Source organism: Anas acuta, chromosome 4, assembly GCF_963932015.1.
Source record: "Anas acuta chromosome 4, bAnaAcu1.1, whole genome shotgun sequence".
NCBI classification, from domain to species: Eukaryota; Metazoa; Chordata; class Aves; order Anseriformes; family Anatidae; genus Anas; species Anas acuta.
The window spans coordinates 16,247,489-16,365,121 of NC_088982.1; the positions used below are offsets into that span (position 1 = coordinate 16,247,489).

The following is a 117,633-nucleotide window of genomic DNA, read 5'->3' on the forward strand; positions in this document are numbered from 1 at the left end:
GCTGATAAGACAAGAGGAAATGGCTTTAAGTTGTGCCAGGAGAATTTTTAGGTTGGATATCAGGAAAAATTTCTTCAATGAAAGGGTTGTGAAGCACTGGAACAGGCTGTCCAGGGAAGTAGTTCAGTCACCATCCCTGGAGGTCTTCAAAATTGTGTAGATGTAGTGCTTAGGGGCATGGTTTAATGGTGGCCTTGGCAGTGCTGGGTTATTGATTGGACCAGATGATCTTAGAGGTCTCTTGAACCTGAATGATTCTATGATTCTGTGACTATAGTACAGGTGAAATTAACACGTGAAGTGATGGAATGTAACTCAAATTTGTTATAGCTTTCAGAAACCCTTCTTCCTGAAGGTACCTACCCAAGTCATTTTGTTGCAGCAGAAGTACCTAACAGTAGATGCAACTAATATCTCTTTCTGAATCAGAATTATCAATTTAAACTCCAGAACTAGAATGCAAAAGAACAGGAGAAGCATTCCTTTACCTGAATTCCAATGTTTTTGGCAAATTAGTAACTGGAAGTCTGATGTTTGCACTTGATCTTGAAGGTCTTTTCCAGCTTAAACGATTCAATGATTCTAAGTGTGAGAGTCAAGGAGAAGATGCTCATTTGAAAATTCATCCCACAATGGAAATGAAGACTGAGCATTTCATGAGTGTCAATTCCTGTTTTTGTTGTTGTTCATTTGTTTCTTTTTGTCCCCCCCACAAACAAACAAAAAGCAAACAGTATTTTAAAAGGCATCAGACACTCATGAAGGAATTAATTATTGCCTGAAAACAACAACTACTCTCTTGATGATGATTTTAGCCACTCCTGTTGCTTTGAACTTAAGTATTTTGTTAACTGGTGGCCAACAACTACACGAGCCATCCACCTTGATATGCTTGAAGCTTTGCTTCACCTGCAGTTCATACAACACTCAGCCTTTGCCAGCTGTACCCAGCTTCTGGTGAGTAGCCTACAGCCAGAGCTTGTAAAGTGCCTGAGTGCTTCCACACAGGGTTTTTTATCACCTGATGACTATGAGGGCAAACACTGCTTTGCACTTCCTAATAAACACTAGGAAAAAATGTTTTGAGTGGATATATGACTGCTTGCAAGCTACATAGTTTCTTCATCATTAATAACATCTGCCTTCCTCTCCATGGATTTTCCACATGATATTCAGGCATTCTATACAGCATTCAAAATATTTCTGTGTTAATACAACTCACATACCTCTCTGTACCAGCACAAAAAGGACAGAACCCCCTGTAAAGCGTGTGCACACCAATTCTCACCATATCTTTTGGAGAAGGATGCGGTGCAAGCCGTGGGCTTGCTGCCTGCCCTGTGAGGGATCTGGCTGGGGACTGCCCTGGCCCAGCCTGAACTGACTCTGTCTCACTCTGGTGCTGCTAAAAACTGCTTGGGCTTGTGGATACACTTGTGGGGGATGCCAAAAGGGGGAACAGGTGTTTATGAGGTGGAGTGTGGCCTGTGGGACACCCCTAACGGGCTGGGACTAGGGCCCTTACAGCCTACTGAACAAATCCAAGCTGAGTGAATGCAGCAGTGAAAGTACAGAAAGCTGAGACTGGGGAGGGGGAAAGATACTCTTTTTTAGTCTTCCATGTAGCCTCGTTCTGCTAACAGCATGGTTCCTGCACACATGGACTATACAGATAATGAAAAAGATAACACTTTGGTTGAAGATGGGCCTGCAAACAGGAAGTTTGGGGTGTTTTTTTGTTTGTTTGTTTGGATTTTTTTTGTTTGTTTGTGTTTTGTTTTTTTTTTTTTTTTTTGGAAGGAGAAACAAAACTTTTTATTCAAAAAAAATTAAAACTATTTATCAGGTAATGTGAGTAATGAACAGCCTCATTAGTGCAGTAGTGTATGTACGCATAAGGCAGCCATTACTGCTCTTAAGGGCAAATACTCTATGTGGCACTAATTTTAGATGCACTGTATCTGTTCTCTGCTATTTGGGACAATATGGAAAGATGTGGGTGGCTGTGGCTGGCATTTTATGTGTCTGGTCATTCTTCACATGGAGGCTGGAGAAAAAAATCTGAGATTCTGAGTATATGAGAAGGAACTGAATAATCTGGAAAAGATACTTTCTTGGGAGTCAAAAAAGTTCCTTTCTTTTTTGTGATGTTCGTGTACAGGAATATATGAAAATAATTTTCACAATAACTTGTGCGGATCCAGAATCTAATATGGGCTTCATTTGTATTATTTACTCAGCCACCTCTCACTAAGATGTTAGGGTACACTGGTAGAAAGAGTAATTGGTTTTTCAAAATTAAAAACAACACTGAATTTTTAAATCCCAGCTGAGACATTCACAAAACATTAATGTCCATTGTGCTGGCTAGACGCTTATCACCACCTACTACCAGATTCATAGTCTACCTCTCTAGAGGCAGAGGTAACAGTAACATCCAAATTACTTGTCTGATGTAATCTCTGGCATAGTACCTCTGGCAAATCATTGTATGTAATTTTGGCTTGTGCTCATGATTTTACATTACTTTCTCTTCTGACAATGTGGGTTATTTTCAGCTTCTGTTAGTGTACTTGTGGAAGAGAGAACTGTATTTCATTCCTATGTCCTGGTTTTCATCTGTTGCTCTCAAAGCACTTTAAAATCATCTCATATATATTTGGGAGATGAGGAAACTGAGGTATAGGTGCGAAGACGCATTCAAAGTCTTCCAGCAGACCAGAAGCCAGAGCAGGAACAGAAACCAGGGGCTCCAATCTTAAGGCTTTTGCAGACTTTTTGTTTGTGAAAATATTGTGATTAGTGGTGTAGTTCATATTGACAAGAGATACTGAATAATGAATAACATACTATAGAAACAACAGTCATATGGCTTGCTACTTTTTGTTCCCTCATAAATAATACTTTATATATATATACATGTTATTATTACTTTATTCCACAGGCAAAGGAGTTAAAACTTCCACATTCAAAACCCCAGATTAATTAATCAACTTTTGTTTCCGAGTTCTATGTGTTTGTTAATAACAATCTCATCTCATTCTTTTGGTTGGGTTAGGAAATTCTGTATTTTTTTATAGTCCTTAAGTGCAGTATAGGAGCTAAATGCTCTCTTTCCCTTCTTATTGTGTCCAAGCCCTTAAAGCTGTGTGACAGAATATTGATTGACAATGCACTTACTGATAACACTTCAACAGAAATGCCACACCCTGGTGTGGTACTATTTCACAGCCTTGTCTTCTTGTCTGTCTTTTGTGGACAGAAGAGTAGAAATCACTGTTTGTTATTATTATTTAACATGGAATATATTTATTTATTTATTTTTAAGAAGGAATGGTTTGGGGAATTTCTGGATGCAGAATATGTAATACATTTGTACTAAAGTGAAAAAAAGGCTGGGATGCCTGGATTACAGGCAACAAAGCAAGAAAGGAGGATGAGCCTCTCAGCAGAGACTGTGGCACAATTAAAATCCTCACTGTCGAAAATAACATTACATATTCAGTAAAGAAATATCCCCAATGTATTGGAAGTTTCTGCCCTCTGCTGGCATTCCCGAAGAGCAGCCTCAACTCAGCTGTGGGAGTCGGTGATCGTATCTCAGAAGAGTCATCGCAGACTGCAGGAGACTGGCTGTATTTATAAAACAAATCCTTTAGAGCATGGTGTTTCAGAAAGTGCAGGAATGACAGTGTCTGACAGGGGTCTACATCTCAACTGACATTTGCTGCTGACTTCTGCAATGCTTTTCAGATGTCTGCCTACTTCTCACCTTGTTCAATGCTGTAAGGGGGTTAGTCTGAAGCATCTCCGAACACTATTACAGTCTCCATCTGTTTTCTTCCAGCAAGCCAATATAAGGAAGAATAAACAAGAAAATAAATGCTACTTTTGTTGTGGTTGTGGTTTTCGTTCCACTACTGGAAAGAAAAAAAAAAAAAAGGCATAACAAATGATTTCAGCAAAAGATCTCACAGTACAATTTTGTGTTAATTTAGAACTGCAGCTGCTGACCAACTCAGATATGACTCCATCATATCTGGAAACCATTCCATAACATTAAGAGTGCATAGCATAATTTTAAATCATTTTGTGACAATTGCTATTAGCTAATTTGTAGAAGGCTAATTTTCCTGTAAAAACCCAGCTTTGAAGCACTAAATGCTGAATAACCTGAGACATTTCATAATGAAATCTGAAAACATTTCAGACTCATTCCTGCAACAAAACAAAGTTTCTGCAAAGCAGCTGGTGTGGACATGGGTCAGGCTTCACAAGATGAAGGCCTCTTTCTGAGCAGCAGCTCAAGTTCTCATTGTCTCATGCTAGACATGGCTAGAGCAGCTTATTGTCCAGTATTCAGAAATCCTTGGATTTTCAGTGATGCTACTGATACTCTTCTGAAAAAGCATCTTATACTTACTTGTGCTTCACTAAAATCTATATTTTGTAATCTGCAGGAGAAAAATATTTATGCTGAATGGACCTGTCCCTGCTGCCAAGGCATTCTGGCAAAGTCATATTTTAGGAGGCACATTTGTATCCAATGCTACTGTGTCAGCCTGCCACAGTTTGGATAATTACATCTGTGCATGTATGGATGTACCACATAATTGCATTGTCTTTTCAAAGGCACCTTGGCTTTGGTCTCAAAACATCCTTTTTCTGAGAAAAAAAAAAAAAAAAAAAGGGGGGGGGGGTGGCGGCAGGGGGTTGTATAATGCTACTTCGGTAGAAACAAGAATGCTAAGCACAACTGGCTTAGAGTACAGAAGTAAGACTGACCAGCCTGGCATGATTTGTGCTTTCCTTTTCCACTAATCTCTTTCTTTAATGAACAGTAATATGCATGTTCAAAAGAAAATTGTATAAAAAGGTGCCAGACTAAACTGGCTCTATATATGTGAATTTTTGAATATGACATCAGTTGTACAATGCTAAATAAATAAAGTACATTCATCTGCTTTATATAAAAAAATGTTACATTCCTTAAATTAAAGGAGAATAAACTTCTTGCTTCTCCAGCATTATTACACTGTTGTTGATTGTGCCATAGTAAAATATGCTGAACAACTCAAGGGTTCTCAACAACACTAAATTAGAAATTCATCAAGTATCATATTTCTGGAAGAAGCACTAACTTCTAAAATCTTCCCAACAGACTTGCAGTTTCATGGTGTGTGTGCATTTCATATGAATTACTTCCCCGCAGTTCCCACAGACTATATCCTTGCTTCTCATCACAGCACCAATAGATCTCATAACTTGCTGAAGGAGCCAGGCAACCCAGCAGATGTCTGCAGTATTGGGGTGTTTGTTTTTCCAAGACAGTTACTAAACCACAAAAAAAGTCTGTAGACACAGGATGAAACTAGTCATGTAAAGACTCTTTTCCATCAAACTCATCGAATAGAATTATAGAATATCCTGAGTTGGAAGGGACCCGTAAGGATCGAGTCCAACATCTATCCATGAGTTTGACTTGCCTACACCATTCTCTTTTCTCAAGCTTTGATAATGCCATTTTTGTACCTTTCCACTGGTACCTGCAATTGCTAAACAGCAATCCATCCAACTCTTCCATTCATAGTTATGTTTTAACACTATTCACAGCATATTTCACCACTCTTACATTGCTACAGTCAGCATACTGTATTTTTCTATAGCTAGATTAACACTTTCCAGCAGGCACCAGTACAAGATGAGTGAGGACAGTGAGGTAGACATTTTTTATGCCACATTTTCTACCATTCCTCCTCCTTCAGACAAGAAGTGGAAGAAGGGAAGCTTAACTGAAGATCCACCTGTTACTACATCACATGCCACTCAGCAAGGATTTCTTCCATCTCATGAGCTTATACAGCTTATCTCTCTTGCATCGACTGTAGCCTTTCATTTAATTATCTAGGTGAGATAGTAGTCAGGATACACACAGCTGGTTCAATGCCTGACAGTGCTCTGCACTGTTAAGCTACAGTGGCTACATTTCACCATTGTCCTGACACAGCAGTTGTGCTTCTAGATCTGCACTGCTGCAGTCATACAACGTTATGTGAAAAGACATAACTAACCTGGTTAGGCTACCACAAGCTTGGCAACCCTCTCTGTAGCATAGTGTAAACACCACCTCTGTTCTCCTTATCTCTGACACTGGCAAAACACATCCGAAGCAGCTAGGTCTGAAACACAGATTTGCCTTGTTTTCCTACCAGGATGTCTCAATGGAAAAGAAATTAATCAGGCAATGGATCGCATCTCATTTTCTTTTTGACTCTCTTTTTTACTTTTTGACTCTTTTCTACTTTTTTACTCTCTTTATCAAAATTTAAACCTGCTTTCCTTTCCTCCCTCTGTATAATCTTAGGGTTGGTTATTTACAGCCTTCAACTTAAGTTAATGACTATTGTAATATGGAATTTTTTTTCCACCATGTCATTAATAATATCGTTAAGGTCCAGGTATGTATGCATTATTCAAAGATGCTCAAAAAACAGTTGTAGCCCTTAGCAAATAAGATTCTCTGTTAGTGTCTTAAATCCCATACAATATGTTACCATCTTCTGCCACAGCAGTTTTACAGAAATACCCATAAGCCATTCAGCCTGCTAGGTCCTTGACTCTGCTTTTACACAACCATATAAACACAGATCTGGAATCTAAGCTGCGCTCCCTTCACAATTCGAGCACTTGATCTGTTCTTCAGGGAGCTTCTGAGACCTGATTCAATACATGTTCATTAAAAGACACAACACAAACAAATTGCTTTCAGTTTGGAAATTCAGCTAGCTTGGCAAAGGGAAGCCTTCAAATGATGCAAGCCTGTAGTTGTAGCTCTTCAATTTTCCAGAACAATATACTAACACCTTACCCTTTCATTCCTCATCAGTACCTTGCAGTTTGTCTGTACTCTTAGCCTGCAGAAATTGCTGCTTACACAGAATGGTTGCTAGTCTTCCATTTAATATCAAAAGCAACACCATAATTTGACAGTTCTTGACTGATTTGACAGGACATAGAATTTTCCCTCTATACCATCCAGCTAAACAAAATGAGTAAAGGGACAGTTATACAAGAAAAAGGCAATCACACAGCCATCTGACCATGTTAAAATCAGCATGGGCACATGAATTTTTTTTTTCTTACTGGGAAAGAGAAAAGGTTCCTGACTCACGGCAGTAGAGCTATGCCCAGCACAACCCTGAAGGTAACTAAAATAAATAAATACAGCTTAGATAGAACTTGAGATCTATTTTCAAGATGTTCCCAAAACCTGGCTATGATGGTTCCATGTAAGCCTGTGCAGAGAAGCAGCGATACATCAATCCAGCTACATCATATAGAGATATGGTTTAAGTGCAGAATGGAATTAAACTTTTTCTGAACTTTTTCTCCAGCTGAAAGCCTTTCCCCTTTGTATTACAGTGATAGAGACAGCCCAATATGTAAAACAATATACATTTATTTAGCACAAAAAACACGTTCAAATAGAAGGTTTTTTTTTCCCCCCTCAAATAGATGGTTTTGTATTTTTTTCTTTATACTTCTTTATAGCACTTTGTGTTAGTCATTATGGTTCTTTCCTGTTTGAAAAAGCACAGACATTTGGCAAAACCACTGTTTTATCCTACAACTGTAGGCCTGATAGCAGCTTATAAACTCTAAGGCAAATTATGAAGTCCTTCTCAAGTAAGCCATCCCTATACAGTTCCATTAACTCCAGTGGAACATTCACAAGAAAAGTGTTACAAGACAAGGACATATGATCACCATGTTTCCTACAGTTACAGTCAACATAATATGCAGGGGTGGGGCTATGTTCCCAGGCAGAGAAAGAAAAAGACTCCTGGAAGATTCACAATAACTTGCCAGAAACAGTGGCTGAGAAAAGAATCCAACCATTACATATGTGATTACACAACATAAGCACAATTCCCATTTCAGAAAAAATGTGTAAGTGATCACATAATGCTCCGGATTTGAGCATCTACAGACTTTAAAGCCTTCAACTTTTATTTAGGGACAAGTACGTAGTACTTGTCAGTAAATAAATGCAGACAGCTCAACAACAGACAGCACAGAAATACTACTTCAGATTTGGTTCCAATAATGACATGATTACAATTACTGGATACATAAGACCATCCAAATTATGCTGGCAGTCAGATTTTCCATAGCTTCTTCTTTGATGAAGTTTCACCATCTGAAGTGACTGACATCAAAGATGTGCTGGAACTAGTTCAGTCTTCCCTCCCGTAGTTATCACCTGGATTAGACTCCCTGAATTTGGTCGATTCTTTCCTGTTATCCAATCATAAAAGGTTCTGTTTTAAAATAAATAGATAAAACAGGATGAGGAGGAGAGAAAATATATACACATACACTATCAGTCATAAAAGCCTACTGATTCTCCTTCTTTTCCTACCTCTCTGTAGCGATTTCTATGTATGTCACAAACTAGCGGTACAATCACTGGATTCAGACCCTCAGAGTAGGACAGAGGTCCAGAGAAATCACAAGGGCTTTATAGTACATATGCAGGATTTTCAGAACACTTCAAAGCAAAAGGCCAGGAGTTGCATAAAAACAGGAAGATGTCAAAAAGTTTTTCCCAAGTTAAAAAAAAATGAAAAGGGGGAGGGAGTGGCTACTTAAATTGCCTTTATAACATGTAAAAAATTTGGGAATATGGTTTAGCAACCATATTTTAGCCTTATAGGTTAAACCATACAGGTTAAATAATTTCATTTCCCCAGGTATCTCTGTACTCTATTCATTCTTGCCCCACCTACCCCCTTGCCTTTCAACCTGTGCAAGTACCCTTTCTTTCCAAGTCCTTCTTTCTTAACCCATTTTTTTGCCGATTTGCCATCACGTATTTAATGTTGAAATTAGTCTCAGCGTAAGCACAGGAAGTGCTAAGACATCCAACACACACTGAGTAAGATGATCTCATTCTAGTTAGCACACCAGAACACTTATCAAAACACTCATCAAAACTAATAGAGAAAAAGAAAACAACATTTTTCAGGTCCATCAGCCTTTCCACTATTGTAGACAGAGCAACTGCCATTTCAGACCATCTTGCCATCTGACACAACATATATGGATACAACAGGCTTCAAAATGCAAGCACCTCATGAGAAAAAGAGTTCCTGCATCCTTTCTAGGATGCAGATGTTACCAAAATCCTAACAACACTAGAATTCTTTCTTTCAGCACCAGTGAACTTTTCAGTTTTCAAAGCTGGATTTAAGTTCAGAGAATTGGAAACTAAGAAACAAAACAACACACTGAACCTAATTCTCCCATAAGGAAAAAGTCTTTAGAAGTTAAAAATTAATTTGTAAAACCACAACATCTGGTTAAGCACAATAAAGAACTTTTTTGAACATTTTTAGGTCAACTAAACTCAATTGATGGGACACTTAAAGAACCACACTGAACAGCTGCATAAGCTTCTCGAACCAAAAAACATTTTCCACTCTGACATCCAACTGAATAAAAAATTCACATCACAAGAAAACTAAATGCCACAACTACTCTGAACAAGTAGCAATAGGTAAATGCTATTTCAGTGTCAGTTCTAAAAGCTTTTGAATTAGTGAGAGTAAAGAAAAACATTACGTCCTTTACAACACAAAAGTTGATTCCTTTTCATTTTTTCCTCAAAAAGGCAAAACAGCTGTGTCCATTATTTTCTTCCATTTAACAGATCACCCTCAGCAAAATCTTTGCTACTCTCCATCACGTCGCAGAAGGCAGCACATATTCTGCACCACTGTCTCTTGGAGAAATTAGAAACAATAAATATTGTCTCAGCCTGTTGCTGAATAAGCTGCAGCTGAAGTTTCAGCATTTTGAAACATCACTCAGGACAAGCCTTTTGGATAATGGAAAAAAACAACAAAAAAAACCCTTGACTAAATTTTTCTAAACAAGAGTAGGAATTTTTCCAACTGTGAAAAGAAGCAAATTAACACACCAAAAACTGGGTAATAGTGTTAAAATAAACAACACCAAAGTTTACATGCCTATTTGCAGTTTACCTTTGAGACAAACTCCTGCATCTGCTGTCTGTAATTTAATTTGTCTACTGGCTATATGAGATTCTCTGGCTTCCAACTGCTTAAGGCTATCTGCCTTGTCACTATAACTGGTGTAGAGATGCTGAAGCTGATGGAGTTGAGCTAATTTTCTCCAGTTAGGAAGCTTGTGCAAGATGCCTAATGTGATTTGAAGACCTACAGGATCAGGGGAATGATGGGGAAACACAAAAAACCCCAAACCCTCCAATGCAAGACAGCTACTTAGGAAGAACACACAGTAGGATGCAGCAGGAAAAGGCCCGGTAAGGAACTGCTTACTTATCAAATGTATACTCACTCAGCAATGAATTCTAAGGATGTCCAGGAGCTGAAATCTGCGTCAGGCATTGATTTCCTGTTTGCTGGTGTATCCAAGGTAACCCTGTGATTAAAATGAGATAAAACTTTTATTTGTACATGCTGTTTCTGATAAGAGCCACCTGCTTCTATTCATCACTGCAACATATGCTCAACTTTTATATACCACGTGGTATGGATTTTCTTTGCATCCTCTACATATGTTAACAGCATATAACCATCAGCTTCAATGTATATCAAAGGATCACAGCCTATAGCCCCTTAGCTACCTGGCTTCCTGATGACATCCAGCCCATTAAGGCTATCACTTAGCCCACAGATCCTTCCAGTCTCATGCTCATTAAAATCAAATGAAATTTTAATCCACTAATGTTTTGCAAAGAAAAGGAAAAAAAATATGTAATTTTTAGGATATATTGCACATCATTATTCACATATGTTCAACATGCATCCTCTCCCTATGAAACTATGTCAGTCTAAGCAGCTATTTGAGTACTGTGGACAGGACATCACACCCATATCAATATGATTACAGGTTACAGTAGAAATTAAATAAAACGATACAGGCAGAGGTGACTGTGATCACTTACGGTAAAACAGCAACAGCAGCAGAACCAGATGGCAATCCACTATTGGTACCAGCCAAACTCTGACAAAGCTGGTGCACTGCTCCTTTGGCCATGCCATAGCCAATCATTCCTAGCAGTTAAAACCAGACAAATTAGAGCATAATCAATGCAGCTTTCAATACCAGCACTATGACAGAAACTCCTGTTATCTTAAATTTACTGTTTGTCAGATCACTTACCACAGCCAGAACAGAATCAAAATATGTTTTAAGAAAAAAATCCCAACAATTCTTACTAGATGTCCTGGAACTACCACAAAGTTCAATTTACTCAGCATTACAGAAGAAACTTACTGAGTTATGCATCTTCGGCTAATGCTTCAAAATGCATCCTGAAGAATGAGACTTAGAGGGTTACAAAACTAAACTAGTAAGCGCGAAGAGCTTTTTATTAAATAAATCATCTGTTAACTTTAAGCATATGACTAAGGTATTTGCAGTTTTAGACCTAAACAGATACAGCTCATTTCTCTCTGAAACAGTAGTTCACCTGGTCAGTATCCTGACTATAAAATAAACAAACAGAAAAACAAATACAACCCATACCCCTTAAAAGTACAAAGTGACTGAATAATATGCATGTAAAACCAACTTCTTCCCAAACACTACTGCTTTCTAGGCAGCCAGTATTTAGCAGTGTAAGATGCATGGGAAGGAGAGCATCCTGCACACTGCTTATGTACAAGATTTGGACTATCAGGGTGCTCCAGGTCTGAGATGTCTCATGGTACATATCTGCCAAGCGGCCTAACAGATTAAGCAGGTAGGAAAAATAAGTGTATTTTGTGTACTATAACTGGATGCCTTTCTACCCATCTACACAACTGTAAAACCTCTTAATGTTTGTGAGGAAGTACCTTGTAATGAAGGTACACAGGTAGTTTCACACTGTAGAAATATTTCTGTTATATTCAGTTAGACATATTGTATAACAAACATGTTTATTAGGAGGAATCATGGGCAGTGGTAGCTAACATTTCATTATGACTACAAAATATTTGCATTTCTATCATAGTTCCCTCTTGCCTCTTCTCTAAACCATCAGCTTTCTTAAACCTGTGTTTCTTCACTATCCCCGTCAGACTGCTTCTATAACTTATATTATTTTCATTTATCTTCAATTTGCATTAAGTGACTCAGCATTTTCACAGATGAAAAGAAAAAAAACACAGTAAGCAAAAACAAAAGAGATAATTCCTTCCATAATAGCTGGTAATAACAAGACTAACAAGGCATATTTACAAAAGTTGAGTAACATTTCTTTCCCAATTCTTCCTGATGTTAACAAGTTGCATGTGTTTGCCCAAAGCACTGCTATGTGTTTTCTTTTTTAATTCCAGACTTGTTGAAAACAGCCAGTTCAAAACATGAAAGCAAATCACCGATTCCTGTGTTGTGGTCCCTACAACCCAAAATGAACCAAACAAAAAACATCATGAAAGTTTGCCACAGTTCCCTTTTTTTTTTTATCTGTATATTGTCAGTCAGTAGTACACAGTAAATTATTCGTCTGCTGATTCACATAAAATAAGCCTTTTATCTTCAGACTAGGCCAGATGATTTATCTACTGTATTTACAGCTGCATTAACTAGAGAACACAGTGTATTTCTCCTGAACTATTTTAGACAAGGCTTTCACAAATATTTTATGATTTTTTAAAAAAATTAATAGCTATGTCTCATCAAAATATTGTTGAGTTCACACTAGAAGAAGATTGAGAAATAAGAGCATTTGTTTCAACAAAAACTTTCCCTGCCTGTGGGCTTCTGTGCTGCTGTTTTTTTAATTTTAAATTGTTCCCAGATTTTCTCCATGCAGACCAACACGCCTAGGAGTGAGATGAGAAAAAAATAAAATCTCAGGAAAAAGTTTGTACTAAATAGCTACCGAAGGGCAAAGCTGAAAGTCAACAAGCTTATCTGTGTCTGAAGCAAAGGTGGACTGGAATCAGAACATGAACAGGACAAGCACGTTTAATAAAATTAGCTGAGTCATCACTGATTGAAAAACTGGGCAACTAAGGACTCTGCCTTTCAGAACGCAAATAAGATATTTGACTTCATTTAAGTACTATACTTACTGATGTGTGCTTCGCAGTTCTTCAAAATTTTCCAAGTTACTTTTTCTATTGTACTGCGTATTAGCCAAGCATATTTCATGAATGCATGTCAAGCATTACTTAATAGTGATTTTGTTTGCACTCCTGTTTCAAGAGATTCAGTATTGCCATCTGTAAAATTACACTTGCCTTAAGCGTTTCAGCAGCCATTTTCCATTTCTATTAGATGACAAGAAACTGTTTTTTTTCCATGAACAGACTAATGTATAGCTAGAACTGCTCATGTCCTAATAGTTATTGTGCATGGCATTTTACCTGGAGTTCCAGATAAAGCAGCTTGAGCTCCTGTCAGAGTCAGAAGACCTCCTTCCTTCAGATGCTTTGTGGCTAGGTGACTGGAAATAGTGGATGTCCAAACACTCTGTTTCCACATCAGATCACAGTTTTTGTACAAAGCTGATTAGGAAGAGAATTAGGTAGGTAACTTAAGAACAAGACTTCTACCTATGATTTCCATGTGATACCTACGATATCACAGAGTGCAACAGTACTATGCAAAGTACTATAAAAATATGCTTTCTATCTTTTTCTACTTCTGTATCATGTAAAATACCCATTTACATCTTTTACCTCTCCCATTTAGACTATGAATCTCAACTTCACAGCATATATTCTATACAATTACCTCCTTTCTTACAATCAGAAATAAAAAAATAAACACCAGATAGTTTCATTAGCTCTCTGTTAATGACTGTGCTCAATTCAAAGATTTTCAAACTCTTCAGACTTCTGTAGGGATTGTTTCAATTTATGTCAATGATCTAAAAATTCTTACATTAGCTTCTCCTCACCTTGTAGCAGCATGAGCTCTCTTTCCATGATTTCCTCACAGGCTGCTCAATTTGTGGATATAAGACTCCAAGAGATAAAGGAGCTGAATCAAGCAGTTGATCAAGCTGATCACTTGATCCCAAAATAACCTTAATTCATAGTAGTGTTATTGGAAGGATAGTAGGGTATAATCCATCACCTCATTCAAATTACTGTGGAAATTTATAACAATCCAATATAATGCAATGCTATAAAAGTATTCACTCTGATTTAACTGTGCATGTCTTCTCATATTCTCTCTTTAAAGTGAAAATTTGCATATGATGTCTGAACAAGGAAGGGGAAGGAAAACACCAAATTTTAACAGATTTAGTCCAGACAGAAAGGCTTTTTTTTTTTTTAATTTTAAATTGTTTTTTTTTTTTAAAAAAAAAAAAAAAGTCTCTACACTAGTACATAAAGCATAAAACAATTTCCTGAATATTATACATTTAAAAGCTTTATAAAATGAGGATTTTTTTTTTCCCCTCTAGCACAGCCTCTGGTCATCAGACAGCTCCTTCCACCACTGTATTGTATACTAATAGCTCAGAACTGCATCAGACAACTGAGGTTTTATGCATAAAGCAATGATTTGGGCAAAAAGATCAAGTTCCACTCAGCCAGTATCTTATGTAATAAGCCTGACGCACATAACCTTGGCAAAAGTTAGTTCACAGATAATGCTGAACTCTTCTATATAGTGCATCAAGTTTTGGAAATTTAACAGAGAAATTGAGAAGAGTGCTCACAAACATTGTGACTGAGCTACTTTGCACTATTAGGCTAACTTCTTCTGGACTCAGGATAAAAGATGATTTCAAAGACCTTTATTACCACTATTTTTAAGGATTCTTCTCAGATTTCAATCATGTATTTGCTAGCATGCACTGGCTTACATTTAGCTTTGGCACTGCCTCCAGCCCATCCTCCTGCTACACACAGGATCGCATCCACCTTTTCTTCACCAAGAAGCTTCCCAATCTCTGCTGTCACCTTCAAAACATAGAACAAAACATTCTGAAAACATTGAATATGTAAGGTAAAAGAGTAAATATCAAGAATGCCTTAATATTACTTAACTATGTAACTGGAAAACAAAAACAAAAAACAACGAACAACAGCAACTTAAATAGCTGCACAAAATTAACATTTATGATCTATCAATTCAATAATTGGGTTGAAAGCTAACTGTAGATGTAAGCCAGACTGCACAGTGTGCGATGTCACTGTCAATAACTGATTTGAGCAGGACTGAAAGATCTGATCCTTACCTATATCATCATTTTTCATTTGCAACTTACTTTTGGACAGGTTCTTCTCTGCACACTGTGCTGTTTAATAATATGGGAAATGAAACTCCAGGTCTGATCAGAACTGCTTCTGTGACATTTCTGATGATAGCACAAGAAACAAACAACTAAAGCCTCCTTATGAACCACATCCTTGGATTTGAGTAGGTAGGCTTTTAAATACCCAGTATTTCTTTCTCTTTCAAATGAGACTTTGCACTTGGTAATGAATTTGTTGGTTGTCAATTTTCTGTCACAGTGTAAACCCTACTGGGAAATGTTTTCAGCATCACCATCCAGCTATACAACACAGACAGGACTTGAGAAAGGAGTGCTGCGTTTCAAGATGTCCTAATCCACCTTGATTAAAGTAATCTCATTCTGCCCGCAGCCCTTCAGGTAACAAAGAGGAAGATAATACACAAGTGCAACACATTCTGAGTGACAACATAGGGTAACTTCTAAACTCCCAAATCAAGCTCTTCTGCAAATCCATGCCTCCAAGCAGTTAAAAGGAAAGTGAAAAATAAAAAGAATTAAGAAGTGGCTGGCAAATGGTGGCACCCCTGAGTTCAGGGTACAGCAGCAGGGTACCAAAACCAGTGGGTTGCTCGCTGCTGGGGGGTCTCAGAGCTTCTGAAAGAGAGGCTTTATAGCGAGTGGGTGCAAAGTGGAGCCCGGACCGAGGGGTTTCGCCCGCCCCGAGGGACCTCCCCCCGACCCCGCAACGCGCTCCCACCTGCTCGGCCTGCTCGGGGAAGGACTCCGTCGTCCTCACCACCACGTTGGCGTTGGCGTCCTCGTTCTCGGCCAGGTCGATGCTGGCGACCCACTGGGGCAGCGAGAAGGCATCGTTAGCACCCGGCGGGGCACCCTTCGCTCTCGCCCCCTTTAACTCCCCCCCTCCAAAGCAGCCCCGTCTCGCCCACCCGCCCCGGGGCCCGCAGCAGCCCTGCCGGCGCTCACCCAGTTCCTGGCCTTGAAGTACTGCACGCACTGCGAGCCCAGAGCCCCTCTGCCCCCGTACACCAGCACCCTGCCTGCCGCCGCCATGCTCGCTGCCTGCCCCGCTCCGGCTCTGGCCCGGCCCCAGCCTCGCCTCGCTCCAACGCCACACAGGGGCCGCCCCCGGGGCCGGGGGGGCTGGCGGCTGGCGGCTGCCTCCGCCTCGCACCGGGAGCAGGAGGAGCCTCCGAGCTGGGGTTGAGCCCTGGGTTTTAATCTCAGCCTCCGCGGGTTGTGTTCCCTCAGGGGATGGTTAATTAGCGGGCGCCTGTAAAGGGCTGTAACTGTAGGAGTGCGAGCAATTGTTGCCAGTTTTCTTTAGTGCTGCTCGATATCGCTGCTAGGTGGAATTACTGCCCTCGCCACAGCCCCCAGCTCCAGGCCCTGCTGCCTGCCTGTGCCTCCCCACCCTGCACGGAGGGCCCTGTGCAGGCAGCAGGTCCCTGTGTGAAACCACAGCCTCCTGAACAGCATTTAAACACCTCAGCTAGCAGGCCGGGGGATGGAAGGACATCGCTCTGAGGGTTATTGCCAGCCCTGGTGGCTCTGACAGCACTGACATTTACACAGGGACAGAGTAAGCACCAGGAGGAGGTAGCTTAACGCAGCCGAGACGTCAGCAGGATTCTGCTGCTAAACTCCACGTTCGCAAAGCGTTGTCCCTCGCAGATATTTACCCACGTTTTTAATCATCTTTAAAAAAATGCTTCTAATTTTCGTCCCACGTGGTTATGGTAAAGAACTTGATGCCATTTGAGCAGGACAATTAAAGCTCCGGTGAAACATTAGCCATGCAGTAGATATAGGATTACTTTCTGCACCACCGCATGACAGGGTAACGAAGCTGTTGTTCGCAACCATTTCAGGATGCTGTCGCAGCAAAACATCTTTTTGGACTTGATTTTTAACTGTACAGTTTAATTTCTGGAACTTTGAAATACAATGAGATGTATTTTGAAATACTTGCTATTCGTTCATGGATTTCAGAGCAAAGAGCAACAGGAAAAGTGGGAAATGTGCCTAGCTACTGAAGAGAGGCCTTGGAGATGACTCCTTGAAACCACTAGGATGCCCGGCTGTTTTAAAAAGACTTTATTTGCCTTGGCTTCTACAATAAGTTTTGCGTCTTTTATTGTAATTGCCGTCGCAATGGGGACCCAAAGGTGGATGACTGGAAAGATGCTTTGCAAAACAGGGGCTGATTTAGTCAATGCCACAGATCCAGAGCTGGTCAAGTTCATGGGAGAAATTTACTATGGCCTTTTTAGGGGCGGCAAGATACGCCAGTGTGGGCTGGGAGGGCGTCGTTCCAAATTCACAAGTAAGTACAATTTTGGTTGAATCTCTAGTCAAATGTCTAGTTCAACTTTAAAAGCACTCTGTTCGTTTTGTTTACATAACCTGTTGAGAGCAAATCATTATTATTAAACGTATAATTGTGGCTTACTTGTGGTCTGTATGGTTTGGGATTTGAGTGCTATTTCAGGCTAGGTTTTCTCTCTGATTATGTTTTGTGATTTTGGAATCAAAGAAAAAAAAAATCCCTAGAGCTAGATTGAGGAATTCCTTTACTCTTGTTAATGTAGTGAAAAGGGTTCCCTTTCAGTCTTTTTTCCCAGGTAGAGCTGTAGGAGGAAGTACATTGGAGATGACCCTGTAAGTCATACTTTCCCTTGACTGAAACTTTTCCATGCCAAGTGTTGCTCTGCAATATCTGCACCTCTATTTTTGCTGTATTTGTTAAACTGCTCCCTTTTTTCTTTTTTTCCTTTAAGAAGTAGAGATTTATTTAGCCAGCCACATTTATGTGTTTCCCTAGCTGTCCCAAAACAGATGTCTGCCATTGTAGATACTCCTAACTTTACTAACATGTTGAAGAAGTTTTTACGTTGTTGAAGAAGATTTTACTTTCTTTTCTGGTAACTTCAAAGAGAAAAAATGGTGAATGCATACAAAGTGTAGAAATGTCAAAGATTTTCTTGAGCTCTCCAAAGCTGTCAGATGTTAACTTTGGATGATTTCCAGTTTTCACACATCCTGTGCTGAAGTGAAAATGATATTTTTCGTCAAAGATGTTTAGTTTGGTGGACAGATCTGCAGCAACTTAAACCAATATAAATTGAAGCTAACTCTCCCCTGTTGCACAGCAGTGCTGGCTCGTCCTTTGCAATGGCTGTGGTACTTAGCATAGATGTATGGTGAGGAAGTTCGGGGACTTAAGCTTGCTGAAAATTAGCCTGCAAAAGATCTATTTATTTCCCATAAACTCATCCCTCTATACTGCCTCCCTACACAGTTGCACAGACACCGCTATGAAGTCTTGAAAGCAGGCAGGACTGCAGTCTTAGGAGCGGTGAAGAGAACCAGAGAAATACAGATCAGTGTGACCTGTTGTTACACTGTGAATTTGGACTAACTGCTTTTCCATAGCCCAAATTGCTGGCAAACGGGTCAAAGTTCATCCTGCTCTGCTGCTGCTTCTTCTCTTCAAGGTATCCAGAAATATAGTTCCAGTTCTTTAACCCATCCATAAATGTCAAAGAGAATGAAGCCTTGAGAATTCTAGAAGCCTTGAGAATGAAGCCTCTAGAATTCAAAGAGAATTCTAGCCTTGTTAGTAAACTTTCTGATTAATTACTCTGTAATCTGAGAAGAAGGCCTAGCATTCCACCCTCACCACTGACTGTATGAATACATATCTGGAGGATGTGATCGTATTCTTCTTAGACAGACAAAGATCTCACTGAAGCTAACAAGAATTTTTCCCATTAGATCTGTAAAATTGGGTCAATAAATGCAGCGGACGCAACCATGCATTTAGGTAAACAAATGTGCCTGAGACTTTCCCTTTTAAGTATTTTAATAGCTCTATAAGGGTTGCAACTTTCACAACACTGGCATCAAAATGGTATCACAACAGTATTACAAAGCTGTTAAATCCACCACCTTTTGGAGGTGTTCCTATACATAGTGTCATCTATGTCAGATCCATATGGTTGTTACTGGAAGTCCTAGCCCATCTAAATTGGCATGAGATGCGTACATTTTGACATCTGAATCAAGCCCTGCAAACAAACTGGGAAAGTCAGACATTTTGTCTGTGTGTACAGCAAAAACAGCTGGAATGTGTCAGCAGTCCCCAAGGCAATGTCCTTCCTCGGGGTTTTTATTTCTGTGTATTAAGACAGGCTCGCTGCCCATGTCTTTGGGACCTGGCTGAGAGCCTCAGAAAAGACACAAAGGAATCTTTAGAACCACCCTGAAAACTCTGCTGGTTTATAATAAAGCTAAATTCCATGTGCTTTGTTTTTTTACAGGCAGTTATTTTCCACTGGGAAAGTAAGCTAGTTTCTGGCTTCCCATTCCTCTTCTACTTCCCTCCTTCCTTCTTGTTGGAGTCTTTCCTGTAGCTCCTGTGTATACCATACCTCATTATAAGCCCAGAATGAATTACTGAAGAGCTGTTGAATCATGGATTTTTGTATGGAATTTGTACAGTATTAAGTTTTCTGAATAATCTACTCGAATTCTGTAATGTCATGATGACCACATTATATCCTTGATATTTGCTGTGTCATCTACCAGTTATTTCTGCCTGCATTATATATGGTTTCTTTGGATTATTTTTTTCACTTATGCAGCATAGGAAGTGATCTATTTGTTTATAATATGATGTACCTTGTTTTTAGTGACATAATTAGTCAGTTAGTCCTTCCAAATATGTATGAATGTGTGGTGCTGCATTATTTGAAGGGTTTTTCTCGATCGGCCTGTGTTTTAGGTTCCTTCTTGATCAGCTTTTCTCTTTCCTGTCAGTCAGCACATTGTCTACAATTCCCTCCTCATGTTTCTTCTGATTCAGTTACTGAAGGGCTGCAGGATAACCTGAGTTCTTGCATGTTCTGCATCTCCCTATTGCTGGCTGATGTAGCCCTCCAACGAAGTAACTGCCTGTTAAGATAAAAACAGGTTAATAAAGTCACTGTCCTTTACAGACAGGCAGGCTGCCGAAGAAGAGCTCATGTGTATAACAAAACCTGTGAATACTTCATGCCAAACCCGCCCTGACTGCGGCACTTTGCATCCTTTCTATGAGTTTAACTAAAATACTGTCCAACACCCAGAAATACATAAAAGAGGTATAAACACTTGATGAGAAACCAGGAAGGGAATTTGAAAGTGGAAACCTGTGGGATTAGTAAATAGGAAGTGGATCAGAGTGGATCTCACTGGAGCCCATTTTAAAGAGAGGAAGAGATAGAAAGAAGAATAATATAAGAAACTAAATCAAGCAGATGTAACACTAATTCAGACAGCAAGGAGCTGGACAAGGAAACCGAACTATTGGATTTCAAAGGCATGAGATTAAGAGCATGGAACAGGAATGGGAAACTCAAAGGAAAAAAGTTTGGGGCAGAGAGCAGAGGTGAAAACGAGACAGAAAAGAATGCAACAGACAATACAGCAGCAGAGATAAATACATGAACAAAATGAGATAAATAACAGAGTACTTTACCCTGCATCCTTATTTACAGATCCTGTGTGAGTAATTGTTCCTGTAGTAGAATATCCCTAGTTTGTCTTATGCAGTGAGAAATAAAACATCATGAGTGTAACTACCTGAATTGATTGTTTTATAAAAATAGTCTTGTTTACATATAATTTGGCTTTGGTGCATAAGTAGAGTGTGATGTTTACTGTTGTCATGAAAAAAATACACATTGAATAGTCTTTATTTTTTTTCTTGACAGTTTTCCCACATATGGTGAAAAAGCTGAATACAGGCCTGCATGTGATGATTATAATGTTCCTCTGTGTGGCCATGGGCTTTTCTCTGGTCAGTTTTGGATTCTGCATTCTTAACGCAATAAAAGTTCCTTACCGGGCTATTAAAGGTCCAGCAGGACTATGCCTTTGGAATTTACTTGCAGGTAAGTTCATTCACCAGTATTTTTCACCAGTCATGTTCATAGGAAAATGTTAACTGTAAAACTTCTTTTCTTGCCTTACTCGATATCTCCCTGACTTAAATAGTTGTGAATAAGATGAAGTTACCAATGAATTCTCAACTATCAAAAGAGAGCTGTCAGATGGCTTTTCAGCTTATTGTGTCTAGTCAACTTTTTCCAGGAGCTGCAAATGCCAGTCTTGAGGGTTCATATCACTGATAAAAGGCCTTTATTACAAACTTAAATTTATTATAATATTATATTGTTTGGCAATACATTAAAGGCTAAGCATGCTGAAGGTGTTTAAGCCATGTCTAAGCCTGTCACATTCTGTTTAAGACCTGCTTTTGTATTTAATAAGTCCTTCTGAAGCACAACCAAAATGCATGTCTTGTTTTGACAACAATGGTGAATACTTCTTTCTTTTTGTTGCAGGTGGATTTATAGCACTTGCAGTCACTGGCTTTATGGCTGCTGTAAAACTTCATCGCCTCACAGAAAGAATTGCCAATTTTCGGGAAAACGCCTTTCAATTTGTTATCTTAGAAGAAAGGTTTGAAGACTGTTTTTGGCTTTGTGTGGCAAGTGCCACAGCGCATGCAGTGAACTTGCTGCTAATAGCCATTAGTGGTATTCATTTCCCTAAAATAAAGACTAAGACAGAAGAAGCAAATGTTACAGCAGAAGATATCATGTACTAATAAATCTGCATAAGACTACTTTGGTGAAGTGAACTATCATGACAGAAACAGCTTCTTGACTTGTCAGCTTTTGCTTTGGACGGAGAATTTTGGTATAGACATGAGTAAAGATGCCAATTGTAAAAATCTGCAGTACTTTTTTTAAGGTCAGTCTACAAAACCAGCAATTAGCATGTGTGGGAAAGTAGGAAAAACAAATACTGCAAATATTATTCTCAAAACTGACCTATAGAGTTCACAGTTTTTACAAAATCTACATTTTAGCTATTTAAGAACACAGGTGATAATACAATTTCACCTAAACCAAGTATCTTTTTTGTTTAGAAATAAAATATGTTTGTAATAAATCTTTCATAATATAGGCTTAATTTAAAACAGAAAGGATGGATGTTTGCCAATTACCTTCTCAGAATTATCTGGACATTTTTCAGAGGGTCATATAAGACGTACAATAATATTAAACTGCATTGAAAAAGAAGATTTAGCCCTATCTCTAGGACTAAATTTAAGGGAAAGCACAGGCTACTTATTTGTGATACAGTGTTAAAACAAAGATTAACAGTTGCTAACTCTATCACTTAGACCTTTGCAGCTTTCCCCTTTACATCATAAAATACTTTCAGAATATCTGGAACTTGATATCAAGTGTTATAAACTGGATATAAAGTTACCTTATTAAAACATTTTAGGTATGCTTCATATAGAGACCTGCCTAATCATATGCATAATATAATCAACATGTGGAAATGAAGGCTTCTTTGGGGGTACTTTAGAAAACTTGAAATCCCAAACAAGATAATTTATGAAGTGTATCTGTCCAGAAATGTAAAGAGATTATGGGTAAAATCCTATTTTTCCATAAAATTGAAGAGTACTTAATATGCTCTGGAAATACCCATTTAATTAATACTTGCAGAATACACAGATGCTCTATGAAGGAGGTAGAGAAGTTATGGAGCCATTCTTCAAACAGCAAAGAAACTATTATTTGTATATAAGAGTCACTGCAAAATTAATGAGGTTAACTACTAAAACACTTTGAGATTTTTAGTAGTTATGATTTAACATTAAAAAAAAAAAAAAAAAAAAATTTACAAGGTAAATCAAAATGGATGCAATTTCCTTCAGTTACTGTCTCTGGATGATGCTGTCCTTAATTAGACATGTTTGTTCTGGCTGTGGTACAGATGCACGCCAGCAAACTCCAAACACTTTTTCTCCATGCAGTGCTCTTGCTAGAAAAGCATAAATCTACTTCTGACATCACACTGATGATTCTGGTCTTATATGAATTCTGGTCTGGTGTGAATTTTCCTGTTACAGCCACAGTCAGTCTCATTGGTCTTTCATTTTCACTTACTACGTTTTCTTAATTTTATTCTGGGAAATTATCACTTTCACTCAGAACCTAAATGTGAGGATATTATACAAGTAAGCTACCACCCACCCTACATGGGAAATAACATAAACTTGTTGTGTCTGCATTTGAAAGATTTTTTTTTTTCAATTCTCATACACCACTTACACTTCAGTGTTTCACACGTACATTAAATACACTGCATGGATATCAGGTCTGGTTTTTAAAGGCTGCGGTAAGCCTCCGAGACAAGTTGTTTCACCTTCAGCAGCACGTGTGAACGCTAACCTGGAGCACACCACAAGAGGGCAAAACTCCGCCGTAACACCCGCTGCTCCCCACACCTTGCGCTAACAACGGGGTGCAGACCACGGGCCCTGTGTCGCTTATGGGCTTACAAACTGTTTGGAAATTTGATCATTTCGGGTGGAGAAGGATTTTCTGAGCAGTGCGAGCCCGCAGCCTCCAGTGGCGCTCACCTCAAGAGGCGACGGGGAGGCGCCGCCATTTTCTCCCCTCCCCTTTCCTCCAGCACCGCCCCGCTCGGCGCCTGCTGATGAGGCGAGCAGCGCGCCGGGGTCGGCTGCCGGCACAGCCGCCTGCCTCCGCTGTGGGGATCCGGGGCTGTGAGGCAACGGGGCTGTGAGCTCTGGGGCTGTGAGCTCCGGGCATGCTGGTGCCGTGGGTGCGGCGGGTGGCCGCCCGCCGCCTGGCCGGGCATCTCCCCGGCCGGGGCTACAGCCGCGGGGCGGGCGGGAAGGTGAGGGGGCAGCGGGAGCTGTGGGACCGCCACCTCACGGCCCCTCTCGCCCGTGTGGGGATCGGGCGAGGTGAAGGAAGGGGGAAAGTGGTGTGCGAGTGTCCTGCCAGGCTCCTTCGCCTGCCCCTTGGCCTTGGGGAGCCGGGGCTGGGCGCGGTGCGGCTCCGTGCGCTGCCCCCGGGGCTCCGGGCGAAGGAGCCGCGTTTGGTGGGCGCAGAGGGGAAAAAAAAATCTGTTGTGCCTTCAAATTACGGATTGCAAGAGTTCTGGAGGCGAAGGGATTGGTACTCGAGTTGGGCTGTGCCTCCTTTGTAATGTTTTATCCTGTACCACCAGCACGTGGCTCTGTGCCTTGCACGTCAGATGGGTGCATGAGCCGACATGCACGCGTAAACCAGCAGCAATCTGAACGCTGTGCTTGTTTCTCTGTCAGGTCTCCAAACTTCACGCTGTTTACATTAATGTGCATCCTTTCCTAGGGCCTCGTTCTGGGAGCCTATTCGAGTGAGCAGGATGGAGGTGCTGCCCAGCTCACTAGTGCAGGAGATGCTTTCGATAGGCTCGTGTCGGGAAAGCTGAGAGAACTTCTGTCGGTGTAAGTGTTGGCTACCTTCCTGAAATGGATTCGAGTATCTCTGAAACACCAATAAGAATGGGGCTGTCTTTCTGATCATTGCTGGCATTTGAACCCACACCCCTTTTCAGGCTAGTATCTGCTCCCACCAGGATGAGCAGCTTGGAGGGAAATTCCTGTGGCAGAAGCCAAGCATCAAGGAAAGAGAAGCAAAATACTCGTAGGGATAGCCCTTTTCTGTGAGTGAGCACTGAGCCAAGTGTCCCAGCATAGTCTTGAGAAGCTCAGTGTGGGGTTAATGTAGTATACCATAAGCCTTGTTACCTTGGTTAAGGCTTCTTTACTGAAAGAACCTTCTTGTGTTGTAGTTGTGGGCCACCTTTGAAGAAAGGCAAAACGTACCTGTTCCATGGTTTGCACCAGGTATGAATGGTGGGATTTTCATGATGTATATTTATTAATGAGTGAGGCTTGCCCGTGCGTCTTACCTTAAGCTTGGTTCACAGCTGTGCTTGTGTCAATGCTCTGTACTTTTCTTCCCTCTCTGCCATTGTTCAGGCAGAATTCTTGTCTGCACAGACATGATATTTCACAGTTGTACGAGATAGGGATTCACCCGCTTAAAGTTAGGCTTCTGTTGCCATTTGAGAAGTCGTAACTCATGTGTCTGGATGGAGCTGGCTGGTTCCAACTTGAACCTTTTTGGTCAGATAGCTAGAGGCTAGGCAGACTTCCAATATGACACTAGGTGTTCTTGTGTATGTAATTACATGGTATGTTAGGGCTATGTAAATGATTTTAAATAAATCATTTTGTAGTGATTAATGCCTACCATGCAAAAATACCTATGTGGAGAACACAGGTGATGTACTCAGTAGAAAGGTTGTCATGAATTTCATGGAAATTGAGTCCCCTGAAGGTCCCGTTATGCCAGTTCTGCCTACAGAATGACCTAAAGTGAGTTGGAAATCTCTGCAAGAGGATGTAGTAGAATCTGGCCTAATGACCTCTCCTTAGTGTTTAAAATAACGATAGCTAAAAAAGGATAACTTGAATCATTGATCTGGCAAGTTTATGTTAGTTCCACCATCTTGTGGACTAAGAGGCTTTATAGTGTAAAAAAAAAATAAAAAAAGCTGACAGAGCAGCTATTTGTGATGGAAGGGTAAGGGAAAGTCTAAGATTAAGTTCATTTTTTCCTGAGAGCAGTGGGAATCTATTCACTTGTATAAAGCCATACTCAAGGTTATACAAATTTGACTATGTTCTTAAAAAGACTCCTTTCATCTTTGCTATCTCTTCCTTTTTGCCCATTACTTTCAGTTTCTGAGGTAGGAATGTAGTTTGCTGTGCTACGTTACTTTCCTGAATTCTGGATCTGTGTACCTCTGCTCAGCTTTGATTTGGTATGTGGCTAATCACACCAGCTCAGCTCAGCTTCTAGGCTTGAGAAGAGATTGAAGAGATTTTTTGACCTTTGAAGAGATTTTATTAGCTTGAACATACTTCTGAGTGAAAATGGGTACACTTAGAAGGACAGAAATATCTTTTGCTATTTGTTTAGCATAAAGCTCTATCTGCTGCAATACAAATTGTGAAATGGACAACCAGAACAACTGTTTGGCTGCCTGTGGTAAATGAATAGGAGTGCAAGATTGTAGTACCATACTGGTGCTCTTATGCAGAAATCAGCTGTGTGATGTAGAGAAAGTATTGAATGTGTTTTAATGCTGTGTTTGGTTGGGAAAGTGGAGTCTGTAACAACTCCATGCTGTGGCTGTAATAATGAGGAAAATGAATCTCTGTGTGTTGGCTTTGCGTAGGACTTTCCAAGTGTGGCTGTAGTTGGCTTGGGTAAGAAGAATGCTGGAATAAATGACCAAGAAAACTGGAATGAAGACAAAGAAAACATTCGTGCAGCTGTTGCAGGTTAACTGTTTTCTTATTTTCTTAACTTTTTGTCTAGAAAAGCCTTTTAATGGTGCAGCGTGTTCCATTTTTGAAGAGCGAGTCTACATACGCTTTCGTTTTGAAATGCAAAACATACTGCATAGTTTGGGAAATGTGTTTACTTGTCATTAACATTCATGAGATTTTTTCTTAGTGAGAAAGAAGTTATACAGCATGTAAATCAACCTGCAGACAGGTAACTTCAGTACGTCTCCTGAATGGTGGGGTATTGAAAATGCACTTGTTTAATTGCCATGATTTTGAAGCCTGAGAGAATTAAGTGAGCACTTAATGATTGTGCTGTACTTAAGTATGCATATAGATTTCCTTTTGCTGCTCTAGTTTGTAACTGAGAGTTTTGTTTTGTGAAGTGATAACTTTCCCAATGTAAGTAGAATGTTTCCTTATCTCTCACAGGCAAAGGCCTCTTATTTTTCTGTTACTGAAATTGTGGTGCATGGCCACAAAGGTAACAGTGGGCACCTCGTATAACTGTGAGGTGTGTTATAATGTGATAAATCTGTACTTTCAGGAATTGTAGCTAGCGGAGATACCTGATAACCCTGCTGTTACTCCTTATAACAAACAAATTATTACTTTACAGCTTAGACATTGCTGGCTGGGGCGTCAATTCACGGCTAAGCACCCGCACAACTGTTTGCTCACTTTCCCCTCAGTGAGACAGGGAGAGAATAAGAAGAGTAAAAGCAGGAACCACTCGTTAGCCAAGGTAGACAGTTTAATAATTGAAGGAAAGAAAACATTATGCAAAAGCTATCGCTCAGGACCTCCCACAAGCTGACCAATGTCCCGCCAGTCCTGAACAGTGGCTACTTTGAAAAACAGTATCTGCCTGTCCCCACCAGCAAGCTTTTACTGCTTGTGAGAGAGTGATACAGAATATCCCTTTGGTTAGTTCTAGTCTGCAGTCCTGGCTGTGCTCGGTGCCATTTATCTGCCTGCCCCCAGCCTGTTAACTGGGGTAGGGAGCACAGCGAGAAGCAGAAAGTCTTGGTGCTGTTTGAGCATTGTTCAGCCATAGCCAAAATGTTGTTGTGTAATCAACACCATTTTGATCAAAAATCTAAAACTTCTATGGAGACTGCTATGAAAAACATTAACTCCAGCTCAGCCAGACCCAGTAAAAGGTCCTCTGTTTTAATCAGGGGTTGATTTTTGCATCTAACTGTGTATACAACAAGATTAAAGAGTTCTCACCATAATGGTTATAATCTGAGACAGGAGGTCAGTCATACGTCTGTGACAGTTGTAATAATGAGGAAAGTGAATCTCTGTGTGTTGGCTTTGCCCTTTAGTCCAAAGGACTAGCCCACATTGTCTCGCCAGCTGCCAAAACAGTTAAATTTTTCTGTAAAAACACTGTAAAGTGTATGGAATTATGTCTTTTTTAATAATGTTTATAAAATTGTGTATGACCTTCTTTGTCAGAAAAGAACAGTTACTTAGTCTTAGGAGAAAAAAAAAATCAGGGCAGATTTCTGATAACTATAGGTCTTCACAACCCATAACACTCCAGAATGATAGAGGTTTTCTTTGATGTGGTGTGAGCTTAAAGGAATCAGAACTACTGTGAAGTTTCCTTCTTATTCTTGTGAAATGGCTTGATCATTGAAACTTACCAAGAAACTTATCAAAACATGTCAATATACGGTCACTAGCATTTTAAATTATTTTACTACACGATCTTTTTTTGTTTATTTACTTTTAAACTTGGATATCTTGAGTAAAGCTATTTTTTCTTTTCCTTGAATACTTTCCTTGAAGTATTACGTTGGTCACATCAGACACCTGTTCTGCTCTTCTGTGCACTACTTGGCCTATTAATTCCATACTGTGTTTTTCAGTTGGTTGTAGACAGATCCAAGATCTGGAAATCCCCTGTGTTGAAGTGGACCCTTGTGGAGATGCTCAAGCGGCCGCAGAAGGTGCTGTCCTTGGATTGCATGAATACAATGAGCTGAAGCAAAAAAAGAAAACTGCAGTTACTCCTCAGCTTCATGGAAGGTGATGGCAAAAGGAAAGCTTGCATGTTTGTTTGTTTGTAAAACTGAGCATGCTTGTGCATGAGAAAGAAATAAAAATGATAGCATAGGTCTAACAGCAATTTCTGTCTTAAGGAAATGCAAATGAGTACAAGGAGTTAAGTATTTTACACCTCAGGTATATTCGTAGTGTTTGCTCCACAGGTTATTTTAGTATGCTGTGTTTTGAGGATAAGGGTAAATAAATGCTGCTTCATAGAAAAGAAGGTCCAGGATAAAAATAAAAGTAAAAAATTACTTGAAAGATTGCTCTGATGTTCAAGGACTTATACTGGTATTGCATAACAAAATTGTGGAGCAGAGGTATTTCAAACTCTGTAAGCAAATAAATCTTTCTGATAATTAGGAAATGCTAAATGAGACCAGACCATGCCATAATGAGTGTCTTACGTAGTTCACCTGTTATATTTGCATTCACAGAACAAGACGCAAGAAGAAAAGCTGTGGTGCTTACAGACTTTAAGTAAACATCACTGTTCCTTGAGGTCATAAAATAGTATCAAGGTTTTTGCTTCTTGGGGGCAGAAAATAGTATCAGGGCTTTTGCTTCCATGGGTGTACTGTTCTTCTCCAAACTCTGTTACTAAGCAAGAAGCACTGAGGGATTGCAGGCATTGAGAACCTCAGGCTTCCCAGTGTTCTCTAGATTGCCAGCCCCATTTAGCAATGGGACACTGATATCCTGACCCTTTCGCTGATGATGTACCAGCTGAAGCCCTCTTGTTGCCTTTCCCACTTTTTGCTAGTTTCTCTCTAGCTGAGATTTGGCTTCTTAATTCCATCCCCGCATATCCAAGCAATGTTTCTATATTCCTCTTGGCTTCCACCTGCCCTGTACTGCTCTTTTGAGAGCAGAATCCAACTTAATCCCCTGCTTCATGGCATCTTTTAAAGCAAATAAGCAAGTCTTTTAGCTCTGTCTCAGTAAAATGAGAGGTTATGTACTAGTAGTGTTGCAAAATAATCAGAGATCCCTATTTCCTATGCAGTCAGCTTTTTGAATGTTTGTTCCATCTTTTATTAGTGAAATGTCTCCAGTGCACTGTGAATTGAGGTCCAAGTTCCACTCTTATCACATAATCATACTTCAGCAAATTGAAAAACAGACTCAGAGGCTTTGTACGGTAAATAAAAACTTTCAGGGGTGTTGTAGTTAATGCGATTACAAATATTGGAGGGGATAGTAAACCATATGCTTAAAGTTCAAGCCAATCTCTGACTAGTAAGGATTAGGACAAGACCACATATCAGATAATTTTACATCTGTCTGCTCTAGGATTCTTCTAGCTTTCTCTGAAGCATTTGGCACTGACTGGAACCAGATATTAGACTAGATACACATTGGATCTCATCCTAAATTCCTTGTAGGAAGGGTAATAAGAGGATCTTAATTCCCCTGAATTAATAATACCGTATTTTCAGATGGGAGAGAACAAATAAATGCTGATATTATCTTACTTTTGTACAATCATGGTTGTTGTACGGTGTTTTTTAGTGCCGGAAGTGAAGCCTGGCAGAAAGGTGTTATCTATGCTGAGGGTCAGAACCTCGCTCGGTACCTGATGGAGGCTCCAGCCAATTATATAACTCCAATCAAATTTGCTGAATATATTGAACAGAAGCTCAGGGGTTTCAGCAGCAACGTGAAGGTCCATATAAGGTAAAATACATTAAAATGATTCCTTTATAGGGTAAGAAACCTTTCATGCCAAATTTGTCACATGCTCTCGTTTTCATTCTGCCATTTCAAATGACAAAAGCAGGTAAAGTTGTTGGCTAAAAGCGATAAAGGTACCCAGACTGCAGGCTCCTCTCAACATTTAGAAGGCGAGCTTCTAGCTAGCAGCGTAAGCAAGTTACTGTGGCACAATAAAATGATTACCAATTAGCCATGCCATCAATTAATTGCTTAATTGACATGTGCTGTGAAAGAAGAAGCCTGATGAAGAATCAGTGAATAATCTACAAATACTAGGTACCTTTTTCCTAATACCTTTTGTTTTCAGAAAGTACAGTTTAGTCTTACTAAAAAAAAAAAAAAAAAAGGCAAGAACTTGGAAACTTGGAGGCAGTATTTTTCTGCTTCACAAAAATAGTAATAATGGTGGCATTTAAACGAGGTTTCCAATTCAGCTAACTAAAGTGGAATTAATAGTTTGTGTACGAACCTTCAAGAATTGTGATTTTTAAAAACAGACAAGCAAAACACCTTGGTCAAAGTGTCCAATTTAAACTTTATATATATTTCTATTTCAGACCGGAGTCTTGGATAGCAACACAACAGATGGGAGCATTCCTGAGTGTAGCTAAGGGCTCGGCTGAACCTCCCATCTTTCTGGAGATCCACTATTTAGGTGGTGCTAATGCAAATGACTCTCCTTTGGTATTTGTAGGAAAAGGAGTTACATTTGACAGGTATGTGTGGTAATACCTTGAATAATTTGGGGGAATGCTGTTTTTCAGTTTTTAAAGGATGGAGCACAGAGGGATGAGTTGTGTAATTCAACCAAGAGATGCACACTTCTGATTGCAATCCCCTTAAACACAGAGGTGAGGCTTTCCTTGAGCCTTCCTGCTCTTCATGTTCAACACAGAGCTGCTTTTTCATTGCTCAGCACATCTTTCAATGCCATTCCAGTGAACTTGCCAAATTTAGTAGGTTGTGCTGCTTTTGCTGGGGATGAAGCAAGCTTGAGTGATTGAAATAAGTAGAACTGATGTGCCTGTGGTCTGTAAGGGGAAAATGGAAAGCTAGAAGGAAAGAAAACAAAACTTAGTGTCTTCTTTTTTGTTTTACTTGGCCTGAGGAAACCTTGGGATGAAAAAGTTAAGTGTTTAGAGTTGCAGTCTGTCACTGGACATCTAGTTTATGCTTAAGCAAAGTAAAAACAGTTCTTTCTTTGCAGCAATTTCTTTAATAGGACATAAAAAACAGTTATAACTACTGAACACTTTATTAGTCTGTTCTCCTTCCATATGCTTGGTTTTACCAAGTCTACTGTTTTATGCTTGTTTTGTTCTCTTCTGCTGTTATGAAGGCCATTGAGCACATAAGAAAAATGTCTATTTTTTCAGTCCAGTGCAGATCACCTGAATTTTTCTAGATTCCTTGTGTTTTCAGTATGTGTGCAAGAGAATCTGAAAACAGCCTAGCGTTTACTGACATTTGGTGTTGAAACACACTGATGGACAGAGTATAATCAACATATGTAACGCCCAGCTCCTCCGTGTTGATGATACTGTTCTGCTCATTTCAGTGGTGGCATCTCATTGAAGCCGTCATCAGGTATGGATGCGATGAGAGCAGATATGGGAGGGGCAGCAACTGTCTGTTCGGCCATTGTGACTGCAGCAACGTTAAATCTACCTCTTAACATAATTGGTAAGTGTGTTTGTGTGAGAATCTGAGAATCTTAATTTTACAAGGCTTTGTTTAGACAAGGTCCTTTCCTAGTATCAGCCATTGCTGTAAGACATTCTGTCCTACAGAAATGTCAGAGGCTTTTTCAGAGTTGCTCATCTAATTCATTTTCTTAGCTTCTCTTCTGTCTTTACTTGCTTATCAAAAATCGCTAGCTTTGCTTGAATAAAATACTGAAAGAATGCAAATTTTGAGGGCATGATTTTTAGATCTTAGGAGAGACTTGTTGATAGACTTGTTTTCAACAAATTTTGCAGAAGTTCTGCAAAAGTTCATTCCAAGAAGGAATGTGGATACCTGTAAAAACAAAAATAAAAAGCAGGTGAACTACTTCCATGAGTGTTTGCCCCAACTGAACAGGATAAGGGATCAGCTTTTGTTTCCTTATGTGAATGTCTCAGCAGAAACTTAAAAAGAGCTGCAACAAAAAAGCTTTCTGATAGTATTCTTGAATTCTGAGCACTACTTATTTTTTTCAGCAGAGATGTTGCACAGCTAGAATTGGCTGATTCAGGAACTGTTGTTTAAAAGAAACAGTCACTGGTAACATGTAATCCATTCTAGGTTTTTATGTTTGAGTACTGTAACTTTCAGGCAACTAATGTTTTAGTCGCTTACATACTTCAACCAGTAGAGGGCAGTGAACCACACATCCTTAAGAGATTCCTCCCACAGAATTGGAAGTGCTAAGCAGAAATCAGTGGAACAAAAGTTTCTCTCTGCCACTCCACTGAAAAGTGGTCGATCACAATTCTCATATTCCTTGTTCTTTGAGCAGAACACAGGAGCATGTTTTCCCTGGGAAAGATGGACAGTCTTTCATCCCATTATTCCATTTGTAGTTTTGATGTTGACACTTTTGCACCTCTGTTTGCTCTTACGCTTGGCATTCTGTGGCAATTCCTTGGATCCCTCTTGACATTATACAATGAGCAGAGCTTGAACAGCTCAGACAGTAGAAATTTTTATTTTCAGAAAGAAAACCCTTTACATGTGACTAATTGTTCATATATGAAACACATGAGATGCTATTTGTTGACAGGAGCTTCAGTAAATTTTAAACCTTTTCTGCTCTCACTTGCCTAGGCATAAAGTAGAAGTAACTCCTAGTGTTAAAATGGTGCACCACAAAATTTTTTCACTTACACCATGCAGAGAAATGTCACCAACTGAAAACTGGACCATGTGTCTTTCAGAGATCAGGAAAACTCAGCTATTGAACATAATTCAAGATGAGAATAATGCTTTCTTAAGGTGTTTCTTTTTCCTTAAGTATTTTTTCTGCCTCTTTCTCCAAAAAGAAACCAATAACGCACTTTCCTTTTTCTTTCTGAGGTTTGGCACCCCTCTGTGAAAATATGCCCAGTGGTAAGGCAAACAAGCCTGGGGATGTAGTTAGAGCCAAGAATGGAAAAACAATACAGGTATGCATGTGAAACTTGGATTTTGAATACTTTTGATGAATTGGTTTAATTGATTGAGTTACATGACTGCAGTCAAGAGCACGTGTTTAAAAAGACCCTTTATAAAGATACACAGTGCAAGTGTAATGTTTTTACAAATGTAATTATTAATTTAATTAGAAGTTAAATTTTTAGAAATTGCTATCATAGGATTCTTTCAAATATAAACATTGAAGAGGTTAGACATGTTTTAGAAATCACTAAGAAAAACTGAAGACTATGGTAACTTTTAGTGAACATGCTAGAAAATCATAAACTTTCTCTGAAAGGAGAAAGATACAAAGGGGGTTATTTATTTATTTATTTCAATAAGGAACTGTTACCAGGCATGTATCTGTGATTTCTTGTGGATCCCTCTTGTTCTTTGCTGTTTCTGTGGGCCAGAACTCTCTGCTTGCTCCAAAACAGCCCTGGGGTTGCTGGGGCTTTGCTAGGAGTGGTGACCTGCCCCCTGTGCTGCAGTGGGGCTCCTCTCCTGCCTCCAGACCCTTCTGAGGAAACTGCGTAAATTTTGATTTAAGCTCCTGGGGCCTGTGACAGTGCATTCACAATCTGACAGCTGTTTAAGAGAGTATGTAAGAAATAAGTCAGTTAAAGGGATTTTGTTTTTAGTAGTTAATGTATTTTTGTTAACTTTGCACCTGAAGGTTGACAACACAGATGCAGAAGGAAGGCTGCTATTAGCTGATGCTCTCTGTTATGCCCACAATTTTAATGCCAGGGCTATTGTGAATGCTGCAACACTGACAGGTAAGCAGTCTCCATTCCCTGCTTCATTTTAGATGTCAGGTCTTTGTTATTAACTGGCTATGGATTAGCTGCACTATATATACAAATTCAGCCTAAATTTAAAAGCAGCGGAGATGATTTTACATGTTGTAGGACAAGAGCTTGCAGAGTTAATGCTCTAACAATTTCTTCAGCTGCGTGTCTCCAGGATTGGCAAGCATTGGCATGCAGGGTACATGCTGAACAGTGCACGTGGAGCTGGGCTGGCAGTAATAAGCTCAGGAAAACCTATGCAGGCTTGGATGTTTCTGCACAGTAGTGCCCGGTGGATCTGTTTCTGGGTGAGCTTAACAATTGTTTCCAGGCAATTATGTCACCCAACATCTGAGTGAAGAACTTCCAGCTCCTGTTTGGTGCAAAGAAACTGGCATGGCTGTGGAAGACTCTTTCCAGTTCCATACAGTACTGGCCATGCTGGAGCCAAAACAGCTCCATTATGAACAGCCTCTTAGCACTTTGAGTTCTGAGCTATCCAGCACCAGTTCTTCCATTTGTTGAGCTATCTCAGGTGTCCATGATTCCATGTAGTAGGAGAGTCATTATCATCTTCACAGGAAGTCATTCCAGTGAAGTGTCTCTTTGCACACTTTCAGGCATGAAAAAATGTGTTTTAATTGTTTTACCTCTACGGTTATATATGAATGAAGCTATAATTTTAAATCTGAAGTCTGCAAAAATAGCATTAATGGTGTATGCATCTTATGAACGGCAGCAACAAGCTGTCATGGGTGAAGTGACTTCACCTGAAAGGTGAGCAAACATGGAAGAGTAGTTCAGATAGGAGTCCTCTGTGTTGCTTAACGAATAAGCTGAGAAGAAGAATAATCTTTCTATATGGAAACTGGGGCTTTAAATCATGTTCTGTAAGCTTTACAAGTTCAAATGCTGTTGAAAATGTCCCTAGATAGAAGGGATGCTTATGTTAAGGTGATTGGCTTGTATGGCAATACTTCTATATGAGGCATGATACAGGAAAGAGGCTGCTGCCACTACAGACTGCTGTGTTGGGAATTCCTGGGCACAAATAGAAAGGAGGACAGCTCCCGCAGAAATTTCTTTTGACGTACCATTTTTGTTAAAGTTTTTTTGTTCGTTTGTTTGTTTTTTAAATCTCCCTGGGGACTGAGTGCCATAAATGGCATCAGCATTAGAGAAGCATTTCTGTGGCAACAAATAACTGAATATATATGTAATCCCTCTGCCTTAGGCATTGTGTATTATTTTGATAGTGATTATTTTTATTTAAAGCACATTTGCATATGTTGTGCAACAATCTACATAAGTGAAATTCACAAAAGCAAAAAATACCGGCTGGAAAATTGCATAAGTCTGTAACTTTGAAAAAGCCCAGTCATGTATATTTTCTATATGAAAACAATAAAATTGAGTGTTTTGTTTTGTTTGAGAAGAGACATATTTCTGAATACATCATGGTAGACATATTGCTAGGAAGCATCAAGCTGAAAGCAGAAAGTCTAGTTTTATGAGATGTGGAAATATCATTTTTATGAATTCTTGTCCTCTTCGATTATGTAAACTTTTAAAAAACTTTTGAGCTTTTAAAAATAAATATAAGTGTATCAAAATCTTTGGTTTGTGGACTTTAGAAGTCACTGATAATGAGAATTGAAAAGGAAAGTACTGTGAGGAGTCTGGATGCAGAGTCCATGCTCAAGTCCACCTTTGCCTTCATTGTATAATCTTCAGGATGTTTTTCTGTAGGTGCCATGGATGTTGCATTGGGATCTGCTGCGACTGGAGTGTTCACAAATTCATCTTGGCTTTGGAATCACCTTTATGAGGTAGGCCATCAACATTATTATCAAATAATAATTCAGTAATAGTTGTCATTGCTAAACAGTGCTTTACAGAAAGTCTTTATGCCAACCTAAAAAGTATGTTACTACATTTTGAAATCTCATAGGAGTGTGTTAGTATTGCATTTAATTGAAAAATACATAATGATGACTATTAATTACTGGCTCTTTAGTGAGGTTTAGTATCATACAGCAGAAAGTATGAATCATTATCTCAAGTATCTGCATCCTTTGATAACTTACTGCATATGCATAAGCTCTGCACTACTGACAGTAATTAGTTTTTGTTAACAAAGATTGTTGGTCTTGCTTAGCAATACCAAGAGAAATTCAGAGGCCTTGTGAGTGACTGAAGTGTGATAGATGAAGGAAGCCCCTGAAGGGAAGCATTTGAGAATATATACATTACCAGAAAATAAAATATATTGCAGGGGGGAAGAGTATTCTTTAGATTTTTGCCTGTTGACTACCATTAAAGTACCCAAAAAGGAGACTTCATTGTTCTGCTTGCAGTGTGTTTCAGACCAATCAAAGCTAGACAAAGATAAGCATGCATAGTGGTGGTGCTTATAAATGCAGCTTTTTTTTTTTTTTTTTAAAAAAAAAAAAAAAAAAAAAAAAGTGGGGTGGGGAAACACCAAAACTACCATAGTGAACTTTACCCCAACTATTGCTGTTCTTTTTCAGGCCAGCATTTTGACAGGAGACCGAGTATGGAGAATGCCTCTTTTTGAACATTACACCAAGCAAGTAACGGATTCTCCTCTTGCAGACCTGAGTAACATTGGAAAGTATAGCAGGTAGATGTGCTAACAGCCTTTCCCGTCAGTGTATTAGTCTATTGTTTGTGCTGTTTGTGTTGTTTCTAAAGTGACACCATCTTTCTGCTTCCCACAGAGCTGGGGGAGCGTGCACAGCTGCTGCCTTCCTGAAAGAATTCGTGACTGCCTCTCACTGGGCTCATTTGGATATAGCTGGTGTGATGTCCAATAAAGATGAGGTGCCCTATCTTCGAAAAGGCATGGCAGGCCGGCCTACACGAACATTAGTAGAGTTTGCGGCTCGATTAAGTCAAGACAGTCACAATACCAAATAAATGCCTATTCTAAAATCATCCATTCTGCCTTAAGAAAAAAAAAAAAGTTAAAAAGTGTTAATAATGGAGTGCCCCAAACATATTTTCACTATAGTGATGACCTATACCCACATTTTGTAAGTCATTGCTGGGTAAGAACATCTCAAAGTTGAGATTTGTCTCCCTCTGTTATGCAGTTTAAAATAAAAAGATGCAGTTTGAACTATGTCAGGTATTAAATACCAAAACATGATCATGGAAAATATCTGAGCTCCTCTTTTGTATGTAAAGTAAGCATAATTATTGTAATCAATAAATCTCCTATTTGTGTGGGTACATCTGTTGATTTAGAGAGAAATAACGATAGGGGGGTGGTGTAGCTGTGTGTCTGTTTTGGGTGACTAATGGAGTAGGAAAGGTAGTGCTGGAGGGTTGTTAATAAAAGTTCCTTGAGAAGAAAGAAAAAGGGAAGCTACCCTGGGTGTGCTGTGAGGTAGAAATGATGCACTACCACCCTTTACATACTGCTGCATGGCTTCAGCACAAAATTAAGTAGGATATGCTCTTATGGCTAATTTTTTAAGACTTCCCGTGTCCTCTGACTATAGTAATGACTGAAAGAAGAAAGTTTTCCACGTTTTTCAGCCAGGTTGCTAGGCAATTTATTCATGTTACACCATCACTGAAATGAAAATGATTGGCAACGAAGGTAGTTCCAGAACCGGTGGAAACGTCAAACAGATTTAACGTTTATAATGTGCGGTGGGGGGGTCGCAAGTTTGGAATTTGGGGATCCAGGCCCAGAGCTCCCCTTGGCCAGAAGCCTCCTGGAACGCTGGGCTGGCAGAAGCTGCAGCCGGACAGGGGCTGGAGGTGGAGTTTCGGGCCAGGAATGCCCTTTTTGCTGCCTTTTTTATTTTTAATTCCTTATTTACGTTTCCACGTTATTTTATTTTACTTTATATTTGCCGCCCCGAGCTGAGGTAACGCCCGGCGGGAGGAGGGACTCGCCACCCCCGAGCCTGAGGCGCCGGGGCGCAGGCGCGGGCCGTGAGGGGAGGCGGCCGCCATGGCGGGCGCGCTGGGCGCCATGTTCGCCAACCAGCAGCCGGGGCCGCCGCCACCACCGCCGCCGGGACCTCCGGGGGGGCCCGGCCCTGCCGGCCTCATCCCGCCTCCGCCGGGGCCTCGCAACCCCAACAACACGCTCGTGGACGAGCTGGAAGCGTCCTTCGAGGTGAGGGGCGGGGCGGGATGGGGGAAGGCTGCGGCTGGCCGGGGCTGCGCGACCTCCCCTAACGGCGGTGCTTCTCCTCTCTCCTCAGGCCTGCTTCGCCTCGCTGGTGAGCCAGGACTACGTGAACGGCACCGACCAGGAGGAGATCCGCACCGGTGAGCGCCCGGTGGGGGGCTGGGGTATCCCTGCTTTGGGATACCTGCCCTTAAAGTCCCTCTTCGTACACCTAAAGGGTCTCTTCCTAGAAGATACTCTAAAAAGTGTTGTTAATAACGTGTATATACAGATAAACAATATCAGCCTGTAACGATGTTTTGGGAATCTGTTCTCTCTCTCCATTCCGGTGTTCCATGTTTAGGTGTTGATCAGTGCATCCAGAAATTCCTGGATGTTGCAAGGCAAACCGAGTGTTTTTTCCTACAAAAAAGACTGCAGCTGTCGGTCCAGAAACCAGAACAAGTAATTAAAGAGGTACGCTTAAATGAGTTTGTATGCTTTAATTAGTTTGCCTATATCATGCCAGGCCAGGTATGCTGTGTACCAGTACAGTTAGAACACCTCATTCACGCTAATTCGGGGTTTGTCAACGTGATGCTGTATCTAAAGTTGGTAAAACATACTTGTTAAGGTAGCTCTTGCCCCAGACCTGGAGAAGCTGGATGCCTGCTGCTCTGGGAGCATTGGAGCACAAGGGCGAATGATTCATCTGAAGAAATGTTGGAAGTAACGAGCTCTGAAATACATGACCTAGGCAAACAGAATGAAAAGCATCTGCAGTGCTTTCTGTCTTAATTGCTTTTCCAATGTTAGAATTCCTATAAGATCAACTTGAAAACTCAAGCTAAAAATTACATGCACTTTATTTGAGGTTCTTTATTATTCTTAGGAATATTATTTACTTACTAATACCTATTTTCTCATTTACAGGATGTTTCAGAGTTAAGAAATGAATTGCAGAGAAAAGAAGCATTAATTCAGAAGCATTTGAGTAAACTGCGACACTGGCAACAGGTCCTGGAAGACATCAGTGTGCAACACAAAAAACCTGCAGAAATGCCTCAGGGTCCGTTAGCTTACCTAGAACAGGCGTCTGCTAATATTCCTGCTCCAATGAAGCAAACATGATCTTTGAATTTACATAGTTAAATGTTTTGAATGATGCAAAGCATATACTTTTTGTATAAAGTAATTTGTACAATAAATATGAGTTAAGACAGAATTAAGTGAAATAAATTATCTTTTTCTACCCACCCCCCCCCAAAATGCTTGAGAATTAAGTGTTTTGTGATCCGGTAATTATCCTTCAGTGCCATTGTAGAAGTACCCTTTGAATTGTATGTAGTTCAGGTAAAGAGTGTGCTTTTTTGAAGTGAACTGTCCATCTCCACTGGGCTTTCACTCCCCTCATGAAGGGCACTCGGGATATACAGATTTCTTTATGGGTGTCTTCTTTTAAGAATAACACCTCTCCTACCCAGCAATGAGTTGGTTGGCATGATTTGATAAGTTTAGTCATCCACCTAATTTGCATTTCAGTGGGCATGAGAACAATACTGATTGTACAAAATCGCAAACATGCATCTCCCATAAATTTGGAACCTCTCAGTGTATCAGTATCAGTCTGACTCACGTGTTACCATAACAGCACTATTGTGCAAAACATGGAAATCATTGGTTTACAACCAAATTTTAATGTTCATACTTAGATGTTATCCTGATTTATTAGGCTGATTGACTGTTATATGTGACGAAGTGCAGCAGGAATACATGGCAATAGTGACTATACAAACCAGTTTATTAAGCAAACCAGAAAGTATTTCTAAAACAGATGGCTATAAGCATGCTACTCTCAGATGTATGTCACATGCCTTACAGCATAAAACAAATTTAACAACAAAAAAAACCTTACAAATATAAAATTGCATTACTATATGCAGAAATGGTTTTAAGCAGCTGATGAAGCAAGTATACAACCTACAGGAAGCACGTAAGAAACGTCTTCAGTTGGGGTCCCTCTGACAGGACATTTCAGGGAACAAATTGCATATTTCATGTAATTGTAGAGTAGTACATTATCTTGAATAAAAATTTTCACATAACAAAATGCAGATTTTTTTTCTTAATTTTTCACAGAGATTGTTAAAAAATGCATTTTACTGAAATTCGTACATATAATTTCATTTTAATTTGATATAAGCATAGTTGTCCCTACTTATTTACTTGGAAATCATGTTTGATTTTTTTTTTTCATAAATCATACATTGCATTATCATTCCTTAAGGGAAAACAGAAACAGCTTTTCTAGTAATTCTGAGGAATAAGTAAACTTGCTTTAAAACGAAAAATATTTAGTAAACCATTCTTGATGCTGAGGGTCTTGGGTTTGGTTGTCTTTAGTTTGTGGTGGTTCATTGCCGTGTGTCCTGTGCAAATAAACAAACATTAGCAACATTAGCATTGCTTACAATCTTACTAATATTTAACACTAAATTTCATGGAAAAACTTAAAATTCAATGATTGGACCTGTGCTTAGATGATGTGTGTGAGGCCAGAAGGTGCCAGCTGCAACTTCTAGTGGGACTTTAGTGCTAGCCAGGTGACTGGACTAACAGCACTGGTATTAAATCAGAGGAGGGTGACAAAGGGCTAAGCAGCTATGAATAAATGTTTGAACATATTTTTTGACATCTCAAAAATATGGATGCTTCAATAATGGGGAATACTGAAAATCAGAAAAGGGCAGCTCAAATGCATTCTTAAAAATATACAGTTTATGCATGAAAAAACATCAACAGAAATTTTATTTGGAACTGAATATTTTCTTAATATTAAGTGGCCTCTAAAATAATTGATCCTATTACATAAACCCTGATTTTTCAGGATTCAAGATTTTTTTTTTTTAATCTACATTAATTTCACTTAGCTTACAGTAACAAATATGAGTTCATTTATAACTGTCTGATTTAAAGGAATAAGTATCAGCCAATCTGTCCGTAGTGTCCCTGTATATTTCCCTTTAAAATACAGATCTGATTCGCCTTGGCAGTTATCTAGGATGACACAGAATGCTTTTACCTTTAAGATAAAGGAATTGCCCAACTGGACCCCAGCCAGCGTCCTGTGTTACTGTCTTTGGCAGCAGGCAGCACCATCTGCCTTCCAGGAAAGAACTGCAGCATACAGTGTGTGGTCTAACTAGTGCCCACCAAGGACATAGGTGAGAAGACTGGCTTTTGTCCTGAAGTATAGCACTCATATTTTTATATTTGGAAACTACTAAGCATTGTTTAAATACTGGCATTATTAATATTAGCATATTAATTAAACAATTAGTGTTTAAATAATATTACATTTGAATTCAAAAGAAAGAACTTTTCAGGGAAAAAACACTATACACCAAGTCGGAAATCAAGAACAGCAAAAGACTGTGTGACAGTCTTTTGTGACATTGTCACAAAATGTGTGACATTGGAAGACTACTAAGTATCCGCTAACCAATTTTTAAGTCTCAAAATCCTTTGCCTAGGTTCATTCAAACGTCTTCTAAAATAAAAATGTCATCTACATCATCCAAGTGCAAAGCAAGGAAACAAAAGTAAAAAAGAAAATAATTCTTAATAGAATCACTGATATGTACTCAGAGTTTTAAGGCCAGGTTCACTATTAACCATATTCTTTTTCAAATATTTGCAGCTCCTCTCATCTTGCTTTGTATCTGGAGGGACTGCAATCACAAGCTCTGCTGGGCAGTGATTATAGCCTACTTCTGCAGTTAAGTTCTGGATCTGTCTGCAGAAAACTGGACACATGGAATTCACTGCAGGGCAGGAACCTTACACCATTGTTTATTTCCAAGTGTCTAATGCATTTGAATGCCTACAAGATGCAGAATATTTATTCAGTTATCATCTTACAAGTAAGTCACTTCAAAACGGACAAATACCTTGTGGCAGCACTGCTGTCGGAGGTCTGTGCTGGTGGAGAGCCCACTTGGAGGCAGCTAGGACTCCGGTCTAAGCTTGTAGACTTTGTTATTTGAGCACTTCTTTTTGATCTCAAGTCACAGCTCAAAAGGCTCTTTGCATAGGAAGCTAAATTTGGAACACTGACAACACGGCTGGGCACCTCCACTGGTCTCTTCTGCTGTTTTTTATCATGACAGAAAACTGCATTACACACATATTTTTTCACACCTTGCACTATAAAAACTCAACAATACTTCATTTTTAGACATCTTGTGAGGAGCACCCAAAAATGAAGGGTCCCGTATTTTTCTATAGCCATTTAAAATAAATTCTCAGGTACGCTGTGAGGATTCAGGGGTTAGGCAGTCCAATTAAAACAACTTGTGTGTTTGACCTTGAGGTTTTAGATATATCAAAGCCAATAGATTTGCAGGGATACTCAGAGCTAAGTGCTTTCCACCAACATACTGTTTTACAGTTTATATATGGTATCATACAGAGGGGCTGGAATGACCAGGGACAAATCCTGTGTTACCCAAACCCAATTCATAATTTTGCTTGATGTGTATGATATCAAAGTAACAACTCACAATTACCTGCAGTCAGTGGCTGTACTTATTCCAAGGACTGAGCTCCTTGGGGGTCTACTGCTTTATATTTGCTTAAATACTTGTACCCATGTGCTTACACACTTCTACTGAATTTATGTTTTACTCAGCACCTTGTTATAGGTTGGCTTCCTGGAGTTCTACTGAATAACAGTAGGAAATTAACAGGACCTTTATTGTCCTTGTCATCTGTATTATTCAAATAGGCAATTCAATTAAAATCACAAATCATGATATTTTGTTGCTATCTTACCTTTGTAGAAGGAGTCAAGCATCCTTGAGTAGGGTTGAAAGAAAATGATCGATTCCTGTAAGATTCAGTGTTGGCTAAAAGCGAATGGTGAAATTTTCTTCCTTCCTGATGAAAAAGAAAATTACGTGTGCCTTTTTGGTACAGAAACATATATTTTTTCAAAGAATTGCAGAGCAGAAAGAAAGTATTCATCAAAAGCAATGTGTGAAACACTGAATAGAACCTTCCAACAGATTCTGAAGTATATATGTGTATGTAGAAGGAAATCTTACCACCAGCTGCTTAATAAGCTCTTCTCTCTCACTTAGTTTATCTTGCAGACAGCTTATAAGTTGTATATCTTCTGGTCTGGACTCCTGCTTTCTTGTCTTTTCTTCTAATTCATTAAGTCTGTGTGAAAGAAAGATTGCAGACTAGCAAAAACACTTCTTTAGGCCAGGTTCAAGCAATACCTGTTTTGTACTGTTAAATTCCAAGCACAGGACATAGGGACATAGGCAGAACTCTGATAAAACAACATTTTATAGAACGTGGAATATTGTGGAGTTCCAAAGCAAATTGTCTGTCAAATCCATTCCCTGAAGTAAGATGCTATCAAGCTTGCCCATAATATTGCTAATCTCACTTACTAATGAGAAAAATGTCTATCACCATATCTATGCATATCTGTATCCATATTTGTTGTTGTTGTTGCTGTTGTTTTTTTCCTTACCAATAATCTTAGAATCTACAGCCTAATTCCAACCATACTTTATTAAGACCTGAGAAATACTAATTTGCTATAACTTTCATGAAAAGAGAGGCTTGGATATACATGCTGCTTTAGTGTGTCTTCTAAGGCAAAACCTGTAGTTTTACTTTGGCTCTTTAAATGCCTTAATCAGGGAAGAAAAAAAAAGATCTAATCAGAATTTACACCTTCTTAGAGATGGTATGGAAACATACATTTGTTTGACCTGTGAAAAAAAAATCTCATTATTTCATCAGCAAAGTTCATGGATTTTGCTGCTCAGGACACTGACTGCTATGAATTTCATCTGCCATGCTGTGAAATTAATTACAGAATACAAACCAATGGGTTTTTTTGTTTGTTTGTTTGTTTGTTTGTTTGTTTTTGGTGAGGGGAAACGGTTTTGAGAGGAAGAAAAAAAAATCAATCTTACACTTTTGATTTAGTCTATCTCAGAATTCAGATGTGAAGATAAAATTTAATGTCTGAATGTCTGAATGTTTTGAGACCCTACTTACCTACAAGTAGGGATCTCTGCAGAGCTGTGCTGCACAGTTGGGATTTGAGGAAAGGACAAAGTCACAACCAAGGACTGTTTGTGTATTGTAGAGCCTGAAACACCACAGAACTACTTACCTCCAAAGAGGGCTGCAAAGTGCATCTATTTACATGATACAATGGGGTCTGCAGTTTGGGAATATCCTGGCAAACTAGCAAGGGAGTGAGAATGAGCGGGAGCTTCATCTCAAAGGTGCTGCTGTACTGAACAAAATTAAGTACAAAATGATGAATCAAGGTCTCTATATTACCTCTGACAAAGATGATTTTACATGTCATAAAATTGTAAGATGTTATGTGCAGGGTTTAACTTATCATTGTAAAATGTATGTATAATGCTTTACTTTAAACAATATTCATAGATTATTGCAATATATCTATGTCTTTCTGTGTTTGCAAAGAAAATACCTAAACACTTCTATTTCAGTGCTCATATTATTCTATCCATAAGCTATAAAAAAAATCATGCTTGGTAGGAATAATAATTAAAAACAGAACTCACTGCCAGTGAGTCACAGTTTATTTAAATGGCTTAGTTTCTAAGGAGAAAATCTTTGCTTGGAGATTTGCCTGCTGAAAGCAGGTAATGTTTTTTTTTTGTTTCCTTCTGGTGATCTTGTTTCAGTATTGTCTACTTCTTATTTATGCTTCATGTTGAGGTCTTCTACCACTAGCCTTTCATTGATCTTAAAATATGTCTGAATTCTCATGTTTTAATACTTGTTTATTATGACTGATGAAAGCATGCAGTTTTCAGGTCTGTTACCGACTACAAAGGTAGCTAACAGCACAACTCCTGGCTTCTGCTTGCTGATCTGACTTCAACACTTCGGTTGCAGTTTGAGACTGATCCACACTAACAGTGAGGAAGAGTGAAAATATTTGGAGAAGAAGCCCTTGTCCTTCAGCCTTCAGGAAGTGGGGGCTTATTTTATATGATGCTATTGGTATTCTGTCTGTGGTCAACTTGTACATCGATCTTAATGGACAAAGGTGACAATAAATCATAGAATCATAGAATCATAGAATATCCTGAGTTGGAAGGGACCCTTAAGGATCATCAAGTCCAACTCTTGACACCGCACAGGTCTACCCAAAAGTTCAGACCATGTGACTAAGCGCACAGTCCAATCTCTTCTTAAATTCAGACAGGCTCGGTGCAGTGACCACTTCCCTGGGGAGCCTGTTCCAGTGTGCAACCACTCTCTCTGTGAAGAACCCCCTCCTGATGTCAAGCCTAAATTTCCCCTGCCTCAGCTTAACCCCGTTCCCGCGGGTCCTGTCACTGGTGTTAATGGAGAAAGGGTCTCCTGCCTCTCGACACCCCCTTATGAGGAAGTTGTAGACTGTGATGAGGTCTCCCCTCAGCCTCCTCTTCTCCAGGCTGAACAGGCCCAGTGACCTCAGCCGTTCCTCGTACGTCTTCCCCTCCAGGCCTTTCACCATCTTCGTAGCCCTCCTCTGGACACTCTCCAACAGTTTCATGTCCTTTTTATACTGTGGTGCCCAGAACTGCACACAGTACTCGAGGTGAGGCCGCACCAGCGCAGAGTAGAGCGGGACTATGTGAATAAAGTATTATAGGAACTCATACTAAATAAGATTATTTTGTAATCTCTTGAATTTTAAGAAGAGGCTCTGATGCTCTATTTCATCCCCTCCTAGCACCCCATCAGAAACACTAATGTCTACTACCATTCTAAAAAAGTTTTTTTTTCTTAAATGTGAATACAAGAAATGTTATAGAAATGCCTTTAACTACAATGTTCATGCCTTTAACTACAATGTTTAACAGGCAATATATTTTGAAAAATACTGCTATTTCCTTAGCACCATCAACTGACAACTAAAAAATGCCTCATATTTTTTCAAGCCTAGCTATAACATAGCTTTCTGACACCAACCCCCAAAACAAAAGACATTTATCGAAGAATCATCATCTTACTGCCTATTGTTAGCTAATGTTTTGTTACACAACAGATAAACTTTTTCATTAACTCAATGCAAAGAACCCATCTTTTGTTTACTGACTGAAATAAAGATGTCAAACTCAGCAGATTAACAACTCTAATTTTCACAAAATGTATTCAGTTTACCTTTTCTTCTTCATCTTCTCCATTATTTTTTTTTTATTATAAGTATTTCATTTGTTTCTGAAATGCTTTATTTGTTTCTGAACTGCTTCAAGGAAGGATGAAACGCCCATGGAATATTTCTGCCCTTGGAATTAAGCGCACAGCCATGAGGGCGATTGATTTGTCACTCAGCACAAAAGAAGAGTAAGAGTAAAAATGGGGAATTAATCCCTGAAATGGATCCTCAGGGTTAGAATTAAACTCTCATTCAGAGGGAGAGTCCCTCCATTTTAGGATTTGTCCTCTCTTCTAGTAAAAATAAACTTTTTATGCTCAGACCCTAAACCTTACAGAAGATTTGTGTCCCAGAGGTAGAATTCCCACAATTCAAGAGAATGGAAATGGAAATGATTACTGAAAGCAGATTACTCATTACACTTGCCTGGCAACAGTAGGAATATTAATTTTTAAAAAGTGGTTACAAAAAATTTAACGTGCTAATAGCAAGCCACAATTAGCTTTCAAGTCAGAAACAACTACATAGCATAAGACAAGGTTGCTGTTGTTACTGTGACAGTAAAAAGCTGTTACTTTTATGCACTCCACAATTTAACTATTCCTTCACCCAAATTATTCATCCTACAAAAGCAAATCAAGGGCTGCAGGTTAATGTTCCAGATCACGCATGGGTTAATTTCAGAGCAGCCTGTATCAGGTACCTAAAACTATTTGAGCTCTTTGGTTCTACCTCCTGTTATTTGAAGGATTTCTCATTACATAATGTCCATTAATGCTTCTTTCTCAAATGCGTGCTGCAGTAGAGCTACACCAGCTATCCCCCTGTAAAGATTATCCTCCAGCCTAGCAGCTTTACCATTTGAGGCCTTTTAGACCTCATCACTGACATGTGAATAATTCTTCTCTTCATGAACAGAAGCTCTAAATTCCTTCAAGGTAGCTGGAGGGCACTGATGAAACTCTCTGGTTTGCAATTCTTTCTGTTGATCTTGTTTCAAAAGCTTGAAATGAAAGTCACTTTCAAGTAACTCTCCAAAGAGTGCAAAGGAAAAAAAAAAAAGTTTCTTTCTCATTCTTTAAATATGCACTGACTGGTAGACAGCAACAGAATTACTTTGGCCACTCTGACAATCTTCAGAGAGACATATCCCTTGAGTGCTTTTCTCTAGACTATGTAGGACGTTATTTAAAAGACTCCTTTAAAGATACACTCCTCAGAAATCCTTTTATATATACAGCTTGAGTAGTTAGGGGTATGCATTCTACATGATCGCAGAAAAGAATTGGAAGTTAACCATGTGCCAGATCCCTCAACCTCCCTGCAAAGAGAATGTGTTAGGTATCATCATCCAGAAACTTCAAATGATTCAATGGCCCTACAGATGTTCTGGACAGTGAACCCCAATCTTGTCTCCCATATAAAAACTAAGTTTACCACTTTTGCTGTACGGACATGAGACAAATTCTACTACAACAATGCAACACATGCTCTGTGCCTGTGGCTACACTAAAAAGATGCAATCCACCTTGTACAGACAGCCGAGACTACAAGTCAGCTCACCCTTCCTGTGCCCTGACAGCATATTACAGCTCCAGGCTTCCATCAGCCCAGGTGTCATCAGTATCTGCCATCACTGCCCTCACCCTGCAGTGCCAAGGTGGCTGCTATAGCCCTGGCAGAGCCTCACAGAGTACGTATGGCAATCTCCAGTGTTCCCTTCAGAGTTAACAACCCTTTGGTGTCAGCTACAGAGAGTGGGTTTACAAAAATGACATTTATTCTTGGAGACTTTTATTTATATATATATATATATATACATATACATATATGTATATATATATATATATATATATGTATATGTATATGTATATATACATACATATATATATGTATATATATATATGTATATATACATATATATATACATATATATATGTATGTATATATATATATATATATATATATAGCTCTTGGGTGAGTTTAAGGTTTGTCTTTTCCAAAGCTTTGAAATAAGGCTGATGTTATGCAGCTTTTCTCAGGTCATGCCCGTGAGGCTACACAGGACATATTTCTTTGTGACACGTAACTGAACAGTTAGTTCAAATGCTTTTATTGTGGCTGCAGAGAGAAATGTGATACTCCTGCTCTTGCAAAACTCCCAGCATCTACAATTAGAACTTCAGAAAGGAGGGATTCTGACTTCACATGTAGAACACCTTTAATGCTGGCAGTAAGAATAGACTCTGGGTAGTAGAATGAATTGTGAATTTAAGGCAAACCTTTTGAGCTGTTTCTCTCTGTCCTGAAGCTGTGCAGCTTCTTGCTTCTGTGACTCCAATTCAGCACTGAGTAGTTCCATTGTGTCCTTCAAAAGTAAATTTTCTTTCTTGAGCTCGGAAATTTCACTCTGACATTTTTCCAGTTCATCGTGAAGAGATCTGATCTGGTTCTGGCTACTTCCTTCCTAAGAAAAAGGCCAAATTCAGTTATTCATAGTCTCTTATTATTAACCTTAATGTCACAGAATCATAGAGTGGTTTGGGTTGGAAGGGACATTAGAGACCAGCTAGTTCCAACTCCCCTACCATAGGCAGGGATGCCACCCACCAGACAAGGTTGCCCAGGGCCTCGTATAACCTGGCCTTGAACACCACCAGGTATGGGGCATCCACAGCTTCTCTGGGCAACCTGTGCCAACACCTCACCACCAGAGTGAAGAATTTCCTCCTAAGAGCTAATCTAAATCTCCCCTCTTTTAGTTTAAAACCATTCCCCCCTTGTCCTATCACTATCTGCCTGAGCAAAATGTTGCTCTCCATCTTTTTTGTAAGCCCCCTTTAAGTATTGAAAACCTGCAAAGAGATCTCTCTGGGGCTTCTCCTCTTCAGGCTGAACATCCCCAGCTCCCTCAGCCTTTCTTCATAGGAGATCTGATCATCTTCATGGCCCTCTGGACCTGCTCTAACAGATCCACATCCTTCTTGTGCTGGGGGTCCCTGAGCTAGATGCAGTACTCCAAGTGGGACCTCAGAGATCTCCCTGTACTTGCATGCATTGCTTTTGCATGAACTGATTTTTCAATTCTATGTCAAGTTCTATGAGCAAGACAAAATCTGTGATCATAATTTCTTAAACATACCTTATAGTCTCCATATTTTTTGGAACATTCATTTATTACTTGTGCTTTAGACTACGATCTTTAAATGTCAAAAAATCCTTCACTTTTTCCCCCATTTCTAAGATGATAAACAATGCTAATATTTTTAAGTGTGACATAAGGGAAGGAAACCTGTTGCATTCCTGTGAGAGAATTTTACTATGTCTGGAGAGATAAATGTGATACCACTGCTTTCAGAAAACACAGCAAGATAATGAAGTAGGAATTGGATTCTTGCCTGTTGCTTCTTCAGTGTCCTCACACTCTTCAGCTCCATTTGGAGCTCTTCTATTTGTTTTTTGAGATTAGTGCACGATGTCTGCTGCTCGGAAAGTTCCATCCTTAGCGATCCTAGTAACAACCAGACTGACAATCATTAGGGCAGTCAGAGGCCAGATGGATCGGAGGTAGATATAGACAATGTAGATGAAAACATTAACACATTACATTTGCTTTGTCTCACAGCTCCTTTGCCATTAAATATTATAAACAGGAGTAGAAAAAGGAACATGCATTCTCTGTGGTAAAAGCTAAACCTATTATAGACAACTTCATTGAGCAATAGTAAGAAGATACAGAGCTACAACAGCAGTAACACAACATCATAATCAGAGAGGTAAAGTCTGTGTCAGCTGTTTTGCAAACTGAATCATGATAATTGTTTCTTCTAACCTTGGATTTTAATAGAGCAGCCCTGAGCTTCCCTGTTAAATCTTCTGATGTTTTATAAAAGGCCATAACACACACTGAGATTTCAGTTTGTGCTAACACACAATGCAACACTTAAATGAGGGGAATCTGTCATATACTGTTACTGTTGTGTAGATTGGGTACAAGTTTCAAAATGGATTAAGTACAAGAAGAGAGAAGTTTGTCTCTCTCATTCCTACATTTTTCTTAAAGAAGCAGAACAGGATTTCTCTATTGAACATACTAATTTTAGAGAGCAACAAATCTTTTGAGTAAATTTGAATACTGAATAAAAAGCAAGAACCGAACCCAGCTTATATTTAAAGTACTTTTGAATTATTCTTTTTTTTTTTTTTTTAATTTTATTTATAAAAACCTCTTATAAATGAGATTTAATAATCAGAGTTCAAGCCTGGAGATATTACAGGTTCACATATTGCAGTGCTCTAGTCAGATCTGAACTATTTAGTGAACTTTCTAAACTGACCAAACAATATGTATGGAGTCACAGACTTCCACTGCAGACAGAACAGTCTTGAATCACATATAATAATTCCTCACATAGAAAAAAAAAAAGAAACCTATGTACTAACTACAATATTCCATTTTAATACACTACCAGATGACCAGATGTATAGCTGTATGTTGCATACCAGCTGCTGACAGCTAAGAGCAAGGTGAACAAACAGTGCTAAGTGTGTGTTGCTCAAATTGTAGGGTATGAGAAAGAAGATTCACAAAGACCTAGAAGATGACAAAGAGGATAAATGGGATGAAGGTCAGGGCTTCTCAGCATATCATCAAGCAGTAGGAGCTGTGTATGACGTGAGATGTTATACCTAGCAATAGAGTTTGCTGCTTCTGTATCTGCTCGAGTTCATCATGTAATTCTTTCTTTGCTTTCTCTTCCAAGGTTTGCATTTCCAGCCTATGCGACTGATGTTGGATTTTGAAAGTCTCATTAAATTCCTTTTTCAAACGCTCTTCTGCCTCCTGTAAGCAAAGTACACCCCAAGAAAATAAAGTAGTTGGAAACTGTTTATCACCTTGTTTTACTTGTAATGCCTGCATGAATCTGGTCTTTCACTGCAGAACTTTTACTATTTTCATCATCACTTTACATGGCACTTCACCAACACAAGAATAAAAATGACATGAAGTTAAAAAATAAAACTTAACAGGGACAAGAGAAATTATCAAGGTATCTCCCATTAGATTTGCTGTACATCATGAAATAATAACAATGACACAGACATTTGACATTAGAAAGATGTTTTCTTATTCAACATACAAAGCCCCAGATTTGACCCATATCTCTATATTTATCACACTGTATCAAAAAAAGGCTTCTATCTTTCCTTTAACTTTTCTTGGACAGAACTTCCACTGTCATGAGAAGTGCTCCTGATACACTGCTGAAATGCTATAAATGATGGAGCAGTTGCTATGTAGTGGCTTTGAAAACAACCCTTACTGCCAGTTTCATTTTTATCAGCCTTCAGATTGGTTTGTTAAAGCTGGGATTTTATTCTGAATATATAAACAAGATATTAAATTCTTTTTATTTTTTATTATTATTATTATTTTATTTTACCACTTATGTTTTAAAAGAATGTTTTCCCTAATATTTGTAATATCAACAAGGACATCTGAACTCCATGCCACAATTACATATTTTTAAGCTCTTTTTTTTTTTTTTCCCTTGAACAGATACTTTGTTGAGTACCTCAATATATTGCATTAACATTTAGTCACTGAAATAAATCCACTTGAACCTTTAAAAGCTTTGGTTATCTACTTACAGAATTGATTTCTTTAAGGTATCTAAGCCAATATCATTATACATGCATATTATACTTCTCTTAAAGTATTTATGTATAAATGAATAATGGATGAAAAAGAATAAAATAGTCCTTTTAATAGCATGCTTAGGAATTCCCTCGTATTTTTGAAACCAGAGCAGAGCTTGAAGAGCTTGTATTCATCAGACTAACTGTATAGAGTAGGATACATTATTTTATGTAATACTTTATTCCACTGTGTTCTCAGTTCAAATGCTAAAATTAACAAAAAAAAATTAAAGATGTTGAGGTTTCAAAAACAGCAGAATAATGCATTATGTGCAACAATGGCAACACATTATTAAGATGAAAGGTAATAGCTAAGCTGATAATCAGTTTCTCCCTAGTTTAACCCAAACCATTTATTTTTTAGCTAGTATCTCATAAACTGACCTTGAGTTCCTGTTTTTTGCTTTTCTCCAACATTTTTAAGACTTTTTGGTGTGATGCTTCCAGTTGCAGTTTAACATTCTGGTTTTCTTTAATGGTGCTCTGAAGATCCTGCAAAAGCTTCTCTTTTTCTTTGTTGGACTGTAGATTATGCTTCTTCAGCGACTCCTTGAAATTATTTGCTTGTTGCTCTAATATTTGCTTCAGTTGAGCCACCTGCCAGAAAAGTAAGTTAGCAGGATAGGATTAATGGCTACACTCACAATGGAGAGGAACTATGTAAATCTGGGTATACTTTATGAACTTGTGTTGCTCTATGAAAAATAGCAGGATCTTGCTTCATGAAATGAGCCCTTTATTTCAGTGAAGAATGGAGTTACGTGATTTTTTCTGGGTACCAATATTGTAACTCAGAATGGTTTTAGCCAACTGAAAAATATTAATAGGTTAATTTTAAAAGCTGATTTTTTTTTTTTTTCATGGTGCCACTGTTAAGTAGGAAGCTTTGAATTCTTGATCTGAAACATTTCATTTAGAAATTTTACTTGATTCCTGGTTTTGAAATGACAAAAACACCTCAAATGAAACATTCATTATTAAAACTTATCATTTAAGGATTCTCTTTATTTTTTCTCTGTCCTCTCATTGATTTTTGATTTGATTAATGAACAAAAAGCAAATGACTAGTGCAGCTTTAATGAGTAATTCAAAAGACCAACTAGAATAGCTCCTTCTGAAGAACATCTGGAAGCATCAGAGGTGAGAAAAATAGAACAGTTCTTACAGTTCTCTGGTGATGCAGGTTCCCCCCCCCCCTTTTTACTATTTTGTGGGGAGGCAGGAATGTGCCTCTTCTCTTTTCTATTTGATAGATTTCTTAAATTTTGAGAAAAAAAAAATGTCATTCTTTTAAAATTTGCCATTGCAAACATCATAGCTTTGAAGTTTTGCAAAACTTCTTGCCTTTTCTTTTTGGAAGCACGTGAAAGCATGTATCTGTTTTCATCTTTTATATACTGGTACATTCCATCCTTATACATGTAGAAACAGAATTAAAACTGTGAAAGAGGTAAGGCTGCTTCCTTAGAATGTCATAGGATTTAAGTGATAAATCGTATGATGTTCATACAATTTAAATGATTCAAATGATGTTACACACATCTGCAAGTTTGATATCACAAAGACTATATAGCCTGTGACTCCTTTGTATTTTTGCCTTATACACTAATATGTTTTTTTTCTCTTCTCTAGCGTTGCCTTCATTTTTTTCCTCACAAATATTGCAAACAGTTTGTTAGTTGAGGCAGCACTTTAACTACCTAAGTAGCTGTTTGCAACTTGGACTGCACACTCATGGTCCTTTCTGATGCAGCACCACAGAAACTGGATGAAGATTTACTAAGTGGGCTGAGGCATCTACATCCTTCAATTTCATTCTTGTAGCACATTCCAGTATATTTTGTGTTACATAAGAGAAAAGGAGGTATGCTGTGCAAACCTGACTTCTCATTAACTTCTTGGCCACAGGCAGCATTGCACTGTCCGAAGAGAGATACTAATGAGCTATGCCGTATATTCCCAAATCCTAGGAATATTTTCTCATGATAGCTAAATGTATTCCCTCTACTTCATGGCTTAGCTCTTTCTCACAGCAGTTGAGCACATTAACTTCTCTCCTCCAGAGGACGTTATCTTCTTTCCCTCTCTCCTGAGGCCCTTCTCCATTCCCAGATGGACTGCAGCCCTCATTCAAGTACACTCGTAAGGGTGTAGTATTCTCATAGGTTCCCAGCACAAAACAATCCTCTGAAGGCTCAAAATGCTGCAAAATGCTTGGTATCAATTCCTAGGATTTCAGTGCCTTTTGGAGAAAGGACATCCTGTACCCCCACTTTATGACCACAACCTTTAATCTGCCCCAGTAATTGTCTCTGGTGAGGCTGCACCTTGAATACTGCGTTCAGTTTTGGGTCCCTCACTACAAGGACACCGAGGTGCTGGTGCATGCCCAAGAAGGGTGACAATGCTGCTGAAGGTCTAGAGAACAAGATTTATGAGTAGGAGCTGAGGGAGCACGGGTTTAGCCTAGAGAAAAGGAGGCTCAGGGGAGACCTTATTGCTCCCTGCAACTGCCTCAAAGGAGGTTGTAGGGCAGATGGAGTCTGCCTCTTCTCCAAGCAACAAGTGATAGGACAAGAGGAAATGGCCTTACGTTGTGCCAGGAGAGGGTTAGGTTGGATATTAGGAAAAATTTCTTCACTGAAAGGGTTGTGAAGCATTGGAGCAGGCTGCCCAGGGACAAGGTTGAGTCACCATCCCTGGAGGTCTTCACATGATGTGCTTAGGGACATGCTTTAGTGGTAGACTTGACAGTGCTTGTTTTATTTTCTCTACAGAGCAACTAAGAGCCTGAAAACATTGTAAAAAAAGATGCTCCATTTGGTCTTTTGGTTGTTTATAATTTTGAGTAAAATATTTGGGTCTGATATTCACAGAATATCAGGCAAAGAGGATTTATTTCTGTATAAGGAAGATTCATGTGAAACACAAATATTCTTCATGGACTTCATGTGGTGTGGAGATAACTCAAAACCTGACTTGAACACATACATCTATCATCAGAACTACATAACTTCCTTACTGAGTCTGGTTTCTTTACCTCCGTAACTAGCTACAAGATAGAAAGTTACTGTTCCATTTTTGAGTATGTTTATGGCTGCACAACCGCTGTTCCTACATACAAGTCAATATATTGTATTCCTTCCATTTAGATAAAATTTGTCCTTCAGTTCAAATCCACAGATCACTTTTTTCTCCAGCTAATTGGTGGTGGCCATTACTGATCATCACTGATCTTGTACTTCAGTTTCCCTCCATACTCTCTCCATCAGTTTGCTCACAAAAGGCCATACCAGTATTATAATTAATGTGGATATCCTTTACCAGATGGGGTAGTGTGCTATATTTGAACTTCAAAGTTCCTTAGTTTTATTACTGATGTTTCACATGTTCTGAGATCTACAACACTATCCGTAATTTACACATGACAGAAGTCTGCAAGCAGAGATGAACCTCGTTAAAAAACTCTAATGGAGCTGCAAACTTGGTGGTAAAACCAAGCGATCAATAAAACTTCCAGCTGAATCAATCCAAAGAAAACATTTTTGAATGTACATGTCAGAACAAAAACTTAAAATGTGGTTCCTTCAGACCAAATTCACTGTTTTAAGAAATTAAAAATAAATTATTTCCTCACTTGCAAGGAGAGAAATGGCTTTATTTGCAGCACGCAAGGGAAGAAGAGATGGCAGAGACGGTTCTGCTCTGTGTGTTTAAGAGAGAAAGCAAGCATTGAGGCACAGAAAAAACAAGCGCAAGGGAGTACGTGTGTGTGCATTTGAAGGTAAATGGGACACTTACCCAAGCGATGAAGGCCTGGGTGACCAATGACAAGTTAATACGTAAGTGAAGAGGTAGCATCAGGAGATAGTAGTATATTATAACCCAGTGACAAGTGAATTCTTTAAATGGTGAGAGAGCTGGAAGAAGGAAAAAAAAAAAAAACAAAAAAAAAAACAAAACAAAACAAACAAACAAAAAAAACCACAAACAAAACGAAGCCTGGGTCTCTTACACTTCATGGGGATGCTAGCTTGGTAGGTAAGAAAGCAAAGAGTCCTTCACCCAGTGTTAAGATAAAATTATTGATTCACTTTTTTTTTTTTTTTTTTTTTTTTTTTTTAATACGTGCCAGAAAAGGAAAGGTTAGTTTTACCATCTCTCAAACACTTTCAGATCAGCTTGGAACACGTCACTGAAGCTATGCAACCAAATTGATTTGAATTAGCGAATTTGAAAAAGCATCTAGCTCCAGATGCCCCAAACTGTGAATTTAATCCAGCTAATCTTCCAGTCATTTCTTGACTTTTTCCTTTGTGTCACCCAATTAAACACAACTAGATGTCTGAACAAACAAGTGAAAAATATACTGGGCAAGTATAAGACTGTTCCTGTCATCACAGTTGGCTTGCCTTTTGACTGCTGCTTTGATTATTTTAATTCACTGTGCTTCCAAGCACTATGAATATTTGAAGCCTAGCTAATATCTGCTCTCCTTTTCTTTTATTTGTTGTATGTAAGTGTGAAATCTCAAAGGCAGGATCTAAAGTTGGAATCAGAGAGAATATTTTGACTTCCTGTATCTTTTAAGTAGAAAGATCTGAGTTTCTCAATGCATTGCTAGGGGATGAATTTATATAAAAGACTTAAAACTGCCTTTTGATGTATTATAGAAGAGTCACCACATTGAGAGTTTGTTCAGACAGTGAAAATAAGGTGCCCAAACACAACAGGGTTTTACTCATACTATGATGCTATTACATAAAAACACTAACACAGCATAAAAGTAACAAGAAAATAATGAAATGCTATTTTATTGTAGTCTTTAGGCTTATTTCACAGTTACTTCAGTTAAGTTCATAGTTAAATGCCTTCCTAAACTTATGGCAATTCCTGACTGGAGGGACAGGTGCAAACACAATAGTCACACCTCTACTGCTGCTATCATTGGTGGTGCCTCCAAGACCGTGATCTGGGTTCTGGGCATTGCTTTGTTAGCACTGTTCACAGATATATCACAAAGGGATTCCTGCCCTTCCATTTTATATACCTTGTAATTCCAGAATAGTCTCACACATGCTGAAAAGATCCTGGAGTGCCTAAGCAAGAGACTGAAGGACTCTAATGAATTAGCAGTCAACCTACACTGGTGTCTTTCCTTCCAAGGCACCAAACAGGTGCAAATCTAGCTTATTTATTCAGAAATATCTCAATAATAAATAAATACTGTCATTTTGAAGTGCATCCCCAGAGAGAACAAATTATCATGATTCTGTCTACTCTGCACAGTGTTCTAGCTATGTCAGCCCAACCAAAAATATGCCTTATGCAGCCAAGAAAGCTATTTTTAGATGTGAAATCGTATCCAGGTTAGAACTGGATTAGTAACAGCACATTGCCTAACCTTCGAGGCGGAAGCTCTGGGCTGAGCCATTGCAAAGTTCCCAGCTGGGAATCATGCCCTCAGCGAAACATAATGTTGCATAGTAAATGGTGTTTTCTTGGCTGTGAATAGTCAAATATTTATACAAGTAAAGTATTATAAATTGAAATTACAACACTTCCCTGGCAAAACTGCCAAGCAACTGGTTCAGAAAATAACCCAGGGCATACCAAGAACAATGCAAACTTTCTCTTCAGAAGAACCATTTCCATCTTCGCCATTTTGCAAGCACTGTAAGATATACTGAAATGTTTCTTAGTGTTCTGTTGATACTTACCATGGTGTTGTGAATATAAAATATGACATGATATATGTTATTTTATGGTATTTATTTTATTTCTGTATTTAGTGACAATAATTTTCCAGCGAACCTTGAATTTACCATGAACTCATGATATCAGAAGAAACACAGGTATCATTCCTATTTTTCTGGCCTGAATGTGTGACTTCAAGACTAATTTGATGGCTCATTGCTTTAATTCTTGCATCTGCAAAATCTGAACAATAATTGCTTCACAACATAAGCCTTTGAGATCTTCCAGTGGAATATACCAGCTGCATATAAATATGCAATATTATCAGGTTGGACAGTATCCATCTCTTCCCATCATACCTCAAAATGAGTATAACTTTCAGGCACAACACAGCAATACCAGCAGTTTGCAGCTTTGAATAGCCTAAGATGTTTTTATGGAAATATGTACATTAAGGGGAATTAGAAAAAGAATACGGATGATTGATTTCTACGAACCCACATCTTGCATTAGGTGCAAGGAAGACACTTAAGTGGATAATCCAACACAAGTTGGATTGACATGAAATGCTCAGTGAAGAAAACTGTAGAAAACTGCATTATACACAAATGTGTAATAAAACCTAAAACCAGGATTTAGCTAGAAATTTTAGAGCATTAAACACTAGACTTAAATTCTGTACTTTTAACACTGAGAAAGGGACAGAATGTCAGAATGCAACTGTTTGATACCAGAAAGTATAAACCTGTTTTACAAGAGAAATAAAAGGTAAAAGACCATACTGCATTCAGAACTAGCACAGCTACTACAGCTTGAATGGGAGAAAAAGCAGGTGTTATACAGTAAATGACCACAACTCATGCCCTGATTGCTGAAATATACCACACCAAGCAGTACTAATAGCAAGAGAAAGTGAAAACAGGAGGAGATGTGACATCTTACTTAGGCCCCCAATGAGCCTATCTGTCCTTTCTCTGTCTTTGAACATTGAAAGAGAGCTTATTATGACCACTCAGAGTCCACAAATGCCAGCTGAGAAAGATCTAGGGTTTCATCTTCTGCAGAGCTGTTCTCATGCAAGCACCTACTGAGCTTGCTAGAAGTGAAACTGGTTAGAAGCACTGAAGATAAAAAGCAATGGAAATTATAGACAGTCAGTTAGAAGAACTGTGGCTATCTCTAATTCACTGGTACAACAGTGTCAGCTACCTAATTCCTGTTGCTTGTCCATTACTTCTTGAATTAGACTGAAGAAATTTTGTATTTTGGGGAATATTCTGATTTCATTCTGTAAAAATTTGGCTCCTTAAAACCTCGATTGTCAGGAGAAAAAAAAAAGACAAGTTGACAAGTTCTTACGATGAAACATACGCGTCCACTTATAATCTCCCAGAATGGAAAATCACAAATCATTTTATTGCTGAAAAAAGCTAACAAATGTAATGATATATTTGGGATATAAAAATAAATGCTGCACTGAGCATCAACAGAACTTTTCACTAGGGTAATGACTTCAGTTTTCTTAAAGCATTTACTTTACAGCTTATCTACCAGATAAAAGCATCAAGATGTTCACAAGCAAAACCTTCACATGAGAACACTGAAGAAAAAGAAATATCCTGACCATAAGGTTTTAAAGCAAGTAATATTTGCCTAAGAGAACTGAACAACGCTCCAGGGGAACACCTGAGGCAGAAAACATATATGCACATTTGTGAGGAATTTTAAAGATGCACTCTTTACCTGCTTAAGTAATTGCCTTGCAGAAGCTTTGCTTTGTTTTGACAGAAAATTGTTTATCTAACCTGCAGTCACGGACTTTCAAATCATGACACTTTATTGTATTAATATTTTCCAAAAATAACTAATCTGGAAAATGTGCATCACTCAGCCTTCAGCTACCTATACAAACAGCTGTTAGTGGATAATCTAATACTAAACCATCTCAGGTATTTATTTCCAGATTAATCCATGTTAGCAGATTTGCTTATTGTGACTTAAATGTAACTGGAGCAAGGAACGCTATATAAGCCGTGTCATCCTCAAAGCTGCTTTGGGGTCACAATGGTTTCCCTATTTCATTCTTGATCTAGAGAACATGAAGACATAACTAATGACTAATATATAAAATACTGTGCATTCCAAACTGCTTCAGTTACCCCATTGGTCACTTTATCAAGCAGGCAGAACAGAAACATTGATCTATTCAATGATTTTCATGCAATTCTCTTGCTCAAGGAAGCAAACAATAAAGCCCTTTTACATATCTATACAAAATTAGAAAAAAAATCAGAAAGTAAGGAATATTCTAAGCCCATAGAGCCCTGTATGGGGTTTCATTTGAGGTTTTTGTTTTCAGATGAAAGGAAAATGAAGTGCCCTCTTATTACTGAGTTACATATATGCCCAGCTTACCTCAAGTGAAGAGTTTTGAAGTTTCACAGTTAGGGCTTCCTTCTCTTTCTCTAGTTGCTTTATTTCATGCTCAGAGTTTCTTTTAAATTCCTCTAGCTGTGCCTGGAGCTCCTAAAGTTAAAAAAAAAAAAAAAAAAAGAAAAAGAAAAAAAAAAAAGAAGAGAAGAGAGCATGAAATAGCTGAGACAAAACAGGCAGCATGAAAATAAATTACTTAAGATTTCCTAAATACTTCTCTGTGACTTTCTCAGAAGAGAGAGTTATAAGCAATAATATTTACTGCCTATAAATAATAAATGCCTACTATTATGCTTTTTCACTAAAATATGGAATGATCTGAATTATGTGAAGAATTTTAGCCTGGCACCATTCTAAGTATACTGTGTACAAACTCATTCACATAAAACAATACTGTATGTAAAAGGCAGAGTCCTTTTGATAGGGCTTACACTTGATATTGATCATATATGAATACCTTCATGATCAGATAAAATAATTTACTCTCACAGATTCCTTTATGAGAAGCAGGACTGCAAAAATGTATGAACTCCAGCAGTTTCAGAAGACAGATATGAATTCTTCTGAAGCGCACTTAACACAATTCATAGTCCCCAAAATCTAGAAGGTACTGTGAACATTAAGTGATAGGAACTGCACATTTTTTATGGCTTCACAACTCATCAGCAAGAGTTTTGATTATTCTCAAGTAGATGTTGAACTTGGAAAGGTATAGCAGTGTTAAAACTACGAAAAATAACAGAAGCACCATCTTAGCAACAGCAAGGGTCATTTGACCTGTAGTCTGACTGTCCAGACTGTTTTTTTTTTTTTTTTTTTTGTCTATTTAATGCCTGACAAACACACAAATATAGTAGGAGACAGAAACTAAATTTCTCCTTAGTTTATGCCCAAATGTGTCAAACTAGTTGGCATGCACTGAGGTAAGCATTAAATCATGTGCTTAAGACTAAACACGTGTTTTCTTAGCTCTGAATGTATTTCAGCTCACATCTAGGTTCCTACTGCACGGGAATATTACAGATTGCAGATGTGCTGCAGCCAAAGGATTCCATGCCACTGGGCAAGAGAGCAGAATTTACCAGAGAGCAATTCTCAGGAAAGTGAAATTCTTTTAAGAATGTCTTACGCCAATTGCTGCTAGTACATACCAACAACAAAACAGTGGCTTGACCATTTAAAACACATTGAGAAAAGGTATTGCTCTGGCAACTTGCCTGAAGTTGCTCTCTTGTCCATGAGAAGACAATCATTCTTTCTGATTAAAGTTAAATAAGGACATACATACACACTTATGTATTTGTTTGTAATCAGTGGTGATGTAATTGATAACACCTTCACTCTGGATCCATTTACTAACACTTTGTAGAATTAGCTTCTCTGCCTAAACAATGCAAAATGTTGATTAAATCACTGTACTTGAGTATTTCACAGCAGAGATCCATGGAAATTGAAGTCAGAAAATGGAATATACCTACAATACATTTTTCTTCAGGGGGGAACTTACATTAATCACTCCAGCTGTCACACACAAAGCACGCAACGTGTTGCTAAGAAGGCAGTTTGTCACATCGAGGATAAATTCACCTTCCTGCCTCTGGAGCTTTTCACAGAAATACGTCAGCTAGACTTTCTTCTTTCATTTTTTTTTTTTTTCAGTAAGACCATAGCAAGAAAATCCTTGCATTTTATGATAATTCAAAGTGCCTCCAGTGAGGATAATTCAAATGATGTCACTGTGACCAATAAGATTAAAGACAGATGAATTAGAGCATCTATAAATAGAATACATCTACCTTCTGCATTTTTTTTTTAGCTTGCATGAAGTTTTAGACTAACTTGATTTTCTTTATATGCTTCATTACAAGATCTTCCAAACCATATAACAGCTATTCCTTCAGACAAATCCTTTCCTTTTGGAACTGATAGTTACAATGAAAGTTCTCAGTGTCTTTTACTCATACCCTCTTTTAGCTACAGCTTCCATAGTCTTTGCAATACACTAGCTATAGAATTTGACAAAAATGAGGTAGAATTTTGTGGTCTCAGCTATAAATTTTGTAGGGAATATGCTATTTCAGTGGACATACTCCACTGAAAAATACTGGCATTATTTAGAAAACAGTGTGGTACTTGAAAGTCTGGCTTGAATCTTATTCTCTTCCAGTTTTTGGTTATAGAAGAAGTTGAATGCTTTAATTTGGTCTAGCTCAATTTTACTTAAGGATATCAGTAGTGTTTTAGCTGTCATTGAGCATCTGATGTACTTGAAGTTATGAACACAAGCCAGTGTTCCACTGGATGAGGGCAGAGCTCTAGGAATCTTACAGGACTGACTTCTACAGAATAATCTAAAGGCCATGAATGTTGAAAGAACAATTACATTGATTTCAGTACTTTTTGGCATGCTTTGGAATGTTTAAGAGCAAAGCACCTGTTTAAGCACTTGCACACCTTCAGAGCCTCTCATTTGGTTTTGTTTGGCAGAAGTCATTTGCTGCAGTTGCATTTTTGATGCTTTGGTTTGTCTGCTTCATTAAAAGCTTTGCTCTGGGAATTCAATACAGCTTCTCTATCTTCTGTGGTAGCAACATTTACATTTCAAATAGCATAAGTAACTGGTGGAACGTGAGTGACTACTAACAAGGGAAATAATTCAGAATGACATTAATGAGCACCTTACCTGCTTTTTGCAAGATTTCCTTCTCCTGAAACGTATTTCTCTCTGACTACACTTAGATTTTCCTTCATGCTTTTCAACACACTTTTTGATCCCAGAATTTCTTGCTGTGTTCCCTAAAGCTACACTTCCAGATTCTAAAATATGCATTGTGCTTCTAAGCTTATTACATATGTTCTTTTTTTGTTATCTGGAATAAATCATCATTTTCTGTCTTGGTGCAGTACCGTGGCATGAATCTTTCACCTAGAGGGAATGTTTAAAATAACCTTTTGCTCTTCCATACCCTTAAAGTTACTCTGTTGCCAGAATATTTGCAATGTGGGGCCATTCCGTCAGATGCAGTAACCATCATTGTAAGGTAAACACTCATCAAGACTTACCATTTAAAAGATGCCTGAAATTATCCTAAATTTGAATCAGGACATACTTCCTTTAATTTTCTGACAACTTGTGTTAAAATATAGTTAATATTTTTTCCAGTTGCTGAAGTGGCCGCCTCGGTCATAGTGACCATGAAGTGGTTGAGTTCAAAATTTACGGTGACAGAAGGAAAAGTGCCACTAAAACCTCATCCCTAGATATGGGGAAGGCGGACTTCAGGCTGCTCGGGGAACTAGTCAGCAAGGTCCCCTGGGAAGCTGCTCTTGAAGGCCTTGATGTCCACCAGTGCTGGTCATTCTTTAAGCGATGCCTCCTAGAAGCACAAGATCAGGCAATTCCTAAATATCACAAGTCAGGCAGGCGCGGCAGGAGGCCGGCATGGCTGACCAGGAACATTCTGATGGAGATTAGGCGGAAACAGAGAGTGTTTCGCTACTGGAAGGAGGGCCAGGTGACATGGAAAGAATACAGGGATGCTGTTCGTGTTTGTAGGAAGAAAATTCGTGTGGCTAAAGCACACCTAGAGTTGAAGCTGGCTGTGTCTGTGAGAGAAAATAAAAAGGGTTTTTTTAGATATGTGAATGGAAAAAGGAGAACTAAAGAATACATAGGGCCGCTCCTTGATAGGGAAGGTCTCCTCACAGACAATGACATAGGCAAAGCAGAGACGCTTAACGCCTTCTTTGCCTCTGTCTTCAATGCCGATGATGGGCTTCGGGACCCAGGGTGCCCTGAGCTGGAGGACCGGGACGGTGGGGATGACAAACTCCCAACCGACCCTGAACGTGTGCGGGATTTGCTACTCCACCTGGATCCCTACAAGTCCATGGGTCCGGATGGGATTCATCCCCGGGTGCTGAAGGAGCTGGCGGACGTCATCGCGGAACCTCTCTCAATTATTTTTCAACGATCCTGGGAGTCTGGAGAGGTCCCGGTAGACTGGAAGCTGGCAAATGTTGTGCCGATTTTCAAGAAGGGTCAGAAAGAAGACCCTAGCAATTACAGGCCTGTCAGTCTCACGTCAGTGCCTGGTAAAATCATGGAGAAGATGGTTCTCGAACTTATTGAGGCGCACCTGGGGGACAAAGCAGTCATTGGTCCCAGCCAGCATGGGTTTGTGAAGGGTAGGTCCTGCCTAACTAACCTGATTTCCTTTTATGATAAAATCACCCGTATGGTGGACCAAGGGAAACCAGCTGATGTGATTTTTTTGAACTTCAGCAAGGCTTTTGACACGGTTTCCCATAGGATCCTACTGGACAAAATGTCCAGCATACAGCTAAATAAAAACATCATACGATGGGTGAGCAATTGGCTAACGGGCAGGGCCCAAAGGGTTATGGTGAATGGGGCTGCATCAGGCTGGCGGGCGGTCACCAGTGGGGTCCCTCAAGGCTCCATTTTAGGGCAGGTACTTTTCAATATTTTTATAAACGATCTGGATGTAGGAATGGAAAGTATTTTGAGCAAGTTTGCTGATGACACCAAACTTGGAGGAGTTGTGGACTCGAATGAGGGTGGAAAGGCCTTGCAGAGGAATCTGGATAGGTTGGAGAGCTGGGCGATCGCCAACCGCATGAAGTTCAATAAGAGCAAGTGCCAGGTCCTGCACCTGGGACGGGGAAACCCTGGCTGCACATACATACTGGGCGATGAGACGCTGGAGAGCAGCCTAGAAGAGAGGGATCTGGGGGTCGTGGTAGACAGCAAGTTGAATATGAGCCAGCAGTGTGCCCTGGCAGCCAGGAGGGCCAACCGTGTCCTGGGGTGCATCAAGCACGGCATCGCTAGTAGGTCGAGGGAGGTGATTGTCCTGCTCTACTCTGCGCTGGTGCGCCCTCACCTTGAGTACTGTGTGCAGTTCTGGGCACCACAGTATAAAAAGGACATGAAACTGTTGGAGAGTGTCCAGAGGAGGGCTACGAAGATGGTGAAAGGCCTGGAGGGGAAGACGTACGAGGAACGGCTGAGGGCACTGGGCCTGTTCAGCCTGGAGAAAAGGAGGCTGAGGGGAGACCTCATCGCAGTCTACAACTTCCTCGTAAGGGGGTGTCGAGAGGCAGGAGACCTTTTCTCCATTAACACCAGCGACAGGACCCGCGGGAACGGGGTTAAGCTGAGGCAGGGGAAGTTTAGGCTTGACATCAGGAGGGGGTTCTTCACAGAGAGAGTGGTTGCACACTGGAACAGGCTCCCCAGGGAAGTGGTCACTGCACCGAGCCTGACTGAATTTAAGAAGAGATTGGACTGTGCACTTAGTTACATGGTCTGAACTTGGGTAGACCGGTGCGGTGTCAAGAGTTGGACTTGATGATCCTTAAGGGTCCCTTCCAACTCAGGATATTCTATGATTCTATGATTCTAAGTATAATAGTTTGTTACACAATTCATAACACAGATGCCTAAAAAAAGAAAAATCATCTCCTACAGACTCTCCTGAGAATTGTCTGTCCATAACTAAAGGTAAAAATTGGAACATAACTATTATTACATTTCTGGAGGTTCTACCCTCAAATTCCAAATGTCTAACACAATAATGCAATACTTACCCAGACTAAATTTCCATTTGCTCCTATACGAAGGGTATTTGAGTAGAACCTCATGGATCAAACCTACTTGTATTTGACACTGTAGATGAGAACTTAAAGGTGTGTTTCTTTTACTTCTGTAATATGCCAAAATTATTCCAAAACTAGATTGAATAGATCAGTCTTAATGACTTGTCATCCTTTATATTCTTTCTTCCACAGTAATAATAATAAACATGAGCTAACATGATGCCTTTCATCTAAAAGTCTCAAACCACTTGACATACACTAAGGAGAAAACAGAAAAATCGCTTTGCTTAAACATCAGTCCTTTTATCTTTCATGCATTTTGACAGCTTTTTTTTTGGTTAGTATTTACTGATGATCAGAGGTATTACTGATTAAAGAAATGCTTCTGTTTCCGAATCTGCCACTGTCCATAGGATTCTGAAAAAAATGTAATGTTTAACTGTGGCAACATAAATAGCCAATTGAAAAAGCAGAAGTTTCTCCTTTCTATTTAAACTAGAGAGAAATAGAAAATAACACTGTATTTAACAGTTCACCTTCCAGATTTAACCTAGTACCAAACTCTCTGTAAAGATTCAAGGCAATATGCTAATATGCATAGACTTAACAGATCTAAACTGTACAAGAGTTGAGCAGATGTCTATCAGAAAAGATTTCAGTTTCATCCAGCTGATACTGAATTTAGAAATTAAATTGCTAAAGACACCACTTTCTTATACCCAGTTCTTGTTGGGTTTTAAACATATTATTCCTAAAACAGTGCCTTTTTGGCACAATAAAAGAGAACAGTAAATCATGTGGATAAACTTTCGTGCATCCCTTCTCCAATTCTGAATATTATTTAAAGAAACCACAAGAAATCAGGATCTTACTTGTTCCTCCTATCACCTACAAAGAAAGGTTGAGGGAACTGTGCTTGTTTAGCTTGGAGAAGAGAAGGTTCCAGGGAGACCTCATTGTATCTTTCCAGTACTTGAAGGGAGCATATAAACAGGAGGGGGAATGCCTATTTATATGTGTTGGTAGTGATAAGACAAGGGGAATGGTTTTAAACGAAGACAGGGGAGGTTTAGGTTAGATATTAGGAGGAAGTTTTTCACTGAGAGTGAGGGACTGAAACAGGTTGCCCAGAGACGTTGTGGATGTCCCATCTCTGGAGGCATTCAAGGCCAGGCTGGATGGGGCTCTGGGCAGCCTGCTGTACTGGTTGGCAATGCTGCCCAGAGCAGGGGGGTTGAAACTAAATGATCTTTAATGTCCTTTTCAACCCAGGCCATTCTATGATCCTACGATTCTGAGTTAGATTGCTGTCACAGTTCTGGGGTCAGGTTTGGTAGGTAAGTTTCTGTGATGGGAAAGGCCAATACTATTAGAAGGAAGTAGAACTGTTGAGCACAAAGGCTGTCTGGGTGCTTTGGCTTCACTGCAGTTCATCAGTGTCTCTCCCATACCCTGACCTTATGTACCAAATGCAGCCAATCTCTGCAACTGCGTCTGGCACAAGGGGCAATGAAGCAGAAAGGGGCTGCAGGGCTGTGCTGCTAATGTATGAGAGATACATGTACATCAACCTGAGTAGACAAGCAAGGTGAGAAGTGAGAAGTAACTGTGAAACTTACTACATGAAACTTCACAGATGTAAATGACATTTTGTCAAATGTCACTTGGTATGAGGCATTCTTTCAAGAGTCATACAATACAAAGCACTTCATTCCTAACCTGCCAGCTCACTGCATGGTCTCTTAGTTCATATTAATTAAGTTCATATACATGGTCTCTTAGTTCATGGTTCTCTTAGTTCACACGGAGCTGCTGACAGCCACAATACAAACGGAGAATGTGCTGTGTAAGTACTCATTGCTAACTGTTGGTGCCTGTTTGCTGCTCTCCACATTTCTGGGCAGGAAAGTTAACAGCTCTGTTCAGTCAACAGACAAATTTTACCTCACTTCTCCCTCAGGGAGTATGAAGTCTAGTGTTCAAAGACTCCTCCTAATCAGTTACTAATCATCTCAACTCTTTCTTTAAAACTCTCAGCACCAAAACCCTCAAATTTCTCTTCCAAGCCTCTAATATTGCTTTTGACTCAAAATGATATTTAAAAGAACTCTCTTTGCCCAAATTTTAAAAATAGACTATTTTCTACCTGTATTCTCTCTTTCAGCTTCTGGGAATGCTTCTTCCTCTCATTTATCTTCTGGCTTTTCTCCTCTAGGTCTGCCTCCAGCTTCTTTACTTGCTGCAGCAAAAAACCTTCCTTAGCCTCCGAGCAATTCCTTTGCTCCATTTCTCTTTGCTGACAGTTCTTTGTTTCTGCTGTGGATTGCTGCATAGACTTTTTCAAAGTCTCTTTTTCTCTCTTGCAGGAGGCTTGCAGCTGGCTTGTTTTCTGAGTACATTCTTTAATTGCTCTCTGGTTCTCACTCTTCAGGTTTTCCATCTCATTTACTACAGCTTGTCCTTTCACATTGTATTTTTCATCTAAAATTTCTTTTCTATCTAAGTTTTGTCTCCTCGATGCTTTGCATTCATTTATCAGTCCTTCAGACTCCTGATTTAAATGTAAAAGTTTGTTTTCAAAGTCTGCATTAGTATCTACTGTGTCTGTGGAAAGGACCATCTGTGCCTGTTGTACTTCTGTCCTCAGTTCCCTCTCTTCCACCTGCTGCTTGCACAATGTTAACTCTGCCAAGGCTTCTTCCTTTAGTCTCTTATGTTGTTCCACTGCAATTTCAAGGGCTTGAATATGTTTTCTCAGCAATTGTTCTTCTTCAGCTTTGCTTTTATACTGGAGAATTGTTTCCCTTGTCTCAGCAAGAATGTGTTGAATTTCTTCTTCATGAGCATCTCTCAGAGCCTGTATACTAGCCTCGTGCTCATCATTCTTAGTGTTCAAGGCATATATCACCTGTAGATGAAGGAAAAGAATATAGGAGATTAAAGTATCTGGTAAACAGTAGTGTTATGCATTCAGTTGCTATATTTAGCAAGACAACAATCACTACAGTTAAATATTTTGTTGTCTTTTTTTTATTTTTTTTTTATTTTTTCTCCACTAGCAACAGAAAGGATAATTATAAACTGAAAATCCTCACAGAGAAAGAAGACAATACTGTGAGAAATATTTTTTCCAGATTTTTTTTTGAGATTTACTTTTTTGTTCTTAGCAAGTTGTCACCTCATACATCAGGTTTGACCTCTAATACAGGGACTGAAACAGAAATTCTGTAAGAAGATTAAATTCTGCGTTCCTGACTTGAACTAAAACACCACTGAAGATGCACTCCAGAAGCCATATGACTGACATATTAACTTGATTAGCATTTCAAGATAGCTATTACTCAGCTGCAAGCACCTTTAGTTTTGAATCTCAGAAGTTCTCAGGTAATGTCTTTTATCTTACCTCAGTAACAGCAATAAATCTCAAAAATCACATTTTAACAGATACAGGCAGGTGGCCCTGCTTGAGCAGAGAGGTTGGACAAGATAACCTCATGAGGTCCCTTCCAACCTCACACATCCTGTGATTCTATGATTATGCCTAGTGGTCTCTCAGTTGAGACTTTCCCTAAGGAAGGATTGAAGATTACAGGGCCAGAATTCTAGTCTAATTAAAGAATTAGTTACGACCAATTTTACTTATGTGTTTAAGACTATATGACAATAAGTGACAAAAGTTTGGAGTCTGTGTCGTATAAACCCTGAAGACTTCTCTACAGTTATTGAATTTGCTTGGCTATGTCTAACCATTCTTTTTGGACCTCTCTGTATATTCAATAACATATTGAATTTCAGTCATCCATAAATGAAAGCAAACACATAAATACATTTTACGTGAAGTCAACTTCCTCCCTGGCAGTAATGGAATAAATATAGAAGCCTTAAAGAGTCACAAATGCAAAACATGGTCTGAATACGTATCTGGATAAATATGTGACAGAAGAGAGTAACAGCATCATATTCCAGAAGACAAACAGACACAAAGTCATTGTCTACATTTAGATATGCATACTGGTTGGCCTTAGATTAGATGTTAAATCTCCTCTGCTATTTTTGATCATTTTTCCTTTGAAACATAAATAGGTGCAGGATACGAAGCAGATTCCTCCTCCCCATAAGTGGTAACTAAAATAATTCTCTGAACCTTTTTTTAACTCTTCCAGAGATAGACACAAAAACTACAAGGAAAATGTTAATTTTGCCCATGGCTTTGGAATGATCTGTAATAAGTTTGGGCAACTCTTCAATTAATTAGGTCAGATATTAGCAATCATATTTTTATTTTGTTTAATCAGCAAAACAGAGATGAGCATTAGAACATCTGACCTTTGTGACTCAGACTTCTCCCTCAGTGATGAATTTATCTCGTAAATCGGCACTGCCTGTCTCGTATTATGTTGTGTTCAGTCTGACAGTGGAAATTGGGTTCCTCTGAGGTCTGACTTCATCCTCACGCTTCCTCAAATTCCACTGACTGTTCAAACAAATTGGAGACCTTCTACATTAATGGTTATCACCAACATCTTAGGTGAGTTATCTAAAAGACTGGGAGACACTGAACTCCCTGCTCTGTCAATCATTCCTACACATCTATTCAATAGTGGCTAGAACCACAATGAAGAATTCTGACTTGAAAATGAATGCCTTTAAATTTAATCTTCAAGCTTGACTGCTGAAACTGATTCCTCAGTATCTTAACCTTCTTAAAAGATTTAATTTTCAGAGAGTTGCTGCTCTATACTTTCTGAAATTTAAGCCCCTCACACATGCCTTTCACTCCCTACTGAATATAGCTACTCTATTCCTATCCCAGATGCCTCATTGAAGAGACTCGAGTTAAGTGAGATGAATCTAGGCAGTTTATGTGCATTCTGCTGGAAGGAAAAATACTGAAAAATGATTTCAGCACCTGTACCTTGTAGAGTGTACATGATGCTGACTAATGTGGTATAAACCTCTCGACAGTTGTGTTGATCAAAAGCTCATCAAAAACATTTCTAAAAATGATTGGTTAGGCAACACAGACAGAATTGCCTTCAAATGCAAAAAACATCACTCGTTGAGTAAGTAGCTTAATACCAATGGCTACCAGCTCCTTACAGTTCTACAAAGCTGTATCTGCATTGGGAGACATTGTACTGATGCTACAGCAACCAAATTATATGGCAGCTTGGTGAAAACGCTATTACACAGTATATGCCACCAGAGCATTATGACTTTTTAGATTTCCAGGTATGACTTCAGTCCTTTGGAGGAAGCTAAAGAAACTTATTTGTCTCTGAAGTGAAAGCACAGCTCCACATGAAATACCTTTGTTTTCAAAAGTTGTTTTCATGTCAGTATACCCACTTCATGTTGGCTTACAAACCAAAACAGATATTGGGCATGCAAATACTACGTGCACCTGCTTGGATGCAGGATTTTGGAAAAGCAAACTTTTTGTAATTTCCTTTTGTTTTCCATCTATATTCTCTTTTTATTTTTTTTTCCCAATCTTGCTTAGGTGTTTATGATTCCCCTCAAATTAGTATCATCTGTGATTTTTAGTATGTTGCTTATTTTTACTTCCAGATCATTAACTCACATGTGAAATACAGAGAGCTCTAACCAAATCCTTGTAGCATCTGCCTCCCTACAATCCAATGTTGTAAAACTTTAGTTTACAGTTTCTGATTCATCTTGCATCTTATCTGTCAAATACATTTTTTACCTAACTTTGACATCATTTAACAAAACTTAAATGACAAAATCACCACAATTTTACATTTTGTGTGCAACTATAAAGCAGAATAAGAAAATCAGTCAGCATGACATTTACATGAAATTTATTTCTATTTCTTTGTTCTCTATGTAGTGAATCAAATTCAGCTTCAGTGTATTTATCAGGTTAAGCTGTATTCCAATACTGCCACAGAATCATTATTTTTAAGTAAAGTTAAATCAGGTAAAATTTGTGACTATTGAAAAAACACAGACCTCAATGAAAACATTTAAAATGATGCTGCTTGTTTACTGATAAATCCACTAATGTGTTTGATACAAACGTGTATATGGACAAACAGAGATTAAGACTAAACTGTCAGATTAGAGAATGCTTTCTGCTCACCTTTTGCAATCTCTTTCTTGGCAAACATAATTCATTAAGTCTTGAATACCCCCATAACTTTTTGGATTTAACAGCCTTGGATGAGTTCAATCACCCTTATGCAGCTCTTTCAGACAGTTTACATGCAAGAAATAGAAGATGTCTTCTTCCAAAAAAAGAGCTATGTTTATATCTACACACTGTCTGTGTAGTGTAACTTGAGTGTAGTGTAAGTGATTTTTTAATACAGAAGTAAAGTTCAGTAAAGTTCACAATTCTGTGTTAACAGAAGGAACCAAAAGGCCTTATCTCCATGTATTTCACTGACAATTTAGTTATCTGGTTTTTGTTGCAGATCTAAAGTGAGTGGTGATAGAATACATTTGCCAAATTAGCACTCAATATAGTGAAAATGTTCAATCAACTCTCAGATGTCTAAAGATCTTTAAGGGGTCTAAAATTGCAGATACATGTTTACTGCTTTTAATTTGTTGTTGTTGTTTTGCATTTTTATGATGCTTAACTGAAACTTTAGCCTTCCAAAAGAGCTTTAAGAATCCTGGTACAGATTATCATAATGCAACACTACCCAGTCTTAAAATCAATGAAGTAAATCAAATTCATCAAGTTCTCACTTAATACCTTTTTTTTTTTTCCCCAAAGTATTTCCTTACTTTAAATACAGCAGAATTTAATTCTACAAGTAGAATTCAAGAAGTGATGTGACAAATTGATTGAAAAAAATCCAATGAGGGCTATTCAGTACGAAGATACTTCTGTGGTCTCTGGAAAACACAGGGAAATCACTGGAGGTAGGGAGAGTACCTTGCACAAGAGGCATGCCGTACTCCTCCCACTCTCTGGACACCATAAGAGATGAGCTACTGCCACAGATGTGCCCCAGATTGTCCTCATGTAAGTCTTTGTCAGTACAGTGCTTTTTAAAAATTTTTTTTCTTTCAGTTTCTCTCCCTCCACACAAAGCAGTATCATAAAAGACAGAATCAAGACCCAAAGGACAGACACTGCAATACTACACTATTACTCACATACCCCAATTTCTACCTTAATACTTGACCAAAAATAGCCAGTACTCACATTCACATTTCAATAAGACATTCTTATTAAGCAAATACGCAAGAGCTAGCCTAAATATTAATGCTTATGCTAATTTTTATGTATACATTGATCTTTAATTTTTAAGCATTAAAGTTCAAAGTGTCATATTTGTGTTGCAAACCACGACTCCCCTGAAGGACCAGGAACCGGTGGTCATCGCTGTGGCCTGTTGGCCTGTATGTCCTGGCTATGCAAGAGGGCAGGAGCTGCACTGTGTCCCTGTACATCTGGAAGATCAGCAGGTAAGAACTGCAAGGAGCATTTCCAAGAGCACCTGTCTTATAGTTTTCAGGTGTTTCATTATTTTTATAAAATACTAAGCTATATCAGCATGCTAGTAAGAACGATAATATTAAGCAAAAACATTTAAAAGTACCAGCCCTGTTATCAAATCTAAACAGCCCTGTTATCAAATTATAGTAGTTCCCTCCTCCTGAAAAATGCCAGATATTCAACTATAACCTCATATTTACTTTTAAAGGTAGCTCTCATATAAACCTCCAACTGTCAGTGAAGAGTCACAACCCAATACTGTAACTTCCAAAGACAATTACAATAGTAAACGGCTCTGCTAGTGATCAGTTTTTAGTTAATACTGTGTTTAAGTGCTTAAGGGCCACTTCATACAAAGTTCTGAATGACAACTCCATTAAAAAGGTGCAATATTACTTCAGATGAATTTTACTGAGTTCATGATCTTAAGAAAAAATGCCAAACTGAGAACGGACAGCTTGTAGTTCCCTTACAAAATAAAGGCAGTGCTTCCTCAGTAATAGGGTTATGTGATGTTCTGCTGCCCCTGAGCCCCTTGGAAGACAAGTGCACGTACAGTAAGTACAATGCCAAGTCTGAACCAGCACAACTGAGCCTGACCTAATGTGTCCCACTGGGAGGCAAGATAAATTAACTCAGTCTTGGTACTGGAGTAATTCACACATCTCCCATTCTGCAGACTTGGGAGAAGAGGTAGTTCTACCTCAGTGTAACTGTTGTTTTAGTAAAACAAACACTTTTTTACCTAAGGCAACGTGACTTCAGGGAAAACAAGAACACAATGCTTTATAGATAAAAATACTTCATATTCCACATGCAATGCTGAAGTGTTCCAAAGCCTAAATATACAACTTTAGAGTATTTAAGTGGGAAAGCTGAGTAGGCAATAACTTCTGACTTGGGCATAATCTTTTCCATTGTAAAATGCTGACTCCTCTATACTGTTTAAAGAAAATGTTAGAAGAAAGGTAACGTAATAAAGTCACTGAAAAGGGTACTTTTGGACATTATCCATGAAGAAAAGATTGAACATGATAAACTATAACCTTGCAAATTTCCTTTGTGCAATTAGTAGACCACTAGATATTTTATTACCCACCGCCTGTAATGTGTGTATTAACAAAATGCATTTTGTTTATAAAGACATTATTTACATGGTGGCCTCAAGATAGTGATATATTTGATAAATTTGATATACACTTTCCATTATGAAATAGCTTTTAATTGTCAATTACTAAGGCTGTCAGATTTTCTGCAAACTTGACATAGTTGGTAACAAATTTGTTTGTTAAGAAGGTAATTCCAATACATAGATGCCATTCATATACCTTGAATTAATTTAAATTACAGTTTCTAGACATCTAAATAAGAAGATTCTGGTTACCTCCTAATAGAAATAGGGGCTTTAATACTGTTTTTGACTAGTTAACAGAATTACATGACATTGCACGTGGACTTTATGTTCTGGGAGTTCCCTTCCAGCTCTGTAAGGAAATGATAATGCTGACAGGCTAAGAAATCTTAGTCTGCACTTTTTTGTCAGCTGACAGGCAACAATAATGCTACCTTTGAAATCCTGATAGAAAATTGTAGGTAAAAATAATTTAAACAAATGCATCATGAAATACATCATGGGGATATTGACAGCTGACTTTGCTAGTCTTTTTAGGACAAAATGTAAGCAGCTTTATAAAATGATTATTTCTTTCTTACTTTGCCTACATGGAAACCAGTTTTTATATTCTTTGCCCAAAGGAAAAATATTGTAGCTCCAAAAGCGTGATCCTAGTTTTTATGCTGCTCCATTTTGCTTCATTTCTGTAGAATGCTGAATACCTCTCTAGAGAACTGACATCAAAAAGCCTCGAGCACACAGTAGAGCTCTGGTAGCATAACAACTAATTGCACATCAGCTGGGCACAGCAAGCACTGGTTACCGAGTACTGTTAATACATCATAGTAAATAGCGTCAATGGACTTAACTTAAACTTAGTTAAGAAAGGCAAGATATTTCAGCTAGGAACATGGGCAGATAAGAGGAATGCTCAGACAGTTACACCTGCTCAGCTGCTGGGTGCTTCCAGAGTAAACCATTGGACCTTGATCATATTTCCATCCTAAACCTATCAGCTACTTTTTATGGCAAATACAATAGGAAAGGTTAAATGATCTGATATACAGCTATCCTGCAAAACTCTGAAGTGGTGTAAATAATCTATGTGCTCACACACATACAGATGACTTGCTAATTCTTCCCAGAAATTTCCACCTCTAGAGTGAAACTAATAGAACTAAATAACAGAATCACAAAATCCTTTGGGAAGTGAACTTAAAGGTCACCTAGAGCCCCCATATCCTTCTCTGCAGGGCTGGAGAATATTCTAGTGTATCTCATACACTTTTGTGCAAAAGTCAGACATTCTTCCTTAAACAACTAATGAAAGTGGGTTTTGCTTATCTGACTCATTTCCCACTGAAGCTTATTAAATAATATTCATATTTTCTACTCTGCTGACTGAGCTGAAGGGCAATAAACCTTCTGGTGACTGGTGGTGTTAAGCAGCCAGAGTACGTAACATTTTCAGCTGCTCCACACAGAGCCATTAAGGAACATCTGCCTATGCTGCTTCTTGTACAAAAAGAGCACGCTTGCTCCCACTTGACGTTTCTTTCCCCTGCAGATAAAAAAAAAAAGGGTTTACTGTGTTTCACCAGCAGTTAACTTTTCCCTGCATTGGCACTCTGTTCCTCCGTTTAGACCCACAGGATACAACATACGCGGAATTCTCACCAGACTGCTTGATTTTTTTTTAAAATAAAAATCTATTTAATAGAAATACTACAACTTAAAATGTGTTCCTTACAACAAAGCTCCCAAATTCCCAATAAAGAGTCACATGAACCCCTAGAGAAAATGAGTAACTATCTCTCCTCATTAAAAATATTCCTCCATTGGTCTCCAGGAATTTGTCTCTAAGAAGGAAACAGAACTGTTTTGTGACTTAGGGAGCTCTCTGACAACCGGATAAGGTCACCATCCTAGTTATTCATACTAGGCTTGTTTCCAGAAGTGCAGTCTAGAACATGAGGTTTGCCTGAGCCCCACTGCAGAGGTTTGAAAAGAAGCCTGAATATCATGGATATCTGTACTGTACCTAGTGCTTGCCAGCTCTGTCCAGGCTGCCTTTTCACTGAGAGCTGATCCACTCTCCTAAGTACTCTTCTTCAAAAGCTCACTTGCATTCTTTGTCCTATCTCAAGTGAAAAGAACTGTCCTGAGAACCTGTAAGCAGATGAAAATCCTGTAATAGCCAGTGGATATTAGAAACCCATAGCCTGAGGCAGCAGGGAGCCCAATGCTTCTTGTAAAATTCACCACATATTTTAAACTCCATGTTATTGCTAAACATATTGGAAATACAAGGAATTGGCATGCACAAAAGAGTATACCAAGGGTGCGGTGTTTGATGGAGACTACATCACTGGCACAAAGTTGTGCGTTCTGCTACAATCATGAAAATGTATCAGCAGAGGTCCCTATTAATTCAAATGTTACAGAAAGTTATCCACCAAACAAGTGTGTCACCTGTGTATGTGAATGACAACTATGGATGGGCATTCCCATCTGGAAGCAGAACTTTTCTGTATGAATTATTTTACTTCTTAAATCTCATGAGTTATCTTCTGAAAACTCAAAGCCAAGTTCATTGGGAAATATCTGCAAAGTAACCTGATTTTAATGTCAAAAACCAGAAGACCCAGACATCTCTCATCCAAAGTCACTAATATTACCAAGTCTTGTACATTTTTTACTTGCATTAAAAACTTCAGGTTTTAATTTGTAATTTCTTTTTTAGAATATGTTTTTAAAACAAAACCTGGTGAGTCTCATATTCATTTAGTACCATGAGCTAATGTTTTAAAAGAATAAACTACACTGCACAATGAACAATAAAATCCTGCCATGTTTTCATTAGTGTACTTCAAATGTGGGAAGCCAGATGTCTAATGGTAAACAAGAGTCTGTTGCTAATTCTGCTGTGAATTGTAAAAGCCACCTTACTTTTTTGGAGGGAGAGTAGGAGGAGGGGGAAAAGTAAGAACCTGACTGAGCTTATAAATATGCCATACTGAATACACAGTTTTTCCACATTGTATTTCTCTTCACCTGCGAAATCCAAGTCACCCCTCAAGTCAGTTCTGTTTATGAAAGACTCCAATTCCATTACTTGGTGATTAAAATTATTTATTTTCACACTTTCAAACAGATGCATTTTCCTCACTTTCAGTTTAGTAGATAGCTATTCCAATACCGGAGTACTACCACTATTGCTATTACAATCTGACTTCTGCACTTTTAATTTCAGACTCCCAAGCACTGAGACCTGTTTCAAGGACAGACAGGTGCTGGCAGGGCAGAATGGAGCAGGTGTGATGCAGTCTCCGTTGAACACCTTGAACATGCAACAGAACAAATGTGCTTGGTGAAATGCTTGGTGAAACAGTGGTAAGAGTCAGTCTTTGAAAAGGAGGGCCAGGCTTCTAAAAAACTCATAAATGGCCTCCATATGAGCTACAAAAAGCAGTGGTTTGCCACCTGAAGCAGATTTTCTGGAGGTTTGTATTATTACCACTACAGCCAAAAAAGTTCAGAACAGAAAAAGCACTACATGACTGAAAGTGCGAAAACAGGCTGTATTCTACCTCTCCAAAAGCAGAAACAGCAGCACAGTACAATGAGAGCTGCTTTCAAGACCTCTGTGTCCTGATTACTTTGGGAGGTTCCCAGTACCAACAAACATTGTACCATGTCATCTTCAGTTCATGCTGCTGATAGAAACCATCACCTCACCCAGCTTGGTTCTGCTGCTGATGCCTCTGCATGCTGCTCCTTTGCCTTTGAGTAGGAGGCAGCCACCTCTGACTATATAACAGAAACAGAATGCAAGGCAGCCTCTGTATCACACACCTAATTTAAACATTTTGTATTAATTTCTTGTTCTGCCACAATGCAGAGTGGATGAATACAATCAGAGAATGGTTTGGGCTGGAAGGGACCTAAAGATCACCCAGTTCCACCCCCCTGCCATAGGCAGGGACACCTTCCACCAGACCAGGTTGCTCAAAGCCCCATCCAGCCTGGCCTTGAGCACCTCCAGGGATGGGGTATCCACAGCTTCTCTGGGCAACATATGCCTTGCAGCCCTCATAGGAACGAATTTCTTCAAAATATCTAAACTAAACCTACCCTCTTTTAGTGCACATTGCTGGCTCATGTCGAGCTTCTCATCAACCAACACCCTCAGGTCCTTCTCCTTGGAGCTGCTCTCAATCCATTCTCTGCCCTGCCTGTGTTTGTGCTTGGAATTGCCCTGGTGCAGGACCTTGCATTTGGTCTTGTTGAACCTCGTGAGGTTTGCACAGGCCCACCTCTCCAACCTGTCCAGGTCCCTCTGGATGGCATCCCTTCCCTTTAGTGTGTCAACCACACCACACAGCTGGGTGTCATCAGCAAAATTGCTGAGGATGCACACAGTCCCACTGTCCATGTGGAGACTATTCTTTCCCTATCAGTTACATTCTGTCATTGCTGGGACAGAAAGTTGTCGTTGTATAACAGATAGGAGTACATCATAATGTTAGAAAAAAGACAAGAGCACTATGAGCAAATTAAAACTAAGAATGAATTCATTATGGTTATCCCAACTGTAACAGAAAAGAACTGAGAGTGATTTGAAAGGGAGCTCTCAAAGCTCCTAGGCCAAAACGGATTATAACACATTTTTCATATACCCATTTTTCTGCTAATGCAATCTCAGATTTTACTTTATAGCTATTTGCTATTGGTATAGCAATAGTATACTCAGAGTATAGAAAAGAAAGTGTATGATTAAAATTCAAATCCTGCCCCAAGTTCTCTGTAATCATGGTGTTAAAGCAGAGAAAATTGGTTCTTGAAAAACCACATTCTAAAACAGAATGATTTGCTTTTCAGAAATACTTTTCTGAGTTTCAAGTATAAAACAACTTTATTTCAGATGACTTAAAAGTATCCAGATGGGGACTTCTATTAAAAGTAGAAATTACCCCACCCACCTTTTAACAGTAGAAATTCATCAGGAACATATCATTTGATGAAAGCCTTCCTAACATTTTCCAGGAACCTTTGTACTGAGGTAAAATTTTTGCCTTTCTGCTGCGAAAATAGCTCTCAAAGATTTTCTCCCCCAACTCTAAGCCTATCTTTATAAAGTAATCTAATAATTTTTATATGGAATGAGGCATTCTTTCCATCAAAAGAGCTGAGATTAGAGAGACTTTGAAAAGAATCATGATATATAAAAAGGAAGGCACAGAGATCTCTACAGAATATGAATTCAGCTTGTGGAGTTGAAGAGTTGAAGAAGGGTTTCTTTGCACAGATCCCATCAATATGCTCTAGGTCAGATATTGAGAAATGAATTACTCAGAAAGAGGGAGCTGGTAATTCCTCAACTCTTCTACACTGAAGTATAATCAGCTCCCAATTAGCACAAGAGAGTTATTACTTTTCTGTTGGAAAAGGGAATAGGTTTTTTTTGTTTGTTTGTTTGTTTGTTTTTTTAAGTGTTACTTATGTTCAAATTTTACTTAGTATCAATCTAAGATAGCAACTGAATACCAGAGACCAAGAAATTTAGGAAAATCATAATCTGATTTACAGACATCTTTCCATGCACATTTCACTCTGTTTGAGGAATTGGGAATGGTATTAATAAACAGAAAGTGCTTCTTTCTAAGAATAATAAAAAAATATATTGTAATGTACTTGGACAGTTAGCTTACAATTACAGCAGAATCAACACCTGCCTTAAAGAGTAATGTGTGTGTGCATCTGTGGGCTAAAAGTAAGGATCAAACTGTTTATGGTGCTCTTATAGAAACATACAACCAAAGCACTGGTAAGTAAGCATGGGTATAGGTACAGTAAAGTATATACAGTTTGTACATGAGTAAGCATACGTAGCTCTTGTCTATGTATAATACTTGATATAAATTATCATCTATAGTCATCATTAGATGAGAACAATGGCATTTGTTCTATCAAGCCATCCTAACTCAAACATTTTAATGATTTCCTCTTGTTTGACCTGCATTTATAGTCACTGTTTTTGCATTGCAAAAATGCAGTAAAGATACAGAGCATGTAAAAGTGAGGTTAATAAACCAAGGTAATAAATAGCTTTTTCTCACTAACAAAGGTGAAACAAAAATAGCTTAAAAGGTAACTGTCACCTGCTACAGATTTTCTCTCTCTCTCTCTTTTTTTTTTTTTTTTTTTAAGAAAAAAATATTCAAACATTTTCTAGTGTAGCTTGGTAGTGACTGAAAGTTTTAGTACCATATATTATGTCATCTAGTTCTGTCTTTTCCAACTCTTGTCTTTTACTAAGGTCATTTAATGAGTTTCCGTTTATGCACATCAGTTACAATTAAGCATGAGACTAGAAGTAATACACTTTAGCACCACAGTTTGGCTGCAGCTTTGCAACAAAATCACATGAGGATCTATAAAATACAGGTGAAATGACGTTTTGGTAATTCCAGGAAAAAGCCCCTAAGGTCAATTCATCTGAGCAGAGTGCAGACACCAAGACAAACCCATCTTTGCATAGCCTGAGCTCTTCTCCCTGTTGCTCCCCCCTAATAAGAGCTGTTGAGTGTGAAACCCAGGTTGCCAGCCGCACAGACAACCCGCTAAAGCTGGTCTGTAGCACCTGCAGGGAACTGTTGGAAGCAAAGTTTGTGCACAGGATGCTCTCAGGAAGCACCTTACAGGAGAGCGGCGCTTTCCTTGCCCTCCTCCCAGGCAGGGGCCATGGGCAGAGGCAGCTCCGAGCCTGGGCTGGGGCAGCCTCACCTCGCTGGGAAGGCTGCCAGGGGCAGACCTACCTTGGTGAGCTGGGCAATCTTCTTGCACATTTTCACGTGAATTTCCTTATTGCAGCCTTCCGCCGAGCTGCTGCGAAGGGCTTTAGATCCATTGCAAGTCCCGGGCTGAGGAAGCTTGTTTATGCCGGAGGCCATTAGGCTGGAAATATTTTAATCAAGTCCGTTTGTGTATGCTCCGGGCAGAGCGAGCCTGTCCTCACTGCTCGCCTCCCCACACTCAAACCCCTGCAGCACTGGAGGAACTTCAGCCCCAAACAGGGCAAGCTGCAGCAGCTGCTTCTCTCCCTTCTGTGCAGATGTCCCAGTCCTTCAGCAAAACACCCAGGCGAGGAGGCAGAGAACAGCATGTGCAAGCCTCCCGATCGTGGTGTGTTATTTTTTTTTTCCTCCCCTTCTTTTCAAATGGTTGAGCTTCCGCCAGGAGAAGATGCCAGCGGCTGGATGCTACAAATTCCCCACAGGATACGCTGAGCCAGCGGCACAGACGTTGCTGGGGATCTAATAAGAGAGATCGTCTGCAGATTGAATCATGTTGCCTTCCTGGACTGCTGAAGGATAGCAGGGGTCGTCAGAGGAGGATTATAGCTCCTTTCACAAGCTCTGCTATTTTGGCAGTGCTCTCAAAGTCCAGATGGACCAATAAAGTGATGAAGGAAAGCTAGTACAATTTTTGCTGCTCTGCTGAAAGCAGAACGAAGCAGTTCTGCCACCTCAAACACAGCTGAGCCCCAAAAAGGTGTCCCAGAGCCGCTCAGCCTGCTTTATCCAGAGACTGGCCAGTTCCCCTCAGATGCACTAAACACATTGGAAAGAAGCCTGAAGAAAATGGACAATATTGCTGGGCTCTTTTTCTTCATCTGCAGCTATTTATTCTCTTCAAAAAGACCACACTTCAAAATGTAAAAATAAATAGGTTAGAGCACAGCAAAAGCAGGAAAAAGGCATAAAAAAGGCAAGCTATTAAAATGCGATTTTTTTTTAAATGGTTCAGTAAAGTGTTGTGAAAGAAGAAAAAGCTTACTGGACATGTTTAAACAAGCCCAGGAGACAGGCGGAGGAGGAGAAAGCAAAGTAGGGGGAAAACAGAGGTGGAGAAGAAAAAGGAGAATGAACAGGTAGGAGAAGCTGAGAGCTGCTCAACACCCTGCGATGTGTCACCACAGCCAGTGCAAGGGACCCCAGAGAGTAAGCCCCATCTCTGCCCAGATAGGTACAGAGGGGACAGAGCTGCTTCTTCCCCCTGTCCCATGCAGGTACGGCAGCTTCCCCGGCCCCCTCTCACCTCCTGGCAGCACCTCCTGTCCTTCTCCGGCTAGAAGCTTCCACTTTGCTTGCCGTGGCTTTGAAAAAGAGCTTCTTGTGATCAGAGTTGGGAAGGAGAATTATCCAGTGTCAGCTAAGAGCAGAGCAAAAGGAATCTGCAGAAAAAGGGAAATCCTCGATGAGGGCAAAAAGGGATAAGGTCCTGTTAAGAATAAGCAGTTCAAGAGGAAACAGATTGGGCAGAAGAAGAATGCCTCCAGGCAGCAGGGGGGAGAGGGAGGAGTGAGAAGATGTAAGAAGAGAAGATCTTGGGACAGAGAAACCAAACCCTTTAACTGCTGGGAGAAAAAGAGGGACTCTAAAGCTCTGGAGGCAGATCTTCACTCCAGGATTGAGAGTGAAGACTGACTGAGAAACTTGCAGAAAGAAAACACCAGGCAGGAAAAATGAAGATGGTCACAACTGATGCTAGATACTAAGCAGGGAAGAGAATTTAGCCCAGAAAAAAACATTACTAAGAAAAGATAAGAAACAATCTTTGCACAAAGTAATACCTAAATGTGGTATCTTCATTAATTGGCATTAGTGTCTGAGATGCTGCTGCCTGGGACTGGAACTTTTTCTGTGACTATGGCATAAGGACACTCCATTGTCAGTTGCCTGGTATCTAATAAAGATGTGTGCACACAAAAGTTCAACTCTGCTAATATATGGTTTTATTATTGTCTCTACATGGTCACTGACTTGAGGAAAAAGAAGGCAGGAACTTAATTATATGCATAATTTTGATAAAATTGGCAAGCTTATTAGGACAATCAAGAAAACACAAAGGGCTAGCACTGTTTCCTAGCTACCTTGTTTCCTCAGAAAAAGAACAAAATTGAATGAAAATAGAACGCTATTAAGATAAATGCAAAGGGTTTTAAAAATACTTGCAATAAGCTACCTGTGTTACAACTCTAATACAGAGACAGCAATGCTTATTTTTATTATTTTTATTTATTATTATTTTTATTTTTTTCCGCTGAACAGCAGGGTAGTACATCACTGGACCTGAATGCATGCCTGGATGGAGACTTGAGACACTTCCACTGGCAGACAGAGAAGAGGAGCACAGAACTTCAGGTACACTGGGAAAGCAATAAACAACAGGTTATTTTCAGATAGTCCATTAATATGTTTTGGGGGATTAGAAGGCAAAGCTTGAGGCTTTGGTACAAGATGGTGTTTTTTTAAGCAGGACATAACTAGTCACAGATAAATTATTCTTATTCTGAGTCCAGACAAGAGTTGTCAGCTAACAGCTCAAACATTGGAAAAGCTTTGGTCAGACCTTATGCACCAAAAAATGCAATCAGAAAACATAACTTCACAGGAGGCTCAACGTTTCATTAGTTCTGTTACTCAGGAAAACACTTGATTTCAGTAACAGAATTTCAGCAGAGATTTTAAATGAGAATTTGACTTATTTTATTTTCTTTTAATTGAATCTAGGGGTTGCCTGTGGATAAGAAGACAAAGCAAGAACATCACAAAGGGTAATTTAAGCAGGTACTATACAAAAGTGGATTTTAAGTGAACCATGTGAGCACATAAGTGGATGAGAAAAATGTTCTTGAACTTGGAGCTGTACAAGGCAAAGATGCAGTTTAAAATACAAATGAGAACAGTCTAAACAGAAAACACACATGCATACACAATTCTGCTCGAATTATTATTGTTGCATTTGTTATACATAAATTATGAAAGAGAAGGTAGTTATGGCACTATAGTCTTCAAGTCTGTTAGCAACTGTACACAGGTTTATAGCTTTGCTGCTCAAGTGTGTTAATTTATTTTTTTTTATTAACAAAATTGTGTCATATGAATAGAAGACTATATGCCTTCCACTTTCAGTACCTGCTGCTTGTTCAATATGCAGACTACACTACAGCTTCTGTAAGTTTTATATCCTCCTTTGCAGTCCTCCTAACTCAATTGACTGTGGAGTGCATACTAAAGCTTAGAGATGTTTGTTCCACAAGCTTTAGTCTCCTCATCCTTAGCATTTGGAACAACACAGCACGTGGACTATCACTACGTGCGAGTATGTTCTTTCCCTTACTTTGATGGAGGACTGAGACATTGTTACATAGTAAAAATTAGATATTCTATTCATCACATTCTCCCCAAATTTGTCAGGTCTGGTTTTTTTTTTTTTTTTTTTTTTTTTTGATAATGTAGTATTGAAGGAATTTTTACTGTTCTCAGTCAGTGAGGAAGTCAACAGGACTTCTGGTGAGTTCTCCTTCTTTGTAGGAGAACAAAAAAAAACCTATCCTTCTATAATATTTGTATACTACCTTTTTCCCTCTGTCACAAAGAAAAGAAACTTAGAAAAAAACCTGCACTTGAAGTTAAGTAACTTTTGAGTTCTTATCCTTTTACCATGGTACCAAAGCAATCTGTTATTGCCTGGTTAACATAATACCACTTGTTCTTGTCACACATTTAGTCTATAGAAGTGACTCATGACAGAAACAATCTCTGGCAGCTGATCAGTTAATGTCAGTAAAGACATCAAAGTCAGTAAAAAGCCTCTAAGTCAACATCATCAGGGTCAACAAATGGGAGAAGGTGCAATTCTAGGTATAATTACAAAATCCTTGCCACCAAGCAAATTAGCTTTCTGCTTACATGGCTGAAACAAATGGCTGGAAAGCTTTAATAGTACATCTTTCAAATTCTTAATGATTTAAACATCAATACAATTAAAATAAGGTGTGACCCACCATCAAATTCACCCATTTTATCCTCGCTATCTCAACTGAAACATAAGTCCATCAATCCAGCATTATTTATACCTACAGTAAAAAAATGTGTAGGATACACAAGGTAAGACTAGCTGCTATTAAAATGGCCACAATTCATGAATTCTAAGACACAAAGAAGATACTTCTGCTGCAAATGTTTAATGCATAAGCGTTGTCCTTAGTTTAGTGTATTGCAAACAGCTTTCCCAAAGCACAATTAATACAGAGCCCAATTCTTCCACTATTTATTTGAATACCAGTTCCACTGAAGCCAGTGGGATTTTTTTTTTTTTAATTTATTTATGAGGGCAAAATTAAACTGATCCCCCAGATTAGACTCTACTGATGTTTTCCAGCCCAATAAAATCTGCATTTGAAAATGGTGTAACAATACAGGTAGTCATTAACTGTCATGGTAGATTTCAAATGGCAAAGCCCTATCAGTAAAACAGATTTACAACTTCTCAAGTCAGTGTCTCAACAAAGGAAGATGCATCCCTAAGTGAAATGCTAATTTAACTCATAGATCACTAGTCTCGTTATTGATCTCCATTTAAATTCATTTTGATCATGGAGTACCTTTTTGATCTCAGTATAGAATTCAGGGACTGTTTTTTTTCCTTTTACAGAAGAAAAGAAAGAAAAAAAAAAAAACAACAAAACACCGGAAAGAGGAATAAGAAGTGGTCAGAAGACCCATAAGAACAGCTATCCTCCCCACCTAGTTCATTATCCTGCTTCTAGTAAAGCTTGTTTAGGGGTTGAAAGCCAGAAAAAGGACAAGCATAAAGAGATTCTGTCACTGGTATATCCTGGGTAATTACAATGATGGGATTATGTAACTATTTTACAATTTTCCTTTCCTCCCCCTTCATAAAGCAAACAGGATTTGAGAATCCAATTCAAAACTCATCAGAAGTGGGGCTGATTTCCTCATTGACTAAAAATAGTAACTATTTGAGAACTTGTATGCAATTTTATAGCTGACTTACACACACATTTTGGAGGAATGTGGCAAACAGAATCTCTGATTACTACTGCATAATGATGGCCCTATTATGGATGAAGTATTCCTGTGCTTATACTTTAGTATGGAAGCTGGAACCAACCAGATGAAACAGTTATAAAAGCCCTGGAACACAAACTAAATGGGATAGCAACAACTCTCTTTTTTTAACCTGCTTTTTACCCAGTAACCTACAAGTGAAATTACCACAAAGTGAATGGCACGCAGCAAGTTTTGCTCACTCTGTGTCACTGTGTATCTGTTGACATAACAGGACTGACAAAGGAAAGAGAAAGGCTCTTGAGCAGTGCTATCAGAAGAGACGGATACAGTCAGAAAGAGACAGCATTAACAGATGAGATCGCTACTTGGAAGGACAAGGAGAGAATCTTCAGCACGCTTCCCTCCAAAGCCTGCAGCAGCATTCAAGATCTGATTGTCATCATTGCTTTCCTTTTCAGTTAGGACTGTGAGCTCCTCCTGGCCTGATCTGCTCACCTTACTCGGCACTGCAGGACTGGGCCCAAGCTGGTATAGTCACTACCTTCATGCTTGTCCTGCCCTTCCTCAGCTCCTCATCCCTCTGGAAGCAGCTGGCTCTCACTGAGTCCTGACATTTAGTTCAGACCAGGACTGGAGTACCAGGGCTGAGCTGAAATGAGGTTACCAGAACCCATGGGCAAAGGCTGGAAACCCCAGGGAGGCTGCTCAGGGGCCACTAAGGCTTAATAGCACACTCAGGGCTCTGAAACATGACCTGCAAAAACTCTGACAGCAAATCCTTCCACCAGTCAAACAAAGTAAGTAGCTATTATCACAAGATAGTTACACTTCATGGAAATCTGGATTGCTGTGGCATATTTACCTGAAAGCCAGTATGTCTAACCAGGTTAGACTTCAATTTGTCACAACAGAAGCCTGACTTCCATTTCAATCTAGAAACACAAAGCCTAGAAGAAATATTTAACGCAGACTGAAGAAATAAATCTCACATCCTGGATGAAATCGATCATAAGGGACTGCAAGGTATTCACAGGGGAAAATCTCCATCTGTAGATCTGAGACGCAGGCAGACACAACTCGATTGCCAAATGTGAACCAAAAGTAATACAGTTTGCATTATTAGCTTCACTTAAAATAAAAGTCCTGGGTTTTTAAAGTCACAAGAATCACAAAATTTTACCTGTTCTCTTCCTATTTTAATGCTCTTCTTCATAAACAGACTACTGTGGTGGAAAAAAAAGCTGGATGAATTTAATTTTCCAGCACAAATATCTTAAATAGAAATATGATTACACATCATATTTTTCCCAGAAAATATGAATTAAAAAATAAATAAACAAAACCTCATTGAGGATTCACTGTTGATTACAGTGTTTTTGTAGGCTGTTTCTCCGATTAAAAAAAAAAAAGTAGACACAGATGTTTTAACAAATATGACTCTATGTAACTAATATACTTGAACATATAGAATCCATTTCCTGCTCTCTAGGAGCAGAATGGGATTAGTCCAGATCCACAGGTTTTACCAATTAATAGAAAATACAAATGACTCATCTTTAAAAAGTAGGTAGATGTTGAATACATGGAAATATATGGTAGTATGATGACTGAAAAATCTCCCTGCTACATGTATAAGTGATTTTTTTTCTTGCTGCCTCTGTCCATTCTTCATAAATAGCTCATATAACCCATAATCCTTGACACATTTGTAAATGGAAAATCATTCCATTATATTGTTGATAAAAATCTACTAAATACTGTGACGATTCAGATATGAAACAATACTGCCCCCTAGTGTTCATCTATTTTTTTCTCAGAAAACAAAACACACAAACACAAAACCAATACTTCTTCAGGATGGTTTCTGCCTATTTGACCCGCTTTCACTCTTAATGGTATGTCACCTATCCTTACTAAATAACTACTGTCACTTGAGGTTATTAGACATGTTTTTATAAGCCTTAACACAGATGAACTACCCTAAGTTCCTAGGGCCCACAGTGAACTACTTACGTCCACATTTTTGAATGTTGTCTCTAATTAGTAAGTGCTCAGAATATTTCCACCCGACTCATCATCCACTGTACCTTGCTTCTTGTAAAGTATCCCCCCCTCTCACAGCATGTTCTGCAACCAAGACTCTGGAGTTTCAGCTTATTTAACCTTTCCCTTCTTAATGAGATACAGAATTTATTCTTACTTCAAAGGATACAGTAGGTTTATGCTTGAAAATGCAGGGGAAAATTTACACTAGTAAAAGATGCAATCTGGAAGAACACAAATGCTCTTTTCAACAAGGCAGCTACTACTCTTGTAATTTCTGCCCCCTTACAAATGACACAAAACAGAGATGTTTCAGTAAGAAAGGGTTTTTATTACTTTTAGACACAGGCAGAGCTTGGCTTGCTACCCCCCTTGCTTTGGTCTAAGGCTCTCGATGAGAAAAATGCAGCTATACCCATCCTTCTGGGTGATTTTATCTGGAGAGGACTTTGGCAGAGTGCTGTGGGCAGTGCCAGAGTTTGGCAGACATATTCAGCTATTTGCATATATGTATACCACTAAAACTAAACATTCATCTCTCAGCTCTTAGTGTGTCCATACTCCCAAGATAACAAAATCAGATATGGTGAGGTCAGAAGGGATCTCTGAAGAGATCTAGTTTAACCCCTGGGCCAAGCAGGATCACCAATGGCACATTGCGCAGGATGGCATCCAGGTGGGTTTTCAGCATCTCCAGAGAAAGAGACACCACAACCTCCCTGGATGACCTGTTCCAGTCACCCTCACAGTAACAAACTGCCCCCTCATATTCAGCCAGAACCTCCTACGCTTCAATTTGTGCCTTTTGCCTCTATGTCCTGTCACTGGGCTCAACTGAAAAGAGCCTGGTTCTATCTTCTTGACACCCTCCCCTCAGATATTTATACACATTGATGAAGTCTCCCGTCTTTTTTCCAGCCTGAACATGCCCAGTTCTCACAGCCTGTCCTCGCAGACAGGTGCTCAGGTCCCCTCATCACTTCCATAGCCCTCCTCTGGACTCACTCCAGTAGCTCTATACCTCATAGATCACCCATCATCCTTTTAATTTCAGCTTTTATTGGCCCTTGCTATAGAACAGTCACAAAGCGTGTACCAGCACAGGCAGAGAGCTCACCTCACGCCTTCCTAAAACGAGAAAATCCCAAACCCTCCAACCTGGCCACGACCCCAGCGTAAAGCAAGCGGTCACTCCCCCACCAAACGTCTCCACCCCCTCCCTCCGCCTGCCCTTGGCCTCAGCTGATTTCTAAACCTCCTTTTCTGTACGCGAGTACCGCCCCCACGCAGCTCCACGCTCCCCACAAGATGGCGGCACACGGGTTGAGGCACGGCCCCGCCCGCCATTTCCCCGCCCGCCATTGGCCCGCCCGGCAGAGGCGCGGCGACGCGCAGCGCCCCCCCCCCCTCCCATTTCCCGGCGCCCCGCCCCTCAGGGCGCGCGTGCTCGGAGGCGAGCACGCGCGCGGAGCCGTGCACGCGCCGCCGGCTTTTCTCGCGAGAGCGGGCGGTGGCGCTCGCGCCGATTTTGAAGCTGGGGGCCGTTGGCGGGGAGCGCGCGCGGCGCCGGCGATCGCTGAGGGGAGCCTGAGGGGAGCCTGCGGTGCCCTCCTGCCGCCTGCCTGCTCCGTGGGGAGCCTGGGGTAGGGACCGTGAGGGGAGATCCGGGTAGGGGCTGCAGCCATGGGAGTGGCGAAGAAGCCTTTGGAAGTGAAGGAAGCCTTTCGGCTGGCGCAGAAGCCGCACCAGAACCACGCCAAGCTCGTCGTGGCTTTGAGGAGCGCCTACAACCAGGTAGGAAGGTTGAATTGAGGAGGAAGAATTGGTGGAGGGGTGCCCTGGGGGGGGCTCTCCAGCCTTGTCTCTCCTCAGCGTGCCGCAGAGGAGCCCTGCGGTTAAGGATGAGCCAGGACACACAAGGCTGCTGTAGGGAGCCCATTTGGGGCGTGAATCTCCGAGCCGAGAGGGGAAAAAGGGGCCCGAAGGCGCTCGGGGAGTGGGGAAGCAGGCGGGGTGACAGCGGGTGACAGGGACACAGGGTGGCCGGCGGGGTCCCGACACTGCAGCAAGTGACCGGCAGCTCCGGGACGGAGCCTTGTGTGGAAACAAACCGACACTGGGGCTGCTAAACCACCCGAAATAATCCGTGTTGTTATACCCGAACCGCTGCCGTCAGCGCTTTAAGCATTTAAATGAACGGCGCCGATTATAAAACCGTATTTTAAAGGCTGCTTTTGAAGGATGAGCCTGGTAGTTACTGCTCACTGAGGTTTGATTTTTTTTTTTTTTTTTTTCAGTTGGAAGATAAGGCAGACTTCCATGAAAAATTCATTCACTTCCTTAAGTATGCTATGATAATCTACAAACGGGAGCCAGCGGTGGAGCAGCTGATCAATTTTGTGGCTAAATTTGTTACTTCCTTTTATCAACTGGAGGAAGGGGAGAGTAGCGAGGAAAGAGAAGATGATAACTTGCTTCTGAATTATGTGTTTAACTTTCTGCTTGAGGTACAGTAATACTATTATATCTTTAACATGACAGGTTGAAACTGTACACGGTGAGGAAAATTTTCTCATGCTTATGGCGTTATCTACAAAGTGGAAACTTCAAAGTGAAAGAAAGGAAAGGCTAGTGCTTTATGATTTACAAAACAAAAGCATGTACACGCACTATACAAAAAAAAAAGGGGTTGGAAAAACACCAAACTGCCCACCCCTCATTACTCCCCCCTGCAAAACAGATCTTAAAAGTTAACCCTCTGGGAAAATATGGGTTGTTTTCTTATTTGGCAGTCAGGTGTGTAATTAAAGGCTTTACTGTGGGCGCATTTATAAGTGTGAAATTAATTTATATTGCTTCACTGACAAGTAAAAATATCACAAGATTTTTCACATAGGTGTGAGTGGCACAGGTATTATTAATCTCTGCTTATTGCAAGAGTTATACGTAGAAAGAAGACCACCAGTTCCAATAGCATGAAAGCAGAAATAGAGTTAATTTTTAAGCTATTGTTTTGACACAGAAAAATTGGTAATGCTAACATCAGTAGTTGTTGTTACTGTTTTCTTTTTCTTTTAATGTTTTATGGAGACAGAGGATTAAGTTAGCTTGTGTAGTGGAGTTTACACTGAGTGGTGAGCATGTTTCTTCCTTTGTGAAGGCATTGCTAGTTATGTAAAATACCGTTGTTACATGTGGTGGGCCATAAATGTTTTTCTGTGCTCTGAATTTTTTTTAATCTTATTAAAATAGGAAGGGTTTTTTGAAACATAGAAATGCATATTTAACGTTATACATAGAATGTTACATTCTTATATTAATAACCTTGTGATGGAAATGTAAGAAACGTGGTTATAAGTATACTTTCTTGTGTTTTCCTCCCTCCCCACTCTGCTCCATTTCCCCCTAGTCTCACAATGCAAACAGCCATGCAGTTAGGTTTCGAACATGCCAGCTTGTTAATAAGCTTTTGGGAAGTATGCCAGAGAATGCTCAGATTGACGATGATTTATTTGATAAAATTAATGAAGCTATGATGATTAGACTTAAAGATAAGTTTTCGAATGTGAGAATTCAAGCTGTCTTGGCCCTGTCGAGACTTCAAGACCCTAAGGATGAAAACTGTCCTGTTGTTAATAGTAAGTAGTATTGTTTATTTTCTTTTGTTTACGAAGAACACTTGTTGATTTACATTAATTTACTTTAAAACTTTTTTTTGAAACATTGAGTAAGCCATTCTTAGAGGTATTCTTCATGCAATTGTTAGTAAATGGTGGATCCTTGTGAGTGGAGGTTGTATTTACAAGAGTTGGGGTGTAAATCACAGTGGGCTCAGGCTGTTCTGTGAACTTTGTGGTTTTTGTGGGATAGGAAAGGTAATGGTGTGTGTTGCAAGTTGGGATGAAGATACAATGTGTTCTTGCTCTGTTCAGACCCTCTGAATCTGCTGTTGACTATTAGTTGACCTGAATTTGTATGAAAACACCTAGAGGATTAGAAATAGTAATAGAATAGCTGATTTTTGTCCAAATGATGGCAGTCAGCTATATCAGAGAGGCAAAGTGGTTATTGGGATTGTTGACTTAAGTATGTTTAGCCCCTGACTCCTGTTGAGAAGAGTCATCTTGCTCGTGAATCATTTTTTTTAAGAGGTTAGTACCTCTAGAACCCAGATTTCTTTATGCTGTTTTTGTGCCGTTTGTGGATTTCTCTTCTGGACGGTATGATTCTTGATTAGACCTACCTCCAGGGTCAGCGCTATGGTAGGTGGACTGTAGATTTTTAAAGTTAGAGTATGTTAGTTAGCTGGGTTCTTTTTGTTGTTAAAGTACCTTCTTTGAAATTGTTTTATAAATGTTTTGTTTGTTTCTTTCTTATGAATGTATAAATTTCATAGTGAATCAAAACAGTCCCAGAGCAAGAAGGAGAGTTCAAGTATTCTGTGACTTAAATTTTTTTGTTGCTTTTAACTTTTTGCCAGAAGAAGGGGTGAGAATATAACCAAAAGTATTGCAAGAGATATATACCTGAAGGAATTTAACAACACCTGCTCCTTTTTCTAAAGTATGTTCTGTTTGTCTGTAATGTGAATTCTTAAGTCTCTTACAAAAACTTATTACTATTTTACTTTCAGTTTACAACACATTGCTTGAAAATGATTCAAATTCAGAAGTGAGACGTGCAGTGCTGTCATGTATTGCTCCATCAGCAAGGACTTTGCCAAAAATTGTAGGTCGCACTATGGATGTAAAGGAAGCTGTCAGAAAGCTGGCATATGAGGTAAATTGCATCAATTATAATTAATTTCAAACACTGGCTTAGGGAAAGGCTTTAAATCTTTTATCATGTTTCACTGGTTAAATGGTAATACCAGTTAAATAATTCATTTTCACTTACCAGAAAGGGGTGGGGGAGAGAATACTGATTAAATACAAGTTTTCAGGAACTTGCATGATAAAAATTACATTTCTGATAGAACTTGGCTCTTTAGGATCAGAAAGTAAAAAGTACATTATTCATAGTCTGCTATTTTCTACATACATGTTGGGATGTTTGCAAAGCTATTTTTCTTCTGTTGTTATGTAATAGGTAATTGAAGTGAGAAACACAGCAGTGCTAGTGTAAAATACTTCATTTTTTGGTATCCCAATCACTCTGTGTTACCTGTGTTTACAAGTAGAGGTAAATGGCAAGAATGTATGCTGTCATATACATACTCCACACATATATATATATACATATATATATGACATGTACATTTTTTGGTCAGGCACCTTAGAAATTGTAGGACAAGGTCTAACAAAATTTTCATTTTTTTCACATGCAACCTAATCCGTTCTTGCTTAACTTAGATTGTTTCTCCTTTAGTGGCCTTTCAGAAAAATACATACTGCAGTTATTTCATTGGTGGTATTAAGTGCTCTTGGACCTGTCTTCATATCCAGGTGTCGCACATGAGCTGAGTAGCCAAGCTTCTGAGCTATTTGTTAACTGCATTATATATTTTCTTCCATGAACTAGAATCTGTTTACTAGCTTATTGTCACAATTGCATTGCAGGCTTTTACTGCCTTGCATATTCTGTGGATGGATAAATCTGAGAGTTTAGACCCATGGGTAGCTCACAAATTCAGTTATTAAAATTTGTATAAATGTATTTTAATATGTGTTTTTTTAAGGTTTTGGCAGAAAAAGTTCACGTGAGAGCTCTCTCAATAGCACAGAGAGTAAAATTGTTGCAACAAGGACTTAATGACAGATCTGGTAAGAGATCATCCTTTTTAAATATATTAATACAAATGTTTGACAGAATACTTTCTGATGTAGTGGGGTTCATTTATGTGGAAGCTGTCATGACAGTAATAAGGAGCTCAAAGGGAGCCGTGAGATGTCAGGAAATGTTTAAGCGCAAGAAATTCTACTTTACAGCTTTTTGGTTTCCAGTCCTCTGATAGTGAAGCAGCTTTATTTGTGTTGATGTCTTCAGTGCTGTATCATTTTTATATAAAGAGCCATTCAGAACATGCCCACAATTGAGTGTACTGTTGTTGCCAAAACATCAAAAGGTCATATGTGTCTGGCAGAGAATTAGACCTGCCTAGGTAGAAAGTGACTTTTTTTTTTTTTGCAACAGTAGTAATTATACACATCAGTTTCACAGTTTACTGAGTGTTACTGTGTTATACAGGTATTTTGTTTGGGAGGCCTGTACTAAGACCTGTTGGAATTTACTCTGAGAATTTTCCTTGTGTAGTAATATGCTGCCTGGGAATTTTGAGAGGTGTGGCCTAAGTGTGTATGCCCCTGGAGAACCAGACAAGTACTATGGTCACTGGTAACCAGAGCTTTTAAAGGAGCATCACATGTGCATGTGTTCTGAGTTACCTTTCCTCCTGGCTAGCCTGACATCGTATGGTGTTCTTGATAGCAATGATGGAGAGGATCAGCTGAGTGATCTCTTATGCTACATTGAGCTACACCTATTTTAAATTGTTTAAATTCTTATATTATTAGATGCTGTTAAGGAAGTAATGAAGAAGAAATTGCTTCAAGCCTGGTTACAGTTTACTGAAGGGGATGTATTAGAATTGCTTCATCGACTGGATGTGGAAAACTGCCCAGAAGTGGCCATTCTAGTACTGAATGCTGTGTTTTCATTAATTCCACTTAATGACAACGTTCAGAACTGTAAAAATCTTGACAGCAGGTATGCAGATTGGTTTTCTTGATCTTGAAAGATACATATTGTATATAAGAAAAATATTAAAGGTTATATCTGAATGGGGAGCAGAATAACTATTGCCTGTTATAAGGAGACTGATACTGTAGTGTAAGCTATGATGTATCCCTGGTGTTTGTGTCCTTAAGTGTTTAAACTAGGTTGAGTTCAAGAGGGGAGTAAATTCATCAACAAAGCAATTTCTACTACGAGCGATAGGACTTACTAATTCTTATTTTCTTTTACTTCCCTGTGCTGTCTGTACAGCTTAAAGGCAATACTTTAGTTTACACCTGCAAAATTGTAATTTATTCTCTTAATCTGTGGTATTGAAGAGCCCCCCCCCCCCCCCCCCCCCTCTCTCTAGTCCTCCTTGGCTTCCTTCTGTTCTTTTTTTGCTGGCCTAGGGGCAGCACAGTCTGTGGCTGCTACCATTACCTGTGTAGCGGTTGGAAAATCCATCAGAATACAGTTACTGATCTTTTTTCAGCCTTCTTTTGAGAGTATTTCAGTTGTACTACCAGAGCTTAACAGAGCTTTGAGGCTTGGTTTCCTATGTTTACTTTTAGTACAATTTGACTTTGTAAGCTCCTAAGCTGCAACGAAGATGTCTTGATAAATATTAAGAGCCATAAAGATAAAATGAAAGGGGAAAAAATGAATTGAAAACTATAGGGAAATTACTATGGGGAGCACAATGGTATGAGAAGAAATGGCTCGAGTTAATTGAAGAAACCAGAGTGGTATGGTTATTAACAGTGTTAGAAATCTTAGCTGGTAAATGATGTGTCCCTGATCAAAAAGTGTTAACAAAAACTTATTCTGTGTTTTTTGGGGAAAAAAATGTAATACCATCATGTGAAGTGTCTCACATTCTGTTGTAGTAGCTTATGACCAATATTTTGAAATCAGTAGATGCTAGATGCATTGTACCCCAAAGCTACAGATGCAGGTCTGTCTCTTTAAGTAGCCCCAATAACGGGGGAAATAACTTCCTTACAGGAAGTTATTGGCATATTTCCAATATAATATATACTATAATATCTTAAGAAGTTTAAAAGAAAAATATATATAGTTATGGACTTCTCAGTCTGACTTTGAACCTCCACAAAACAATGCTTCCTTTCTAAAGGAAAGTATCTTGAAGAAATAGATCTGTTGGACTAATGACCTTTTGAGAAGCAGTGAAATTATTCGGCTTTTAATGAGGTTACTTGATTTATGCAAAATGTTTGGCAAGTTCTTGCATCATGCCTTTGACTACAGCTTGAAGTTTCATCCACATATTGCCAAGGTGGTTTTGTTTGTGTTGTGTGCTTTTTGTTTGGGGGGGGTAGGTGGGGTGAGAAACCTAAAGGGAAAACAACATTTTTACTGATAGACTGCAAATAAGGTGGGATTCTAGTGAATGATAAATGCTGAAGTGCCACTGACAGTGATATGCTGCATCTTTGTGAGGTAGAATCAATGTACAATTTAATTTTCTGCTTCTGAATACAAATAACACATGCTTAGCTTATAGTGGAAAAGTAGTGCCATTCTTATGAGTGATAAACTGAGGATAAACTTGCAGAGGATGTTGAGAAGCAGTTAATTACTTTTTGTGTTTGACATACTATAATTGCTACAGGAATGTTTTATGAAAATCTTTTGTTAAGAACTGAATAAACAATTCACAAAGATAAGCTGAAAATTAGTGCAGTTATTGCATTTCTGCAGTTTAATGGGGCTTAGTTTTCCAGAATTGCAGAGACATAGCAATGCTTCATGGAGTTAGTTAGACCTAGGTGTCTGCTTTTGGAGATCTGAAGGGCTGAGCGGAGTTTGTCTGCAAACAGAAAACCTTGATTTAAAATACTGAATGTGAACAGCATCAATCTAAAACGCTAAAAAGTTCAATGCAGTCAGAGGTTCAAGTTGTTCTTTGTCCTTATTTATGGAAGAAGTTATTTTTGTCTGTCTATAAGTACTTCTATAGAGAGCATCTCTGACAGGGTTTTATTTTCTGCTTAGGAAATTGTCAGTTTCTTTGCATTTATTGTCTTTGGCTGTATTTTATTTCTCTCTCTGCATTTATTTATTTTATTGTTAAGAAAAGTGATTCCATTGGAAGACTTAACAGCTGAGAATGTGTTATATTGGAGATGTCTTTGTGAACATCTGAAATCAAAAGCTGAAGAAGGTGACGATTTGCTAGAACAGATACTGCCAGAAACGGCAGTATATGCAGATTATTTATTAAGGTATGTTACATTTTAAATCTTTCTTGCATTCCACAAAAAATAGATATTTTTAAAAAAGAGAACGTTGAGTGCTTCAACTCCTCAGGCTTCCTCCAAAACAAAAATTCTGTTGGAACAGTCATTTTGGGGATTTTTAAAAAGATTTTTCTGAGAGGACTTACTTCTTTTAGACAAAAACTGTAAAAAGTAGAGTATTTCAAAATGGTTTTCTCATTACTTAATAGTTATGAGCAAGATGGACTTCTAAATTGATTGCATATAATTCTTTGTCATTAAAGCTAATAGAATGATTGTTCTGTAATAAGCAGCTATTCTTTTGTCCATCAGTTAGTATGTAGGTTGCTGTATGTGTGGCAAAGAGCTTGCAGAAACTGACACATTGTTCGTTGCAGTAACTTGTGAAAATAAACAAAAATCTGGTTACTCTCCCCAGAAGTGTTTTTGAAACCAAAAGTCCATTCTCTTCTGACTCCCTGCTCAAGCAGCCATGTTTCCCAAGAACTCAAGTTTTAAGGCAGTGAACGAGCCAATTACAAATTTAACAAAGGAGCAACTGTGGATATTTTGAGAAGTCAATCGTCTACCTAAGTGAAGAAAGGAAATTTTACTGTCTCAGTGGGATACTCATCTAGAAAAGTTTTCAGTCTTAATAAGCTCTGCTCAAATTTCATGAGTGTGGAGAATGCTGAGAAATTTTAACTGAGGTATTACACTTGTAAAATGTAGAGTGAAGGTTCCAAAAGCAATTATAAATCAGTTCTGCTGAAGAATGTAGTACTTTGATAGATGTTTCCAATTTAATAATGCATATTCTCTTCTCTCTTCAGTAGGGTGGTAATATGCTAATAGTACTCCTGTGAATCATTGTTACTTTTCCACATTGAATGTGCTAATGTCTTTCATAAACACTTACTGTATAAAGTGTCTGTGCTTCTTTAATATAGAAATGTGGATGTGGTCTGGTGCGTAAAAGTTTTCTAGTTCATAATTAAAGTGTTCACAAAACATTTGCTCTCCAAACAAACAAAAAAGCTTGTTCCATCTAATCTTACTCCCTTTAAGGAAGAGACTGAGGAAGATTTATTAGGTTTGCTGGTACTTGGTTGTAGTATCAACTGTTAAACTGTTCATTGAGTAGTGCCAACAGTTGTTTCAATTAAGATTTATAGTTCTGGTGAAGTCTTTGATTTATTTGCACTGTGAAAGCATCAGGAGGAGCAAGAAACTGCAAGTCACTGGCACGTAAGAACAAATACAGGATTGTATGCTTTGCTTAAGTATTTCATTATTATTTGTTGCATATTACACTACTGTTAAATGATCAGCAACTGCCCTGTGTTATAATTTCAGCTGGTCTTAAATAGTAGCTATGTGCTAAGCTTTTTTCCTAATTCTGAAGAATTAAAAAAAAAATCACTAAACTTAGCTGTTGCTGAAAAGTATATGCAGAACAAAGCATCTGTAAAAACAAGCATATTTTTCAAAGCTCAAATTTGTTTTTTATGTATTACATTATATCCAGCATCGAATGTCATACACTATATGACAATTGTCATACGCTTCAGGATGGATTTTCTGAGCTTACACGCTCAACTTAAGAGATAAAATTTAAAGAACAGTGACTGTAGGAAAATGAATAAACAAGACAGTGATTACACTTTCTGTGCTGTGTGGCTGTGTGCATCTGACAACAGATTGTTCTGTGTTGGCATACTTGCTCAGATACATAATTTAAAAGATATATATTTTAGTGATTTTTTTTTTCTTGTAGGCAGTGTAACATTTCTGAACATGTATTTGTGATGTGTTTTTTCATTCCAACAGTGATTCTGAAGTAATTTATCTGTTCTGCTTCTATTCAGTTACATTCAAAGTATGCCAGTTCTTAGTGAAGAACAAAAAGAAGACTTCACTTGTTTCGAAAATCTGATGACAAAAGAATTTATAGGCCAGCAACTGATTCATATTATAGGCTGCATGGATACCACTGAAGAGGGAGGAAGGTAAATTTAAATAGAAAATCTGTGTTGTTAGGCTTATGACACATGCCTGTGGACAGGCATAAAGTCTCTGTTGGGAAAATGACCTCATCAAATAGACAAAATATGGTTCTCTGATAGTTGGGAAAAAAAGGCACTGTCTCTTTAATGGAATTGTTACCCAAAGGGTGCGAAGTACTGCATGCTTGCTTTTATGGAAAAATGAGGTTTAATGCATATATAACATTGTCTGGGGAGACCAAAATTGGTTGTTTTTGTAACATGTTCTTGAGATTATGAAGTTACAAGTCTGTTCATTTGGAATTTAGTATATCAAAAAAAAGAGGACATAAATGGATCATAGTCTTACAGATGACTTGTAGTAGGTAGCCTGTGAGTTTCTTGAGTTTTAAGCCCCGTTTGCTAAAGCCTAGAAAGGTACAGATGTTTTAGATGTCAAGCTGAATTGGACTGTTAGCTGAGGTAGTTAGATGATGATCTTATAGTTTGAATGGCCTCTGCATGTGAAATAGTAAAGGAATAAATTTGAAAGTTCATACCATCACATATGTTTTCAGAAAAATAGAAATTGTGATAGTACAAACATGGTAACAATCTTATACTCTCAGTGGAATTCATTCTGTGTAATGCCTGACTGTCAGGATAGTTTAATTTTTATTCTTTTTTTTCTTCTAAGTTTCCAGCCAGATAATTTCTGTGGAAGCATTCCATACTATTAATGCTTTCACTGTTTTTTACTGGAATGGACTTTCTTTCAACAATAGTCAGAACTGATTTAAAAAACAAACAAACAAAAAAAAACCAACAGCATTTTCTAATTGAGAGGTATCAGGTGAAATTGGGAGAGGATAAATACTACTAATTACAAAAGCACATTCAGCAATTAAATAGTTGTATAGATAAGCTTCTCTTTTAATATATTCATAACACTAACTCAAAGTAGGTAAAATAATAGCTCTTAAATATCTTCAGTTTTCTTGAATAAGCAAATAGATTTATTTTTATTCTTCTCTTTAATGCAGAAAGCATCTGTTACTTGTTTTACAAAAGATTCTCATTCTGCCTGCCACTTCAACAGCCCTTGTGCCTCTGCTTGTGGAAAGATTACTTAGTATCATTAAGGATGATGACAGAAGGATTCAAATTGTAAGTAATTCCAAAGGCTCATTGTTCTCTGGGCTCTGCTTTCTCTGTGCATCAAACAGCATTTATAAATTTTCGTAAATGAAATATCAGGAATTAAAATATTTTTAGTTTGGAAACATATTTATGTTCTTCCCTGCAATACCAGCCTCCGCCTTTTTTTTTTTTTTTTTTTTTTCTTGGCATTGCTGCATTTTGTGCTCATGAAGATATGAAGAGCTCTGTCTTGAGAGTATTTGGCTGATTTTGTAAACGTAATCCTCAAATTAGGAAAGTATTACACTTCAACAGCCTGTTTCAAAATCCTTTGCCATACTAGATCCAACTGGTTTTGACTAGAACATTCAAAATAAGGATAGTATGTGTTTCCAGACTTCAGATTTTTCTTCCCTCTTCTCAGCTGAGAGCAGTTCTAAAAATCCTTGTAAGAAAAATATTTTATATAGCAGAGTCCCTATATGCAGCATAATTATTTCAACTTGACTCCTGAAACATGGACTCTTGGTTTTGCTCAAATACTTTAAATGACTTTATGAACAGAGACCACTTCTGGAAAGCCTCAGTCTAGTGGGTAAAGCTAGGGTATAGGTTTGTTCCCTGATTATGTTGGGAGAGCCATAGTAATTTTAGAGCTATGATAATAACAGAGAATGTATGCTTTTCTAATGTGCTGGTGAAATGCACTGATTCAATACATTCTGTTTATTGGATAAAGCTAAAACTAACTGAGTTAAACAGAAGTTAAACTGAGGCAATCTGATACAAGGCAAATCAAATTAAGACTGTCCTCATCGCACTCCTTAGTTTTCCTTATATTTCATCTAATTTTTTATTAACATAGTGTGCCTCACCTTAAAGAAACCTCTAATCAACTGAAAAACCCTCAGACTAGTTCTGCTTCCAGTTTTATGCATATATTTGGCTTGGAATTCAATTACTTATATTGCTCCTTTTATATATATATATATAATATATATATATATAAATATATACTATATTTATATATATACTATATACACACACACACTATATTATATAGTATATATATAAATAAAATATATATGTACTGTATTTAAATATATATACTATATTTATATATATATGCTTATATATATATTTAAAAAATGTGGTGGTTTATAGACCTTTAAATGATAGTGTTAGCTGTATTTTGACTGAAATAGTAAGATTTAAAAACATACTAACAGAAAAACAAACCCTTACTCCTGTTACTAGTCTTTCTTTTTGAAATGTGTGCTCAAACCTAGAGGAGGCAGTGCCTGTGAATTGTCTGCATAGAAATTCATAACTTAAAGGGTATTAAAGGATATGCAGTCTTCTATCTTCTTGTTTACTTAGCTGATAGTAGAAAACACTCAACATACTAAATACTTGCCTAACAGTGGAAAACACTGGACTTTAATGGTTAGGCTCCTTGTCATTGAATAGCAGTCAAATAAGTCCTATTGCAGTGACTTAACAGCTAAGGAAAACTGCACAGAAGTTTCAGAAGCATGGTATCTTAAGTTTGTAAAAATTAAATGCATCGGATCTGACATCTAAGCTGAAGTTACTTGCACTAATATTCTGATTGTAACAACAGGTCGCAGAAATCATCTCAGAGGTTCGTGAGCCGATTGTTTCTGTTGAACAGCCTCTTGAAGCTTCTGAAATAAGAAAGCGACAGGTTAAGGTAGGGAAATGAAGAAAAATATTTTTTACTCTATCAAATAAGAGTTCTATGTAAATGTGCATTATTGACTAATGTTGGCTGATATAACATAAGTTATAATATTGCTATGTTTTCCTTGTACTTTATATTTCAGTTGGCTGAAATAAAAGTGAAACTTTTTGAAGCAAAAGCAGCTTTGGAAGAATGCATTTCTCTTCAGGATTTTAGTACAGCATCTGTATTAAAAGAGAAAATAACTGAGTTGGAACACACAAAAGCCAATCTGATACAAGAAGCAGAGGAACCTGAAATTAAAGAAATGCGTGTGGAAAAGGTTTCTTTTTCCCTTCCTGTATTACCAAATGCTAATTGTGTTTTGATGTCTATTCAAAATGGATTACAGTAAGCTTCTTTTTTGTCCTTGGATGACTGAAGAATTCTAAAAGAATCTTGCTTTTGCTGTATTTACTAATATAACCAACTGAAAACATGAAACTGATTCTTTTCATCATTGCTTACAGATTAATTTTGATTAATTATCTTGCCAATCATGTGTAGTGGACAGGAAATGTTTGTTTGGGTAGCAAATAATCATGATTAATGTCCCTGTTCTCCTCATCACAGACACCATTTGTAATAATGACCTTTTTCTTTTTTCCTGACTCACCTTGAAGAATGATCCTGAAACACTGTTGAAGTGTTTGTTGATGTGTTGTGAGCTTCTGAAGATGATATCCCTTTCTAAAGGAATTGGTCCAACCATTAACGAACTAATTGAATCTTTGGTAGGTAATAATAAATACTGCTTTATATGATAAAAATAGGTATGTCACAGTTGGCACTTAGGTGCTAGCAGGATGGTTCGTGATTGTTTTAGAGTTGTGCTGTACCTTAGTGTGATGCCTTTAAGCCTTACCAAAACCAGGTGTCTTGGAGTTGCAGTCCAGATATGCTGTTCTGAGCTCAGAATCTACATCAGAACTGGATGCAGCAGAGTTACTAAAATAAAATGGGAATATGGTAAATAGCTGACTAATGTTTGACAGTGTTGGACAGTGCTGAGTTCTAGTGTGCTGCTTAAGCATCTGTTTACTGCCTTTGTTTGTACTTCAATTACTTGAATTTTCTATTAGCTGAAGGTATGACATCTTTAATAAAGAACTCCAAGGTACCTTTGTTTGGAGCTAGTCAAAAGCACTTCATCGGAAAGAGGCTGGAGCCCTTGTAGACTTTTCTTTCATCCCTGCCTGGTACAAAGTTGTTTTATTGTAGAGCATTTGTGCCTCTGTTTTCTTGGCACCTTTGAAGAGCAAAACATTTCTGTACTGAATAATGAATGCAGTCGCATGGTGGGCCTTTTACAGTCTGCAAAATGTACTTAGTTTTAGTTGTGAGGAGTGTGGATTTTAGGACAAATGTTCCTAAATAACTTAGAATGTTAGCTATCGCTGAGTGTGCAGCTTCAAGAAGATATGAACTCTTTCCTGTGCGGGTAATAGAGAACAAAGTGGGGAAAAAAGCAATGTGCCGCTGTATGAACAGGTGGTACACCATCGGAATACTAAAGGCAATTCTTATCCCCTCTGTCTAGAAAGGTTATATTTGAAATGGAAGTGGTCAAGAGAAGGGTAGCGAGGAAATTTACAAAACAGCTTCTGAATGAAGAGTGACTAAATAGGCTACCTTTTTCTAACCTGGAAAAAAGAGGACTTAGGTTCACATCTGAGAAAGTGAATGATTGGATGATCACTTCACCGCATAAAGCTAGCAACTAGCAAGCTCAGAACAAATGAATTAAATGAGTTGATTCTTCTCCTAATATGTAATCTGTGAAATCCTTTGTCACGGGATGCGTGCATGCTGAACTCTTGCATAAATTTTAAGGAATATTGAGTAAGTTCAATAAAAATAAATATTACGGAAATTAGGTAGATAGAACAGTCTCACAGCTCTGATGTCTCAGCTGCGAATTGCTGGGACCTCGTCAAGAATTCCTGGGAAGAATCTACTTAGCCTGTTTATGTAATACTTTGTAGGAATTTGGTTTTGATCTTTGTTATTAACAGGGCAATGGGCCAGATGATTTGACTCAGTATGGGCATTCTTAAAATGCAAACTGGAAAGAAAATTACAACACCAATTTAGATTGGCTTAAATATTGTGGAACCACACCTGATTTCTTTCAGATGTATAATAGTATTCTAAGAAATCAGTTTTGATGTGTCCTACAGACCCCTTCTTAATTAGGTCTTTAATTTTCACATTCATTGTTTATTCCACTTTTCTTTCTCCAAGATCCTGCTTTCATTTTGTTGTTACTAATGGGTTTTCACATATCAGATGCTTCAGTATATTTTATTTGTTGTTTTTTAAACTTAAACTCTTCAATCAATGCCAAAGTATAGAATGACATCATTGTAGCATGCTTCCTGTATGGAGCCTCTCTTTTCTTTCATGTGGATTCTTACCATTGATTTCTCAAAACTATTCCAAGTAAATGAAAGTCACATCTGTATTTTGCAATTTGGAATTGGGTATTGTTTCTCTGCAAGAATGCTGATGTCTTTTATGAAGAAATGTGTAGGTTTGTCTTTCATTTCACAATGAGTGGTCAACTTGATTTGGTTTGAAAACAAATGTTTATTAAAACAAATGCAAAGCACAATGTTCATGTGAACCATTCTTCTAGTACTGACTTCAGACAGCATACTCAGAATGTTTCTGTTTATGCCTTGATAAACAGAGTATATAGTACTTACCAATTTCCAATCCTGTAATGTACTACGTTATTTCTAGTTTCAGGGTAAGGAAAAGTTAAACAGTGCAGCCGATTTTCTATTTTCAATTTATGTATTTCAATTACAAATTAAATATTACTGGTTCCAGATACTTCCTGGCATAGCAGATGTCCATCCAGCTGTGAGAAACATGGCGGTTCTGTGTTTAGGTTGTTGTGGCCTTCAGAGCAAAGAATTTGCCCGAAAACACCTTGCATTGCTGTTACAGGTAAAATTTCTGATGGGAAGTAGACTGATGGCTTATGTGACTTGGATCCAAGAGATCCAAGAGTAGTTTTATTTACTATTACAAGTTATCCTACATGTTACTTGAGTAGCAATGATTCCTGATTTGCTGAAGATCTGGATCTGGAGAGTGTAGTTTCATGTAGATTTTTCTGATGAGTAAAAATATTGGATTGGGAATATATGGAATGGGAGATGCTGGAATTATGCTATCTTCGTAGTAAATGTTCTTTTATACAATCAGTTGAGCATCAGATGTCTACTTTTCAAACCCTGGCTTGAAGGTGTGGAGATAGCATGTTCTCATCAGACAAGATGCTAGAGCCATCAGCAGAAGTTAGAGTTCCTGAAAAACTAGCAAAATGTTTTCAATCTGCCTTTAGTTATGTCTCATTAGAAAGTAGATTGTTTAGGGAGGATTCTGTTTGTCCAATGTCTGCATAAAAGTTGAACGATAAGGTTACATCTCATACATGCATGGTACACGCATGCCCTCTGTGAGTGAAGTTGGTCAGATTTTATTTTTTATTTTTTGGTAATAGAAATTACATAGATAAGTTGAGAAATTCTCAGAATACTATAAATCTCAGTTTAAGCTTCATTTAATATCATACCTTCATGGAGTCTGAACTTTGTTTAATTTGGGAAATTTTGTATAGTGCTTGGAATAATCTTGCTGAAGCAAAAAAAGCTAATATCTACTTATGCTTAATATTGGTATGCTGTAACATTATGGATGTATTTTCATTATTAAACCTAGGTTTTACAAGTAGATAATATAAAGATAAAGCTTAGTGCTTTAAAGGCAGTCTTTGATCAGCTGATGCTCTTTGGGATTGAGCCTTTCAAAGCCAGACCAGACGATGAGTCTCAAAGTGAAGACGTACAAAGTGGAAATGAGAATTGTGAGGAAGAAAGTAAAACAACAGAGAAGGAAGAAGAGACTGCTACGATTCAGAGCTTCTTACAGCTTCTTTCTAGTTTTTTAGACAGCGAGGTAAGAAATTATTACAGAATATGCCTTGTTTTTGTTCTAAAATAATTTTGACAGAAAGCTTTCCATTCTATTATGTTGCATTTGAACATTACATTATGTGTAACTGGATGGTTTAATGTTAGAATAGTTGCCCTAAAACAATATAAGTTTTCCACTGATACTGACTAGTGTTATTTTTAAGCCAACTTTTGAATTCTCTGCAGGTGCAAATACATGAATGCAGAGAACTGATAGTTGCAATAGGATGTAGACTGTTACTACAAAGTATTAGTGAAAATGCTGACACTGTGGTAGGTATGCTGTGTATATGATAATTTTTTTCTTCAGTTTTCAGAACTTAGGACAGAAGCTGCAGAAGGCATAGCCAAACTCATGTTCTCCGGGAGGCTGAATAGTGCCAAACTTCTTTCTCGTCTTGTTTTGTTGTGGTATAATCCCGTGACTGAAGAGGATACTCAGCTTAGGCATTGTCTGGGAGTTTTCTTCCCTTTATTTGCTTATGCAAATAGGTATGGCCTTTGTAAAATATTATGTGAAAATGTACGTTGGTCTTAGCAGCTTTAGCAACCATTTTCAAATTGCACAAATGCAAATTAGACCTAATGGTCTTGCTCAGACCCCTGTGCATATTACTTTTGAATGTATGTAAACTCAACCTATGACCATTCTGAAAACTTTCCATTAATTCCTTCTTTTTCTGTGATCTATTTTTTTCTTTCCTAGGACTGCTTGAGTGAAACAGTTCTTCTGGATATTCAATTTAAAGATTAGTTTTAAAAGATGTACTTTATTTATGCTGTTGAACACTACAGGTGGGCTTTGAACTGTCACTTAAGAGCAGCTATGAGGCATAGTTCAAAATAGAATAAAGTGTCCAGCAAGTTCTCAAAGAAACAGGCTGTTTTTTTGTTTGTTTTCTTAGCCAAAGAATATGCCAAACAAAATCCACAGAAGATTCAAAATCTTCTGTTTAGTTTGATACTGGACAGAGGAGGCAAAGGGCTTATCTAAGGGGGTAGGAGCTTAAATAATAATTTTCTAGTCCTTTTACTTGCTCAAAGTGTTTTTTGACTTAATTTTCAGCTCTTGCCAGTCTGAACTTGGTGGGGTTTTCTCTGCCTCCTCTCTCCCCTCTTTTTTATGGCTAAGATTTAATTTAGCAATGTTACGTGGTACCTTATGTATTTTTTCCAAAACAAATTGAAGTTTTTGTGGTGTATAAATTGCCACAGTTAGAGTTAGCATAGTTCAAAGGGGACTTGGTTGTCAGGAAGGAGAGGCAGGTTGAGTATTTTTTGCTGTTATCAGAAGAATGATGGGAAAAGCAACCAGTCTACTTCAGTGTGTTTTTTCCCTGTTTAAGTGCTATTGAAAATAGGTAACAAAAACCTAATTTTGTATGCTTCCAATACCTTTGATACTGAATAATGAGCATAAGCTTATACCACTGGTGATCTCTTTGACCTGTGAATGTCTTCTGACCCTATGTATCTCTCTCTTTATTATGAGTCCTAATGATTGTCTCACTGAGGCCCACCTGAGTAATTCTGTGTATTTCAAAGTTATTTGTGAACAAGACAATTCTTTGCACCTCACAGATGATCTTTGGGGTAGGCTGCATGTTTTGAGCAAAAAGTAGAAAAATCAATGGAGGAAAAATAATCCTAAATCTTAGTCTGGCTCACTAATTCAGAATCTCTGTTAAACTAGGAAACCTCATTAATTTTCTGTCCAGAACATTACCTGCATTCTGGATCTCACAAATGGTTCATTTTAAGATGAATCATGGAGTGTCTTCAGTTACCAATACTGTATTTTCAGAAGGGAACTATTAATTACCCTGTGGCAGCTGATTCAGAGCAGTCTGCAAAGTTGCCATTCAGAAAAGGAAAACGAAGGCAAATGTGTGAGTTTTGGCTGGGTTTTGTGCTTAATTTTGGTTCTGATCTATTGCTGAACTTTTAAATTCTGTTTGTTTTCTGCATGTTGCTCTGACTTTTCCCTGTGATCAGATACAGTCAAGAGGCTTAATTTTTAAAATTAATATTTGAACTTTGTGTGGTAAACAAATGTTGCTGCTGGCTTTTATAAGTAATATTCTGTCATATCAGAAGAATGGCATGGCACGTTAGTAACAGGGACGAGGTCCTGTAACTGGTGAACAATTCTTATTCATGGAATGTTTATTAAAGAGTAATAATTTCCCTGGCAGCCTCAGAGGAAAATGTTCTGCCTTGTGCCTATATGTTACTAGACTTTATTTTATTTTTCTAACTTGCAGGAAATAATCTGAATGATACTTCAGTTGTACTTCAGCCAATTTAAAGCATAAAACTGCTGAATGGGAGAGTTTTTGCTTCTGTATTTTCTTGCCCCAGTTATAGTGCTCACAAAGTCTTGGTCAGCTCATTTGACTTGCACCTAGTGGCAAGCAAGCTGATTTTTTTTTTTTTTTTTTGGAAATCATTATTGACTTCATTAGCTTTCTTCCCCAGTTAGTTGGGTTCAAATAGGAGGTGAACAATTATTTGAGGTTTAAAAAAAACCCACAACTTTGCTTCACCAACCAGTACCTTGTAATTTTTGGCAACTTTCCTATTAATTTGTTTTACCTATCTTATGGAACTACACCTTTAGACAACTTGCTGCAAAACCATGTTCATCTATGTGATTTTTAGGCTTGCTTGGCAGGAGTTGCGAGCTTTTCTGAGAAGAAAACCCAAGTATTTCTTTCAATATCTTGTTAATCACCACCTTTCTTTGCCAGGTTTCATTGTTTTTCTTACAGTGAGATATGTACCCCTAAAGAAAAATACTAGCAGGAAGGAGGAATTAGCACAAGAAAAATAAAGATATAGGGAAGTGTATTTCTGTCCCTTGAGAGAGTATCCATCTGTATATATCAGTTAGGCTTTTAGTGGTAAGGATGAACTTCCAAACTGTTTGAGATACAAGTGCTACCTAAAATTTCCTTGAAAAAACAATGAGCTGAAATGTAAAAGGAGTTGGTTCTGTGAAGCGTTTTGTTGTCTTGATCCTGCTGCCTGTCTCTAATAAGGTTGGCTGCTCCCCCGCTGCTTTGACAGCTAAAATATATTGTAATGGGTCTGTAAACTTTAATCATAGAGGAGAAGATTTAGGGATGAATTAATGTTTAATTCTGTCTCCTTGTGCTACTAATGTTTGACTCAATTGAAACAGGTCTAACCAGGAATGCTTTGAAGAAGCTTACCTTCCAACTCTGCGAACGCTGTTAAATGCTCCTGCAGCTTCCCCTTTGGCTGAAGTAGATACCAGTAATGTTTCTGAACTATTAGTGGACCTGACCAGACCAAGTGGACTGAACCCTCGGGTCAAAAAGTCCCTAGACTATCAGGTACAGTGGGTTAAATTGAAAGAAAGCAGTATTTGCGTCTAGCGATTAAGAACTGCTAGCTGCTTGTTGGGCCTTCTGAGATTCCTACTGTCAGAGTCTGGATTAAGCAACTGACAGTACAGGCAATGAAAACTCTTAGCTTCATTCTCCTTCTCTCCAACCCCTCCTCTCTTACAATTAAGTAATGCTAGCAGGAACTTGCACCATCCTTAATTACCTGTACAGGGAAAAATATTTTTAAAAATACATTCATGTACATTGTCAAAATACTATATTTTTAGAAAATATTTACTATGTAAAGTTAGTTATTAGCTGCTTAAACCAGCATGACTTCATTCTTTGGTAAATAATTTTCAGAAAAATTTCAGGTATTGATTTCTTTCCTTTACAGGACTTCACAGTGCATGATAGTTTAGCACTGAAAATTTGCAATGAAATCTTGACGGACCCAACTGCACCAGATGTTCGTATTTATGCAAAAGCTTTAAGTATGTTAGAACTCAGTAGCTCTTCCACAGAGAATCTTCTGATTCTGCTTGATGAGATTCTAGAGGTAGGGCATAAATAACATGGTTCTTGCTTTTTATTTAATTTTACTATCAAATGGTTAAATGCTTAAAAATGAAGTGCCTGCTTACTATGACAATGTGATTGGAATTATTTTTTTTAACCAGTCTTTGAAAAATTAATTTTTGATGAGGTTATTTATGTAAATTATACAGTAGTCTCAGATCAGATTTTCGTATTTCAGCTACCATAGATAGCAATAACTGTCCAAGCTGATACAGTTCAAAACTGTAAGGTCTTATAGTAACCAGTGTGTAGTTGGTTCTTAGTTTTTAAATGTAAATAAAATTGAATATTGTCTTTCACAGTTTGCATGGCTTATTAATAATTAACAGTTGAAATTTTATGCCTTAACTTGGATTGTAACCCTAAGATCATTAGGCAACATGAAAAGGGTGCTTGGTTTAAGATGAAGTAGGAAGGGATTACAAATCTGATGTGAAAGCTTTTACATTTATCCATTTTCTGGATAAATATAAAATAAAAGTTGGGAGTGGGACAGAGGAAGACGGTGTTATGCTGAAATGTTGGAGTGTCCTGATCCCTCTGGGCATAACATCAAGAAGTAGCAATGTTCCAGGACTCACCTGGAAAGGTCCTATAACTTTAGTGCTTTTTCAGGTTAAAAAGATTAAAATAAGAATTGTTCTGGAGTTTCTGTGCCCAGTGTTGATGGAGAAAGTGTTTCACCTTCCAGCTAGAGTAATCAACGTTGTGAAACTTTTTGTCATTCTTAGAGTAAATTTAACTAATCCTATTAGTGTGTAAACTTGGTTGTAAAATGAAGTAGCATTTAATGTTAAGTATTTCTTCCCAGGAAGTGAAAGATAAATTGTGTCAAAGAGCGATTGAGAAGATCAAGGTGAACCTGACCAAAGGCGCTAATGCGAGCAAAAGCCACTCTGAACAGACAGAGGAAACAGGCCTCATTGAAGGGACGCAGGAAACTGGCGCTACGTTACCTGCAGACACCCTTAGAAATGAAGAAGGTAATTCAGGAGAGGTGTATTTCAGTAGGTACAAGTGAGTGAGTGTATGAAAATAAGTCTTAGCTTATTCTCTCCTAAATGAAGCTACTTTTGAAAGAAACAAGTGGAAAAGGTAACTAGTAAAAATGTATCCCGTTTAATACGTTTGTTAAGCATTTTCTTTTTTATTGCTTTGTGATCAGTTTTTCTGATTTCTTATTCTCCTTATTGTTCTAGTTTAACCAGTATATTTCGAGTCTTAGCCTACAGTTCTTTCTTTTTGACAAAAGTATTAGCTTTTTTTTAAAGCTGTTTGACATACTCATCTGCCTGCTAAATCGTATTGACTAACTCAGCTTTAAAATGTGAGTCACCAAGGCTCCAATGGACTATGGAATTACCATGCCTGTACTTTTTGCAGACTGTATTATAGCAATGTACAGTTGATATGCACCAAAACTGTTGACACTGGTCTTTCCTTATTACTAGTTCATATGTTGGAGCCAGATTTCTTTTTATTGCTATTTGTGAAAGTAGCTGGAAGACTTTCTGCTGTCTGAAAAGCTTATGTTTTAAAGCACATGCTTTAGCAGAGTACGTTTTGCTGGAAGCCTAAAAAAGGAATCAGATGAAACTTGTTTAGGTTTACCTGAAGCAATAAATCAAAGATATTGACATGCAACTGTTTTAAGCAGAATATCCCCTTTAAAACAAGCTTATTTTCTAGTGGATTATTTCAAGGCGTTGATCTGTTGCTTCTGAAAGTGTCAAATTATTATTTTTTTTAATGTTCTATGTTTCTGTATTGAAATATTTATTGGATGGGAAGCTAGAGAAGCTAGCTGGTCTTGAGAAAGCAACTTTCTATTTGAACCATTTTCTGCTAACAGCCAATAGTATTTTGGTATGATTTTCTCATGAAAGAAGAATTTTGAGCACTTTAGGCAAGCAGTAGGAGAAAAGCTTTGTTTCCTTTCTCTTTCAATGCCACCTAAATAAATTTGCTTTATTTTTAATAATCCAATATTTACCTCTTCAAATATGGAAATGATAGCTGTGAGCAAAACCCTTTACTTTTTGTACTTCAATTGCTGCAAAGTAGATCTAGATTTGACATTAGGAAAAAAACAAAACAAATCAAACAAACAACTTCCTAGCAGTAATATACATTGCTGAAGAAAAAGACTTCCTAAAATTGTCAGAAATACTAAGAGAGGGCTAAATAGTTGTCAGGAGTAGTTTATACATGATTGACCTATGATGGGACAGTGTTATGACTGAGTGACGTTTTACATTGCTTTCTTGTCTTATTAATTCATTTCTAGTTTAAGGAAAAGTGGAGTTAAAATTGTATGGCTCTTTATATAATAGCCAATGTTCGAAGTGTACTGATAGTACTTTAAAGTACATATGATAAGTTGAGAGATGATTGACTTCTGCATGCGTTATTCTGTTTTAACAGAAAATACCAGAGATGCTCTTCATACTCCAGTTAATGAAGCTAAAAGTAAAGCTACTACAAAATTGAAATCCACAAGAAACAAAACTGGCAGAGGTATGCACTGGATGTTTCTGGCTATAATGTTATCTCTTTTAAATAAAATAATTTTTTATGAACCTCTCTCTATGTTTAAACAATTCAGTCTTTGTAATCTGTTTTTTAAAAAGTTATTAAAAGATTAAAATAATCTGTTTTGTGGAGGCTTTTGTGCTGTTAGTCTTTCCCAAGAAGAGTTAAAAGGAAAAAAATAAAAAATACTCCCCGTGACTACAGAATATCAAGATAATTTGGTCACAGCCACTTACAATAATGTGCAAATGTTTATGTGAGAAGTATTATCTCATGGGCTTTTTATTGTTTGTATTGTCTAAACAAAATATTCCATCTAATGTGGAGACTGCATGTTATATGTTTCAATGGAACATCAGACACTGAGGAAAAGATACAAAACTGGTTTAACAAAAGAAATAATGTGATGCAAAAAGACTTCTGTTTATATTTAGGACAACGAAAAGCAGCAGTAACGAGGTCTGTGAGCAGAAGAAAAACTAGTGCAAGTGCAAAATCTGGTAGTGAAAGGTAAATTGTTTACTTTCCACCTTCAAAAGCATGATTCTAGCAGTTCCAGCAAAGCAATTTAATTCCTCACTAGAAAAGGAATACTTTTCTTTCTCAAAACCTAACGTAAAAGTAAATATTTAAGAAAAAGCATTTCTTTAAACTGATATGTTTGAAATGTAATAGTAGGTTTGAAGACTTCAAATGTTATTATTAATTTTCAGGTATATTTACTACATACAGTTAACATACATTCTGTCTGTCAAAAGATAAGTTTTTGGTTGCATTGCTCTTTCAATTGCTTTTTGTTTTAATAACTGCTCTGTGAAGGATTCTGACTTCTTTGTGTTGTTTTTTTTTTTTTTTTTCCCCCACCACATTTCTGGCTGCTATTTTTGTTCCTGTCTTTCTACATTTAAAAAACGTTTAGAAATGAGTGATAAATGAATATACGCATGACATTCCTTCTCTTGAGATCTTACAGGATTAAAATATAATCTCTGTAATTTTATATGCTTCAGTTGTGATGTCTTTTTCAAGCAAGTAACCCACTAAGTACAAAATCAGTACTTTTGCTCTTTAAGACCAAGATTTTGTTATACACAGACTTCAAGATTTTCTATTAACAAACTCTTAGTTTGCCTAATCTTTCTGGTCATAATTTAAAATATTTTCTATTTCAGTGATGATGAAATTCCAGAATCAGTCCCAGTGCCCAGTTCAAGGCCTTCAAGACGAGCAAAAACATTAGCACTTGAAAAAACAAGAATGAATCTTTCAAGCCTTTTGCATAGGGAAGCAGATGAATGAAGACAAAATGAGAGAAAATGTCCTTCGCTAATGCTAGTAGTTAACAGCAGACTTGAAAAAGTAAGATCTGTTTTGTTTTTAGTCTCATCTAACTCTTTCAGTATTGAATCTTTTATAATTCCAGATTTTTATAGGAACTTTTTTTAAAAAGGAACTTTTTTTAAAAAAAGTGCTTTTGGTTATTTTCCCCATGTGAAGTACATCATTCTTGTAATAAAATAACCATTAAAATATTGCCTGAACAAAATGTGATTTTATTTATTTTACTTTAAAAAGAAGGCGGCTTTTTATCTGCAAATGAAAATTGCTATTGGTGGTAAGTACTTAACAGTTGCCAACTTACACTTTTTTAAAGTTGTTTTTATATTTAACATTATTCAGACAGAATGTTTGAGCTGGAGTGGTTGTGTGTGATGGCAGCACTTTTGAATGTACCTGCTTTTAATGCACCTTCTTTCTTTCGTTCTTGGCCTGAGTACCTGCTGACTATCTAGAAAAAATAGATTTCACCTTAATTGTGAATTCTGCTTCCTGGAGATAAATGTCTGTTTTATTTTTAAATGACGTCAATATGGTAAAGCTGTTATTCTACAAATCAAAGCCTGGAAGCCTCTTACTGACCTTGTAGGAGACCTACAGGAAAGATGGGGACACTTCCCTCCCTGGAAGTGCTGAAGGCCAGACTGGATGGGGCTTTGGGCAACCTGGTCTAGTGGGAGGTATCCCTGCCCACAGCAGGGAGGCTGGAACTGGGTGATCTTTAAGGTCCCTTCCAACCCAAACCATTCTCTGATTCTATGACTTTGGCCTTGTTATATAAAATCACTGATGTGCTTTTCTAAAAGCATAAAAATATTTGTGGTACAAAATAAGATCTGATAAGGAAAGAGGAAAAAAAAAAAAAAACAAACGAACAAAAACCCAAAAAGCCAACAACCACTTTGTTAAGGTCTGCATGTTATCTCTTTACAGTGGCAGACAACTGTGATTGGTATATAACTTTGAAGATCAAAACCTTTTTGTTAATGACAAGGAAAAATCAGAAGTTTGCAGAGACAATAGAAGATCAAACTGTGCCAAATATTCACTGTTGGCTGAGCATATTTACTCTGGAAATGTTAGGGTTTTGGTTTGGAAACACCGTCAATCATATCCTTCTGTGTTATAATTTAGATAATTTCCAAGGCAGTCAGAGAAAACTTGTCGATTGCTCAACATGTGCATATCAACTGCTGATGTCAAGTACAGCTTTCTAAGGAACTTCTGTTTAAGATAAATCAATATATTGCTATGATCTTTGGTATTTCTCTGAAATGGCTTAGGGACAACAGAAGTGAAAAGTAGCATTTCTAAAGTGTAGTGCCCAAACTACTATCCTATTTTAAAGTTGCATATAGAAAACAGACAGAACTGTGTTGCTTTTCATCCCTTTCAGTTTTTGTTGGAAATCTTTCAAACCACAACATGCCATGACACATTTTTGTGCTGCAATATTTGCTATTCAGAGGCTTATGTAACTGTGATGAATTATTTTTATTCATCGTTTTAAACTGAATTTTGAAGTTTTGAGCTCCCTCTTTTGATAATTCTTTTCTTTCAAATTGTGTTCCCAGCGTGAATTTGCATGCATGCAACCACTTGAGATCAGAGACGTTGCCTTTCTCCTTGAATGCTGCCTGAACATAGTTCAAAAGGGTGTAGCATATCTTTTTGATTTTTCCAGTTGATTGTCAATCAAAGTTTCTCTTGTACTTTAAATATTAGTGGTTTGGTTTTATTTCCTCTCAAAGTATTCTTTCTGAGTGGTTCACTCTTCTGCCACTAATACACTTTCAACAACTGCTGGTAGTCCCTTCTGTTATTTTGGTTAAAATGAGTTTCTAGGAAAAACAGGAACAATAAAAATGCTTAAAGGCTTCTTTGTGAATGCCTTCCCGAATAAACTGAAGACCTTCAGTTTTGCCTTGCTGTGCTGTTGTGCTTTGCCACATATGCAGGTTCTGTCCCTGGAATCTCTTCAGGAATGCTGCACTAAAAGATCGGGTTTCCCTGAAGCTTCTCAGTCAGTGGCTGTCTCTGCTGTGGATATGGTTTCACTGGTGGGTGGCAATAGAAGAAAGACATTGACAAACTAGAGTGAGTCCAGTGGAGGCCCTCAACCTGGTAATGGGGCTGGAGCACTTCCTATGTGAGGAGAACCTGGGGAGTTTGTTCAGTCTGGAGACTTTGGGAGGGGCCCAGTTACCTGGGGCTTTTTGTTGCATGATGGAAGGACAAGAAACAATGGCCATAAGCTCAAGGCCAGGTCTAAGGAGGAACAGGCAGTGCACCCGGTTGCATAGAGAGTTTGTTCAGACTCTGTCCTAGGAGGTTTTCAAGACCAGGCTCAATACCCTTGAACAACCCAGTCTGACCCCACAGCTGGCGTGGCTTTGGTTAGGTGCTTGCAGTATGGACCTGCCTAAATTACCCATGGTTCTCCCAAGGGCTGGGAGCTCCACAGCAACTGGCAGCTAATTTCCTGCCCTCTCTGGGCTCTTCCCCTGCCCTGCACCCTGCCAAGGGTTTGCAGTGCAATAGGAAGTACGGTACACTCACAAATTATCATCTTCTGAGGAGGGATGGCTGCTTAATTGCAGGATTGCATGATTAGATGTGTTGCATTTTTCAAAGCTATTTATTAGCAATAACCAAGGTTTAAATGTATGCAGCTGTATTTCTGATAAAACTGTATTTAAATGAAATAGGGTGTACATAGCAGGTGATGAAGAGTCAAGTCTGGAAGTATCTTATTACCTGCGGTGAAATGTCTTAGTATTTTTAGCTAGGAAGAATAATATATATACACCGTTGCTGCCTTTTCTTTAGTTCTATGAGGTGAAAGTACCTTACTTTCTGGCTGCTCAACCAAGGAATAAAATTTTAATTCCTAAGATATTCTGACTTAAACCCAACTCCAGCCTCTCTGTTGCTTTAAACCATGTACTGTGCATCCTTTTGCTGGCTAAACACAACAGGATGTTCAGCGTGCATAACGCAAACTAGATCCAGTCCAGAGGACTTGGTTCCACTCTAAATGATGATACATTTGCAGTGGTTTTTCATTGTCAAACTTGAAATAAGCTACTAACGTAGATTATCCTACGCTAGCTTTTGTTTGCTTGCCTCTACAAAGTCTCTACAACCTAAAACGTTTTTCTCCTGGTGAGAATTTCCTTTGGCCAGTCACATCTCAGGATGAAGCGTGAGTGCTGTACCAAGAACACTTCAGAACACTTCTCTATAGCTTTGCTGCTTCTTGCCTTGCTGTAGGAAGTTGTAAGTGAGCTTGTGTTATGTCTCTATCCGATTCCTACCTGAAAACTTGTGAACTCAGCAGTCAATTGAAACTCAATTTGACACAGAGGAAGGGATCCGTATTTTTTACAAGTTTATGGAAATAGACAACTACTTGGAGGTGAGACACCTCCAAG

At 38.4% G+C, this 117,633-nt stretch overlaps 6 protein-coding genes and 2 long non-coding RNA genes across 13 annotated transcripts in view; 5 read left to right on the forward strand and 3 right to left on the reverse strand.

Annotated features, from left to right (window-relative positions):
• Positions 1 to 861, reverse strand: part of LOC137855205 (uncharacterized) — a 22,561-nt gene extending 21,700 nt beyond the window's left edge. The window contains exons 1-2 of one of the 3 annotated variants that reach the window (XR_011095592.1): positions 489 to 861; position 1 (exon numbers count right to left, since the gene is read on the reverse strand). The exon at position 1 is cut by the window's left edge and continues 51 nt beyond it. This is a non-coding gene — a long non-coding RNA (uncharacterized lncRNA). The remainder of the gene's footprint in view (positions 2 to 488) is intronic. The other 2 variants (XR_011095591.1, XR_011095590.1) reach the window with 2 other exon arrangements.
• Positions 862 to 7,441: 6,580 nt separating this feature from the next.
• On the reverse strand, positions 7,442 to 16,408 carry QDPR (quinoid dihydropteridine reductase). The gene is made up of 7 exons (XM_068679985.1): positions 16,220 to 16,408; positions 15,993 to 16,085; positions 14,861 to 14,957; positions 13,407 to 13,547; positions 10,994 to 11,102; positions 10,384 to 10,467; positions 7,442 to 8,321 (listed from the first exon to the last, which is right to left on the reverse strand). Exons 1-7 carry the CDS (start codon positions 16,304 to 16,306, stop codon positions 8,216 to 8,218), a joined length of 717 nt encoding a protein of 238 aa, XP_068536086.1. The 5' UTR covers positions 16,307 to 16,408; the 3' UTR covers positions 7,442 to 8,215.
• A 36-nt stretch (positions 16,409 to 16,444) lies between these two features.
• Positions 16,445 to 22,482, forward strand: CLRN2 (clarin 2). The gene is made up of 3 exons (XM_068679984.1): positions 16,445 to 17,579; positions 21,010 to 21,189; positions 21,643 to 22,482. Exons 1-3 carry the CDS (start codon positions 17,327 to 17,329, stop codon positions 21,906 to 21,908), a joined length of 699 nt encoding a protein of 232 aa, XP_068536085.1. The 5' UTR covers positions 16,445 to 17,326; the 3' UTR covers positions 21,909 to 22,482.
• Positions 22,483 to 23,795: 1,313 nt separating this feature from the next.
• LAP3 (leucine aminopeptidase 3) lies at positions 23,796 to 37,513 on the forward strand. The gene is made up of 13 exons (XM_068680001.1): positions 23,796 to 24,025; positions 24,505 to 24,620; positions 24,968 to 25,022; positions 26,423 to 26,528; positions 28,415 to 28,574; positions 30,108 to 30,272; positions 30,869 to 31,027; positions 31,870 to 31,994; positions 33,369 to 33,457; positions 34,144 to 34,246; positions 36,008 to 36,087; positions 36,790 to 36,902; positions 37,000 to 37,513. Exons 1-13 carry the CDS (start codon positions 23,936 to 23,938, stop codon positions 37,196 to 37,198), a joined length of 1,560 nt encoding a protein of 519 aa, XP_068536102.1. The 5' UTR covers positions 23,796 to 23,935; the 3' UTR covers positions 37,199 to 37,513.
• Positions 37,514 to 38,068: 555 nt separating this feature from the next.
• On the forward strand, positions 38,069 to 39,633 carry MED28 (mediator complex subunit 28). Its single transcript, XM_068680002.1, has 4 exons — positions 38,069 to 38,414; positions 38,503 to 38,569; positions 38,773 to 38,885; positions 39,342 to 39,633. Exons 1-4 carry the CDS (start codon positions 38,247 to 38,249, stop codon positions 39,537 to 39,539), a joined length of 546 nt encoding a protein of 181 aa, XP_068536103.1. The 5' UTR covers positions 38,069 to 38,246; the 3' UTR covers positions 39,540 to 39,633.
• A 553-nt stretch (positions 39,634 to 40,186) lies between these two features.
• On the reverse strand, positions 40,187 to 82,042 carry FAM184B (family with sequence similarity 184 member B). Of its 4 annotated transcripts, none has more exons than XM_068679999.1 (11): positions 81,482 to 82,042; positions 68,219 to 68,980; positions 60,433 to 60,543; positions 52,705 to 52,917; positions 51,310 to 51,463; positions 50,019 to 50,131; positions 48,903 to 49,087; positions 43,514 to 43,631; positions 43,242 to 43,346; positions 42,359 to 42,558; positions 40,187 to 40,837 (listed from the first exon to the last, which is right to left on the reverse strand). In XM_068679999.1, the coding sequence occupies exons 1-11, from the start codon at positions 81,614 to 81,616 to the stop codon at positions 40,747 to 40,749; spliced, it is 2,187 nt and encodes a 728-aa protein (XP_068536100.1). In that variant the 5' UTR covers positions 81,617 to 82,042; the 3' UTR covers positions 40,187 to 40,746. The 4 variants fall into 4 exon arrangements, with proteins under 4 accessions (XP_068536100.1, XP_068536098.1, XP_068536097.1 ...); XM_068679997.1 differs by having other exon boundaries at positions 42,359 to 42,555; positions 50,019 to 50,146; XM_068679996.1 differs by having other exon boundaries at positions 50,019 to 50,146.
• A 324-nt stretch (positions 82,043 to 82,366) lies between these two features.
• On the forward strand, positions 82,367 to 88,162 carry LOC137855646 (uncharacterized). Its single transcript, XR_011095867.1, has 4 exons — positions 82,367 to 82,596; positions 83,777 to 83,869; positions 84,239 to 84,295; positions 86,817 to 88,162. It is a non-coding gene; the product is annotated as an uncharacterized lncRNA (long non-coding RNA).
• A 1,898-nt stretch (positions 88,163 to 90,060) lies between these two features.
• Positions 90,061 to 114,407, forward strand: NCAPG (non-SMC condensin I complex subunit G). The gene is made up of 21 exons (XM_068679995.1): positions 90,061 to 90,382; positions 90,886 to 91,095; positions 91,998 to 92,226; positions 93,222 to 93,367; positions 94,266 to 94,350; positions 95,101 to 95,293; positions 97,399 to 97,548; positions 99,411 to 99,551; positions 100,571 to 100,694; positions 102,292 to 102,381; positions 102,515 to 102,694; positions 103,035 to 103,145; positions 105,247 to 105,366; positions 106,144 to 106,380; positions 106,708 to 106,889; positions 109,582 to 109,756; positions 110,148 to 110,309; positions 111,141 to 111,312; positions 112,754 to 112,846; positions 113,296 to 113,371; positions 114,034 to 114,407. The coding sequence occupies exons 1-21, from the start codon at positions 90,272 to 90,274 to the stop codon at positions 114,158 to 114,160; spliced, it is 3,114 nt and encodes a 1,037-aa protein (XP_068536096.1). The 5' UTR covers positions 90,061 to 90,271; the 3' UTR covers positions 114,161 to 114,407.
• The last annotated feature ends 3,226 nt before the right edge of the window (positions 114,408 to 117,633 follow it).

What these genes read in the sequence shown, in the direction of transcription:
- MED28 (XM_068680002.1), top strand. Translation starts at nt 38,247, where the DNA reads ATGGCGGGCGCGCTGGGCGCCATGTTCGCCAACCAGCAGCCGGGGCCG. An exon ending in AGCTGGAAGCGTCCTTCGAG is followed by an intron (nt 38,415 to 38,502) that starts GTGAGGGGCGGG and finishes CTCTCTCCTCAG; the next exon opens with GCCTGCTTCGCCTCGCTGGT. An exon ending in CAGAACAAGTAATTAAAGAG is followed by an intron (nt 38,886 to 39,341) that starts GTACGCTTAAAT and finishes TCTCATTTACAG; the next exon opens with GATGTTTCAGAGTTAAGAAA.
- NCAPG (XM_068679995.1), top strand. Translation starts at nt 90,272, where the DNA reads ATGGGAGTGGCGAAGAAGCCTTTGGAAGTGAAGGAAGCCTTTCGGCTG. An exon ending in TGAGGAGCGCCTACAACCAG is followed by an intron (nt 90,383 to 90,885) that starts GTAGGAAGGTTG and finishes TTTTTTTTTCAG; the next exon opens with TTGGAAGATAAGGCAGACTT. An exon ending in TCAGAAAGCTGGCATATGAG is followed by an intron (nt 93,368 to 94,265) that starts GTAAATTGCATC and finishes TGTTTTTTTAAG; the next exon opens with GTTTTGGCAGAAAAAGTTCA.
- QDPR (XM_068679985.1), bottom strand. Translation starts at nt 16,306, where the DNA reads ATGGCGGCGGCAGGCAGGGTGCTGGTGTACGGGGGCAGAGGGGCTCTG. An exon ending in TGCTTTATCTGGAACTCCAG is followed by an intron (nt 11,103 to 13,406) that starts GTAAAATGCCAT and finishes TTTAACTGCTAG; the next exon opens with GAATGATTGGCTATGGCATG. An exon ending in GCTGCTGTTGCTGTTTTACC is followed by an intron (nt 10,468 to 10,993) that starts GTAAGTGATCAC and finishes TTTTAATCACAG; the next exon opens with GGTTACCTTGGATACACCAG.
- FAM184B (XM_068679996.1), bottom strand. Translation starts at nt 81,616, where the DNA reads ATGGCCTCCGGCATAAACAAGCTTCCTCAGCCCGGGACTTGCAATGGA. An exon ending in TTCAAAACTCTTCACTTGAG is followed by an intron (nt 52,918 to 60,432) that starts GTAAGCTGGGCA and finishes CTTTTCTGGCAG; the next exon opens with GTGGCTCAACTGAAGCAAAT. An exon ending in GCAGCAAACTCTATTGCTAG is followed by an intron (nt 50,147 to 51,309) that starts GTATAACATCTC and finishes AATGATTGTCAG; the next exon opens with TCTGGTTGTTACTAGGATCG.
- LAP3 (XM_068680001.1), top strand. Translation starts at nt 23,936, where the DNA reads ATGCTGGTGCCGTGGGTGCGGCGGGTGGCCGCCCGCCGCCTGGCCGGG. An exon ending in TGTTCCATGGTTTGCACCAG is followed by an intron (nt 25,023 to 26,422) that starts GTATGAATGGTG and finishes GGCTTTGCGTAG; the next exon opens with GACTTTCCAAGTGTGGCTGT. An exon ending in AACGTGAAGGTCCATATAAG is followed by an intron (nt 30,273 to 30,868) that starts GTAAAATACATT and finishes TTTCTATTTCAG; the next exon opens with ACCGGAGTCTTGGATAGCAA.
- CLRN2 (XM_068679984.1), top strand. Translation starts at nt 17,327, where the DNA reads ATGCCCGGCTGTTTTAAAAAGACTTTATTTGCCTTGGCTTCTACAATA. An exon ending in GCGTCGTTCCAAATTCACAA is followed by an intron (nt 17,580 to 21,009) that starts GTAAGTACAATT and finishes TTTTCTTGACAG; the next exon opens with TTTTCCCACATATGGTGAAA. An exon ending in CCTTTGGAATTTACTTGCAG is followed by an intron (nt 21,190 to 21,642) that starts GTAAGTTCATTC and finishes TTTTTGTTGCAG; the next exon opens with GTGGATTTATAGCACTTGCA.